We start from the raw sequence: 121896 nt of genomic DNA on the forward strand, positions 1-121896 counted from the left end.
TCCCTACTTGAGTTTCACTCCAACTGCCCCCTCCCCTACAACTCCCAGCCGAAATGCCAAGCCGAAGGAGGCCTGCCCTAAACAGGCAGTTTTTAATTTTTTAAAGGTTTAATTTAAAAAAAAAATCAAGCTCTTTGTGCATTCTCTCTATAATCTACCCCTGTTTGCTTTAACATAAAAATAATGTTTTTCTTTACTTCACGTTAAGTAAAACCAGTGCCCCAGGCAGATGAGCCATGGTTCCCCCGAGGCCCGTTACTGGAGGACCTCCACACCCCTGGGGAAGGGGCGGGGATATGCACGCCCCAGCCAGGACCCACTTTCAGGTTCCTTGTTAGCTTAACTGGGGGTTTTGAGATTCTTTTCTCTCCTTTGATTTCAGAATTACAAAAATTTGCAAAGTAAAATAAATTTACCCAGGAAATAAACACAATAAAAAAACAAACGTATATGCCCTCTGTTAAATTTCAGTCTAATTGAAACTGGCATCTACCATTTACCCATTCTTCCTTTCTCTAATGTGTGCAATCTTACTTAAACTCAATGGCCCTTTGAGGTCATAGGTTTTCAGATACACTAGGCAAAATGAGGTCAGAGATATGATGAGCAAATGCTTATTTTTGCACAATATACAGTTTTTAGGAAGAATTGTTACAAGGATCTGCTGAGTTATATTGTCTTCTTCAATGAAAGTGTTCTAACAGGAAAATAAATCATGGAAACAGCAAAGATAATATCAGATTACGCCATCTACCCTATTCCTTCCTGTATACGCTTCAGTGCGGGAGGAGGCCAAACACCTCTTACAATGCTAGTGTAGTATTTGCTGCAGCTCAAAAGCATAGCAAATGACCTAAAATATAGACATATGATTTTTGTGTCAAAGTCCTTTGGTATTAGAAGAATGATTTTGACATTAAAATAGTTTGCCATAGGTGGCTAATTCTCCGTTAAGAATCCTATTGTGGGAATTCCCTGGCAGTCCAGTGGTTAAGACTCCACGCTTGCACTGCCGAGGGTCCGGGTTCAATCCCTGGTCAGGGAACTAAGATCCCACAAGCCTCCCAGCGTGGCCAAAAGAAACCACAGAATCCTATTTGTGCATGAGGGGTTATTGGAAGATAGTAGCCAAGTAAGCAATAAGAATATAAGAACATGGGCTTCCCTGGTGGCGCATTGGTTAAGAATCTGCTTGCCAATGCAGGGGACACGGGTTCGAACCCTGGTCTGGGAAGATCCCACATGCCGCGGAGCGACTAAGCCCGTGAGCCACAACTACTGAGCCTGCGCGTTTGGAGCCTGTGCTCCGCAACGGGAGAGGCCGCGAGAGTGAGAGGCCCACGCACCGCGATGAAGAGTGGCCCCCGCTCGCCGCAACTAGAGAAAGCCCTCGCACAGGAACAAAGACCCACCCAACACAGCCAAAAATAAATATAAATAAATTTATTTTTTAAAAAAAGTATATAAGAACAGTAGACATGTTTTGGGGAGCCTGGGCAGCTCACAGGGACCCCCCCTGGCTTGCCCCCTGCCCTTCACACCCACACACACAGCTACCCTGCTTGTGCACTGTAATCTCACTGTCCCGAGCAGCTAATCATACCAGGCCAGACTGTCTGCCCAAGAATGTGAGATTGGGGCCAAGTAACTATATTCCTTTGGGGCTGGTCTCCGGAGAAGAGAGACAGGAAAAAGTTCCTGATGCCTTTGACAATGAAGGATTCCATCCCTCCCTTATTTCTTACATATGAAACTTCAAAACCTCCCCCTAGGACTTCTCCAGCCTCTCTCCCCTTTCTAGCCCAAAAAGTATATAAGTACAAAAGAAGCTTCGCTCAGATTATAACCCTCCACTAGGCATAAATTTCACCGACGACCCAAACTTCAAAGTAAAACTCAAGCTCAGCAGCCAGGCGTGGAAGAAGGCCCTGCGTGATGACGGCGCGGATCCATCTTTTCAGCCTTATCAGCGTTTGCTACGCACACAAGAACACAGTCACGTGCACAAACACAGAAAAACACAGAACTATTTCTACTTCCTCCGTCTAACCTTGTCTCCCTTGGAACTGCCCCTCATACCAACAACCCCGACGTCCAAATCTAGCCCCTCTGTAAGAAAGTGTTCTTACCGTCTTTACATCAGGATACACACGGGAAATGATCACTTCTGTACAGCCTACCGAGGTAAACTGATCTGGCTGGTAACCTCCAAGCCGGCCAAGCCCTCCAGCGGGCTGACTGCTAAGGAGATGGCTGTTGGGCTCACCTGTATCCTATTCTCAGCACCCGAGGGAAGAAGCGCTCGCTGCTTTAGGGAACAGAACACAGCCTCCTTCATGAAGCCTCTCCAGGTCCTTCTGGAAGTGTTTTCTCCCCCGGTTATTTACACGCTCCTGCAGCATGTGATTTACGTGCTCTTGCGGCCTTGAGGCAGAATTAGTTATGCCTGTGTCTTACCTCCCCGCCCCGCCCCACCCCCCCACCCCCGCCCCCGCCCCATCCACCCCCCACCGTGAACTCCTACCCAGGCTTTGTCCATGATTCGTATTCAGGTTACAGGAATGAAAGCGCACGTCAAATACTGTGCTCTGATGCCTTGGTTCTGAGAGCAGAGCTGAGTAGGAAGTGGGCGAAGTCGGTGGCCAAGGGGTCCTACAGCAGTAAGGCTGAGGCTAGAATCCGTGAGGAAGAGAGCAGTACGGGGCACTGGGAAAGAAAAGGGCCAGGCTAGCCGTGCGGGTTGCGCCCCGAGTTCGCTGAAGTGGAGCAGACAGCAGGTAGGACGGAGGCAGGACAGCCAGTGAAAAGGGAGGAGACCCACAGGGTGGCCCGGGACCGAGGAAGAGCACAGTGCCCTGGCTCTTTCCGGCAAGGGTAACACGTGGTTCCAAGGAGGAAGCATCAACCGTCCATCGGTTTTGATGCGATACATTGTACTTCATACAGAATCCAAAACAGCTGAAAGGGTGATCATGTAGCACGAGGCCATTGACCAGAAAAGATCCGCAGCGGAAGCTTCCGCAGTCTACTAGAACTCCACCAGACCTTCTCTAGGGAATCTACCAGGCACTAGTGTGCAGGGGCTCCCGGTACCCTAATGCCTGGGTGTCAGTCTTTGGGGTAATCACCACGAGAGGGCGCCCTCCCTTGCTAGGCAGCCTAGCTGAGATGCGAATGGCCTCTCTAGATACAGGACAACAATGACTATGGTCCAAACACTCCTGCAACCAGGAGTGAAAAGGGATGAGAATCTGTGAGGAAGAGAACAGTGCGGGGCACTGAGAAGAAAAAGGGCAGGCTTACTTAGATAAAGTAAATAGTTATCTCTAGCCCCTGATACCAAGAACAGTTTTCTCCTTTCTGCTCTGTTCTTCAAAAATTTCTGAAGGGGGCAATTCTCCCTCACTCTTAGAAATCACACTGAAGCAGAAATGGTACAATTTCCTCTCCGATTCACTTATTTAGAGACAAAAAAACAAGCATCCCTTCTTGTATTGGGTAGGCCAAAAAGTTCGCTCTATGGAAAACTCCAAATGAACTTTTCGCCCAACTGCAATATAATTTGTGACTTTAGAAGTCTCAAGGAGCATCTTTACTTAAAAATCTCCTTAGGAGTGGCATATCTGCCATGCTTATTGAGAAATGCTTATATAGAACTCAGGAAAGTTTCTCTCCAGATCAAGGTGTTGTGCTTCTTTTCTGTCAGGTTAGAGGAACTAGACAATCCAGTGCATTTCCCTTTTTACCTTGGCTACTAGGAAGTTCAGATATAAAGGCAATGTTCACTTACATATTTAATTCATTTCAAGTACACAGTGACTTTCTATTATTTTTTATTTTAATTTTCCAATTTCATATATTTCTTTTAAATAAGAATGGGGAAGATGTTATTTTTGAACGGTGTGAAAGCATAGCTCCCATTTTACTATGTTTTTGCAAAGAGTTCTAACTCCCTAGTTAGAGACATTCTCCTTTTTAAAGAGAAAGTAACTTAAAAAGCATTGATGAGCCATGGGAATGTACCACATGAATACAATACTTGCAAGAGATGAATCCCATAGGCAGACGTGTGTTGCTCAAATGATTTACTAAGAAATGGGACGCTCAGGAGAACAAGCTTGGATGGTTTCTTTAAATGTCTTTTCTGCACTCATGAAGTGGCCAGGTACCCCGAGGGACGCATCCCACATTGGCCAAGCGAGTCGCTGGTCCTAAGCTTCAGCAGAAACAAAGCTCTCCAGGCTCGCTAGATAATGGGTTCCCCATTAAAGTCTGCGTATTAGAGGTGCTCTCTGTCTCCTCACATATGGCTTCAGGGGCGGACAGTCTCCCTGAGTTTCTGGCCTCACCTTGCTCTGTCTGTTCAGTTCCTGATAGCTCACTTTACTTTGACCTCTGATATTTTAACCACTGGCTTCAAAGTCCAGCTGCCCAGTGTATGCTCCAGGCTCCCTTTAGACCCACCTTTCTCTTAGAACCACACCCACCTTCCCCATCATTTCGTCTAAAGTGCTTCCAGGTGTCCCTCCACAGGGCTGCAGCTTTAGCCGGTCCTCCATCTTCAGGCCGGTCAGTTTTTCTATTCTTGTTCTCCCTCCAACTAGGCTTTAATGTCCTTGTGCTTCAGGCTGTATCTGATTGATCTGTGTGTTCCTAACACCCAGCACAGTGCAAGCACATTTAAAGCACTCAGCAAATGGTGATCAAATATTTAACCTCTTTGCCTCAGTTGTATCAGTTTCCTCACTCATAAAACAGAGATTATAGGGCTATTGTGAGGATTAAGTGAGCTAAAACATAAAAAGTAGAGTGTTCTTGCATAGTCTAAGCATTCAGTAAAATTTAACCATTATTATTAAGTACTCAATAAATAACCAAATTATTAAGCATTCGATAAATGTTTATTGAATAAAAGACTAAATATGGATATAATGACAAAATCAGTATTAAAAATTAAATGACTCACTTGCCCAGTAAATTTTGCCTTTTAAACAATCTATGCCAGCAACCTGTGTGGTAGTCATGGGATGTAGATATTATTATTGTATAAGGCACATGCCTGTCACAGACAGGGCTGGAATGCCACCAGAAGTATATACTGTATGGGAGACAGTGGCCAAATTCCCTTTCTCCTAGGTCTGTGCACTTTCCTAGAATCCAGGCCAGTAGGACAAGTTTTACATGTGCCAGTGGAGAAAGTGACCCCCATAAGCTAATGTAACCCAGCATTTGTTTCCAGCATCTGCCAGAGTAATTTCAATTAGCTTCCAGAATAGACACTACTGTGTAGCTGATGCAGCAATTTCCATTGAAAGCACTATGAAGCAATTTCATTTCATAAAGCAACCCCTGCAGCTTAGATTTGAGAGTATGCTGCATTTGCAAAGATGGAAATGACATAATTATGTTCTAAGTCGAGTTTATAAGTCACAAACCAATTCCGAAGGCCAATGAATCTGAAAAGTTGCTTTTCCCAGGTATCTTTTTCAGTCCTTTGGGGCCCACTGGCATGGCGGCCAGAGCTGGGCACACAGCCTACACAAGAGATCTTGCTTTTCCTGGGGTTCCTGCATGTTTCTCCCTTGCTTTTCAAGAAATACTATTAATTTTTCTTAATATCTTTTTGGGTTACCATAGCCCTATGCAAATCTCCCATTCAGAGAATAGCATCTTCTCACACCAGGAAAAGAGTCACCCAGAAAAAGACTGTTCGCAATATCCCTCATATGATGAAGAGAGAGAGAGAGCCACATGATCCCAATTATTGGAATTCACAGGTGAGAAACTTTTATCCCATAACTTCAACCTGCTGTGTCCAACATGAATGTATTTATTAACACTGAAAACAAAGAAGAAAATCTATCTGAACCAAATATCACTCACTCTCTTCTAACTAATTTATCTTCTGAAACTACCATACGGTAAGTGAATAGAACTATTAAAGCTAAACGCTACCGTATGAGTAGCTAATAGAGGGATGGCAGTGGCCACGGTATCCCCAGGAAAGGAGGGAGAGAGGGATGGAGGGAAGAATTTATCGAGCACCTATTATATGCCAGACCCTGTGCTTTCATGCATTCACTTTTCACAAGACTACACGTGGCGGCAGGTATTAGTAGCTGGGATTCCATTTCTCAGTAAGTCATTTAAGCAACACACGTCTACCAATAGGATTCATCTCTTCCAAGCATGAATCCTTGTGTTTCCTTTGGTACACCCCCCAGGGCTCACCAATGTTTTTTAAGTTACTTCATCCTTAAGGAGAATGTCTCTAACTAGGAAATTGGAACTCTTTGCAAAAACATCGTAAAATGGGAGCGATGCTTTCAAAGCATTCAAAAATAACATCTTCCCCATTCTCATGTAAAAGAAGTATATAAAATTGGAAATCTAAAATGAAAAAAAAATTAAAAGTCACCATGTACTTGAAAGGAAGTAAGCACTTAAGTGAACACTGCATTTATAACTGAACTTCCTAATAGCCAAGGTAAAAGGGGAAATGCTTTGGGTAATTTAGTCTCCTGGGTCTTCTGAAGCATTTTCTCTTACCAACATAAAAGCCAAGATTAAAGTCATGACCTCTGGTCCAGAGTAGCAGAGTTACAGTGAAGAACCTGTTTATGTCTTTGGTATATTTCAAACTGTGCCTAATGTAATTTATTTATTAAAAAAATACTCTTGCATACACTTTTAGTTCACAAAAAATATGAATCTTTGCAGCCAATATTTTCATATCACTCTGTTAAGGAAAGTATGTTTATACTGACACACACCCCAGGCACATTTCAAAGAACTAAACATTTATTAATATTTGGATTTCACTAGTATAGTAGGCACGGCAAATTCCTCAGCTATTTCTGGAGGGCTTTTACAAACAAGTTCACAGGCATGAATGAAATAATGCATACTTTGCATCTCAAATAAATAAAAATCTCAACTTTCTTCAATTTTATTAGTTGTGGATATAAATAAAAATGAGTACTTTTCCCGAAGTCACAGAAAATAGGTGCCCAAAAGGCATGAGACAAACATTATCAGTGATCTATTTTTAAGTTGATAAATATTTAAAGGTACCCATTTATTAAATCTAATCTTCAGATCAGAACTATGATGTATTTGCATGGTGTTAATGCAGCCTAATTTTAAATTTCAACAAGCTTGTAAAAATTGGAAATATAAATTGTAAAATCCGGGCTAGTTGTTTAATAGACTTTGTATTGGTATTTTAAATGTACTATTCTACTTCTTCTACTTAGCCTTTTTTTTTTTAATTGCAGTATATTTCATATACAGTGAAATGCAAAAACCTTCAGTGTGCACCTTGATGAATTTTTACATATGTATGCTCCCGTTTCCTCGCTGCCTAAATCAACACATAGCAACTTTACAACATCACAGAAAGTTCTTTTGTACCCCTTTTCCCAGGTATTACCCTCCAATTCCAGTTAATTACTTTACAGCTTCTAAAATCATAGATTAGTTTTGCCTGTTCTTCATCTTTGTAGAATGGAGTCATAAGAATGTCCCTCTGTGTCTGGCTTCTTTGACTCAACATAGTGTTTCTGAGGTCCTGAGACCATGGTATTGTCTGTGTCAGCCCTTGCTTTTATCAGCTCATCTTTTTGCAGGCTGGTCTCTCAACCTCAGACGCCACCTTCTCTGCCTAACAAATCCTGCTTATCTTGCTGGGCTCACCCAACGCCATCTCCTCCATCAAGCACTTCTCGATCTCCCCAAGACATTAGCAGCTCCTTTTCTGATCATACCTTTTTTTAAAAACATATTTCAATCTGCTTCCTGGGGTGTGACGCCCCCATTCTGCAGAGCAGTCGCCAAGAGAAGATAGGAAGGGAAGCCAGGCGAATAGTCACTTAGTGGATGAATGTGAACGGGAGGTGCAGCTGTGGAGCACTGGTTGAGAAAAAAGTATAATTTAGACAAAGACCAGTTCTCACAATTTTCCTTCTCTCCTTCCTCTTCTGCCACCTTCTTTGCCTCTGCTCTCTCCATCTCTCCCCCTTCTTTACTTCTTTCCCTGCTCGTCTTCCTTACCCCTTCCGTCTCCCCCTCTTTCACTGAATCTGATTTTCCTTGCTTTCTTTGCATTCATTTTTTTCTTCTCTTGTGTTAGTTGATTCATTTGAAAAACATTTAATGAAATATCAGGTTACTGAGTTCCCAGAAGTTTCATTAACCCTGAGCCCAGGCAACACGTGATGTGTCTGGTGGTCACTGCACTGTGTCTGGTGATATCAGGGTATCAGGAGGAGAAAATGAATGACTCAAGTGTGCCAGTGGAAGAGAAGAGCTGTTAGGTGTACAGAATAATCCCCGTGTGAGTGAACAGGTAAGTGCCCAAATGTCTAACTGGCCAGAAAGGTATTAGACTGTGACCATGGGTTAGACTGGTCTCCTAGCACACGGGGCTCAGAGAAGGCATTTAAGAGGCTCAGGGTACTCAACAGGGAAGCAAAGCTACAGATTCACAGGGCAGAGACCCACTGTCTGTACACTCTCCCTCTGCACTGCACAGTCACTCTAGGGGGTGCAGACTACAGAACAAGTGACTCTGGAAAATATAATCATAATCAACTTTCAAACAAAACCTGAGACTTTCAATGCAATGATTTTAGAAAAGAGAAAGAGAGAGAAGACCGAGTCCACTCACTGGCTCAGCCCTCCAGGGGGTATAAGAGGAAGAAAGGAACTTACATAACATGAGGTACCTTAGTATATTCTGTAACTGGCACAACGGCCCAGAGAGGGCAGTAACTCATCCAATATCACACAGCAGTTTCCTCCGTTCTCCAGCAGTTTTTTGAGTCCAAGTCTAGCATTGTGCCTGTCACATTTCTCAAAAAAGAGGTTCAGGAGCAAAATTTGATAGGGAAAGAAATTCAGAGAGCAATTCAAGATAGTGGGGAAGGTTAGAATAGAACACTGATGGAAAAGGAGGTTAGGAAGGCAGTTTAAGGTCAAATTACTAAGGATTTGCATGCCAAGTAAGAAAGTGTAAATTTGATCCTTGAGAAGCAGTAATGAAATTAAGGACTTTTTAATCAGAGGATATGGAAGTAAAAACAATGTTTACGGGCACTGAATTAGTCTAACAACGATGCACACTGTGGCTGATTGGGCTGCTTGTGTTCGCGTGGCCAGGCTTCAGGATGGTACAAACCCACAGCCTCTGCCACAAGTCACCACACTCACACCAAGTGACGGCCAGAGGTGGGCCCTTGACCCAAGATCAGTCCCCCTGCCTGCTGGACAGCAACTAGGCCATAGTCCAGCCAACTAAACCAATACCACCCTTGCGTTGTGCAAGTGTGAACTTGAGACTTACAATGATAGATCAGCAATGGGTGGTGGCGGTAGAAGCTGAGGCAGATAAAGGGAAACAGAATCAGAGAGAGAAGTGAACTACATCAACGGCCCCCGCAATTCATTTTTAATTTTAGAATTTATTAAATAAGAAAGCTTATTTGTTAAATAAGAATCTGAACAGGAGGGGGAATAGACATTTATTGGAAGCCTGGTGTGCGGGGGCGGCCGGAGGATAATCAGAGGTCCCAGCTGTCTTAGAGCCCTGAAGATGACTATCGTTTTCCCGAATGACATGTGTACGACTGTTCCCAGGGGTCTAGGCGACCTGAGTGAGATTCCTGCCACAGATCCTCATAGGCAGACTACATTGCTCCAGGTGACTTCAGGGGGTCTCTGTTCCTCCTAAATAAAGAATTTAGGCGGCAGAAAAGTTGAGAGGACTGTCTGACTCAATCCCAGTCTTCAGAGGAGTCCAACGCACCCTTCCCGCTCCCATCGTGGAAAACGCCGCCGAGGTCAGGGCAGTTGCCCCTCACTCTCTCCGGGTGCCTCAGAGCAGCTTCTGCTTCAATCAATCCTCAGTCTCTTCTCTCAGCTTCCTCTCTTGTACTTTCCATCTGAGAGTGTGTATCTGGTCGCTCCAGAGCCAGGTGTAACTTCCTACAAAGACCTCTGGCTTTTCCGGACCCCGCTGGTTCTCTCTGCCTCTGTCTCTCTCCAGTAGAACACGCATCCCAGGCCATCCCTCTGGGCCCAATCCCAAATCCTCATCAAAGCTGTTGCGACAATGAGGGAAGTGGAGGCCAGACCCTCCCGAGAATAACTGGCTCGGGGACTTCGGTCCATCTCATAAGACTGCGGCTCCAGGACAGTATGTGAAGTTCAGACTTAAAGGAATAATAGGTTATCTCAATTTCAAAGATATTCTGCTGTTACTTTGACATGTCCAGCAAGTATCTCACTCATAGAAAACTACTAGTAATAAGACAGATTTCAATTCCATGCTTGAATACGATTTTTTTTTTAAATTATGGGGGAGTTTTTTGGTTTTGTTTTTTTATAAATTTATTTATTTATTTTACTTTTGGCTGCGTTGGGTCTTTGTTGCCACGCGTCGGCTTTCTCTAGTTGCAGCGAGCGGGGGCTACTCGTTGGTTGTTGCCGTGCGCGGGCTTCTCATTGCGGTGGCTTCTCTTGCTGCGGAGCACGGGCTCTAGATGGGCGGGCTTCAGTAGTTGTGGCACGCGGACTCAGTAGTTGTGGCTTGCAGGCTCTAGAGTGCAGGCTCAGTAGTTGTGGCACACGGGCTTAGTTGCTCTGCGGCATGTGGGATCTTCCCGGACCAGGGATCAAACCCATGTCCCCTGCATTGGCAGGTGGATTCTTAACCACTGCGCCACCAGGGAAGCCCTGAATATGATTTTATAGGAGATATATTGCACAACAGATGGTGGTGGGGAGAGACTGCGGGAGAATCACGTCCCCGGGGCTCTGCTTACACGCAACATCGCCTGGCTTCACAACTGCTCCCAGGAGTGTAGTCACTGCACCAGACTCAGTCATGTCTTGAATAAAGTCTCTGTTGAAACAGGACTTTTTTCTCCTATTTTTTACTCCAATGGGGTGGATCAGCTAGGAATAATAAAAGTTGCAATGGACTAAATGCTTCAGGTAAATTACTTCCTTCCCTCCATTGTGTGTTTATCAGCCAGCCCAAATATGTTTCACATATAAATGTAAATGGAAACCTGAACACGTACAATGTAAGATGTGTAGCAAGACGTGTGTGCCCAGCATGGAAAGTATCTCATAAGTGAGAAAATTATGTGCATCGTTTACAGAGCACAGCATAGAGTACAATGTGGGATCTTCACGCTTTGTTGGTGGCTATTTTCCCAACTGTTTAATGAAGGCAACAAAAGTCACAACGAGTTGCGTTAACGTAAACTGGGCTGTTAGAAAAATTAAATCCAGGCGTATCTGAGGAAAACAAATATTTTATATGAGGCAACTGTTTTCTCTGATCTACCAAATATATTCTCCTGTTGGCAATCCAGTAGAGTTGTGAAATAATGTCTTTTAGGGAGTGCATTAGTTTGCTGGGGCCGCCATAACAAAGTAGCACAAACTGAATGGCTTAAACAACAGAGATTTACTGTCTCACAGTTCTGGAGGCTAGAAGTCCAAGATCAAGGTGTTCACAGGATTGGTTCCTTCTGCAGCCAGTGAGGAAAGGATCCATTCTAGCCTTTTCTCCTTGGCTTGTAGATGTCTGTCTTCATGTTCACATGGTGTTCTCCTGTGTGTCTATCTCCAGATTTCCCCTTTTTATAAAGATACCAGTCATACTGGATTAGGACCCACCCTAATGAGCTCATTTTAACTTGATTACCTCTATAAAGACCCCATCTTCAAATAAGGTCACATTTAGAGGTACTAGGAGTTAGGACTTCAGCAAATGAATTTTAGGGAGGACACAGTCAAACCCTTATCAGGGAGTTTAAAAATAATAACTTTTAAAGGTAGCTCTTGTTTACCTGATACAGGAAAACAAGCATCCTTTAAAACATAATTGCTTTCTGCTTTCAAAAAGAATTTCAAAATTCCACCTGAGTTTATAAAAACAAGTCTAAAAACTAAAATGAAGTGGAAACATCAGCTCTTCCTGCCACACATACAGGGTATAGAGGACCCAGTGAGGGCCACCCAGGCCTGCCTTATCTCACTCATGGCTTTTTTATTTTGTTTTGTCCTGTTTCAATAAATCCGAGGGCACTAGTAAAACCTCAACATTTGCCAAAACAGAATGAGGAAATTGAGTAGGAATCCAAGAAAAACAAACAAACAAAAAAGATCACTTTACAGCATGTCAGAGTCAAAAAAAGCCAGCACAGTCCCCTGACCCCATCTTCCATGCACTTCGCGAAATCTCTCCATAGCAACCACACTACGGGCCGTCCAGTCGGCGCTGAGCAGCAAACTCACCCAGAGGATGACGGTGCCCCTTTACATAGCTGGGAGGTAGAAGGTTCTGCCTTGTATTGAGTAGAATGGATCCTAATTCTATCTATGGGACCAGACAGAACCTATCTAATTCCTTTCACGTGACAATCCCCAAGCATTTGAAACCTGGTACTCATGCATTCAGCAAATATTTGCTGTGTGCGTACTATGTGGCGACATAGTCCTACACCAACTAGAATCTTCTCCATGGTAAACACTCTTGTGCCTCAAACGTCCCTCATTGGAAACAGTTCTGTTCCCTTTACCATTCTGGGTTTTCTGCTCAAAAGAGGAATTTTTCTCCTTTTAAAGTATATTGCCCAGAACCAGATACAGTCCTAATGGTTAATTTGTTTATCTTTTAGGTTCAACTGGTCACTCCATCTTGAATTACTTCATGATAAATTTGCAAAATGTTGCAAACTAATTAGTGTAAATTCCGTTGAATTGAAGAAAACATAAAGAGGTAAATGGTTCCTTCTTACGGAATTTCAATAGATTTTTTTAATGGGTTAATATTTTTAAAAACATCCCTCCTATCCTCCACATTTTCTGTTAAGTTGTTTTGTTTACTTAAAAAAACTTGGGACTTCCCTGGTGGCACAGTGGTTAAGAATCTGCCTGCCAATGCAGGGGACACGGGTTCAAGCCCTGGTCCGGGAAGATCCCACATGCCGCAGAGCAACTAAGCCCATGTGCCGCAACTACTGAGCCTGCGCTCTAGAGCCTGCAAGCCACAACTACCGAGCCCGCGTGCCACAACTATTGAAGCCCGTGCACCTAGAGCCCGTGCTCCGTAACAAGAGAAGCCCATGCACCGCAACGAAGAGTAGCCCCCGCTCGCCGCAACTAGAGAAAGCCTGCGTGCGGCAATAAAGAACCAACGCAGCCAAAAATAATAAATGAATAAATAAATTAATTTTAAAAAATTAAAATTAAAATTAAAAAACTTGAAAAATATTTAAATTTATTTCAAGCATCTTACTTGATTCTTTGGTTTCCAGATTAAGACTAAAGCCACAAAGATTACTTACAGATTCTTCACCATCCATTCCTACCAATACATTTTATCAAATTAAATTTTATAAAATTAAAAATGCTGCTAAAAACAGCCACATGAGCACAACGTTAACCTAGAGCTAAAAGTGACACACCAGATAGCGTCAGAGAAATCTTAGATGTGGAAACACAACCAGACCATATTTTAGTGGTCAAGTCTCTGATTGTCCCACACAAGATATCAATCAGCGGCCACAGTTTAGAGCTACAGAAGTTCTTATGGCAAATATTTTTGTTCCCCACTGTCTTTTTTTAAAATAACTTTCCTACTCTCCATCCTCCAGTTATCCAACAAGGTACAGCCTGGAGTTCTCCTAACAGCACTCGTGGAAAGAATGTTTCTAGGTGACGTACATGGGGTGCTGTCAGTAAGGCAATTACGAACTAGGTGAATTCATTTGGTAAATTTGCCAGCCTTGGTTCACAAATTCCATGATGCTGAAGCTTAATTAAGTCAGTGGGGCAGAGGATCAAAAGAATTCTTCCAACCAAGCTGAGCAAAGGATCTGTGGTACTTCAAGGAAAGATAAGCCAACACTAGCTCCCTTCTCAAAAACCAGAATTGAAATTGGATTCCCATCTAACACTGCTGGCACAGGCTTGTGTGTTTCAAAACTCCCCAAATCTGCCAACTGTTTCCCCCCTCCTGAAAATGACTTTGTAATTACATAGCACTTAACCTAACAGGGAAACTCTCTCCTGGCTCAGATTTACATGGTCGGAGGGAAAAGGGCATACTTTCCTCACAGTCTCATACCAAATGCAGAACACTTTTGCTGTCTTCGTAAATTATATTCATCAAGAACTGCCTGGTCTTTATAGCAGGAAAAATTAAGGGTAGTATTAAAAATGAGATGTTTTTCACTGATCTAAGCACTAACTCAAGCCTTAAGTTTGAGATGCTAATATTTATGCATCATATAGTTTTAAAAAAACAACAGTTAGTACATATTACATAAAAAGCAATCTTGTCAGTCTGGCATAACTCACTTTTGGTGCTTTCATTAAATCTAAAATTTCTCCAATTGTCAGTCTTCATGTTAGAAACAAAACATTATTTTCTAATAATATTAAGCTTATATCCCAGATTAAAACTCAACTATTAAATTTAAAACTATGTATTTTTAATCCAGCCACTATGGAAAAATAAGGCCTAAAAATATACATGTGGCCCCATAAACCAACACAGAATGCCTTTTAGAAAAGTTATTAGAGAATAGTATCTACGAAAGCTAGAAGCACACAGGAACTAAGTCCATCCTGCCCAGCTTTCAATTCCTGCACAAATACGGGAAAAATCTAAAAACACCTCTATCTCCCAGCAAAGGTAGTTTTTTGTATCAAATGAGTTTGCTGCATTCAAAGATATGCTAAAATGTCAATTTACCTGAAATCTTTGTGCACCAACTTTGTGGATATCGGTCAGGAAATTGGGAAACCTGGCTTTACAGAGAAGTAGTTCTGTGACACAGCAAGTCACCCGCCCTCACTGGACACTGAAAAAAGCTAAAGAGCAGACAGCAGTGAAGCCACAGGCCCTGGGGTTCTGAGAGAGGGTGCCCCTTGCCCATGACTCCCCCCCAACTCAATCTACTTACTATTGTCAGTTTCTAACAGGAGCAAACTTGAAACACTGTTTCCCCATAGTTTTTTCTTTTTTTCCTTGCAGTCGGAACATTTAACATGAGACCTACCTTTTTAACAATTTTTTAAAGAGCACAAGGCAGTATTGTTAACTATAGTTACACTGTTGTACAGCAGCTCTCTGAAACTTATTCATCTTGCATAACCGAAACTTTCTATCCTTTGAATAGCAACTCCCATTTCCCCCTCCTCCAGCTCCAGAACCACCATTCTACTCTCTGCTTCTGTGAGTTTGACTACTTAAGTTACCTCATGTAAGTGAAATCATGCAGTGTTTGTCCTGCTGTGGCTGGCTTATCTCACTTAGCATAATGTCCTCCAGGTTCACCCAAGTCATCACATATTGTAGGCGTTCCTTCTTCTTTAAGGTTGAATAATATTCCATCAAAAACACATACCATATTTTGTTTATCCATTCAACTCTCCATGGACATTTAAGTTGTTTCCACACCCTGGCTATTATGAATAACGCTGCAATGAACATGGGGGCGCAAATACTGCCTGGTGTTCTTGATTTTGATTCTTGTAGTTTGAAAGTAAGGGCTGCCTCAGGGAATACCTGACTCTAATAAAAAAGACAGAATAAAACTGGAAGTCTGATAAACAATCTCTCTCATTTTGTCAATATAAACCCAGATTAACATCTATATAGACCTCCGCACACAAAATAATTATTGTATAAAGCACTAAAAATATTATACTTGCTTGGGTAATATTATATCAGTGGGTCTAAAATATGCTGACAATAGACTCTGTTTTATTAATAACCTGAGATCTTTTCCTCCCTAATACTCAATTTAATTTCTGTTGTAATCACCGAGAAATAACTTCAGTTAACATAGCTGATGCTATTCCTTAGGAAGAAACATAAGATCAGTTTGTTTTTTAAAGAATTCGAATCTTGAACTTAAAGTCTTATCTCTTCAATTTCATCTTTACCTTTACATGGCTTTAAAATTATAGCATGGTTATTTGCTTCATACTTAGAAAATGTATTTCCATTACATCCATTCTAGTTGATGCTTATCAACTTGAAATAATGTAGCTGTTTTTACACTAGTTCCAGTGAATTGTACGCTTTCAGAGTCCCCCATCTTTCCCATCCCACACCCTTTGTTTCAGTATTCCTGACCAAATATTTCCCTATTCTATTTTTAATTACCTAACAATTTTCCTTATTCTGGAACTATACTTATACCATAGCAGTGAGAAATTTTTGTGACTATGTTTCCACAATGATCCCTTCAAACAGAGTAAAGGCACACTTCTGAAATATGACCTAATATACTATTTCCATATGTAATTTTAAACATAGGTTAGTATAATAAAAAACTGCAGAATTAATGACACTGACTCAGCACTGCCATCCTTTCCAATCCAGAAGTTCTGTTCTGAATTCAAAATGTTACGTTGAAAATGATGCACTTTCATAGCCAAAAAAAAAAAAAAAAAAAGAGCATGAAGTTTTCAGCCTATCCAATCTCAAATGGGAATGAAAGATATTTCATAAGTGAGAGATTTTACCAGTTTTCAGGCTGTTATGGCGCTCTCAATCTGTGCTAAGAAATTTCAAAAATGTAAAATACATTTGTGTCTTTTACAGAGTAAGACAGCACAAATGAAATGAAACAAGTTGCTGCAGTTTGGTGTGAGCAAATTCAGGCAGCTGCTGCTGTGCTAACGAGACTGGAGGTTATCTTTCCAGCTCTGCTGAGTCTTCAGCCCCTTCCTTAAGGATAACTGAGTGCTAATTCAAGGGAAGGGGGCAATGGACCAAGATAGTTTTCATAAAATATGAACACTCCCTAGCACGCACGTTCCTTCTGGCAGCTGCTTCTTCATGAAAATTCTGAAATGCATAATCACATTCACGGTGAAGTTAGCTGTGTCAAGTCTGTGGGTTGGCCAACATACCATGATTAATTCTTTTGTGCCATATGGGATGAGAATAACAGTAATATAACATGAAAACTAATGCTTTAATGTAATTATTTAATTTTTGTCTTACTTTATATCTTCTTAACAAGTTTTCCGATTCATGACTAGGACTGAGGATTGTAATCCAAGGCACACTTACGTTCGTGCAATGCGGATATGTGTTCATTTGTGAAGGTTTGAAAAGAGGGTGTTCTCAAGATGTTCTGAAGTTTCAAGTCTCTGAAACAATTTTAAGCAGACACACACACAATGGTATTTTTAAAAAATACTAAATCACAAGTTACAGTTAAATACAAATCTTAAACTAAAATAAACTCTTACACGAGTTAAAGAAGTTGTTCTGGATATAAAAGTAACCTGATTCTCCAAATACCTGAGTGAAATAGTTGCATGCAGATCAGCAGAAAAATTCTAATTGTTGGTGTTCAGTGTGTATGCAAGATTATTAACTTATAATCTATAAATTCATGTGGCAGAGACCTGATGGATTTCATGATTTGTTTATTGTTGGATACTCCTTTCCTAATGAACCACTGCCAACTTGCTAGCTATGCTGCACTGATCCAGAGTAAAAGACGGATCTCACACAAGAAATCCCACTGGAGAAGCACATAAGCTCGGTCTGGTCTGTCTCAGGGTCAGCTTGTGAGTTCCATGTAAAACCTATGACAAGCTAATCAATCTGCTGGTCTTTCACGTTACGTTTGTCGCACAATCATCAGAGTCCAGTCCCAATCACGGCAAGAAAAACCCACATCTATTTTTGAAAAGTCTACTCTTGTGGAGAGCTCGTCCTAAGTTTTAGCATTCAATCCCCATTGCTCAATGAACTAGTCACACAGTCAAGAACAGAACTGCTCTCGTGCTGTTTGATTCCCTTAAGGAATTCGGATTTGGTGTCGCCTCGCCTCACCTCTGCCCTCAACCGCAAGAATCCATAATTTGTTCTCACACTTCCCACTTTCTCCAAGTCTCTTGAAGGTGTCCTATTACCATCTGACAGAACATAGAGACCCTGTGATCAAGTCTTGACAAGCTTCATCTCATTAGTGCCTTTTTTAATCATCAAGGGTGACAACCCACGATAAATTCTGTCAAAACACAGGATCCTAAATGAGGAGAGAGAAAGTGAGGGAAAGGAATGTACTCCAAGAACAGATGCGTTTATTCATCTAATTTTGAAATTAAAGAGAAAGAAAGATAAACCCGAGAGGGTAGGGGGCACTTTGAGCTAGATTGGGATGGGGGGGCGGGGGGGAGAGGGAGGAGAAGTGAGGAGGAAGAATTGCAAATGAAACTCCCCAAAATGGAAAAGATGGCGGGGGGGGGGGGGGGGCTAGTCATTTCTCAGTCCCATTTAGTTACCTCTTTTACCTATCAAGGGATAGAGAATTTGTCTGAATCCAAGGAAGGAAGGGAGGGAGGGAGGGAGGGAAAAGAAAAGAAAAGGAAGGAAAAGAAAAGAAGAAAGGAAAGGAAAGAAAGGAAGAGTTTGGCATCTCAATCTGCAGACACTCGGTTAGTTCTTCTGCAGGAACAGGATGACTCCTCCATAAACTCCCTGAAGCAGAGCTGGCTGGAAGAGGAGGGACCAGGGAGAACCACTGCAAAAATCATTACCATCCCCTGCTACACGGAGCATCCAAGAGGGGCCCTTCCTCCAAGCTCTTCCCCGTCTAAGGGAGTTTCTCAAGGACCCAGAGGCTGAATATGTAGCAGTTCTGGCCATAGCTGCTTGTCACTTTCCTTCCCCTCTCTGCTAATAGGAGTGACTCTCCCTCCTAAAAATAAAAGACTCCAGGGGAAGACAGGCAGGGGAGAAGGATGGGGAGAAGCCTGAGCTCCTGCTCTAAGGCTCTCCCCGAGCCCCAGCAAAACTTTGAGTTTAGCAGCTGTTGCTGCCTCACAGGTCAGGCTCATCCAATAAAATACATGTAACGGCTGAAAGAAAGAGCCCAGGATCAGTTTGATGTGGAGGCATCTTTAGTTTTACCAAGAAGTCAGGCAAAGATGTGCTTTATTTCACAAATCTCTTATGACAAGGAACTGACTGAAATATGACCTGACAATGGGTCTGGTTCTCATTGCTTCTAATTCTAACTCAGGAAGGAAACATCTGAGTTGAATGCTGAGGCGTCAAAGATGTTCACGAAAAACTGTTTGGATTGGTTCTTTTTCCCCCAAGGTATTTCACTAGTCAAAATATCGGGTTTAATCTGGAAAAAGAGAATAAAAAATTTAAAATAATGCATTTCCCCTCCAACTCTTGACAAATGCTATAGCTATATTAGATTAGAATTTATATCTTACTTTAATCATTAAAATGGAGGTGATATATCAATTTCCATTTTTATCATTATAGAAACCTTATTTCATTGCAAAGTTTACATTTTTTTGGCAAGCAAAACTGCCTGGAACGTAACACAACATGCTCAGTCTCCTTCATCTTGAGAAACAAATCTGTCTTAACTCTTCTTGCCTCTGTTATTCCCTTCTTTCGTACAAAGCCATGCTTCTTTTGAGAAATCTATATTTCTACCTTCCTATTCACTTCTAAAACTACGACAGTTTGGCATTCTTTGTCATGACTGCATAAGGTCACCAGTATCTTGGCCTTGCCCAATCCAAGAGACACTTAGAATTTGTGCAGTCGCCCACTTGCTCCTTGGAACTCTTCCTTTGTCTTCTGTGACACCACCCACCGTGGCTCTCATCCCCCTCCTTGTTCTCCTCCCACTCCACCATCATACCTCCTTACTGTTCATTACTGACCCCTCTTCTGCTCTCCCTCTAAATGTCTCTGTTCCCCAGAGGTCCATCCTCAGCCTTTGTTTTTTTTTTAATTTGCATACATTCATGCTGGTGACTTCAGATGGGTCCACAGCCTCAACTACTGCCCAGAACTTTTTCTTCCCTCTGCTCCTCTTCTCTACCCGTATGCACCTGGGACACACCTTCAAGACATAAATCAACACAATGTTGGACACATAATGGATGCACACTTAGTACCATAAGTACCGACTGAGGAATGAATGAATGAATGAATGAATGCATGCGCCTGATGTACAGAACGTTCTTCCGAGGGCTGGGTTTCCAAAGAGGAGCCTGGATTACATTCAGCCTTTCAATAGCTCAGAGCTACCCTGTAAAGTCAGTATCATCATCATTACCCTCTGTTTAATATATGTTCAAATCCAGGTCTTTCTGGTTCTAAAACTGATGTTGTTTTTTGCTATATTGTACTGACCCACAATAAAAGAGGGGAGGACCATTCTTTCGCACTTTTAAAAAGAACACCCTGCAGCTTTGTCACCTCATGGACTCCACTGCATCAGTGGGTCAGTGAGGCTGCGCTGGACAACCTGGCATAATCGAGCCAAAGTAACGTCACTCCAGGAAGGAGACAGCTACACAGCACAGGACGGGCCAGGCAGAGCTGAGGTGCTGGGTGGCCTTCAGCGGAGAAAGGTGGTTCTATCTCTGCAGTAGACGCATGACAAAGGGACAGAGCAGTTCAGCCATGCCCTGGAGGAGAAAGGCAGGAAGGAGGAAGTCATTCCTTTACCTACTAGACAATGACTCCCTGGGGAGTCCCAGGTATTGTCCCAGAAGGGCTATTCCTGGAACCTGGAGTCCCTCATGAGCTTAAAGCAAGACTCAGGAAAGTACCGTTTGCCACAAAATGTTTTACCTTAGAAAACAGTAGCTCTCGAAGAAGTCATGAAATTTAGATGACTAGAAATATCAGTATAATTTCCTTGCTTTATTGAAATAAATAAATCATGTTTTAGAATGTGATGACTCTTCTCTTTTCAGCAGGAATGTTTAATTTTGTAAATACGCTTTCCAGTAAGGTAAGGGGAAATACATCTGAAAAGCTATTAAGATTTTATCAAATGTTATCAATTCATGACACAGAAGTATGTCACATATGAGAGTGAGAAGGATATCCTGAAATAATTACAAATAGATTTTTGCTCATAGCAAACCCACAACAAGCTCTGTTATAAATAGTCTCTTTTTACTGTAAAGTTGAGTAAGTGAAAGGGATTAATCCATGGTCTGAAAGCAGATCCCAGCAGTGCTCAAGGGACAGTATCTCAACAGACATCTGGAGAAACCACTGATTAATTAACAGATTAATTAATCAGACAGCTGTACTCTTAGGAGAGAATTTAATTGTTTAGATTAATAACCCTACTAATTAATCCTAAAAATCAACAACCTTACAGTTGAGAAATTGCTGATTGTCTAAAGACCTATCTGTATGATAAATATCCTTCTCAAACCCTCACTGGCTAACTGGACAACAGCACCCCAGGATGCTCAGTGCCATCAAGAATCTCGGTGATTTTTCAGCTGGGTCAACACTCTTCCCCGCTTCCCCCCCACCGTCATAACCCCACAAGCCCTTATGGCAGGAAGGGAACAGTCCTTAGATGGTGTCTGTTTGAAACTTGAAGCATGTGGCACCAAAAAAGTATGCCATTTCCTAGAAATAAGGCTCTGAATAAATTTAAAGAAAGATCACCACCAGCTGGCATAATGGGTTCACATGACATTTTTCAAGATGAAATAAAAGCAGGCAGACCCTTCTTCCATAGCACCTATCTAACAGATAAAGCGGGAACGTACAAATATTAATAAATGGTCATGTTTGTCAAGTAAGGAGGAAAAAACAAATTTTGGGGTAGCAGCTTATTAATAATTGGGGACAGAGATACATTAGAGTGTTTGATAACTCACTATTCAAATAGAATTTTTTCAAGTGACATTCTTGGAGCAAAAGATAATGCCGTTTCTCTGGAAAATGTGTGCTTAGAGAATGGACATTAGTCTCCAAGTATCACCTGCATATACACACAAACCAAAATTTTGCCAGAGTAGCAATTATGGCCATAATTAAACACTAGTAAGTTTAATAAATAGGCAACCAGAAATACACATTGTAATCAATTTTTTTCAAATCATATTAAGTTTAACAACTTGAGAATATTTTATAAGAAAGTTTATTGTAATGAATGTACTGAGATAAATACACAGTCATGAACCAAAAAGTCCATCTACATTATGACATATTGTTTGACAAAAGTAGAGGAGTCATTAAGAAAAAAAAACCCTACAGAGAAAAAAAAAAAAATACATAATCCTGGCTAGGAGGAAAAAGGTAATGAAGATAAAAGAAATACTAAAATAATCTGGTTTTCTAGAAAAATTTTAGTTACTTTCACATGGCCTTGAGTATCTTACTTAACTGGAAACCTGGCAAATACAGAAGGCGTTACAGCTAAACACATCATGTAAACAGGATGTATCCTAAATATATTTTCCTTCGATACCCCTGGCCAGCAAAATCTAGCTGCATAAGTCTATATCACATTCATTTGTGTCATAATAATAAAATAGTAACACTGAGCTGTATAAAGGACAGTTGTTATCATTATTTTCCAGATAAGAAAACAGAGTCATGAAGAGTATGGATGATTTGCCTATTAAAATTTAGGTAAATGCTGAAGAGGGTGTGGAGAAAAAGGAACCCTCCTACACTGTTGGTGGGAACGTAAATTGGTGCAGCCACTATGGAGAACAGTATGGAGGTTCCTTAAAAAACTAAACATAGAGTTACCATATGATCCAGTGATCTTACTCCTGGGCATATATCCAGAGAAAACTATAATTCGAAAAGATACATGCACCCCAAAGTTCATTGGCTATTTACAACAGCCAAGACATGGAAGCAACTAAATGTCCATCAAAAGATGAATGGATAAAGAAGATGTGGTACATATATATATGATGGAATACTACTCAGCCATAAAAAAGAATGAAATAATGCCATCTGCAGAAACATGGATGAACCTAGAGATTATTATACTAAGTGAAGTAAGAGAGAGAAAGACAAATATCATATGATATCACTTATATGTGGAATCTTAAAAAAGGATACAAATGAACTTATTACAAAACAGAAATAGACTCACAGATATAGAAAACAAACCTATGGTTACCAAAGGGAAAAGGTGGGAGAGGGATTAATTAGGAGTTTGGGATTAAAATATACATATTACTATATATATAACATAGATAACCAACAAGGACCTACTGTATAGTACAGTGAACTATATTCAATATCTTGTAATAACCTATAATGTAAAAGAATCTTAAAAAGTGTATATATATATATATATATATATATATATGAATCACTTTGCTGTACACCTGAAACTAACACAACGTTGTAAATCAACTATATGGCAATAAAAAATTTTTAAAAATGCAGTAGTACAACCACTACGAGATAGGGTAGGAAGTGGGGGGCATGTAGCCCACAGCACACTGACTCTCAGGGAGGCCGAAGAGCAAGGGGATAAGGGCTGCGCTGAAGACGTGAGTTAGAATCTGGACTCCACTGACTAACTCCTGGGAATGTTATTCTAAGCTGCAAACTATTAAATGGGAAGAATAATAGCTCTACCTCATAAGGTTGATGTGAGCATTAAGTTATTTATTGTATATAAAGCTTTTTGCACTGTGCTAAAACGGTAATGCTTATTGTCATTAGTATGAAAAAAAAAGATTTCACAGTCTGTGTAAGCATTTCAAACATAGCGGGGACTTTTTAAGGGGCTGCTCAAGAAGCAGTTGAGTCTCAGAGCTAGATCAGTTCTCAGAATGACATATTATGCAGTGGTGTTAACAGGTAGAGCAAGTTCTAAGGCACTTTATGAAAATTATTCTACCATATAAAATTGAATTAATAGCTTTACCAAGGTTTTCTTCTGTAGCTTCAGGCAAGCAGACTAAATTCTGTTCTCCAGTTGGGACTGGTGGAGGGATGTTTAACTGAATAAATATTCTGGTAACAGAAGAGTCACATTTCAAGGTGCACACATCACCAACTTCTAAGGAAAGCATACACAAATATTTTTAAATGACACCAAAGGTACTTCAGTTTTTTGTAAGTCTTCAGAAGATGCTTCGAGCTCTTGAATTACCAGAAGACCACCAGGTTGAACCTCAGTTTTCCTCACATGGCCAGAATTCAGAGACATGCCAGTTGGTGACAATTTCTGATTAACTGATTGTTAGTGAGGAGTGTTTAGAGTTTTCTTTCTGATGATATGGCTCTAGTTTGGATGAGCTCTGAACTCCCGCCTGCTCCATACTCCTGCCTAGTATCTTTCTCCTTTCACTATTGGAAAGAATCAGCCATAATAATAACTCTCTGAAATCTGTTTAATTACATACCTTAAAGTGTAAACAGCTATTTACCAATACCTGCCCTTGTAACATAATGGATTAGATGAAAACTTGTAAAATACACTCAGTCTCAATTATCTCCGCTGCTCAGAACTTGGAATAATTAAAGTCGATGACATTATCTGTAAACATCATTATAATCTTATTTTACCTTCAATCTTCCCAGCCACCAAAACCTTTTACAAGAGCTATTAATAAAAAGGAAAAGAGACTACTGCATTCTCCTCTTTCTGCTCTTACATAACCTCTGATCCAGTCTCAACAAGCAAAGAAATGAGAGAAAGATGAGCAAGAGAGGGGAGCAAAAAAGATCAAAGTGCTCAGGTAATACCAAATGGGTTAATTAAAGCTGGGAAATGGAAGTGCTCTTGGTTGCACTTTCCTCTTTGGCTCCTGGTGCTTTTTATTTTACTTTCATGGGAATGAGTTTGCACAAAGACTAAGTACACCTCCTACAATGGATATGTTCTCTAAGCCTCAGGACATGGAGAAGGAAACTACGTACAAGAAATGATTTGGGGGAAAAGGCACAATGGTGTCCGATGTTGATGATTTTTTTTTTTTTTAATAAATTTATTTATTTATTTTTGGCTGAGTTGGGTCTTTGTTGCTGCGCTCAGGCTTTCTCTAGTTGCGGCGAGCCGGGGCTACTCTTTTTTGTGGTGTGCGGGCTTGTCATTGCGGTGGCTTCTCTCGTTTTGGAGCATGGGCTCTAGGCGCACGGGCTTCAGTAGCTGAGGCTCATGGGCTCTAGAGCACAGGCTCAGTAGTTGTGGCTCACGGAATCTACAGAGCAGGCTCAGTAGTCGTGGTGCACGGGCTTAGTTGCTCCGTGGCATGTGGGATCTTCCCAGACCAGGGATTGAACCCATGCCCCCTGCATTGGCAGGCGTATTCTTAACTGCTGTGCCACCAGGGAAGCCCTTGATGAATGGTTTTACAGTTTCAATTCTTCTGAAATTCATGTTCAAGTCATGTCAGTATCTGGGACAACCCTTCAGATACAGGCAGCCTGAAAAGTGCTGCATTCAGCCAACTGCAAATACCTGGTACCCAACACCGCTATACAAAGCTGGGGCATTAGCTACAATTCCAAATACAAATAACTATAAAAGTAGTTAGCTAGTGGGAACCTGCTATATAGCACAGGGAGCTCAGCTCAGTGCTCTGTGATGACCTAGATGGGTGGGATGGGAAGGGGAGGGAGGTCCAAGAGGGAGGAGATATATGTATACATACAGCTGATTCACTTCACTGTACAGCAGAAACTAGCACAACGTTGTAAAGCAATTATACTCCAATAAAAAAAAAAAGAACCCACCAAATGTATTGACCAAATATTTTATAGTACTGATATCAGCTCTATTAAATTAGTTACTTTTTGTATAGAAAGCCTTTCTTGGTCCCTCAGTCTAAAGTAGGTCCCGCCCCATATAAGAGAAAGACCAAAGAGATGGTCCTTCTGAGAGCCCATCATATAGAAAAGAGACCTAAGAGGAAAGCTGTGTGCAGAGATCCAGGAGATATTTCAGATGTACTGCCTTTAAAAAAATGTCAGGATATATCAGAAGATCACAGTCTGAATACCCACATTCAAAAGATAGAGCAAAAGATACACGCTACTATATATAAAATAGATAAAGGAGCCCTGAACAAAGATGGCGGAGGAGAAGGACATGCTCTCACTCCCTCTTGCAAGAACACCAGAATCACAACTAACTGCTGAACAGTCATCGACAGGAAGACACTGGAACTCACCAAAAAAGATACCCTACATCCAAAGACAAAGGAGAAGCCATAATGAGATGGTAGGAGGGGTTCAATCACAATAAAATCAAATCCCATAACCGCTGGGTGGGTGACTCACAAACTGGAACACACTTATACCACAGAAGTCCACTCACTGGAGTGAAGGTTCTGAACCCCACGTCAGGCTTCTGAACCTGGGGGTCCAGCAACAGGAGGAGGAATTCCTAGAGAATCAGACTTTGAAGGCTAGTGGGATTTGACTGCAGGATGCTGACAGGACTGGGGGAAACAGAGACTCCACTCTTGGAGGGCACACACAAAGTAGTGTGCGCATCGGGACCCAGGGGAAGGAGCAGTGATCCCATAGGAGACTGAACCAGACCTACCTGCTAGTGTTGGAGGGTCTCCTGCAGAGGTGGGGGGGTGGCTGTGTCTCACCGTGAGGACAAGGACACTGGCAGCAGAAGTTCTGGAAAGTACTCCTTGGCGTGAGCCCTCCCAGAGTCCCCCATTAGCCCCACCAAAGAGCCCAGAGAGGCTCCAGTGTTGGGTTGCCTCAGGCCAAACAACCAACAGCGAGGGAACCCAGACCCACCCATCAGCAGTCAAGCAGATTAAAGTTTTACTGAGCTCTGCCCACCAGAGCAACAGCCAGCTCTACCCACCACCAGTCCCTCCCATCAGGAAACTTGCACAAGACTCTCAAATAGCCTCATCCACCAGAGGGCAGACAGCAGAAGCAAGAAGAACTACAATCCTGCAGCCTGTGGAACAAAAACCACATTCACAGAAAGATAGACAAGATGAAAAGGCAGAGGGCTACGTACCAGATGAAGCAACAAGATAAAACCAAAGAAAAACAACTAAATGAAGTGGAGATAGGCAACCTTCCAGAAAAAGAATTAAGAATAATGATGGTGAAGATGGCCCAGGACCTTGGAAAAAGAATGGAGGCAAAGATTGAGAAGATGCAAGAAATGTTTAACAAAGACCTAGAAGAAGAATGAAAGAACAGAGATGAGCAATACAATAACTGAAATGAAAACTACACTAGAGGGAATCACTAGCAGAATATCTGAGGCAGAAGAACGGATAAGTGACCTGGAAGACAGAATGGTGGAATTCACTGCTGCAGAACAGAATAAAGAAAAAAGAATGAAAAGAAATGAAGACAGGCTAAGAGACCTCTGGGACAACATTAAACGCAACAACATTCGCATTATAGGGGTCCCAGAAGGAGAAGAGAGAGAGAAAGGACCCAAGAAAATATGTTAAAAGATTATACTCGAAAACTTCCCTAACATGGGAAAGGAAATAGCCACCCAAGTCCAGGAAGCGCAGAGAGTTCCAGGCAGGATAAACCCAAGGAGAAACACGCCGAGACACATAGTAATCAAATTGACAAAAATTAAGGACAAAGAAAAGTTATTAAAAGCAACAAGGGAAAAACAAAAAATAATATACAAGGGAACTCCCATAAGGTTAACAGCTGATTTCTCAGCAGAAACTCTACAAGCCAGAAGGGAGTGGCACGATATATTTAAAGTGATGAAAGGGAAGAACCTACAACCAAGATTACCCTACCCAGCAAGGATCTCATTCAGATTCGATGGAGAAATCAAAACCTTTACAGACAAGCAAAAGCTAAGAGAATTCAGCACCACCAAACCAGCTCCACAACAAATGCTAAAGGAACTTCTCTAAGTGGGAAACACAGAAGAAGAAAAGGACCTACAAAAACAAACCCAAAACAATTAAGAAAATGGTCATAGGAACATGCATATCGATAATTACCTTAAACGTGAATGGATTAAATGCTCCAACCAAAAGACACAGGCTTGCTGAATGGATACAAAAACAAGACCCATATACATGCTGTCTGCAAGAGACCCACATCAGACCTAGGGACACATACAGACTGAAAGTGAGGGGATGGAAAAAGATATTCTATGCAAATGGAAATCAAAAGAAAGCTGGAGTAGCTATACTCATATCAGATAAAATAGACGTTAAAGAATGTTACAAGAGACAAGGAAGGAAACTACATAATGATCAAGGGATCCAAGAAGAAGAAATAACAATTATAAATACATATGCACCTCAATACATAAGGCAACTGCTAACAGCTATAAAAGAGGAAATCAACAGTAACACAATAACAGTGGGGGACTTAACACCTCGCTTACACCAATGGACAGATCATCCAAAATGAAAATAAATAAGGAAACAGAAGATTTAAATGACACAATAGACCAGAGAGATTTAACTGATATTTATAGGACATTCCATCCAAACACAGCAGATTACACTTTCTTCTCAAGTGCACATGGAACATTCTCCAGGATAGATCACATCTTGGGTCACAAATCAAGCTTCAGTAAATTTAAGAAAATTGAAATCATATCAAGCATCTATTCTGACTACAACGCTATGAGATTAGAAATGAATTACGGGGAAAAAAAAGTAAAAAACACAAACACATGGAGGCTAAACAATACATTACTAAATAACCAAGAGATCACTGAAGAAATCAAAGAGGAAATCAAAAAATACCTAGAGACAAATGACAAAGAAAACACGACGATCCAAAACCTACGGGATGTAGCAAAAACAGTTCTAAGAGGGAAGTTTATAGCTATACAAGCCTACCTCAAGAAACAAGAAACATCTCAAATAAACAATCTAACCTTACTCCTAAAGGAACTAGAGAAAGAAGAACAAACAAAACCCAAAGTTAGTAGAAGGAAAGAAATCATAAAGATCAGAGCAGAAATAAATGAAATAGAAACAAAGAAAACAATAGCAAAGATCAAGAAAACTAAAAGCTGGTTCTTTGAGAAGATAAACAAAATTGATAAACCATTAGCCAGACTCATCAAGAAAAAGAGGGAGAGGACTCAAATCAATAAAATTAGAAATGAAAAAGGAGAAGTTACAACAGACACTGCAGAGATACAGAACATCCTAAGAGACTACTACAAGCAACTCTATGCCAATAAAATGGACAACCTGGAAGAAATGGACAAATTCTTAGAAAGGTATAACCTTCCAAGACTGAACCAGGAAGAAATAGAAAATATGAACAGACTAATCACAAGTCATGAAATTGAAACTGTGATTAAAAATCTTCCAACAAACAAAAGTCCAGGACCAGATGGCTTCACAGGTGAATTCTATCAAACATTTAGAGAAGAGCCAACACCCATCCTTCTCAAACTCTTCCAGAAAATTGCAGAGGAAGGAACACTCCCAAACCCATCCTATGAGGTCACCTTCATCCAGATACCAAATCCAGACAAAGATACTACAAAAAAAGAAAATTACAGACCAATATCACTGATGAATATAGATGCAAAAATCCTCAACAAAATACTCGCAAACAGAATCCAGCAACACATTAAAAGGATCATACACCATGATCAAGTGGGATTTTTTCCAGGGATGCAAGGATTCTTCAATATACGCAAATCAATCAATGTGATACACCATATTAACAAATTGAAGAAGAAAAACCATATGATCATCTCAATAGATGCAGAAAAAGCTTTTGACAAAATTCAACACCCATTTATGATAAAAACTCTCCAGAAAGTGGGTATAGAGGGAACCTACCTCAACATAATAAAGGCCATATATGACAGACCCACAGCAAACATCATTCTCAATGGTGAAAACCTGAAAGCATTTCCTCTAAGATCAGGAACAAGACAAGGATGTCCATTCTCACCACTATTATTCAACGTAGTTTTGGAAGTCCTAGCCACAGCAATCAGAGAAGAAAAAGAAATAACAGGAATACAAATTGGAAAAGAAGTAAAACTGTCGCTGTTTGCAGATGACATGATACTATACATAGAGAATCCTAAAGATGCCACCAGAAAACTGCTAGAGCTAATCAATGAATTTGGTAAAGTTGCAGGATACAAAATTAACGCAAAGAAATATATTGTATTCCTATAAACTAATGATGAAAAATCTGAAAGAGAAATTAAGGTAACACTCCCATTTACCATTGCAACACAAAGAATAAAATACCTAGGAGTAAACCTACCTAGGGAGACAAAAGACCTGTAGGCAGAAAACTGTAAGACACTGATGAAAGAAATTAAAGATGATACAAACAGATGGAGAGATATACCATGGTATTGGATTGGAAGAATCAACATTGTGAAAATGACTATACTACCCAAAGCAATCTACAGATTCAATGCAATCCCTATCAAACTACCAATGGCATTTTTTACAGAACTAGAACCAAAAATTTCACAATTGTATGGAAATACAAAAGACCCCGAATAGCCAAAGCAGCCTTGAGGGAAAAAAGCGGAGCTGGAGGAATCAGACTCCCTGACTTCAGACTATACTACAAAGCTACAGTAATCAAGACAATATGGTGCTGGCACAAAAACAGAAATATAGATCAATGGAACAAGATAGAAAGCCCAGAGATAAACCCATGCACCTATGGTCAACTAGTCTATGACAAAGGAGGCAAGGATATACAATGGAGAAAAGACAGTCTCTTCAATAAGTGGTGCTGGGAAAACTGGACAGCTACATGTAAAAGAATGAAATTAGAACACTCCCTAACACCGTACAGAAAAATAAACTCAAAATGGATTAGAGACCTAAATGTAAGACCAGACACTATAAAACTCTTAGAGGAAAACATAGGAAGAACACTCTTTGACAGAAATCACAGCAAGATCTCTTTTGATCCACCTCCTAGAGTACTGGAAATAAAAACAAAAATAAACAAATGGGACCTAATGAAACTTCGAAGCTTTTGCACAGCAAAGGAAACCATAAACAAGACAAAAAGACAACCCTCAGAATGGGAGAAAATATTTGCAATCAACGGACAAAGGATTAATCTCCAAAATATATAAACAGCTCATGCAGCTCAATATTAAAAAAAAAAAAAAAAAACCCAATCCAAAAATGGGCAGAAGACCTAAATAGACATTTCTCCAAAGAAGACATACAGATGGCCAAGAAGCACATGAAAAGCTCTATAATTATCACTAATTATGAGAGAAATGCAAATCAAAACTACAATGAGGTATCACCTCACACCAGTTAGAATGGGCATCATCAGAAAATCTACAAACAACAAATGCTAGAGAGGGTGTGGAGAAAAGGGAACCCTCTTGCACTGTTGGTGGGAATGTAAATTGATACAGCCGCTATGGAGAACAGTATGGAGGTTCCTTAAAAAACTAAAAATAGAATTACCATATGATCCAGCAATCCCACTACTGGGCATGTACCCAGAGAAAACCATAATTCAAAAAGCCACATGCACCCCAATGTTCATTGCAGCATTGTTTACAATAGCCAGGTCACGGAAGCAACCTAAATGCCCATCGACAGACGAATGGATAAAGAAGATGTAGCACATATATACAATGGAATATTACTCAGCCATAAAAAGGAACGAAATTGGGTCATTTGTTGAGACGTGGATGGATCTAGAGACCGTCATACAGAGTGAAGTAAGTCAGAAAGAGAAAAACGAATATCATATATTAACGCATATATGTGGAACCTAGAAAAATGGTACAGATGAACCGGTTTGCAGGGCAGAAATAGAGACACAGATGTAGAGAACAAACGTATGGACACCAAGGGGGGAAAGCGGCGGGGGTGGTGGGGGTGGTGGGATGAGTTGGGAGATTGGGGTTGACATGTATACACTGATGCGTATAAAACTGATGAGTAATAAGAACCTGGTGTATAAAAACAAATAAAATTTAAAAAAAAAAAAATAAAAAAATAAAATAAGATTAGGACTAAAAAAAATAAAATAAAATAGATGAACAACAAGGACCTACTCTATAGCACATGGAACTATATTCAATATCTTGTAATAAACTGTAATGGGAAAGAATCTGAAAAATAAAAAATATATATGTAAAAACATAATAGTAATAAAAAAGTAAAGTAGGTCCCCCACTCCTCCTCCTTAGTCTCCTGTCCTTTTGCTTCAGTGCACTGATCACGTATTTATTTTAATATTTATTTGTACATTGTCTGCCTCTCCACTAGACTGTAAGCACTGTTAAGACAGGGAACCAAGTCTGTTTCGTTTGCCATTACAAATTCAGATATTTTCCAGCATGATACAGAATAGGCTCTCAATATTCAATAAAATGAGTGAAAGAATGAATGAATGCGCAAATGCATGGGTGCTGGAATTCAGTCCTGGCCACTAACTTCTGATGTGACCTAGTGAAGTCACTCCCCTCTACCACAAGTTCTTTTCCCTCTACACAGCCTTAATTTCCTCTGCAGTATCCCAGGATGGGACTTCATACTTTTTAAAAAATCATCTCTCCAGACCACATGATATTAAAGGTCTCATCTGACTGCAAGAGCCTATGATTCTACCTCTGCTTGAAGGAGGTTCAAGATCTCAACGTTGGATAGATGTTACGGATCCTGAATACAGCATGAGAAACCAAGTAGTGGGAACAGCTGTTACAGACATCTATGAAGGCCTGCTCTATGCCAGGTACCAGGCTGGGCATTTTACATGTGTTCTCTCACTCACTCCTCAAGCAACCCTGCAATATGGACATTCTTAACTCTGTTTTGCAGATTTGCAGGTTGACGTGCAGAAAAGTTAAACATCTTGCCCACTGCTTCACAGCTACCTAAAGTTCATGGCCATCAGCATCACTGAGTACCCACCATGCTGGGCATTATCAGCGCACAGACCCAGTCTCCTAGGAGCTTGGAGTCTCTTGGAGAAAAGAACAAAAGAGAAAACTTGTGTTTTCTCTACTCATTGTAAGAAGAACGTAGATGAGTGATCTTGGACCTGAGTGAGGCAAGGACTTTATGAGTCAGAGAAGAGCAGAAGGCAGATATCAATGGGACCCTAAAGTGTTTGGGGACCAGGGAGAGTGTTGATGGGCGTGGAAGGTTGAGAAGCGGCAGAGTAAGAAAGAAGTCAAGAAATGTGGATGAAAAACGGATTGAGTAGAACTTTAAATATCTGGACTTCATTCTTTTTTTCTTTTTTTTTAATACATTTATTTTATTTATTTTTCTTTGGCTGAATTGGGTCTTTGTTGCTGCAGGCGGGCTTTCTCTAGTTGCGGTGAGCGGGGGCTACTCTTCGTTGAGGTGCACGGGCTTCTCTTTGTGGTGCCTTCTCTTGTTGCGGAGCACGGGCTCTAGGCATGCGGGTTTCAGTAGTTGTGGCTCGCAGGCTCTAGAGCGCAGGCTCAGTAGTTGTGGCTCACGGGCTTAGTTGCTCCGCGGCATGTGGGATCTTCCCGGACCAGGGCTCGAACCCGTGTCCCCTGCATTCGCAGGCGGATTCTTAACCACTGCGCCACCAGGGAAGCCCTGGACTTCATTCTTTAAATCATCAGGAACCAACGTCCTGGTTTTGGATGTGCTGGTAGTTTAACGCGCATACCTCCTCATCTAGGAGCCTTCCCTGAATACCTGAGACCAGGTGCCTCGCCTGTGTTTGCATGGGCAACCTGTGCTCACCCCTTTCCTAGCACTGACTATACCCTATTATACCTGCCTCTTCATTTGTGTGGTGAGAGGAAAACATTCTCCCTTTAAACAAGAGCTAAGCGAAGCCACTGGGGGAGTGGAACAATTCATACCAGCCAAGGGAGGGCTTTGTTTAAGAAATAGCTAGGCGTCTCCTTGAATACAGAAGGTGAGGCCCTCCAGGGCCTAAAGAGAGAGCAAGACTCTCCTGTTTTCCAGTACTGATCTGACCTGCTTTTCCCTATGGCTGCCCTCCCCCGAGGCTGGGAGAAACTGGGGAGACCTTTGGAGACAGAAGAGCTGCTTGCTGAGGGGCTACGTCCCCAGAGCCCTCCTTAGCAGTGGCTCAGGGATTCTGAGCTTCGTGCTCTGGAACCTATAAATGTGGGTGCTCTATGCTTGTCACAGCTCGTCGTTTTCCAAAAATGTCACAGTGATCCTTATATCCTTATTCTAAGCACAGTAAGTCAAATTAGTGAAAATCTCCTATTTCTACCAAATAAATATCCCCATTTCAATGGAGCAACACATTACCCAGATACATGACTGAATTAAATGTTGCTAGAACGCTGATCCTCATGTTGCAAGCTGTAAAATGTAAGCTGGTCACAAAGAATGTTCAAAACTTTGCATTCAAATGTCACTCAGTGAGGTCAAGTAGACTTCTTATTACTGAACTTTGTTCCTGGTAAACAAGAAGTGGAAAGAAAAAAAGACCGTGAAATCAAGCAGTGGCTGACACCCTCCTGCGGGGTGCAACCCCCTTCACTTCAGCAAACGCTCACTAGTTTCTGACGGGTACAGGGTCTCACGCCAGGTACGTGAGGGATACGAGATACATCATTCACTGAAGAAGCTTGTATTCCCCTGGAGTTACACCTTCTTTGAAGAATGCTAAAGAAATAAAATTTCTCCCAGTTCTTATGTGGAAATAGCTATGGGCCATTTAAGAGATAAATACAAATCTCTCTCTTCTGGAAAAACCCAAAGAAATATTTAGGACCATTAAAGCATCACAATTCTGGCTCTGACTTCAAATAAACTGGACAAATAAACCCTCCTTTCTCTGCATTTCTTATTTAGCAAAGCCTTTATACACCCTCTAAGAGCAAGTGAATTTCACATTTGCATCTTATTCCAAATGTGCTGGCATTTCACTAGATTTTTTTAACTGTAGTTGGGCAGCACTGAACTGCCTGTTTGGGGATACAAAGCAGTATCTGCTCAGAGTTCCTAATTCTGGGTCCATATATACACACATATGAATGCACATATTTAGGATATCTATGATGAATATATTTTTACTGGGATGAGGAGGGAAAAAACCAGAGACATGCCAGGTCAGTATCCAGTAATACCACTAGATCTCATTTAATGAGTGCTATGTGTTAGGCACTTGCATTTATACCATATTTAATTCTCAGAGCGCTAATAACAATCGCTAACATTTACCGAGCACTTTCCATTCGCCAGGCTTTATTTTAAGAACTTGTATATATGTCAGCTTGTTTAATGCTCTCATAGCCTTAAGTTGTGGCAGAGCTGGGATTCACACTCAGGCAGCTGGGCACCAGAGTCTAGGCCTGTAACTGCCTCCCAATGAAGTGCTACTGAAACCCCGTGTGCAAATGAGGACACTGGGGCTTGGAGGGCTGGCTAGCTGGCCCAAGGTCACACAGCCTGCAAATGGTCAAGCTGGGCTCTCAAACTAGGTCATCTGTCTCCAGCTCCCAATCCTTTATGTCCTCATGGTATAATGGCCATGCTAGATTTATCTCTGTAGCACATGTGAGAAAGGAAAGCTTGTTGTTAGAGAAGCAGAGGTGGAGAAAAGTGGGAAACGTTTAAAGACTGAAGAGGTTTTCTGAAAGTCCTTATAGACTGACTAACCACATAAGTTACTGTCTAAAGTTTTGAAAGTGAAATGGGCGCTGTTAATAATAATGCCAGGACAACAGGTGTAAACCAAGAGGTATGGTCACCACCAGAACCCTGATAAAATCATGCCCATATCTCCATGAATCACCTTATTAGTTGAAGTGAGTAATGACATAAGGTGACATAAGCCTTACCCTTTAGAAGCTTACAATCTAGCGGGGAAGACAAGAAGTAAACAAGTGGACACACAAATAAATAAAGACTCTTAAACTCCATAACTAAATCTAATGGGAAAAAAGATGCATGGGGGAAAATAACCCACATACCACTTTTTCTAGGTTAGGGGATCCTTACAAGTAACAAAAGTATAAATCATCTTGATAAGCAAACAATGTTTTTTTAGTAGTCCTCTAAAATCTACTTCAAAGTCACATCACAGGGCTTCCCTGGTGGCGCAGTGGTTGAGAATCTGCCTGCCAATGCAGGGGACACGGGTTCGAGCCCTGGACTGGGAAGATCCCACATGCCGCGGAGCAACTAGGCCCGTGAGCCACAATTATTGAGCCTGCGCGTCTGGAGCCTGTGCTCCACAACAAGAGAGGCCGCGATAGTGAGAGGCCCGCGCACCGCGATGAAGAGTGGCCCCCGCTTGCCGCAACTGGACAAAGCCCTCGCACAGAAACGAAGACCCAACACAGCCATAAATAAATAAATAAAAAAATAAAAAAACAAAAAAACAAAATCACATCACAGAGTAAGAAAACAAATTTTATTCAGGGAACTGAAATGATTGTCTGAAACCAGTTAATATTATTCATCATATATTTATCTAAAATACTTGAAAACAAATTAGCTGTTTCAGACTCCTACAAAGATTTGTTAATTAGCATATAATAATTTCTCTCAAGAATAAATGAGGGAAATTTAAAGCAACTTTACCCTGGTCTTTGCTCCTCATCCTTCTATTGCCTCACATGATGGCTTGTTTCACCTTAATTTCTTTGCTTCCGTTTTATAAATCTTGTAACGGCAAGTACCTACCATTGTAAGAAGTCTCTAGAGAGAAGTTTAAACTTTAAAAGTGCAAACAGATCTTCATTCGTTTTGCAAAATGCAAAGCTTCAAACATGGAAAGTTTCCAGGTTGTAGAATATCCTTCAGGGAAATGAATCCTCACAGCTCAACTCTTGTTACTGGAAACTCAAAGGTGAAACAGAGAAGAGGGGCTAACTCCTAGGAGCTTAAGGAACAAAATAAGTCCTTACTCTGGCAGGCTGGGAGGGGCAAACTATGTCAGACTGTAGAAGGGAAAACTGTAGAAGAGGAGAAGTCCCACCAAGTCTTGAAAAAGCTGCGATAGAAAAAGTAATCACATGGTAAACTCCGTGGCCTGCAGGTGTATCCCTGCTGCTGTGCTAGTATATTCATTATGACATGAATGTAGACTATCTCTTAACTGTCTATATTTATTTATTTTACAAGATTTTAGATTTATTATACTGGATGATACTTTTCCAGAACAGCATGTCTTCAAGAGTCATTGAAAAAAATATTTTTAGCAAGAATTATAATAGTTGTTGCAGGTAGTGGGAATACAGTGATGAAAAAGACATAAGCCTTACCCTTTAGAAGCTTACAGTCTAGCAGGGAAGACAAGAAGTAAACAAGTGGACACACAAATAAATAAAGACTCTTAAACTCCATAACTAAATCTAATGGGAAAATAACATTCGTTTTGCTGGCATTCACGTTACAATCAACATTGCAGAAAAGCAGCTATTTTCTTCAAAGCTTAAAGTAACATAAAACCGTAGACGAGGAGCAACGGAACACATAATTTATGTACTAATAATTGTTTGTTAGTTCCCATAACCTTTTTTCTTTCAGCGTATTGGAAAGAGAAAGACGAGAAGCAAGAAAAATGGAAGAATGCTAATGTATTTCTTCATTTCGGCTTTTCTTTTACTAATTGGCCTTTATTTTTGCTGCCGTAGGCTCTTTTCCATACTCTGTATCTTTATGTTTATCTTTATATCATTTATATCTTTATATTATTGCAATATAAATTATAATAGCTAATACTTTAACCCCCATTATTCTCACAGAGTATGGAGGAAATGATGATTAAAAAAAAAATCTAGGCAATGTGGACTTACTTAAGAAAGACCATGGTATTGTTGATTAGTTTAAATGTGGAGGTCAGGCAGAAATATTCTAGTCTCTCCACTCAGCAATCTCTCTGTAAACACCCAAAGAGCTATTATCATCAACATTAACACAGATATTTCTTCTCTAGTTTGTTCCCCTTGTGAAAGGCATAAACATTTTTATTAAATATATGAGTGAAATTTCATAAGATTGGGTGTTTCTGAATATACGTACACAAGGATTTTTCCCCACCCTTTTAAAATAAGTTAAATATTTCTGTTTCCAAAGCTTTCCAAATACACACATCCTAACAAATTGGTTTGTGATGATATGAGACTAGGCAGCTTGCCCATAATTGAAGACATTTTGCCAACAAGTCACAGGCTGCCAAGAGAAGCGGTGACAGCGCTCTGAATATGAGTGTATGATCCCTATGTAAATACCCAGGCTTTCCGCCCTTTTCGAAGCAATGATTCAAGCCCATATGACTGGCAGATACCTTAATTAATCATGGCTCCTTGTGATGGCCATCCTTAAGGATGACTGCTATCTCAGCTCCGAGTTAATATTCATTTCCCACCCCATTCTTTGATGTGACCCATTTCTTTTTGTCATGACCACATTGTTCAGAACTGAGACACCAAGAAAATTTCATTTAAATTACAACTCATCTCTTTTGTGGTCCTTTCTGCAGAATTTATGTCAACAATGAATTTTCACTTTTCGCTAGCTGTTTTCTGCATTCGCGGTGTAAAGATATGCATATATTTTCTCTCTCAAACTGAGATGGCGTTACGACTTAAGAAAATCAAAGTTCTTTCGAAATTCATAATTAAAGACCAAAAATAAGAATCCTTGAAATGACAAAGAAATGGCAGGTTCTTCATACTGTATAATGGGGTTTGTTCCTCCTGAAAAGAAGGAAGTAAATCGCTACTCCTTTGGAACACTTTTTCAGGCTATTAAGGAGAGATCTCTTATGCTAGAGTAGTAATTTATTAAATGAATTCCTAGTGGCCTGAGAGACTTAATGCACCTACTAACAGGAGTACTTTGCTGCCTTCTCATTAATAGTTCTTGCCTAGTACATAAAGTGCATAAGAGGCAGCAGCAGTTAGCCCATCACAGCTCTTAAGAGCAAAATCTTATTCTCTTTGGTGAGATTGATTATTGACTTTGGGGGCAAGTTTTCTGACTTAACAATCACTGGAAGAAGGGTTCATGCTATAACTCCATCAGCCTCATCCTTTCCTTCCTCCATTCCGTCTCATAATATTTACAGCTGCATTTGGAGTTATCTCTGTAACTTTTCATTTGAAACTTTCAATGTTTAAAAATCCTCCACTGGCCTCCATCCCTCTCCATTAACAGATCCTCATCTAGTTGCCATGATATTCTCCAGATTCTTATATCACTATCAATGGTTCTCAACCTTTTGTACCAACACAACTCCCATAAATAAGAAAGGCTCACTCAAGTGGCTGGGGCATCAGAGGTTGGCGGCAAAGCATATAGAGTCAATGTGGATGGGTGCAATTTTTAGAACCCCATCCCCCCCCAATTTTTTTTTTTTTTTTGGCTGCGTTGGGTCTTCGTTGCTGTGTGCAGGCTTTCTCTAGTTGTGGCGAGCGGGGGCTACTCTTCGTAGCAGTGTGCAGGCTTCTCATTGCAGTAGCTTCTCTTGTTGTGGAGCATGGGCTCCAGGGCGTGCGGGCTCAGCAGTCGTGGCTCGCGGGCTCTAGAGCGCAGGCTCAGCAGCTGCAGCTCACGGGCTTAGTTGCTCCGCGGCATGTGGAATCTTCCCAGACCAGGGATTGAACCCACGTCCCCTGCATTGGCAGGCGGATTTTTAACCACTGTGCCACCAGGGAAGTCCCCCCACAAATACTTTTAGTATAACCATACATTTATACATCCTTGATGATATAAAGAACAATTGATTTGCTACATCTATTTCTACCAGCAAGCTACTTTTGTGAAGTCAACGATTTTCTCTCATGCTCTTTTTCTCCTTTCTGTCACATTTTCTAATAAGGGTTTTATAACTGATGCTGCCAAAGATAACAAACAAGTTACATTTTGCCAGGCACTCACAGGGCTAATCTAATTAGTTGCTTGAAACACTTAACAATAAATATGTGTCCTCATTTACTTACTCTAACAAGGTATGTTACACTAACAAAATATGTATATAACTGTAATTTATATAATAATTCATCAGTGATAAGACACTGTGTAGAATCAGGGGAACAAATGTCATCCAAAGCTATGTTCCCACACCGCCTGGCATGGCCCCTGGGCTTCTCATGCAGTAATAAGGAGAGGGGTGTGGGCCAGGAACTGGCCAGAGCAGCAGCTGTGAGGCCAGATCAGCTCTGGCTGGGCTGGAAAAGCAGGTGGAAGACTTGGGCTCTGGGCAGCTTCAGGCTAAGTGAGCCCTGCTTGAAACCAGTGCTGTGGTCTTTGGTATCTTAGGATAAGGAACATGAGTGGCAAAGAGTTAAAGAAGCGGTGTATCAAATTACAGAGATTAAAGAATTCCGTTATAAATCCAATATAATGTAAAGACAAATGACAGTTCTTTGAGAAACGAAAGGAAGTCCTTAGTCAAGAACATCTGAATGGTGTTCATGAACTCTCTATAAAAGTGTGTGAAACACTTAGGGGTTTTTTTTGGTGGGTTGTGTTTTAGTAATCATGGAAGTAATACAAGCTCAGAGCTAATATTCATTAATAAAGGAAAAATCATAACAATGCCTATAATCATACCAATCAGAGATAAAAATTATTACATACTGCCATTTGACCTTCCAGTATTTTTCCTACATGGATAGACTATATAAATTTTTACTGAAATCCTATATGCTTCAGAGTATGTTAGAGCATTTTAAGGACTTTTTTTTAACTTGGCAGTACAATTGAACATTTTATCTTTATACATTTTAGAAACAGAAGAATAGTCCAGAGACATAGTTTTCATTTGTAAAAAAAAAAAAAAATCAACTAGTTTTTTTCTAATAAACTTCTTCCAGGTAACTTGCCAATTTTTGCAGGGTTTTTAAAAATCCACTGTTTTACATAATTATCAGGTAACTCATTCTAGAGCAACGGAATCCTTCCATAAATTTCTCTTGCTCTTCATTTTACCACTCCTCGCGGAATGGCAATAGGTTACAGACTACTTTATGAGTAGTTTTTCACTTCAGTATAGGGCTGATGGTTCCTGCATAAAAATTACCTATAACCTTCTGGATCTATCTTTCAAGTAGCTACGCATATGATTTAATATGCTGGCCCAGGAATATTAGAGTCAGCTAAATATACGGATCGTATGTGTCAGCTCTCCCATAAATAATAATGTTATACTTTCTCTCTCAAAACAATTGGCTGCCACAATGACAACTGATTGTAGGAAAAACAAAGAGGGTTCCTTGTGATGGATCCTTAATAGGTTTTAAATAATAAAAATTACAACGTGATAAGCACAGAAGCATAGCAATTACATTTCCCTTGTTTAGAATGTAATCCAAATTCTCACATTAATTCCATGCTGTGTGTTTAAATTTTGGTTCACTGAGGCTTACTGATTAGACCAGATATATCTTGTAGTAGTATTTCTTTCAATATCTAACTAACTGTGGTGTTGGACTGAGTAACTATTCCCTCCAGAGCCCTGATGTGGCATCTGGAGAAACAGCTGCTCTGTTTCATACTGGAGAAATATTCACGTAATGAAATGTTTATGTTTAAAACTAGATATGGATATTTTACATACAGTTTTTATGTAATGAAAAGGGTATGTTATTTTAAGAAATCATTAAGTATTTTAATGTTTAGTCATATTTTCATTTTGCATAATAAGACTTTCTCAGAAGCTGATGTCACCCAGATCCCAACCCACCCCATCCGCCTGAAGCAACTGTGTTTTCTAGCACCTGGGAAGACAATGACGGCTTCAGCTGTGCACCAAAGCAGCCAGCCAGGCAGGCACCACAGACCCCTGTCTCACACAAACAGGCGCTTCTAACACTGGGCCTCTGGCTGCAGTGCTGATCCAATCCAAAGCATAGCTCACAGCTTTTAGGGCTCTGCACCTTAGAAACTCAAGGATGCGTTTTTGTAGAGTTTTTTAAATTAAAACCACACATTTGCAATACAAACTGCAGAGAGGAAAACCCAAAACAATTATTGTGCTCGCTTCCAGCTTTTAACTTACTCAAGGGGGATACCTAGAGCTCCTCTTGATTTTATTTTATTTTTTAAATTTATTTATTATTTGATATTTATTTTTGGTTGCGTTGGGTCTTCACTGTTGCGCGCGGGCTTTCTCTAGTTGCAGCGAGCAGGGGTTACTCTTTGTTGCGGTGCGCGGGCTTCTCATTGCGGTGGGTTCTCTTGTTGTGGAGCACAGGCTCTAGGCACGCGGGTTTCAGTAGTTGTGGCTCGCGGGTTCCAGAGCACAGGCTCAGTAGTTGTGGCGCACAGGCTTAGATGCTCTGCAGCACGTGGGATCTTCCCAGACCAGGGCTCGAACATATGTCTCCTGCACTGGCAGGCGGATTCTTAACCACTTCGCCACCAGGGAAGTCCGAGCTCCTCTTGATTTTAGAGCCTCAGGACTGCTTGCTGCTGAGTCCTGCAGATGACAGGGAACCCGTCTCTTTCATAAACCCTAGACCAACTTCAGAAGCACAGCTGATTTGGATGGGGACTCTTTATGAGCATATTTCTATTAGGGTAAATATAAAGGTCACTTTAGGGATACAGAGAATCTTAGACATAAAACTAGTTTTGGCAAAGCCAGCGCTCAGACAGGACTTTCTCACCATCTACTGAGCCTTTTAACTCACCCGTGGCCACACCGGTCCTTTCCATCTTAGACTGAAAGTCACCCCTCTCTCTGCCTAAGGTTGATGTCTCCCCCTCCACCTGTTCCTGGACCCCAACCATCCCCCCTTCTCATGAGCCCCCTCCCTGGATGATCTGCTCACTTCCTTTCCCATATCACACCTTCAACCCCTCTCTATGGACCCCTCAGCTTGAGCCAACTCTAATCTACCTTTAGAACTAAACAAAACCAAATCCAAAGACCTCTCCACCCGTCTCACTTTCCCTCAGCTACAGCCATTCCAGCTCTCTCCCCATCACAACCAAACTTTTCCTGAGTAGTGGAACATACTTGCTGTCCTTGTTTTCTCACCTCCTACCCATCCCTCAAAGCTGTGTCACCCGTTCTCACTGGAGTCTCTACTTTCCATGTCATGTGGCTTCATCTAATGGCTACTTTTCAGTCCCTCCTTAACTGGACCTTTCCACGGCACATGACACTGTCAAATGTTCTTTTTCTTGAAACTGTCTCTCCTTTTGTCTTTGGTGACTGTCTTCTCTTGGTTGTTTCCTCCTACCTCGTTCAAAGCTGCTATTCTTCATCAATCACGTAAGTACTGATGCTGTGGCTATGTGCTGTCTCTACTCCTTTCCTTTTCTCACAGTGTCTGGGCCATCTTATCTTTCCTGTGGCTTTAATTAGCATATGCCAATGACCCCCAGGCATTTATCTCCAGAACAGATCACTCTCCAGAGGTGCAGACATACATCCCCCATCCAACTGCACATCTCACCACAAAGACCTCCAACTCAACATGTCCAAACTGGAGCGCATCACCTCCCTGGCCCTGCTAATGGATTTCTTCTCTTGTGCACCCTTCGTGAATGAATGGCACCACACATGGAGTTGCCTGTCAGGTCATATGTGACCCCTCCCTCTCCTTCACCCCACATCCCTTAAAAACCAGGAGCCAGTGAAGAGGAACCATATCACTTTGCAGGGTACCATTTTGTCTAAACAGAACTACCTCTTCTCTCTTGCAATTCTTACCCTGAGGTAGCTTGTTTAGAAAAGAGAAGAAGAAAAAAAAACGTTCTTTTCCTTGGCTAGAGACTGGCAAGAGGTAGATTAAAATAAAAAGCCACAGCAGCGCTGTACCCCTGAGCTGGCATCTCTTTCCTGCCTGCTACTATGGCCGGAAGACCACGTATAGACAAAGAGCAAATAGCAATGTCACTCTCCTGCTCCTCGATCTAGTTGAGAATTTTAAATTAAAAAAAAAATAAAAAAATCATAGATTGGCTGCAAAAAAGAATTCCAGGTACTTGAAAACTAGAAAAATTTGCCAGATACATGATTGTCAAGGAAGTAGAACACGGCATTGGACATTTTTTACGAACGTCTAGATCTACACTGTCTAATATGTTACTGCTAGCCACCTAAGGCTATTTAAATGTAAGTTAATTAAATTTAATTTAATTTAAAGTTGCATTCCTCAGTAGCACAAGCCATAATCCGAACGCTCAGCAGTCACGTATGGCTAGTGGCTACTGTATTGAACGGTGCAGAATAAAACATTTCCGTCATTGCAGAGAGTGCTATCTGACAGTGCTGACCCAGAAAAATATAATTACAGAAATGAGAATGGTAACTAAAACAAAGAGAGGTAAGATTGAATGAGAGGAAAAGGCCAGTGGCGGATCTGCTCTGTCAGGAGCTGCGCCTTTAGCCTGTATGGTATAAAGGTGGTGCTGACAAACAAGTAGGAGCAAGTCTCAGGGGAAGCCCAGGGAAGGGCTGCCTGTGAATTCATGGAATGATGGTGCTCACAAGACTAGCCTTTTGTTTGTTTGTTTTTCACACCATGCAGCATGCAGGATCTTAGTTCCCTGACCAGGAATTGGACCCGTGCCCCCTGCAGTGGAAGCGTGGAGTCTTAACCACTGGACCGCCAGGGAAGTCAAGACTAGCCTTAATATTAGCATCCTCTGGTTTCTTCTCAGATCACATCTCTTCCCTCCTGAGCGGCAGTTGTCAGACGCTCAGAAGAGCTGGCATGGATTTTAAGTGTACCAGTAATCTGCTGACAAATATATATAAAGCAGCAGTTTGTGCATAATTAGCAATTTTATGCACTAGGCTCTTCCTATCATAACCACATTATCATGGATTTGCATTCTAATATGCCTTCTTGAGTTAAAGACGAAAGGAATAGCCACTAAATGACCCACACCTATATTTCTCTAGAAATACACTCTCCATGATGGCAGGATTATGTCCAGTTTTCCCTAGCACTTAGAACAGTGCCTGGCATGAGTAAGGAATCAATACATATTTGTCACATGAAAATACATTGTGCGTGTGAATGCCATCCAGCCGTACACCTCGAGAAAGAAAAGCTTGAAAAGACTCAGCCTACAAAATAAAACATGTCCTCTTAGTATAATATTTAAGGATCTGAGACCTGCTTCCAAGCTATGACAGACATATCTTCCTCTTATTCACCTATCTGTCCTAGGTTCCTAGGCTCCAGAGCCACTGGCCAACATCCTTTCCTCCACAAACACCACACACTTTCATCCCTTTAGTCCTCTGTTCATGCAGCTCCCCCATCTGGGAATCCCTCCCCACTTCACTCTTCTTCCAATCCCCCAATAATCAAAATCCTACCCACCTGTTAAGACTGTTCATCTAAATCATACACATCTCTTTACTTCTCATCATGTCCTAGGAATTTACTTGGCACTAGTGCCATTTTGTTTTGATGGAGTTTGAATCCTCTGCACGCCATCTCCTCCTATACACAGTAAATCCTTTGTTCATTCTTCCTTGTGGTCCCCTCTGAGCCCAGTGTGGTACCTGTGGGCATACTGCTCAATAAGTTCTCCTTAAACAGCATCGTTTAGGAAATGGGCCTTGGTTCATCACACAATCGTAACAGTATAGTTGTCAAATATGAAAATGAATTCTGATGACAACTGCTAACTAACATTTATTGGGCACTTACTATATGAATAGAACTACACAAATAGTTCATATAATCCTGACATAGGTGAGGTAACTTGCCCAGGGCCACATGGATTTAGGTGGCAGAAAGGAATTCAAACCCACATCTAACTCTTTTCTTTCCACTGATTTTTGTGTTTTCTTTTCTTTGCACTGTGTTTTATCATCTGTAATAAGTGTGGATAGGTTTGATTTTTTCACTTTGAAGATACTACTCTTGATGCTATCTATAAAATATGAACGATTATTACCCACAAACGACTTTCAACCTCTGCCATATGTTTTTCCTGTGGCCATTAACTCCAAAACGTTTGAAAGCATTTTTAACTACAGGATGTGGACTACAGCCTATTAATATTTATCACTCTCTATGTCTACTGTAACCTTTACCATCAAGGGGAGACTCATGCTTAACTTTTTTCTGTGACTAGATAATGCCTCAGAATTATTTTTGAATCACGCAAAAAATAAACTCATCCTTTATTGTGAAGAAATATTTATTCTCATGCAGTTTTTGTTTGTTTGTTTGTTTGTTTTTTGCTGCATCACACGGCACACAGGATCTTAGTTCCCCGACCAGGAATCAAACCCATGTCCCCTGCAGTGGACGTGTGGAGTCTTAATCACTGGACCACCAGAGAAGTCCCTCTCATGCAGTTTTTTAATAACTGATGTGAGTTAAAAGCTCCCTCAGTATCTCCAAGGTGAGCAGAGAGGTGCATTACCCAGTGCAGGTTACCCTCCTAACTTAAGGTCACTCTTCTTTTGGGAGGTGGGAATGAAAATGGGCATAGCATTTTAGCTGCTGAACATTATTTGCTGTTTATGAAGCCAGGTAAATTATACATAAGTAGACCCTAAACATTCTACTAACACCACAACTAAGCAGCAGAGTATCAAAATGATTAAACCTTAAGCAACTATTAATTAGAGTCAAAAAATCTAAAGGCAAGATTCAAAAACCTTATAAAGCAGAAGGGCAATGAACTTCTTCCGATGGGCAGTAAACTTAATTCACAGCACTTCCTTGTCCTTCCTTATTCTGTCAGTTGTATGTAACTCCTTGAAGTAGGCTTTGTAAATGTCTTCCAACTTCTCCTCATTGTATGACACAGATGCTTTGCCTTATTCCCAACATTGCATTTAACGGACCTATTATGTTGATAGACTGGACTTTTTAAATAGTATACTCAATGTTAGAATATAGGCCTCATTGGTTTATTCTTTTCCAATTATTGGTTGAGATGACACTATGGTTTGTGTTATAAAAACACTAAACACTAGATTTATATATATATATTTAGTTGCTACATGTTTTAAAACTCATTCATCAAAATCACATACAACCTAGCTATTTTCCTTACTACCAATAGCTATTTTGGTTTACATCAATGATGTCTCTGGAGATTTTAAATCTAAAAGAGATTTAATTTTTCATTCAAAAATCACTTTTTTTACCAACACTTTCCTCCCTCCAAAATCTAGGAAATGTGCCAAGATTTTCAGAAAATATATTTACTTATTCTTTGAATGTACTTGGAAGGAGATTAAAGCGTAGAAAAATAAAAGCAGATGAATAGGACTTGTGGGCTGAAAGAGATATATTTGGTTCATTTTGTTGTCACTTCCAAGAAAGAGAGATAAAGAAGGAAGGAAAGAAGACAGGCTCAAAAACTTAAGGCAATGATTTTAATGTTTCCTAAAACTATGCGTTAATCAATTATATCTATCAAATTCTTGAATGGACTTCTTTGTCTTAATATGTATATAAATACTACCCTGTTTTGTATTTTGTTGGGGCATTGAAGTAATTTTCTAAAGGGAATATTTCTAATGCTAACACTGGGATTTTATCAAGATAGGAACTATTGGAAGTTATAGTTTGTTATGTATCTAACTGGATGATCATTGGTTCATGAAAAGTACAGAAGATATTAGGTTTTGTCACCCAAAGGTCCAATTAAAAAATATTTGGTCACTAAATTCCTTCAGTTGAGGCATCATGGAGAATATTCACAAACATTTAGAAATGTTTGGACTTCGGTATGAAGCTGCCTACTGGGTTTTCTGCCTGAGTAAAAAAAAGGATTGACGTGTACACACTGCTATATTTAAAATGTATAACCAGCAAGGACCTACTGTATAGCACAGGGAACTCTGCTCAATATTCTGGAATAACCTAAATGGGAAAAGAACTTGAAAAAGAATAGATACATGTATATGTGTAACTGAATCACTTTGTTGCATACCTGAAACAAACACACCATTATTAACCAACTATACTCCAACATAAAATAAAAAGTTTAAAAAAATTAAAGGTTATCAATCACTTAAGACAAAACATGGAAAATCAATATGTGTAACAGAAAACGGTTTGGGGGGATCAAAAATTCCAAAATGTTTATTTTTCCTCTCAGAATGTATGAGGCGATTTCAAGTGGCAAATTATTACACCTTAGGGCATGCATGGAGGAGGAGAAAAGCAATTAAAAACCAGTGTAATAAAATTAGTTTCCATTTCAAGCACCTGATATATGCAGTGTGTTTTCAGGATATGACTAGTACTCACAAATAATCACTTTTATAAATCTAAGGACACCTAGAATGAAAGAGGTGAAATAAATTTCCTAAGGGACTTAAAAACTCTCTGAGTCTTAGTTTCCTCATCTGTAAAATGGAGTAGTAGCAGCAATTACTTTATTGGGTTATCGTAAGAATTAAATGGAATTTGTATATACCTTGCTCTGACCAGTGAAAGCACTTGGTGTCTTTTTACCAAGGCCACTCAGTAGGGAGTTTGGTATTCCTTTCTTCCTGGTCCCAAGGCCCCACCCTCTTTCTGCCACACCACCCATAATACTCTGAGCACAAGGAATGGAAGCCTAATAGCTCCTGAAGACATTTAGAAACTTCAAATATTTTAACAGGGTCCTAATTTTTAAATGTCAAATGGTAAATTATGAGCTGCCACTTGGAATTCTAACTACAGTAGAGAGTATTTCTTACCCTGAAGCCTTAGTGAGAACAAACTCCTGCTTCCAACAGTGGGCAGGTACATTGGTGCTATGATGGTTAACTCTATAATGGGGCATCATTGTTAAAGGACTCAAATAAAAATTATCATTCCATGGGTGAAGGTGATAAATTCTATAAAATAGTATATAAATCATTGTTTACAGACTCTCCACGAGCCAGAGATCCCCATGAGATACGGAATACAGTAAGCCAAATTTACCAATATGTATTATGTGACTATGGGGTAAATCATGTCAGAGAGCCACTGGAGAATAATACTAGCACAGGCTCAACGACAAAAAAGTCGAAAGAAATTCTTATTGAGTCTAAGGTAGTTACAGACAAAATTACTAATATATAATTATCAACAAAGTAGAGGAACATAAAGTAAAATGAGATAGGTGGTCTAACTTTCCTTATAACTTAACACACAAGTATATTTTGTGGATTTGAACGCACACTTTGTCACATTTCAACGACACCAGGGCTGAGAACAATGGAGGGGGAGCTACAGCTGATGTTGACCAGCGGCTAGCGAGCGATGCAGTTGCCCCTAGGTGCATGTATGCCAACGCGGATGCCACTCCTGGTGGCACAACTGCAGAGCCGCAAGCCCACATTTCAGCTTACAAACCACTTAATGACCATTTGAAAAAAGAATGAGACGCTGTCTGGAAACCTTCTGCAGTCAAGTAAGATCAAGATAGTACCAGCATCTAAACTCGTAGAAGGGTTTGGATGAAATCCAGAGATGACAGAAGTGCTCTCAGACAGGCTGCATTAGCCATCCTCCTGCCGACCATGACACTGTGAGGATGGACCCGAGTCCAAAAGTGACTCAGAAGGGTCTGCCTAGAAAAATGCTGAAGGATTACCTCATACTTGCTTAACTTTACTTTTATAGTTATGTATGTCTGAGTGATAAGTCATAAACATCTATGTATAAATAAGTCTAAGATAGCTCTGTCAATAAGTTGCAAATAAAAATCTTAATGGAAAAGCAGTATCGTGTACCAGCTGAACATTTCTTCTTTCTCAGTGGCACTTACTAGCGGTCTTACCCTTTATGGCACCTAAGACTTGCAATACATTTCACACCTTCTTCACCTTGTCTCCTGACCCCTCAAGCACTCCCTCTTTTAAGATAAACCCTACTCTCATCCTCCTGCCCTCTCCTACTTCTTAATTTATGGCCCTTATGTTTGGTCTCATAATAATTTGGCCCCATAAACCGTAAATAAAGGTTAAGGGGAGAGACTTAAAGTTACACGACTGAGATTCAAATTCCGGTTTTCCTGGTTGCTGGCTGTGTGGCCTCGGGGAAATTATCAAAAACCCATCTTTACTTAAGTTTCCTGAGCTGTAGAGGGCAAATAATGATAACATCTACCTCATGGGGTTGTCGGGAAGATTAAAAGAGAACATACATGCAAAGTACTTTGAACTGTCCTGGGTACCATATTAAATATCCTTTAAAGTGTTGACAACTATACGTTTTTTTGTGTTTTTTTTTTTAATTATTAGCATCTTTAATTATTTATTTGTTTATTTATTTTTCCTGGCTGTGTTGGGTCCTCGTTTCTGTGCGAGGGCTTCCTCCAGCCACGGCAAGCGGGGGCCACTCTCCATCGCGGTGCATGGCCCTCCCGCTATCGTGGCCTCTCGTTGCGGAGCACAGGCTCCAGACACGCAGGCCCAGCAACTGTGGCCCACGGGCCTAGCCGCTCCGCGGCACGCGGGATCCTCCCAGACCAGGGCTCGAACCCACGTCCCCTGCATTAGCAGGCAGACTCCCAACCACTGCGCCACCTGGGAAGCCCATGACAACTATCTGTTTTAATGTTGTTGTCTGTAATCAAGGCGGTAAGCTTTTTTCTAACAGATCTGGAATACAATTTTAGTTCATGAGTCACAAATTGTTCTTCTATGTCCTGCATCTCTACTTCCTACCTGCCAATATTGCCCACCAGATCTGTGGTAAGGACTCGTGTTCCTTCAACACAAGACCTTCTATTGGCTACAGGTTAGTTTGTTCAATTTCCACAAGACCTCTTTGAGGGGGTTTTATTAACCTCACGTTTCAGATGGCAAAACAGGCCTGAAAGAGTTCAGTGACCTGCCTACGGTCACTGAGCCCGGCGTGGGGAACTGGGATTTGCATCCAGGTCTTTGTGATTCCAAAGCCTTAATGTTCTTCCCTTCCTTCCACGTGATCCACACATATCAACAGAACAGAAGAAAGACATGTGACCATTGTAGAGTCACAATTTTCCTTCTAGATCAAGTGACTGTAATTCTCAGTGCTCTCTGGGATTCAAATCCAGTCGGAACAACCCTGGAATGACTGTTTTTTTAAAATTTTTATTTTAAATTGGAGCATAGTTCATTAACAATGTTGCATTAGTTTCAGGTGTACAACAAAGTGATTTAGTTATGCATATACATATATCTATTCTTTTTCAAATTCTCTTCCCATTTAGGTTATTACAGAATATTGAGTAGAGTTTCCTGTGTTATACAGTAGGTCCTTATTGGTGATCTATTTTAAATATAGCAGTGTGTACATGTCAATCCCAGACTCCCAATCTATCCCTCCCCCGACCTGTTTATATCACTCGTGGAATGACTATTCTTAAATAATCCACTCTTTTTTTGCCTTTCTAATGGTAGGAGGTAAACATAATCTTTAGGGAAGAAATAATCATTTCCAAGGACAAAACCATGGGTCATATATTTATATTAAATATATCTAAAAGGCAGTGTGTCCAAAATGCAACAAAGAGGGAAGTTACTATTTGTAGGATAGGTTATCAAAATATCTTTGTATGTTGTCTAGTAGCACACCATACACTAGCTTGCATATGATAAGTATATTCATCATAGTTTGATTAGCTTTAATCGCAAGAATAGATTGATATTTTGTAAGCTTTAATTGCAGGAATAGGTGATATCCCTCCACAATTCAGATTAGGAAAATACAGCCAAAAGAAAATCATAATTCAAATACTGTGTCATTTTAATACTTCCAGATGCCTTCACAAATTATAGTATTTAATTCATTTCTGCAAAAGAAAACCTAAATGAGCATGTAAATTTTTATTTTATAAAATATTTGCATTTATAGTTTTACATAAAAGGAAACAGGAAAGCCAGAGGACTTGAATAACAACAAAACCACACCTCAAGGTGAACTTCTAGATAAAAAGAACTTTGGTTTCCCGCTTCTTGGTGTGAAAGGCATGCTCTCCTTCAAACACAAAGGGCATGGAGTTCCTGCAAATTCCCTGAGACCAGGAAATGCCCTGGTAGAACCAACTGATACAACTTCAGTGTTCAGTTTCCTTAGGCACGTGAGAAAGTTCACTTGGTTCTTCATTCATTCAACAATATTATTGAACACCTAAAATGTGCCAGAAAATACACCAGAACTACAGAAGTACTAAGCCGGGAACAACTCTATTGGGGGTGAACCAGATGTGCTCACAGCCTCGGGGAGGTCATAGTAAAAAACCAGACCATATTGCTCTGTGACTTTCTTCTAAAGGGCATTATGGTATTCACAGATACCATCTGTTTCCCAGACCTTTCACAGGGTGTGTTTAGGTAACACTGTTCACTGGACTTTTTTACAGACGTGAGAGCAGCAAAGGGGTAAAAAGAAGTGGTTAGATAGCTACTCACCAAGAAAACCAAAACTGGATTGGATTCAACGCTTCTGATTTATCAGTCAGGATTTAGAAAGAAATTAAATGTATATTCTTCACTCAAAATGGCTATTTTTGCAAATGCTATTATGTAGATTGATTAATTTCCAAAATGAAGTTGAAGTTAAATTGATGGAGCTCAGCGGATGTAAAAGAATGCACACGGAATATATACAGTTCATGACTGGTGCTCATTTTTCAACCAAGAGACAGATGAGATTCCACAGACATCCTGTTAACGGTACATGGATATAATAAAGTAGAGAAGGTGGGCCAAAAAAGTGTCCATAATTACATGAAGGCACTCTGTCCTCAGAGTAATTCTAGGGTAGGGGAGGGAGGGAAGTAAGTTTTTCACTTAAAATTGTTCAAGATTCCTCTTTTAAATTAAAAAGTCCTCAGTGGGACAGCGTATGACCTGGAATGAGACTAAAAGGTATTCATTTTCCAGATTCAGTTGACAGACTTTAAAGGCTGCCTTAGGTCAAGTGATTTTATTTATGATATAAACCATCCTACTCTTTATCAAACGCTCCTTACTCGGGATTTCTACTGCATGCTCGCATTTTCCCTTTTTTAAAAATACATTTTTAGTGCTGTTCACCAATATTACTGACTTTTCTATTATTGACTTTTTTGCTGACAGATCAACGAAGTCTTGAAGCATACGATTTTAGAGCTGACAGATTAGGTTTTCATACCATAATGCTGGCCCCTGCAGAACCCTGGGGCTGGTTGGAGCTTTAGTTTATGAACAAAAGTATTCTAAGGCTATGTCTTGAAAACCATGAATCTAAGTTGAAATTTAGGACAGTATAGAAAGATGGGTCTTTTTTTTTGAAGATGTCAGATATCTTAGGTATACTTTCTAGGATCTGACATCAGACAAAAAGCTGGGATTAGAGGACCTGGGAATAACCTCAACTGTCTATCACCAGCCCAATGTCACGGCGGGTGTGCCACGCACTCTAGGCTCCTCAGTGTCTTAACTACACAATTTCTGAATCCATCTAGGACATCCTCAGGTCCCTTTTCATTTCTAAAAATCAAAAATGTAGCTATTGCTTCCTAATATTTACTCCACATCTTCCTTGCTTCAAATTTACTTTCCTTTCATCTTGTATTCAGCGTGAATAAAAACAGCTATTCGTCATCATCAACACATATCACATGATGCCATTTATACAGAACCCAAAACACTATTACAAAACTTCTTTGAATTAATGTTCGGGGCTGCTTATCATGTGCTAATTATCGTGTTAAGCATTTACAAACATTACTCCATTTGCTCAAGGTCCTGAAGGAAGAAAGTAGTAAGGCTGGGATTCAAATCTTTAGGTCTCAGGACCCCTGAGATGCTGCTTATCTATGGTTGAATCACAACAACCTTTGGGGGGAGATTCAGGGACTCTGGCAGCCACAGCAGGATCCCATACGGAGAAACTCCACATATGACCCTGCCTACCACCTAATATACACCACCACCCCACCTCCCACTGAGGGGGTGGGGCCACAATTACTGGCACAGAATCGCATGCTATCACCCTCAGAAGTATTTTTTTAGTCAGAAGCGGGGTGGGGGCAGAAGGGAGAAAGCCACAACATACATGTATATAACCATCACACAAAAGCATCCAAGCAAACATCATTAAGGATTTATTTGCATTTTGCAGGCAGTGTGGGAAGTCTGGTTTTCTCCTTTCTTCTGAGGTCGCACTCTGATTTCCCATGCTAACCATAATGCTCCAGTACCCTAAACATTTATATATTGTCCATTTAAATAACGCACATACTCTGTCCCATTCATCGAAATGTAAACGATCACAAAAGAGTCAAGGCGGGAACCGCGGTGAAAGCTGTTAACGTTTATTGAACAGAGGACATATGTTTGCAAATTACAGCGTTGCACGAGCACACAGTCCAGGGTTCATAATGCTGTTCCAATTCGGCTCTCCAAAGGGCCTTCTCACACAGTCCCTTTTTAAAACAGTAACTGAAAGGAAAAAGGTGTCAATTGCAGTTACATGCACAAAACCACATGGCAACTTTCATTTAGAATGAATCTCTGCTCTACTACTTGGATGGACACAAGGTGATTTTTCAGGTCCATGCACACGTTTTTTTACGGCCAGAACTTCTCAAAGAATAATGCTTTCGTAACCCATAGAGTATCTCAGAATAGTGTCGAGTTTAGCAAGCAGGGCAACAACTTCAGTGAACAACAGAATTTCTAACATTTGCCCCAATCAATATCCTACTTTGCCCTCAAGAAATTCAACACAGCACTTCATTTTTGGAATAACAAGGGAAAATTCATCTGACAAAGGACATGATACGGAATACACCTATAAAAGGTATTTCTCATCTCAAACAATGTTTAAGAGTCGACTTCTTTCCTTTTGTTCCAGTGGAAGAAATTTCGGTCAAATTGTCAAAAAAAAATACCACCAGGCTCTTGAGGTAGACTTTAACCTCCAATTTTCCTCTAAAAGTTATCTTTGAACAACAAAAATTTTTTTAAAAACTTAATTTCCAGGAATTTAAACAATTTAAAAAATATCTATTTTTATAAGTAAAAAAAGTTATGTTGTTCAATTTTCTGAACTACCATTCTACCTTTTTTTTTTTTTGCCTTTTATGGAAATATCTAAAATAGTGATCATGGAGTAGAAAGTTATTAGATTTTTATCTCCTTAGAGATTAATAATAGAAAACTGAAGAGGATTTTCTAATCAAAGAATCTGATAGTATAAAACATCTGATGTAGGAATACTTAATTGATGACCACTGAGACTGCCAATTAGAAAATTCTAAAAGAGAAAGCCTAGCTGATTCACTTTGCTCTGCACAACTTATCTGGTTTAATTTAATACAGCAACTATGATGGTTTTATTCTAAGCATAAGATGCCAGCTGGTCTCTTCTAAGAATTCTGTTCCTCTGCCCTTGGTCTGAATGGTGAACTGGCCATTTTGGAGGTGTAGCTCTTGCTCATTTCTTGCATATGTCTCTGGATGTAATTTTCTACTCTTTATTCCTTATTCACTTTGAAATGCAGAAATCCTCCACCTGTCTGAACATGATATTTTGACACGTAATTAAATACGACATGTAAAAATTAACCATTTTGTCGAAGAATTTAATTTTCTTCCACCTTCCTTTTTGTTACTGTTCAATGCCCATGCAAAGGACCTGTTTACAACACCCAGATTCTTCACAGAGGACAATCCAGACAGGCTTATCTCAGTTTGCTGGCAGGTGCATTCCAGCCACTTGCGCATCTGGTTTCTCTTTGCATAGAAAAGAGTTTGCCGATCCACCATCATCTGCTTCATGTCTTGGCTGGATTTATCCCAGAAAAGGCTATGGGGGAATGCCCATTTGCACTCTTAACTTGTAAATCACAATCATAACATCAGAGGAAATGCGTATCTGCCACTCTCTAATTTGCACACTAAATTTATAAATCTAAAGCTGTTTTAAAAAGGGGCAACTTAAAGAATACCTTTATATGTCTACGTGACAATTTCCCCAGACTTGAAAAATGTTGGCCTTAGCTATTCGCTCATTGTTTTTAAAAATCACATTCTTTTCATTCGATCAATAAACATTTACTCAACTCCTACTATGGGCAGGCACTGTAGCTCTCCTTTGTCCTTCCTAAAAGAAAGCAAAGGGCCTTATTCAGTGGGTTTAAGGCATCAATACGGACAATTTATGCTTGAGTCAATTTATTCTTGAGTGTTCTAGTCAGTTTTAAGGTAATCCCTTTCATATAAGAGGAAAAAAAGAAGGGAAGGGAGCGAGGCACTGCGCACCTACTATGTGTCAACACCGAGCCAAGAACTGTGTGGGTGTATGTTGCAGAATTCTTAAGCCTCTTAAGAACTAAGGGAGGGTATGTATTCTTCCCATTTTATGGACAAGGATAAAAAGCTTTGATGAGTTTAATAATTGTTCAAGATCATTTCTCATGCTACATTCTTAGCTTATGTTCTTAACAGATTCATGACAGGAAAAAGCTATCAACGTGATTCTAGAATTTGAACTCAGATCTGAGGAACTCCAAAATAAAAACTCAGTGCTTACTGTTTCTGTTATTAATTTCACAACACCAAGACGCTATAAATTTCTCTGGATTGAAAAACTGCTTGAGTACAGCTATTCTATGTTGCTGTAAATTCCTCTGTGAGGAAAGAGCCCTTAAAATCATGCATTCCCTATGCCAAGAATATGTGCGTAAAATCTTTCTTTCCTCACCTTAAAAATTTTGTTTTAAGATGAAATGAAGAAAGTGTTGCTATAATCCTCTCATTTCCTCAGTATTATGAAGTAAAAGTCTGTAATTAACCTCTCTTCATGTTCTAGGAAATACAAATCAAGATAATCCTCTAGTTTTGATAATATATTTATTTGTCCCTTTGCTATTTCCTTTACCTTAAAAAATTAAGGATATCATGAATATTAGATAAAAGAAAAAAACACTATGAAAAAATTACTCTTCTTAAGCATAATTATCTCCAGATATAATTCATGGTAAGATTACTTCCTTTCTCTTATGTCTTATATTCTAACTCTTAACTCATCTTCATTTAATGCAAAAGAATTAATGGGCTTCCTTTAATATTTCTCTGCTTATTTTAAAGCTTTCTTCCTGTAGCTTTAGGTAAGAAGTCTTTAAAATCCATGGGCTATTTCACCATTCTACATTGTGATAGAGGATTGTTATTTTCAAATTCCAATAGTAAACACAAAGAGAAGATTTAAATTTGGCAAAATAATTGAAGCTAGACATTATATAAATAGAAAATAAAACTTGCAATGACCAAAGAGCCCCCTTTTTGGTTGCAGCAGATTGCATCATAATGCCCACAGTGAAAAATACTAGATTTTTCAGAAATCGGGTCCTCTCTAGCAACAATTCAACAAATGCATGTAAATGTACATCTGTGAAATAAATCTGCCACAGATCCTGCACCTGGAAATGAGGTCTCGAACAGGAAGCCATTTATTATCACAATAAATTATATCTATAATCTACAGAGACCCCCCCCACTCCTTAAAAAAAACAAAAACAAAAACAAAACATAACTTGGCAATTTTAAAGACTCACTTGGAAAAAAAAAATGATGAAAGGTTGATTGGCGTATAATTCTTACAAAACCGCAAGCAGTTTTTTTTTTAAACGTGTAGTTTAAAAGACAACGTATACATGCTTTTAGAGCTTAATTTCCTTGCATTTGTACGTAAGAATGAGACTGACTTTACCCGATGTCTAAATTAATCTCTAGAAGTAGCTAAACTATGTCAACCTCAGATTTTTAAAGCAGTATTGTGATTAAAATAGCCCTTGGAGACCTTAACTGCCTACCCATTCCCCTACGCACCAGGAATAAATGAATGTACATCTATCTCTTTTTCTCCGAGGGTTCCCTACTCTTGAGCATTACAATGTGATGTAAGCTTCAATCTCTTTTGTACTTCTAAGTAGTGCAGGGAAGATTCTGGAATACAGTACTGCCTAGCTGCTCTCAGAAGCTGTCTGACCGTGGAGCTTGCTGCATGTCTAGATCTCTTTTGATGATCTCCTTTTAACTAAGTTTTGGGTCCGGTCAACATGACTGCATTTTCTAAGCAGAAAAGAAAACTGCCAACATCCAAAGGCATAAACAATAGGAATTAGAAGAACTCCGGATTCATCTTAACTTCTTCCTCCCACCTCCTTCTACTCTCCTTTTTGGCTGTGGTTATACAGTGCTCTTAATGTCCACTGCCACGGCCCACCTCTCTGCCCCACCTCCAAAGGCCTGAAATCAGAATCTGCGGAGGGAATCTGGGCCATGGCAGCGTCCAGGGCTGAGGAAAACTGGCCATCCAGTCACACAGCTGGCCCTTGCTCAGTGTACATCAGAGTAAGACACAGGTCCTAACACTCAACTTCAGCCAGATGAAACTTAAAAAGAGAAGTTACAAAAAAGTTTCTTCCTTTGCAGATGTTCCTGAATTTGTCACCTTTATCATTGTACCTACATATGAAATAACTGTATAAAGCACTTTAAAATAAGAATTCCTTCACCAAACTATTCTATAGAGAATTATATAAAATACTTAACCTATGAAAGCAGCCCTACATAAAGTGAAAAAGTATGTTAAAATACAAAATTAAAATGACTATTCTCAAGTTAAAGGCTAATTTGGAAATGATGTAATTTCTAGCTGTTGCCAGAAATCTTTTTGTCTTGTATTACCACTTAAAATTAGTCAGTACCCAAATGCCTTAGCCAACCTCACTTATTTTCAGCAAGAATTCTTAGTACCGAGGGCAGAATCCCAAAATATGTAGAAGACTGTATCTCACAATGGTATGTCTTTAAAAAATGAACTCAGTACTTCTTTATGTGTGATATTTCATTGCCTTTTGTCTAGCTATTATAAGTTCGTTACCCAGTGTACTAAGTTGATTATTCCAGAATTTTTCCAAGCAAAAAGTTAGGCTGATGAGTATTTCCAGGGTCATCATCCATTTCCCTTTTTGAAAGAAGGTTCTAAATATGCCCTTTTCCAGTCTTCAGGCACCTCATCAGTCCTCCACGAGTTCTCAAAAATGATATCTACCGGTTCTGTGATGACTTCGGCCAATTCATTAAGAACTCTAGGATGCCAGCCATTGGGACCTGTGGATTTGAACATATCGGGGTTATTTAAGTTCTCCTTTACCCATTCTTCCCCTAGTCCATCATGGATTCCTGCTCCAATTTTTAAGTCATACTTGTCCCTTTCAAGTTACCACATGGACTTTTGAAAACTAGCTTTCAGTCTCTGCTTTTTATCTATCAGTTTTCTCTTTGAAGCTAATAAGAGAAAAATGTATTTTATTCTTCTCAAGCCTCTGTTTTGTTTAAAAAAAAAAAAAGGTCTACTTCTCTTTCCTTTCATGTTTCTTATAAGAAAAGGAAAGTTAAAAAACAATAAATAAATAAAAGTGTATCTTGTAATAGTTTGCCTTCCTAAATCACATCACTGAATTCTACATTCTGTCAGCCTTAGTCATAGGTAACAGTCAACATACTGCAAAACATTTCAAAGGCTACCTAGCTCGTGCTCAGAGGGTACATATCTATCCAGCTTGTCTGTGCAAGTGCTAATTCAAAATGTACCTTCCAAAATAAAAAAAGATTCACAATCATCTTTAATCATGATTTGTATGCACATAACTTTTTCACATAGGCATTTAAAAAGCATAGTTGTGCATGAGCTGGAAAGAGATGAAGAAGGATTTCTTACAAAGCAGTAACCTAGTTGAATTCATCTGCTATTGTGTGGTCATCTGCACCAGTGTTCTGGGATTGATATTACACTAATTATCTCCAAGCTCTGATCGGTGTTGACAGTTTTAACCCCTTCGTGGTCACCATGATTCCTCCAAAATTGAAAGACAGCAACAGATTACAGTTTCCTGCCCATCTGTCATAGTTATGCCCTGGGCCTAGAATCCCTTGACAGAACGAGAATGGACAAAGGAGAAGAAGGAAAAAAAAAAAGAGTGCAAAGGAAGAATGAGGATGCCTGGGTCTCTCCTATGATTTTTGATATGACAGGCAGGCTGTGCTGCCTGGATTCAACGATTTTCTTGTTGTTGTTTTTTAACTGGAAAAGCTTTTGGAAAAGGTTGAATCAATTTTGCTCTCTTTTGTTTTTGTTTTGTTTTGTTTTTCTAGTCTATATCTGTCCAGTGGTACCCCCAGTTTTATCTCTTGCAAAAAAAAATCATATTGCAGGCATTATTAAGACTTTTAAGAAACAATTCTGCATATTTCTCTAGGGCATAATAATTTGTTTTAGCATGTGCCACCTTCACCCTTGCTCAAACCTGCCGATGGCAATATGTTAACTAATATGTCATCATTAGTTACTTTGGGTAATATCATCCGGCAGTTGCATCTAAATGTATAGGAAGTATTACTAGCCATGCTCAGGAAGTTTCTTTCTCCAGAAAATCAATCTGTTTTCAGGCCTTTTTCGCCACTGTAAGACCAAGTAATAATATCTTACTACTCACTAATATATTCACAGTCGCTCAGATAAACCCATACCCAAGCCAATCAATGCCTCTATGAAAACCAAACTCCTGTTATAAACTATGTAAAAGTAATGTTCAATCTGTCTTGACAAACTAAGCTTTTTTTTTTTTTTTTTTTTTTTTTTTTTAGGGGGGAGTGATCAAAGTTACCTTAACACGAAGAAGGCAAAACTGTTTCATTTTTAATGCTCTAACGAATGAATGAATGAAAAAGCATTGCAACAGAAATTGTATTTGCTATAGAGTGCAAGATAACTTGCTATTTCTATCTGAAAAACCAGAAAGAGCCTCAGGTTACAGCATTAGGGTTACTAAGACCTCAGGAAGACTACAGCTGAATTCTGAAGGGGTCACAAAGGAAGGAGGCAGCATACTGAGGACATTCTTATTAAAATGATTCTCAGATGTCTGCACCGCAACTGATAGGCTCTGCCTGAAGTCAGCAAGATGACCTTGTCTACTGTTAAAGGTCATTTTATTCCAGGAACCTGTGCAAATAAAGAAAACGCCTTTGTACAGACTATCATCTAGTAAACGGGCAGACACACCCTCCACCTTAAACTTATCTAAAGATGTGGACCACGAAGTCATTCACAAATCTAGCATCAACCTAACAGCCTCGGAAACCTCTTTTGTCTTTGGTTCAACAAAAACAAATCGCATTCATTAAACAAGCCCAGCCCTGCAATTCGCTACTTTTCATTCTTTGTGGGGAGGGGGTGGGAGGCAAACAGGATTTCCACAGTCGGGTCATGGAGAATTTCAAGATGTGAGAGCAGTCGCAGAGAACAGTAATTAGCTGAGCACATGTTGCTTCATGATCATAGGAAACGTGAGTAATTTCCATGCTAGGAAGGCTCCTTGGAGCTCTGGCGCCTGGCATGCATTGTGACATCCCAGATCCTGTTCCTTACAGACCGCAGTCGTCAAGCCGAATAGAAATGAACAGCTGTTTACAACTCTGACCAGCTTTAAGGAGATAACTGCTAGAAATACGTCTTTGGGGCAAACAAGCGATGCCAGTCCAGCCTCATTTCACAGAGCTGCTCCTACCACCTCACATTTTTTCCTTTCATTTTCCCCCCTAAATAATCCAGCATACTCCTACAAAGAAAAAAGCCCTTTCTTCACTCCACCAAGAAAAATAACAATCTGTTTATATGCGTTTACAGCCTTCTTTGGATATGGCTAGGCTGACTTAACAAATCATGAAAGGAACTGCCTCAAATCTGGTCCTTTGTCAAAATTCATGAAAGTCGACCCCTGGACCAGTAAATAGCAAGTTATATTTTTGGTTCTACTAATGCTCCTGAAGTTTTCCTGTTTTTAAAGTTTGTAAAAATTGAATGCCAGCGGTTTGTAATATGCCGAATTATTATCTATGTCTAAGGAAACATTACTAAAAGGTTTATACTCTGGTTTGGCCTAATTCTTCCCCGACCTGCCTTTGAGCCCGCTCTCAGTTCCTACATCAGGGCCATACAAACCTAATTCTTGGGCTGAACTGTGACTTTCTCCGTTTTATTTGCTCTAAGCTCTTATGGGGGATGGGAGGGGTACAGGGACAGTCCTTCATTTCACAGATACTTGGCAATTCTAATCTGTGTTAGAGTTCCAGTCTGAGAAACAGAGGGGGTGGGCAGGGGTGCAGAAAAAGTTACTTAAGGAATAAAGAAACTATTATCCTGTGGTTAAAAATTAAGTGTTACGAGACTGCGTTATTTTTTTTGTCTCAGTTGATTATTCTGATTTGTAACTGGCTTCCAGTCTGTTGCTCTTTTCAGCTTGTGATTTTCCCCCTAGTTAAAAGGCAATCAGAGTTATATGCAGGCTAAACCATTTAGAAGTTATTTCTCTATTGCGATATTAGTTTAAAGGATGTAGCTCCACTGCAGATGTAGAACCAATAACTTCTCCACATGTGGTGGCTGAGATAAAAAAAAATAAAACTGGTGACTGTACGATAACAGGCCATGCAATTTCCTTACGGCGGGGGGAGAGGGGCGACTCTCTCATAGGAAAAAATTAATAAAGAACAATGGTGCAAATGTTGCCTTCTCTCCTCCTGGCTGGCACGAGGCACATGAATCTGAACCTTTGGGTGGCTGGTGATAAGACAAGATTTTTTTTTGCCGCATAACTTTCTCAACATTCAGCCGTGTCACACTACTTATTGTTATGGAACCAAGGCAAGTTGGTAATTTGATAAGAGACCGGGGGGGGGGGGGGGGGGGGGGGGGGGGAGGTGGGCGGGCGTAAATACAACCTCATTTTAGCTGTAAATTTCTCCAAAGGCAGAAACCACATTTTACACTTCTTTCTGTCTGCCTCGGGAATATTAGATAGATAGGAGTACAGTTTCCTTTGCCTACGCAGCAGAGAATAAAATAGCAATATGTTCACTAAACCCATCTGCATCTTCACAGTCATCTTTCAGTTCCTCGGAAGGCCTCTGGGGGGACGCCTCAGGCTGCCTCCCAGCCCCCAATAGGCTGGAGGATGCAATGTTATGTTACACAATGAGCGGGCATATATGTCCTTTTTTCTACAGGAGTCTTACAGGGTAGGTGTCCAGGGATTCTATAGACGAGAAAAATGTTTGGCCTGCTCCAGAATGATCCACGTATATTTTCTTTTTCTGACTTTAAACACAAATACCCAGACGCATTATAAACCGTTCTGTACAACTATCCTTCCTGCCTCCATCTATGGTGTGTACTTGGTAAGTACTGATTTACTATCTAATTCCTGAAACAAATTAAACAGGTTATAATAAACTGCGCGGCTTCTCGCCACCTTCTCTGGACCCACAAGAGTTCTAAGCTTCACTCAGGACTGAATCTGCAGGTTTTAAGCAAATGGCAAGGCGAGGATGACTGGAGAGGATGGAAATTTGCCTACCCCTTATTATTCAGAAAACCCTCAGGAACAAATTCAGAGGTTAAAAGACAAAAGCGTCTTTATTTATGCTCTCCTCAGGGCATTCACCGACTTTATAATTTTTCCAACTGAATAGCTATGTAAATTCCCAATTTCTTACAAGCACTTTGTTATAGTCATCGTTGACATATTCTGAATATGCTAAATTCCCCCCACACGGAGGACAGCCCACAGGGCTGTGGTCGGCATGTGGCAGCAAACGCCAGGAGACCACGCTTCAGAGGCCTGGGACCTCCTCACTGCCCAGAGTTGGGTCATGTCTTATCTCTACCAGGAAGAAATGATCAGGAGTTTAACTGTTGGGAATTCTGAATTCTTCTTTCAACAATTTTATAATAATTAACAGCTGGTCACAACATGAAACTGGGACCAGGTCACCACACTTTCAAGAAGTTTAATAGTACTGTTAAGGAGGTAAAATAGTAGCTGGAGGGGACAGTGCTTTTAAGAACAAAGAGGGATTCTGAGCATGTTTACAGATGGAGTGGAAGGAATCCATGGAGAGAGACCAAATGCAAGAAAATAAAGGCATAATCATGGACCATAATTATGACCAGGGCCAAGAGTAGATACCCAGAGGAGGGATTAGTCTTAGAGGGGAGAGGGGCAACTCCTCATCAGAAACAGGGAAAGAAGAACAGATGGGCAAAGATGTCAACACACTATGAGATGAAGGAGAGAGCGAGGGAGGTAGCTCGTGTGCAACGGACTTGCAGTTCTCAGGAACGACCTAGCCAAGGTCATCTGCAGAAGGGGAGGTGAGAGGAGCAAGGGTACAGTTTTAAGGTGCCCAGAGGCGGTTAAGGGGGGCCTGAACTGAGACATGAAATCAGTTTGACAGCTGCAAGAGGGCAGATTCAGCTGGGCTGGACTGCATAGAATTACAGTGAAATGAGCTTTTAGAGTTTTTCTGTATTATGCTTCAAAGTCTCCAAATACTACCCAAAATCGTGATCAAGACACAGGCCTGGAAATGCACAATGGAAGTCCAGACTAGAAATAATGATAAATGCTACAGTATGTTGTATATGAGTGTTCTGTCTTCCAGTAAAGCTCTTTAAGGCATATTTGATATGCCTTTGAATGAAACAGTGCCGTTGAGGACTAGCTTGGTCTGTTTGGGCTGCTATAACAGAATACCACTGACGGGGTGGATTATAAACAACAGAATTATTTCTCACACTTCTGGAAGCTGGGAAGTCCAAGGTCAAGGTGCCCACAGGGTCAGTGTCTGGTGAGCCCGTCTTGCTGGTTCACAGACACCATATTCTCACTGGGTTCTCACAAGCAAGAAGGGGCAAGAGAGCTCTTAGCCCTCTTTTATAAGGGCATCAATCCCTTCCTGAGGGCTTTACTCTCATAATCTAATCACCTCCCAAAGGCCCCGCCCCCAAATACCATCACATTGGGGATTAGGTTTCAACATATGAATTTTGAGAAGACATAGACATTCAGTCTATAGCATCATCTGTCTCTAACCAGGCTCCCTGGCTACCCATTTAAGGGTTTCTCACCTCTCTGTCCCTCCCTGTCTCCTTCTCTCTCATCCACCTACTCACAGTAAAATCATCCTTTATTATGTACTAATGGTGCTTGAAACCACCATTGACACTAACCTGCTAACTCTGATTACAATTATCACCAATGTAATTGCCATCAACTGTAGGTTTATAGTACATATTACAATTATTACTACCTGCCTACCCCACCAACAGTAAACAGCTACGAACAGTAACTGAGCGACCTTCTTCTGTGCCAGGCACTGTGCTAAGGACACAGTATATTTAAACATAATCTCCTTTACTTCTTACCACAAGCCAGCGTGATGGCTATCATGGACTCAGTTTTACACATGGCGAATCTGAGGCTTTCAAGTGTAGATACCCTGAGAGGGTCAAAGAGCTAATCAGTGGCAGAGCAGTCCTGTCCCACAGCAATGCCCAACCTTGTAAAAGTATGTCTGCACTCCCCATCATTTTTGTTTTTATTTATTTATTTATTTTGGTCCGTGCAGCATGCGGGACTTCCTTGACCAGGGATGGAACTTGTGCGCCCTTCGGTGGAAACGCAGAGTCCTAACCACTGGACTGCCAGGGAATTCCCCCCATCATTTCTGACTGTGAATGTATAGTAGTTAAACAGCATCCTCCAAAATTCACATCCACCTGAAACCTCAGAATGTGAATTTGGAAATACAGCCTTTGCAGATGGTTTAAACTCTGGAGATGAAATCATCCTGGATTTAGGGTGGGCCCTAGATGCAGTCACTGGTGTTCTTTTAAGAAGAGGAGAAGACACAGACACACACCGAGAAGAAGGCCATGTGAAGACAGAGGCCAAGAGCGGAGTGATGCAGCTACAAGCCCAGTAATGCCAGGAACCACCAGAAACTGGGAGGGGCAAGGAAGAATTCTCCCTTTGGGCCCTTAGAGGGAGCATGGCCCCCCCAAACTGTGATTTCATATTTCCGGACTCCAGAACTGTGAGAGAGTAAACGTCTGTTGCTTGAAGCCACTCAGTTTGTGGTACTTTGTACAGCAGCTCTCATAAACTAATATGGAATCCTTTCACAGAAATACTTAATTTCTCAAATGCTCTTGGGAGTATTTTTAATCACTCCATCGTTTTTAGCAATACATGCAAATGTGATTTTAGGCAAAAGGTATTTTATTTTTATTCAGGATACAAAATGTTGTGCATAATGCTTACTTAGATATATTTAATGTCATTCAAAATATACAAGCAAATTTTAACTTCGTCCTATTAAATAAATGATGCAAACTGTTATATGATTTGTAAAAAATACATTAAAAACTATATGCTGTGTTTATGCATCCTCCTTGTATATTACGATGCAGACTGAGATTTAACTATTTCCCACAGCATCAAAAATAGAAAATAATCAGCAGTTGGGATGATTGTTTTCATTTTGCTTGATGTCCACTAGTTAATTTACTTGAATATTTATGATTTCCTTTAAGTTGCAAGACCAGAGGGAAGGTTACAGTGACTATTTGTAAGCATTTCTCTACAAATAACACGCTATATACGTGGACATTTTTATTTCCAATAAGTTAAAATTGAATGTAAACACCAGTATTTTTCTGTTTTGATATCAGTTATTGAAGAATGTGAGTTTAATGTGCAATGTAAGCATATCTGAACTCTAATGAAGCTTTCATTTTACAGAGGAAAATATTTAAATAATTTTCATTGATATACTTAAAGATATATAATGAAACAGTTACTATTCCCAACCTGGAAAACTTTCTTGACTCTTTTGACAGCTCAGAAACCTCCAGCTAGATAACATGGCAGTTTCTATATTAGCAGTTCTCAAACATTTGTTTCCAGGAGCAAACTGCATTTTTAAAAAAGACTGAAGATTCCAAAGAGCTTTTGTTTATATGTGTTATAATTATCGACATTTACCATATTTGAAACTGCAACTGAGAAATGTTTAAAATATTTATTTAATTCATTTAAAAATTAAAATAGTACATGTATCACATTAACATAACATTTTTATTAAAAATAAATATATTTCCCCCAAAATTAATAATAAGCATGACGTTGTTTTACATTTTTGCATATCTCTCTAATGGCTAGTTTTATAGGCTACTGAGTTCTCATATCTTCCACACTTGAACTGTGACAATATGTTGTTTTATTTGAAATAGATGAAGAAAATCTGTGCCATTAGAAAAAGGAAAATATTTTAATAGCTTTTTAAGATAGATAATTGTAGATATTCTTTTGCTACCATGCCAAAATTTGACAACATATAGATTCTTGAGTCAGTTACCATGTGAAATCTGAAACCATATCAATGAACTTTTTGTACTCCATCAACTACATGAAAATCTTTGGTCTGTCTTCTACTATTAACAGATCTCTTGTCAAACGTGATTTGGCAACATCATGCACTAATCATTTGGAAAATATTAGGTTCCTGAGTTATGCAGATCTTCTGAATGTTAACACGTATCATCATTCAATATCAAAAAAGTAACATTTGTTACTATCACCACCCAGCTCATCAAAAAAGCCTTCAAGTCTTGGGAAACTGTCAAGCTCACTGTGGCAGACACAAGTTTTTTTTTTTTAATGTAATTTTTACTTGAATATTCAAATTTTACCATTAACAAATATTATCCATTACTTTTCTTGAAATATTAGGTTCCCTTTACTCACTTTCAAGAAATTTAGCTGCCGGGACTTCCCAGGCAGTCCAGTGATTAAGACTCTGGGCTTCTAATGCATTGGGTGCGGGTTCGATCTCTGGTTGGGGAACTAAGATCCCACATACCACGCAGCGTGGGCAAAAATAAAATAAAATGAATATTAAAAAAGAAAGAAATTTAGCTGCCAAATACCCAGTAAGTAACCACAGTTTGTTCCTCAGTTGTTCTTCTAAAGCAAAATGCTGTTCCATGACTAAAGCAGCGAGTTCAGCTAGTAACTTAACAGCAGAAGTGGTTGGTGACGAGACAAGGTTCACATGCACTTCCATTTGCAACAGAAGTCTTTGTGAGTAGTTCTCATTTTGTCACACAGAATATTAAAAAAAATGTACTCAAAGGTTGAGAATTTAATAAACTTACTAATTTCTACTGCTTCATCAAGGATATTTTAAGGAAAACAGCTATTTTTTGGCATGTGTGCAGGTGATGAATGCCATAAGCACTGATGCAGTTTGATGCCACTGCCTTGATTGGCACTAATGTGCCAGCATTTTTACCCACTGTGGCTTTTGTGCTACCAATGCAAATGTCCACAACGTGAAAAAGGCAAATAATGTTATAGTATTGTTATGAAATAATTATTACCTCAAAGACCCCTGGGACCCCCAAGGATCTGTGGACCACACTTTGAGAACCACTGTCTAAACCACTTCTAGATGGTACAGGCCACAAAATCAGCACCAGCAGATCTCAGACCAGCTCATCAGTCTGGAATATAATTCTGCCCTTTGAAATGATAACTCTTTCCTAACAATCGCTCTGTATTTACCCTCCTGGCTCCCCACCTGCCTCAGCCCCATGAAACTAGAAAGTCTGTAGCCTTCCTGCCATGAAGGTGAGTTGACTTTCCTCCTGTGGGGAGAGGGTTTGCAAAGGTAGCTGGGCTGGCTAGGGGGGGAAATGCTTCTCGGAGGGACAGTGCTTGCCAGCTTTGACGAAAGCAAGAGCTTTTCATGTGACTTGGGCAATTCTGATCAAAAATAACCCGTGGTCTCTTGGCGTCCAGTCCCAGACCCCTGAACAGTGGAAGCGTGGCCTCCACTGGGCCTTAACCTCACCTGCCAAATTGGAATGGGCAGGGAAGCAAGACAACTGTCATAATCCTTTTTAGCAATTCCTTGGAAAGCACATTTGCATGTATAGTGGCAGCCAGAGTGAAGCACTACCCAGGGGATCTGTGCTGTTTTCCATCACTCTACCTCTTCTCTGGTTTTGGCAGGGGAAAAGAGGGACATTTTTAAATGTCTCAAGAAAGCCACAAGCTCTGATGCCATCATTCTGGGTCTTAAGGACCATCAGCTAATTGCTTTAAAGAAACAATACTAGGCTTCCCTGGTGGTGCAGTGGTTAAGAATCTGCCTGCCAATGCAGGGGACACGGGTTCGACCCCTGGCCCGGGAAGATCCCACATGCCACCGAGAAACTAAGCCAGTGTGCCACAACTACTGAGCCTGTGCTCTAGAGCCCGCGAGCCACAACTACTGAGCCCATGTGCCACAACTACTGAAGCCCATGCGCCTAGAGCCCGTGCTCCGCAACAAGAGAAGCCACCGCAATGAGAAGCCCGCGCACCGCAAGGAAGAGTAGCCCCCACTCGCCGCAACTAGAGAAAGCCCGCGCACAGCAACGAAGACCCAATGCAGCCAAAAAAAAAAAAAAAAAAAAAATTAAATTAAAAAAAGAAAGAAACAGTACTTATGAAGTCATCTGAATAATCCTCAAGATGCTGGCCTTGTCCAAATAAACTCTGAGGACATGTAAATGGGTTACCTGAAGCAGCAAAATATGTAAATAGGACTGAGTTCCATCATACACTGAAGGTCCTTACCACACACACACTTGCTGTTGTGAAGTGACACTTCTAGAAGGTTTGGGAGCAAAACCCAAATCGCAGGCCTTCACACGGTTACAGTTCAAGGTAGCCTAATGTCACTGTGTCCAGAGTGAGCCCAGGGTGGCTCTTTGTGTGTGTGTGTGTGTGTGTGTGTGTGTGTGAGAGAGAGAGAGAGAGAGAGAGAGAGAGAGAAAGACAGAGAGAGGGAGAGACAGAGAGAGGGAGAGACAGAGAGACACTGAGGGTTGGGGTGGGGAATGGAGAACACCTGGGTCTACCTCCTCAAACCAAACCAGCCTAACCTCCAGGTATTGCTCAGCAGTCAGCACATCCCTTCCTGCCAGGACAGAAGTGAAAGCCCCTGGGGGGAAGCAGTGCAGGGCTAGAGACCCATGCTCAGACTCTGGAAGGAAACCCCAGGTTTACTACTTCCTGGATGGGTGGCCTTGGGCACATTACTTAACCTAACTGCTCTGTGCTTCAGTTTCCCATCTGAAATGGGAACAACAGTGGTACCATTTCAGAGAGCTGTTATGAGGATTAAACGAGCTAATATTTGCAAGACTGTTTAGAACAGTATCTGGCACGGTGTAAGCCTATATAAGTGGATGTTTCTTCTAACACGTACCCCGTAAAAGGCATGGAATTCTATTTCTTCATTCAATCACCGAGTGATATAAACCCACCCTTAAGGAGGCACAGATACTTAGGCACATCTTCAGAACAAAAACATAATGGATGTGCGGCAACATTATTAAGTTAGTCATCCACAAATGTTATTAGAATAAATCATGAATAATGTGTATGCTTTAAGCACTGTCTAGCCATTAAGTTTGAAAAATTTCATTTAGCTTTGTGAAGCATGCCCTATAGAACATAACTGCCATAGCAGTCGTTCTCAGCTTGTTCAACTATAAAGACCCCTTTAATTGTTTTAAAATGTAAGTCACACCCCCCGCCACAGGGCATGTGTGTGAGTGCATGCACCCACACCCCCCCCCACACACACACACATACACGCACAAAAGAGAGTAACTTCACTATTAAATTCTTCTTACTTTCCTACCACTCTTTGAGAAAAATTGTTGCTTTAAAGGTGACCAAGAATGTAAGAATACCTTCAAATAAATGTATATGAAACATATTATTTATGTACAGATCCACTGAGGATAGTTGGTACCCAAGTAGGTTCCAACTGTTTTTTTTTTTTGGCTGCACCGCGCAGCTTGCGGGATCTCAGTTCCCCAACCAGGGATTGAACCAGGGATTCCACGGCTGTGAAAGCACAGAATCCTAACCAGTAGGCCACCAGGGAACTTGGTGCCAAGACTCCTGTATTAATTCCTCAGGGGTCTGGGTTTCTCAGATTAGAAGTTGCTTTCACAGAGTAATGGAATCATCAGAAGCTACGATCGTGTTCTTGAAGAAATTCAAATATATTAAAATAAAAGTTGATTAACCAAGTGAAAGTCAAACCCCAGGATCCCGACTTTAATCTAACACCGAGTGGTCACTCCAGGCTTGCATTGGTTAGCATATGGCAGGCAAGAAGTATTTCAGTACATCTGAATACAGCAGTATTCCAAGAAGCTAAAGGCCAACATTTTTTATGACTTAAATCAGAATAGCTTGCTTTCCTCTCCACACAATCTTTCACAGTTGAGCCTCACAATTTTTCACTGTTTACTCCTTCAGGAATCTGACCCTCTGCAGCAAAGATGTCAAACAGAGAAACAGATAATCCCATGCAGTTTCTACAGGAAACATGCCTGGTTCCAGAGATAATAGAAAGGACCCAAATTTCCTGGAACTAATACAGATCCACGGAAACATCCCCAGGCAAAAACAGAGAAGCTCAGTGGACTGGACATTTTTCAGACAATTCAAAACTAGGATAACAAGAGATTTTAGAAACTCCCTACTGTTGATAGGACTTTCCTCTGTATGACATGGAACGCAATCCCAAGAGCTGACTTTTTGTCCCTCAGACAAAATAGTATTTAAAATAGGTATAAACGTCTGCTGAAATTACGTTTAGGAACAAGTCCTTCATTTATTTTCTTCTGTGCTTCTCATTCCCTTTGAGAGCAAATGTAAAACAACCTCTCACATAATTGCATTTTGCTATCACTTTAAAGGCAGAGTTGTTTTTATTTTAGGACATAATGTGCAAAATCATGTTATTTGACACTACATTATATTCACAGATCATGCAAGCTAAATAAATAAAGACACCTTGCTGATTTCTTAATATAGATTCAGCTAAGATTAGTTATGCATCTTCCACCTTAACATTCAGATTGGGGGGAAGAAAAGCCTTAGTTAAAAAGCACACTTGCATTGGAAGCACTTATAATTTCATGGTTCATTTAAGAGCATCACAATCAAGAATTTAATTATGTCAAAAAAAAGAACGGTATCTTTTTAACAACCAGAAGTGCATCCCCCTCAATTTCTCTCCTCCCCCGCCACCAAAGCGGGTCATTCTTCTTAACCTTTACGGGCTTGCTTTCTGACCTAGGAAATAACGAGTGTGATTAGATGATCTTAAGATACCCTCTGGTTCTATCATGCCGTGATTTTAAGATTTCTAGGGAATAGTCTGATGAGGAGGCAAAGGGGAAACAGAGCCAAGATGCTATGGGAACTTGGCCAACTCAGTTCCTAAACAAGGCAGTATTTCCCATGATGCAGACACACATCCCACTGGGCACTGTCAGTGGACTGGCAACTCAAAGCTACCACAGAACAGCAGTTTCACCAAAACCTCAACTCCACATTAACATTTAAACATCTGCCTACACACTTTATTTAATCCATTCTATTGTTAATGCAAGGATCCCTATGACACCTGTTAAAAAACAAAATATTCAACTGAGTATTGGCTTTTAAAACAAATAAATAAAAACGAAACAAATAAACATTTGCCTAACAATATGCTATTCAACAAATCACTGAACCTCAAAAAAAAAAAAAAAAAAGAAAAAACATGGATTCCTCCCAACTAAGGTCTGTGTCACACCATCAGAATGGACAGAGAACTAATGACAGGAAATTAATCTCTGTAGGGGGTAAGGGGAAAGTCTTATTTTTGGATCAGCAAATCTAACAATAACTTCCAGGTTGAGTAACAAAGTGTTTATGCTTTGCAAGTTTCTATAAATGCATAGCATAATCCTTTACACCGCTGAATTACTTAAATAATTCACTCTGGTGGTGGATAATTTTCTGATTGGTTCAATTAAATGAAGGTCTGACTGGTTCCCCCAAACAGAGACTGAGACAAAAGCGTAGGTGCAGGTCGTTTATTTGAGAATGTGATCCCAGAGAGCAGAAGTAGGGGCCAGGGAGAGTGAAATAAAGAAGGGAAAGCCAACACAAGGATGCATCTGGAGTTGGCCACTCAGTGACGTGCTGTTCAATTCTGTAAGACCTTCAGGGGAGCCTTGGGAAATGCATCTCAGAACCATGCATGTGAAAGAAGAAAGGAGGAACATTTAGACCTCATCTTCTATTACCCACTTGTCAAGGTTTTCCTGGTGGGTGGCAATTTTTCTGCACTTTGTATTTTCACACGGTGAGAGCCTAGTCAGCTCCCACAGAAGTGAATTACAAAATCAAAGAAGCTCCTGGCTGTAAAGCAAGAAGCGCAGGCTTGAGCCAATGAGCCGTTAGGCTACACTTATGTGCTACCTGTTTAAGCCTGTGCAGAAGTGTTTACTCAGCAGTGGGTGGAATAAGAAACAAGGCTAAGGTGATTTGAACTGGTGCACACAAGCATCAGGCATGTGTATGAGTCAGGATGGGCCAGTTATGCCGCAGTAACAAATGACCCCACGATTTCAATGGCTTACAACAACAAAGGTTTATTTTTTACTCATGCTACAAATCCAAGGTGGGTCTGCTATGGTTCTGGGCCATTTTCTCTTCACTCCAGGACCAAAGCTGACACATCAGTCTCCATCAAAAAACATAGCCAGTCATTGTGACTTGAGGGAAAATACTAAATTTGCGAACTATGCACAGTTTTATAAAGCTTCTGCCTGGAAGAGGTCCACATCACTTCTACTCACCTTTCATTGACCAGAACATGCCATCTGCCTATTCTTAGTTCGAAGGGCTGGAATATATAATCCTCCTGCAGGGAGGGGTAATGTAGGAAGAGTGATTTGGAGTACAGTAATACAGCCTGTTACTCTATACTTTCATTTTCATGGGAGAAAAGCCAAGGGTAGGAGGAACAATTAACTTTAAGGAATCCTGTGAAAATTCTTTCATAGCACCATTTTTCTTTGGGCACATGGCAACCAATATTTAGGAATATTAAGTCTCAATCAAAGAAGGCAAATCTTTTTCCAGTGAGAAAAAGAAAGCATGGGGGATACCTCATGGGGAAGGTTAAGAAACCATCTACTTCCTGTTTTGTGAATTTCTTCATTTTATAGATGTTCAAATGATTTTAAGAAATCCCAAATGAAGTGACTCCTGAGGAAGTTAATGACAGACCTGGGACTAGGCTTCAATTCTCTGTATTTCCATTCCAGGACAGAGTTGATAGAAAACATTTGTCATCATTTTGCGTTCAAATTACCTGAAAAGTACATACATTTTACAGAAAATATCTGTTTCTTTTATAACGTTAACAACCTAATGTAACAATGAAACAGTTTAAAATAGCGAGGTGAGCACTGCACTGACGAGACAAAAGTCAATTTAATTTGTTAATAAATTAAAGGAAGCATGTTACAGTTAGAGCATTTGATTTACCAGCCTGCTGACCAGAGATATCGAGTTCTTTGTACAAACTTAAGAACCATCAGAATTTTGTCAGATGAAACGACCAAGAGGGAAGAGGGAAGAGGTTAGACGAGCCTCATTTAAATAAAGGGAGTCCCTATTTGTGAGAGGAAACTGTAACCTCCAAGCCTTTACCTAATTTGATCTGCCTTCGAGGCCGATGATGAAAGCGTGGCAAACTATTCCATCCGTTTACTCACTGAATCCGTTTTTCCTGAGCGCCCATCCTGCGCACAGCGCAGTTCTAGGCACTGAGCTGACAGTAAAGGGCAAGGCAGCAATGTCCCTCCCCTCACGGAGTGTACACTTTGGGGAGGGGGTTGGGGGGGTGCAGAGAATAAACAATTAGACATGTAAATAACCAAGATAACTTCACATTAGGGTAGGTCTTTAAAGACAGTAAAACAGTGGTTTGATGGTGAGAGGTGGGATGTCGATCTGTAAGTGGTGGTCTCTCTGAGCAGGCATCATGTAAGAAAATTATGACACTATTTATGTAAAATCACAACCCGGTTGTTAGTAACAATCAGCAACATTATCCTTTAAGGGCTATTGTTACTCTAGTAAGATCTTTGAATGGATTTTACCCCCTGTACTTTCCCTCCACTTCCCATTCCCCACTAAATCTCTCTTTTAATTGCCCATTACTATATTTTTTCTTGTTTTATTTATTAAATGCACTTTTATGATTACAGACAATTTAAAAATGAAGTAAGCTATTTTATATCCCCATTACCCAAATTAAGTTGCTTTTTAAGTATTTTCTATACATCATGAAGCCTTTGAAAGAAAACTCATCCTCCCTCCTCACCACCCTCAGTTACCCCCTCCTCTCCTACCTGCATTTAATTCTTGCTGTAGAAAGATTTCTTACCCTTCAAGTCTGTATTTGGGCAAAAATACAGGTTCTGCTAAACAAAAACTTCCTTTCTTACCTGTCCTGGGCAGAAACACGTACAAGAGGCAGAATTCTAAGAATGGCCCCAGTGACTCTTGCCTTTGTCCAAGTCCCTGCCCTTTGAGTACGGTTGAAACCCATGAATACACGATGTCACTCCCATGATTAGGTTACACTGTATGACAAAAGGCAGATTCTTCAGGTTGGCTTAATCTAATCCTAGTCATTTAAAAGCATAGTGCTTCTCTGGCTAGAAGACAGGAAGACAGAGAAATTGCGAGCATGAGAAGGACTTGGCTCACCACTGCTGGTTTAAAGATGGAAGGGCTACAGGAGAAGGAATGCAGTCAGTCTCCAGACGCCCACCGCTAACAGCCAGCAAAGATTTGGGAACCTCGAATCTACAGCTGTGAGTGGAGTCCTAACCACTGGACGGCCAGGGAATTTCCTGCAAGGAACTGGATTCTCCCAACAACTTACCACCTTAGTAGCAGATTCTCCCCCAAATCCTCCAGATAAGAGCCCAAGCTGGCTGATACCTTGACTTTGGCCTTATAAGACCCTGAGCAGAGAACCCAGCCAACTTGCCCAGAGTGCTGACTTACAGAACTGTGAGATAACCAATGGGTATTATTTTTAGCCATCAGGTTGGTAGGAATTTGTCATGCAGCAAGAGAAAACTAATACAACATGTAACCAGATTTATCAACTGAGTGTTCTATTGTTAAGCAGCTAAATAACGACTCTTTCCCACCTTCAGAATATGCACCATTAATTCTAATGAAACGAGGGGAATTGTCTGGGAGAAAAGGGGGAGGAGGGTCAGTGATGGAAAAGTAGGACCCAATGTGAGACAGACTAATGGCAAACACTGTATCATTTACCCTGCCCGGTTGCAGTGTCACATGTGCTGGGCCACCAACTACAGTACTCTAAAGGAAGGAAAGAGGCAGAACAGCTAGGATAAACTAAAATGTGCCACGGCACAAAGTGACAGGAAACTGGGTACAACCAACTGATTTTCTTGTCAATTCTTAGTACATGGGGTGGGGGAGAGAGGGGAGATGACGAAATTGCTTAAACGATGTCATGCCTTTCTGGCATTTTTCCAATTATAAATTCACATGATTATATGCAGAGTTCAGAAGTATTTACATATTGCAGCAGAGGAAACACTGTGTGTTCACCCGATGCCCTTTCCTTTTCCTTGGCACAAAGGAAGGCTACCATTTCAGGCTACCCTACAAATATGTTGGAAAAACAATGGAGTTCTGGCAAATGGGATGTAAGTAGAAATAACAGAAGTCATTTCCAGGCCACCCTCTTCAAAAATATCGTGAACCAATCTGAAGTTCTCTTGTCCCTGAAGAGGCCACCTGTTGAGGGAGCCTGGATCTCTGAGTCACTGCATGGAAGAGAGCCTCCACCAAGGTACACTGGACTTTGTTGGAGCCAGAAATAAGTATCTGTTAAGGTTTTCAGATTTGGGGCGGGGGGAGGGTAATATTCTTATTACAGCACAGCTTAATAATATTCACTTATCCTAAATAATACAAATATATTTTCTCATTGGATTTAATTTAACAGGTTTAGACAGAATCTCTTTATCTTAGGCTTTTTCTTGATTTAGTGTAACACCCAAGCATTACACAAGGACATTAACACAGGAATTTGAATATCAAATTTAATTACTGTTACAAGACACTCACATTCCGACACATCTGATATTTACACTGGATAATTTCTGTCTTACATAAAACTACAATGAGGAGCACACGTATACATGCAAATTTATACATATACATGTAATTATTAAAAATAGGAATAATGACAAACTCCTTCCTGCAATGCCAGTTTAAAGTATACTTAACCTTGTGGAGACTTATTTATGCAATAACAAGACTTTTAAAATAAAACTAGTGTAATAAAAAAAAAAAGTACACTTAACCTTAACCACATCTCCATCCCCCACTACCCCCCACCCCCCCACCCCAGCCTCAGAAGATGGGCCCAGCACTCTGATCTTTTCAGCCTAATGTAAGCAATCAATGTCAGCCTGGAACAAAGACAAGATTAAAGTGAAAACTAGCATTTGTTTAGCAGGCAGAAGGACTCACAATGAGAAGTCAAATTATTTTTCCTGAACATTCAGAAAAGGTGTTAACCATTTATAAACCAGGAGGCAGAAGTGAATATACCAGGCCTTCTAACCCAATCACCCATTTTGCCATTTACTTGAAATGAATTTCAAAAGACCTAAGAAGAGACAAAGGGCTAACACGTATTCCTTTAATGTACGAGATTATAATTAACCCAAAGTCTGTTTCAAATTTACTGTTATCTATTAAAGAGTAAATAATTTTACAGCCCTCTAATACAGCTCTTAAGCTTTAAATCACTGACCATAACTAATAAGCAGCTTAATAGCAAGAATACCCTCAACAGAGCCACAGACCGCAATTTCACTGAGCATAAATCATCATCATTTTTAATGCAAAGGCAACAGCAAATCTCTGTAATTACTGGGTGCATTTTGAATCACTTTTATTATTACTGCACTGGCCCCGTTAAAAATCCAGAACACTGAACTGCATGGAATATAAAATTGGAATTACGATACCCTACAAACTTGAATTGAAATCCATAAATTTTCTGCTAGTATTCAGAATTATTTTGTTGCCAAAGAATTTCAGCTATTCAGAAATAATTTTGAAAGCGTTTGCTTTGTCTAGAGCAATAAGTAAAAGCATTTTACACTGCCAAATTGGGGGAGTTGATTTCGGAGCAAAACTATGTGGATGGTTTCTTAAGCACTCAGGATTTTACATTTCTAAAGCAAACCATAATACGCAAAAAGAAAAACAGAACAGAAAAATGAAATAGAATCTACCATCCACGAAAGGATATTAAATGGTGCATCCCTTCCCAAATCACTTCCATAGCCCCCCCCCCCACCCTGCCCAATGGGATGTGATGGGGGCTACAAGAGACCCGGCAACACCAGCGTCAATCTCCTTACTACAAATGCCCAGGGGGTGTCAGGACATTTACGAAAAGGTGATAATGACAACACTGTTATTTGCATGCATATGAGCAAGGAACACAGGATCGGGCCACCAAGCCACTGGGAGGGATGGTGATACTATGAATATAACTTTAAGTTTAATAGCTAATGATCTAACAACTCCCTCTTAAATATATGCCGTAAATGCTGGAGTTCACATGAATATATGTATCTGTGTAGATACAGTATTTACTATTTACATCACATGGCTGAGTATGCAGTGTAATCATTCTATTAACATTAAATTTCCTATATACTAACTCCTACTAATTTGCCTGATGTCCACAATAGACGTTACAGCCCTGAAAGACCAACAGTTTTCTTTCAATGAGGTTGTGCCACCATAGAAAGCCTTTTTATAAATTATATGCGTTACAATTTTCTATTCACAGTGTACTGGCATCTGAAGGGCCTTAATCTCCTTTGAGTATCTTATTTTTGAATATATTTTTCTACTACCTTTCAAAAGAGAGGATCTTGCTCTCCCTTGAACAGTCCTTTCCCACTGCTTATATGTGTTTGCTTATATTTTATTACATTCTCCTGGAATGCCTCCGCTCCTCCTCCCGACTCATATCTAAACCTGACTCAAATTCCATCCTTTATGTTATAAATTCCCAGATCACCCCATCCTGAAGAATTCATTCTCCTTATTCTAAACTCTTACATTCATTTAGCAGCCATCCTGCTCTCCCATCTTTGCTGCCTTAAGCTATGCATTTAACATTTCACAAATTTCTGTCTGTTCTTATCAACTATAAGTTCATCAACAGAAACTATGCCTTAGTGCTGAAGTATTTTTAAAAATTGTCCATAATTCTCAACACTCAAGAATTCCATAATTTTAGGACTAGATGTTCTTTCTCAAGTTATTTAGACCTAAATATTGTATATTCTGGTCATTATATCCGATTTGGCTCCAAGCAAATCAAACACACAAATGGCAGAACAAATGGCAAAAATTTTTTTTAAATTAAAATTTTCTCACTTCTAGATAAGTTCAACTGAGTTCTATAACTCTGACCTTGCTCTCACTAGAACTTTCTCCAGAGGAGTGAACAGAGGATGTTCTCGTTTGAAACCATAAAGATGTTTCTAGATGTCAAAATGTATACATGTGTTTAAGCAAATCAATGCACGTCAGGCCAAATGACACAGCTTTCAAATAGAGAAAATAATTCTGCAGCCAGAAGGAATGTGACTTCAAATCTTGATTTTGTCATTCCACAAGCTTGGGATGTTGATTCAGTGGTTTAGAAAACCGGGATGGGAAAGTAGGGTTAGAATGACACGGATCAGTGATTCTCAAACCACTGAATTACCCAGCCTGCTGTGTGTTTGTTATCTGACTCTTAGTCCTTGCCCTAACTGTTCATTCAGACAAGCTCCTTTTAACTCTGTTTAGGAATTCCTTATGAGATTTTTGCTTCAAAAAAGGCACTATAGGGCTTCCCTGGTGGCGCAGTGGTTAAGAATCCACCTGCCAACGCAGGGGACACGGGTTCAAGCCCTGGTTCGGGAAGATCCCCCATTCTGCGGAGCAACTAAGGTCACGCGCCACAACTACTGAAGCCCGCGAGCTACAACTACTGAGCCTGTGCGCCTAGAGCCCGTGCTCCGCAACAAGAGAAACCACCGCAGTGAGAAGCCCGCGCACCGCAGCAAACAGTAGCCCCCGCTCGCCGCAACTAGAGAAAGCCCGCGCACAGCAACAAAGACCCAACGCAGCCAAAAATAAATAAATTAATTTTTTTTTAAACTACTATAAGAAAAAAAATTGAAAACCCCAGTCCTTTCACCTCTGACGTGGCACGTCTCTACAAATGCTTTCATTTAATATAGAAGAAAACGCAGGCTGGAAAGGCTAAAGGGCTCACCTCCCTCAGGACCCCAAACTAAAGTAGCCAATGGCAGAGCAGGGATTGGACCCCCATATTCCACTTGTGGTCATTCTGCTGCATTCTAGGTGTAGCAGGCCATCTCCACACTGTGGCAGGAGGTGACCTGCCCTCCCCCACCCCTTGTTGTGGTCCAGGTTGAGAACTTGCACTGGGGCTTGTGATGGTTAATTTTCTATGTCAGTGTGGCTTGGCAATGGTGCCCCAAAACAGTCTAGATGTTGCTGTGAAGATATTTCTTAGATGTGTTTAACACCAGACAATAGAGTAAAGCAGCTTTTCTTGTACAATGTCGGTGGGTCTCATCCAATCAGGTGAAAGCCTTAAGAGAAAAGCCTGAAGTCCCCCAAGAATGAAGAAATTCTGCCTTCAGACTGACTTTGGACTCAAGACCGTAACATCAATTCTTCCCTGAGTCTCCGGCCTCCCCTGCAGATTTAGACACACCAGCGCCCACAATCACATGAGCCAATTTCTTAAAATAAATCATTCTCACTCCCTCCTTCTCTCTCTCTACACATACACACACACACATACACACACCCCACATGCACACACCCTATCGATTCTGATCCTCTAATACAGGATACTCACCCTGCTGAATTTGCAGTAAGTCTCTCACTGTCTTCTGCCACCACTGAGCTTCCTGTGTATCCTGTCTTGCAATCCTGTTGTCTATCTTCCTGATCTCAGCCTGAAAGCTTTGCCTGATCTCTAAAATGTTCCCTTTGCTTGATCAAAGGCAGGTATACCATGAAGTAGAAGCCTCGAGGCTTCTTACCTGGGCTTTTCCCAGGCCTTTTACCTAATTGTGTGTTTAGTTTCTCAAAAAGGGTCCTCTCAATTTGATAAACCTCATCTCCAAAAGACCTGGCTCCACCCCTGGGTTCCATGGATGTGTGGGCCTGGGTCCCTATGTTGGAGTGTGAGCTCTGAACTTGCCTGCCTCGCCTCTGGCAGCGCTGCGGGACTCCTACCCTGCCCAAGGCCTGACCATTCCTGGGACTAGGCTGCATGGCAGGTGTGTAGAATCTCAGCTCAGAAGAACTTAAGTTAACCTTGACTATCCAAAATCTTAGAAGTAACTCTAATAATCAGGCCTCCTCAGTGGAGTGCTGTTAATATTTAATAACTGGCTCCCCAGGGGGAAAAAAATGTATACATACATACACGTTCATAAATATATTATAAATTTTACTGATATAAATGATGTATAGCACACAATTTACAAAAAGGTAAACTCTGTAATACCCCTTATTGTAATTCCATCATACCCAATTGGTTCTCACAGAATGCTTCTGTTGATTTGGGCTGAACTCTTGTACTGGAAGCCAACCTATATTCTAAGAGTATAGTTCTGACATGAATGTTGGTTGCTATGTTTGTTTAAATTAATGAGCAAGATGAAAATGGCGGCAAGTGTCCTCTTGGTGCACATTCCATTGAGTGGGTGCCTGCCAAGCACTAGACATGGTGTCCGGCCTTGGGGCTGAAGAAGTAAATAAGACATGGGCCTGCCTTCACATCTTACGGAACGGAAAAGACTGAAAACAGCAATTATCCTGCTAATCATCTAAGGTTACAATTAAATACTGTAATTTCAGGCAGAATATTTTAAATGCTGAGCCAAATTCACTTCTACAATTTACATAATCATAACTGACTATTATGACTTGAGTGTAGATTTCATGTGGACTGGACTTTATTCACATAAACAAGATTAAAGTGTTTTTTCTAAAACATTAGAACAAAAATTAATTGAGAGTTTTAGAGCCTAAAGAACCTCTCTGAGCTCCAAAATTGAAAAGGAAAAAACAAACTATTATTTTTAAATCCTTGAAAGTTCAAATGTCCTGGGGTGATTGAAATACATATTCTGGTTTTGTTATAGAGATTTCTCAAGCCAGAAGGGATCTACAGTAGGAAAAAAGGCATATGTTTGATAAACAGAACACTGTTTAACGTGCCATAGTCATGACAGTAGTTTACAATTTTAAATAAGGCTAATTCTAAGTGAAAGTAGGTCAAGTTCAGAGGGTAACTTGGATTAACCTGGATCTCTGCAACACAATTTGGTAGTTCTAAGAATAACAGATTAAGACATCCGATGACAGAAATTGCAAAGAAGCCTGATTATGCAAAACGCCCAGGGCTCAGAACCCAGGACTTTTCTCCCAGTGTTTGGGAAATAGTGGCCTGGCCATGCATCTCACTAGTTCCTTAACTCCACCCCAAGCCACTCTGCACCCCAGCTCTCTGCCTTTTAGTTGCTGATTCTTAGCATTTACAGCCAAACCTCTGTAAAGTTTGCTTCTCACTGGTTGTTCTGCTTATTAAATTAATTTCACAAACCTCAACAATCACCACAAAGATTTAAAACACAAAACAAAGCAAAAATAAAAACTACAAGCCAGCTGTGGTTGAGAAGGCGGGGGTAGGGGCTGGATGGCATGTCTCCAGGATGCCAGCTAAAGGAAGGAGTGGGCTGGCCCCAGAGGGCACCGTGGGCTGCTTCACTTTGCACTTCTCTGCAGAAGGAAATGAGAACTGACATGCCCTATCACTCATAAAAAGCTCTCTGCACCTGTCTCCTGCACACTGCCCACAGGCCCTGCTCCAAGGTAAATGCCAACAAGAAAAATGTGCACGTGTGTGCACACACGTGGCTACAACACGGTAGTAACTAACCATATCGCCAAAAAACATTCCCCCACTAATATTGAAGTGATTCCTGTCCCGGTCCCATCTGTTTATAGTATAAAAGCGAAGGTTATACTGAGCCCGCGCGGCTGGAGCCTGTGCTCCGCAGCAAGAGAGGCCGCGATAGTGAGAGGCCCGCGCACCGCGATGAAGAGTGGCCCCCGCTTGCCACAGCTGGAGAAAGCCCTCGCACAGAAACGAAGACCCAACACAGCCATAAATAAATATTTATATAAAAAAAAGACTTTCTCTCTATTTAATAAAAAAAAAAAAAAAAGCGAAGGTTAATTATTACTAAAGAGAAATCCCAAACACAAACAACAAATATTTCCGTTCCTGTGGCAGAACCTCTTAATATGTTTGCTGGATAGTTCTGCTTGTAGTTTTGTTTCTTTTTTTAAAGCAGAACCTAAATATTAGAAAAGTACCGTCACCATATGTAATAAAGACTAATCCACTTTAAAGAAAAAAGAAAGGTCACCAAAAGAAAACATGCTGAAACATCCCAACTGTTGACAATATTTTAAAATGTCCTTTCAACCCGTCTCTAAAACTAACAAACCTTTCCTACTAACTTTATTCTTTTAAACATGCAATACAAACCTTAAGTATCTCAGTTATCATTTGTATTGTATAAACCGGGCAACCTCTGAAAGAATTATTTTATGATAATATTCAAAACAGCCATATATTACAAAGTATTTATAAGTGCCTGACTCATTTTTATTGGATATTTAAAAATGTTCTAAAATAAGTATAGGACTAGCAAAATAAGTGGTATGAAAAGCATTAATAATAAACTGCTTTACTCAAGGTGGGAAGAAGTAGGCAGAAAGTACAAAAGGTCCAAGAAAATCATTACTGATGAGTTTATTCAGCATTTTCTACGAGTGCCACCCTTCCTTTATGCAAACCTCCTGGAAGGCTTCCTATGACATTATCTGTAATGAAATGATAATGGCGTCCAATTGTTTTGTGTATCTTAACAACACAAAGAAATAACTTATTTGTATCTATACCCCGTAAGACAATTAAAGTTTATACTATTAACAGAATCCAATGTTCAATTCTAGAAGATAAATCCACCTAAGTTACATCTAAATTGGTATTCCTCAAATTGTTGGATTAAGGCCAAGGAAAATTATTTTTCAATAATACTATAGTGTACACAAGAATAAGAAGTACATTTATTTAATAAGGGTATCAGAACAATATTTATGATATTTTTAAAATATATAAAACATATAAAAATTATTTCTGCTATTTATATAAATATGGCTACAAAGACTAATATTTTGCTATAGTTCTATTGCTAACATGCCTATGAATAGATCCACCATTTTCATCTTTAATAGCAGCTAACATTGAATACATATTAGATTAGTTAACTTTCTGAGTGCTATGTACCAAACACTGTGCTAAATGCTTGATCTACATTTTCTCCTTTAACCTTTCAGAACAATCCTATGAGGTAGGAAGCATTATCTTTGATTTATAGATAAGGAAAGAGTGGCAGAGAAAGATTCAGCCATCTGCCTGAGGTCACACAGATCAAAAAATGATGGAGTCCAGTACACCTGACTTGACTCATCTCATCAACTGTACTGTTTAGCACTTGCTTAGTTAGTGATTCTCTAGTAAATGTCATACAACTATGCTCTGGATTTATGTTCATCCTGTCCAAACTTACTTAAAACTATTATAATATGGACTGCTTCTGGATTTGGTAGAGACTGAGCACTTCGGAAGGGATCACTTTCACTAGGCAACAATCGAGTTCCATCAGCTTCTGAGCAACTAGCCACTTAGTCTTAGATTCAAGCTTAGATCCCAACCACATGTGACACAAATTGCCTTAAACCCCAACAGTATGACTTCCTGTCAGGTGGTAGAGCACGGATGTAACTTCTTAGGTCAGTGTTATGGGTTGAACTGTGTCCCGTCCAAAATTCACATGTTGTAGTCCTAACCCCCGGTATTCCAGAATGTGACTGTACTGGAGATAGGGCCTTTAAGAGGTAATTATGGTATAATAAGGTCATATGGGTGGGCCTTCATCCAATATGACTGACTGGTGTCCTTATAAGAAGAGGAGATTAGAAGATTAGGACACAGACAACAAACAGAGAGGAGACCATGTGAGGACCCAGTGAGAAGATGGCCATCTGCAAGCCAAGGAGAGAGTCCTCAGAATGAAACCAGCCCTGACCACACCTTGATCTTGGACTTCCAGCCTCCAGAACTGTGAGAAAATAAATTTCTGTTGCTTAAACTACCCAGCCTGTGGCATTTGGTTATGGCGGTCCCAGCCAACTAATACAGTCCGCAATTAAATCCATGTTCAACCTCTGCAGGAATATCATGTTCCTGAATTACATGCTTTTGACCAATAAAATAGGAAAATTAACTGATTACCATTAGAGCAATGTAGGAGATAGTCTTTTAAAACAAAGCCCCAAAGATGGGGGTAGGGTGGAGCCCAATAAACTTGGTGCTTGTGGATAAAGAGATTCAGAACTCCTGAGGAGATAACAGGAAAGAAAGCAAAGAATGGTGAAAGCATGAAGGAGCTCTGTAAAATAAATAAGTATAGGTAACTCTCCAGGTCAAACATATCCGACAGGTCCCAGGCAGCGGAATAAATTCTGAACTCCTTAGCACTATAGCAAAGTCCCTCAAAAACCCAGCCCAGCGCTAAGCTGCACCTTATACCATATAAACACTGGCCCCTAGCTGAGCACTGCCCATGGTGGACCACTCACCAATTTACATTATGCCCCTCTTTACTCTGACATTTTGGTGATGATATTTCATGCATGCATTCATTCAACAAATGTTGTGTAGCAAGGTGCTGAATATTCAAAAGTTTATAAAACGGACAGTCTATTTCCCTCAGTTTCCAGTCCCTAGTCCCCACTGTAGCTCTGCCTAGTGAAACCTACCATTTACTCTCCAAAGATCCTCCCAACCTCCAATCAAAATGGACAGCTTTCTCTTTCGTACCCCCCCAAATTCTGTTTATATTTCATTTTGGCATTCATATCATACTGAAATATTACGTATACTTACATATATACATATTTACTATGTATGGATTTGTGGGTGTACATAGATATCAATACAGATACAGATATGTCCATATAGATCCTCCTCTAGATTATAAATTCCATTAGAGCATAATTTATACTTTAGTTACCTTTGAATTCCCCACATAACACCTAACAGTACTTTGCACATTCTTGGTGTTCAAAAAATATTTGCTGAACGTCAATTAATTTTAAAATATTAATGAACAGTAATCAGTAATATGCTAAGGTACAGAACTAAACAAAAATATGAAACCACCAAATCTAGGCCCCCAAATTTCTAGGTTTACAATGTTTTCTCTGCAAAACACTGTTGGCCATTCCCTCTGCAAATGTTCGTACTTTTTTTCAGCTGAGCTGCCACAGCCCACTTCATGATGCCTGGACTCTGCCCCAGGAATTCATCTCTAGCAGGCCATCTAGAGTGTGGTGTGTAGGTGACACTAACAAAATAACAAAAGCCAGCCAGGTATGGTCTCTGTGGTATATCCAAGGATAATGGCCCAAAGGTTGGACCTGTACCTGCTTGCTGGAACCTAAGATCAGTTTAGAAATTGATGCTTATCACTATCATAAACCGTCTAGCTTTTCAGATGGCATACTGGCTTTCTTGGTTGTGTTTTTCTACCTGTAGGTAAGCATATCAACAGACTGATCCTTCTAAAGCATATTCAGGGATGTTAACAATAACCAGTGCTTCTCTAACACAGGCTGACAGATGTTTCTCTCGCCATCAGGCTTTGAGACACAGGCTTCAGATGATTTTGCCCATGCAGGAACCTAGCACCATGGTTCACGCCTCAGTTTAAAAACCTTGACTGCTCTCTTCAGGAATTTGATGGTTGTGGTTTAAATTTGACATTTCCATTGTGACTGACAACAATGCCATGTCACAAATGGGAAAAGTTGGAATCCGATCCAATCCGATCCCTTGTAACCTCTAGCTACCTAAACTTTGGCTATCAACTGATTTTACTAAAAGGTCGAATACTATTTATACAGATCCAGTTCTGTTTTTTAAGTTTCTTTTCCTTCTGTATCAGTGTTCCATGGACCTTTAAAAATGCGTTTCCACTCCCAAACAGGCCGACTGATGACCAGCTTGCATCAGGGGTCAGCCATATCATCACCTCCTCCATAAAACCTTCCCGCTTTCCCGATCAGATACCCACTCTATAGACTCCCATAACAGGCTCCCATGCCTACTCAACAGTACTTATCACAGTCAAAGCACTGTAATCCCCTACTGAGTGGTCTATTTTCACAATAAGTTCTTGAGGACACAGACTGAGTCTTATTCTTCAAGACAAACAATGTCTAACAGAGAGAGAGTGCCCAGTTAAAAACTTTCAAATGAATGCAGAAATGAGTCTATGCAATAGCACAAGCAAACATCAATTTTGAAGTAAAATTGTGTGGACAAAGAATGTCACCTGCCACTTCAGTAAACAAAGGATGTTGCAGCCATCAAGTCGTCAGCCACTGCAGCCACCCCTGATGGTGCACCTGAGGGGAACTCAGGGTGGAGAAAAACAGGATACTGGCCCTAGATAGTTAAGGTGCACATCAAAGGAATAATTTCAGTAAGCTCAGACTCTTGCATCTTCCCATACATAGAAAAGCATTAAACTCATTAACTTGAGATGTCTCTTTTTTCTTTAGTTAACAGTAATCTTTTGATGTTCCGACTACATGGGTTTTGGGTTTTTTTTTTTTTTTTTTGGCAAAAACTCCTATATATCCTGGCTCCTCTCTTACCTCTTTGGAAGAGTCCCTCAGAGCTATCTGAGAGACTATATCGGGGGTTTAAGTCCTCAGTAAGTCCATCAAACAAAACATAACCCTCAACTTTTAGGTTGCGCATTTTTTTCAGTTAACAATAGTAACTAAATCCTTACTTCAGGTTATCAACAACACATGGACATCTAAGTTTTCAGTCCCCTATTACACACAGAAGCTAAAGCAGCACAGAAATAACATTATTTGAGTACTTACTATGTTCTGGGAATTTTTCTAAGTCCTTTATGAGTATTATTTAAATGCTCACAAAAAATTCATATCAGGTATGTAGGACTGCTATCCCATTTTATAGATAAGGAAAATAAGGACCCAAGAAGTGAAGTAACTTGTTCAAGGCCCCTCACATAGCACAGCATTACTGTAGACAGAAAGTACCAAAAGTTCTTAAAATTACATTTTAAATTATTTTCTGAGAACTTACTATTTGTTCATCTATGGTTTAATCGTGTCTTTGGACAAGTTTGTTGAAATATAATTTGCGTACAATAATTTACCCTTCTTATCTATTTGGCTCAAAGAGTTTTGACAGATGTACACAGTCATGAAATCACAACCACAATAAAATATATAACATTTTCATCATCTCAAAAATTTTGTGCCCTTTTGCAGTCATTCCCATCCCTCCAGCCCAGCCCACAGCAATCACTGATATTTTTTCTGTCACTACAGTTTTGTCTTTTCTAGAATATCATACAAATGGAATCATACACTATGTAGTCTTCTGTGTCTGGCTTCTTTCACCTTGCATAAGTCTTCTGAGGTTCATACATGTTATTGCCAAGTATAAGTAATTTGTTCCTTTTTCTTGCTTGGTAGTATCTCATAGTATGGATGTATGACAATCTGTTTATCCATTCACAAGTAGATGAAGATTTGGGTTGTTTCCAGTTTGGGGCTATTTTAAGTAAAGCTTCCATGTATATTCATGCATAGGTCTTTGTATGGACATAACGCTTAATGTCTCTTGGGTAGAGAGCTATGAGTGGGGCTGCTTGTTTGTATGGTAAGCTTACACGCACCTTCATAAGAAACTGCCGAACTGTTTTCCAAAGAGGTTGGACCATCCTGCATTCTCAACAGAAACGTATGCGAGTTCTACTTGCTTTATATTCTAAACAGCACTTGGTTTTGACAGGCTTTTTAATTCTAGCCATTCTAATGGCATCTCACTGTGGTTTTAATCTGCATTTCTCTAATGACTAATGATGTTGAGCATCTATTCATGTGCATAATTGCAATCCATAAATCTTGTTTGGTGAAGGTCAAAATGTTTGTCCATTTTCCTGCTGAAATGATTTTCTTATTAGTGAGTTGTTAAGAGTTCTTTCTTTAATCAGACAGGCACTTTGCAAATTCTTTCTCTCAGTCTCTGGCTTGAACTTTTATTTCCTTAATAATATATTTTAAATATATTCCTTAACAATATAGTTTTTAATAAACTTCATTTTTAGAACAGTTTCAGATTTACAGAAAAATGGAGAAGATAGTACAAAGAGTTCCCATATAACCCCATACCCGCTTCCCCGTTTTTAACATCTTACATTACTATGGTATATTTTTTATAATTAATATCCATTTTTTAAGTTTCTATCTGATAGTTGCAACATCCTGGTCATTCCTGGGTCTGGTTCTATTGACTGCTTTTTCTCTTGGTAGGTTAATTTTCTTTTCCCTTTTTATTCTGCATATCTTACAGATTTTGATTAAATACAAAACACTGTATACAGAAGAGCAGCTGAGACTGAGGTAAATGAATTTACTTCTGGAATGGGCATATCTCTTCTGCTGTCAGGCTATTATTGTGAGTGCTTGAGTTAATCTAAGAGTACTGAGGTGGGTGTGTGTTTTGTTGATGCTATAGTAACTTTCGGTACAGCGAAAACCATGAATTCTTCTAGCAGTGGATTCCAGCCACCTTATGTTTAATGTGAGACCTGGGGTAACAGAGCGTTTTTCTTAGTGTTCCTGTTCCACACCAATACATGGTGGGGTCAAAGGAGTTTTCTTTATTCTCCTGCTGCAGCCTCTGTCTTGACAGACCTTGTGCACCTGAGCTTCAGAAGTGAGGCTTTCTCAGCATCCCTTCCTCTTCTACCTATGAATGACAGCCCGCCTCTACCTTGCACCACTGGTGGATCAGTGGATCATGAATCCAAGCCTACTCTCCCCAGCTGATGGGATCTATCCAGCATCAGTGCAGGGCTGAGACAGTATACTTTCTATCCCTATTCCAACAATGTACCAAACTTTGCCTGGATCCAGGTTTGGGCAGGTTTCTTGCCCATCCCCTGCCTATGACAGCTTCTGTGTCCTATGACACAAGTCCTGGGACACTGGTGGATTTTGTGCCTGTCTCCGAGGGGTAGAGTTGGCCATCACCTACATGCCTGCACCACTGACAAGCTTCCTCTGGTTTCCTGCCCCACTCATTCTTTCTCATGCGTATTGAGTTGAAGGCCTATGGTAAAAAGTGGTAAGTACTGATAGATACAGATCCTCTTTGTATCTGGGGTTCCTGACAATTTAAAATTGTCATGCTAGCCCATAGTAGCTTTTAAATATTCACAAAAATTTTACTTGTTGTCTTCACATCTGCTTTGATGGCTGCTAACCCTCCTTCTCGGGCCCTGCTGAAGACAAAACAATGATGTCTCTTCTCTCCTTGGAATTTAGATCATCTGACTACCTTTAGAACTCAGGTCTCTGATGGGACCAAAAATAGGCATGATACTGTACATTATCCACCTTTTTCTCACGGTTAATGTGGGAGTAGTATCTTCTTGTGGTTTTCTACACCTTAAGTGAAAGCAGAACTCTAGAGTTAAATATTATTTAAAACAAGTTAATGATCCTATAGGACTTTACAGTAGAACCAAAGGCTTTCTCATTATTTTGAAACTTTCCTTTCCTTCTCTCCAACAAAATTAAGCCTCATATTCAGTATGTGAGTCTTTTTTCAGACTCAAATGATCTGAAGGTATCCTAGGAATATTCCCATTAAGACACACACAGTGTTCACAGATGTAACATGGGCTGAGTCTCACTGGAATTGAATAATATGTCAGCTAATTCTTCAGAAGAGGTTAATTCCCTCTTTTATAATTAAGGCCTAGAAGACAGCCTGTTTCTCCAAGTTTTTAATTGCTACTCAATTTCAAATATCTATTCTTAATTTTAATTGCAAAATAAGACCATTAAAACACATGAACCTAAGCAAAAGGGATACTTATTACAAATGATTAAATAGATTTTTTAAGCAAACAAATCAAGACTTACATATGACCCAAAAAGGTATCTTTAAAAGTAATTTTTGTGGGGCTTCCCTGGCGGCGCAGTGGTTGAGAGTCTGCCTGCTAATGCAGGGGACACGTGTTCGAGCCCTGGTCTGGGAGGATCCCACATGCCGCGGAGCAACTGGGCCCGTGAGCCACAACTACTGAGCCTGCGCGTCTGGAGCTTGTGCTCCGCAACAAGAGAGGCCGCGATAGTGAGAGGCCCACGCACCGCGATGAAGAGTGGCCCCCGCTTGCTGCACCTGGAGAAAGCCCTCGTACAGAAACGAAGACCCAACACAGCCAAAAATAAATATAAAAAATAAATAAATAAATAAAAGCAAAAGGAAAAAGAAACACTTCTTTTAAAAAATAATAATAATAATTTTTGTAAATAGTGCTGCAATGAACATTGGGGTGCATGTATCCTTTCCGACTATTTACAATAGCCAAGACATGGAAGCAACCTAAATGCCCGTCGACAGAGGACTGAATAAAGAAGATGTGGCACATATATACAGTGGAATATTAGCCATAAAAAAGAATGAAATAATGCCATTTGTAGCAACATGGATGGACCTAGAGATTATCATACTAAATGAAGTCAAACAGAGGAAGACAAATAGCATATGATATCACTCATATGTGGAATCTAACTTAAAAAAAATGATACAAATGAACTTATTTACAAAACAGAAGCAGACTTACAGATACCGAAAACAAACTTAGAGTTACCAAAGGGGAAACGTGGGGGGAGGGATAAATCAGGAGCTTGAGATGAACATACACACACTACTATATATAAGATAGATAACCAACAAGGAGCTACTGTATAGCACAGGGACCTCTACTCAATATTCTGTGATAACCTATATGAGAAAAAAATCTAAAAAAGAATGAAATATATATATATATATATATATATATATAACTGAATCACTTTGCTGTACACCTGAAACTAACACAACATTGTAAATCAACTATAACCCAATAAAATTAAATTTTTAAAAAAATTTTAAAATAAGAAATTTTTTAAAAATAATTTTTGTTGGGAGACAATGCTTATTACAACAGTAGAGCTATGTACATGATCAAGATATTAATAAATCATTTCTCCTGAGAAATGCACAGTTCTAAGAAAATCAGACTTGTCTCGTGATAGTCACATTTTTGTTTTGTTTTTTATTTGATTGTTTGGTATTTGGGACTAAAATAGGACTACCTGCTAGCTAACTTGTTTACCAAAATGACTTTCAACTGTTTCCAAATCCCACCTCAAACACCAAATATGCCATTATGGATATTCAAAAACTGTGCTGGAGGCTAAGAAAGCAACTCAAATTAACTTCAAGAAGTGTTCCAAGAAAGAAAAGAATCATTTGATTAAATGCCTGCTTCCAGTACTATTCTCCACTTTGTCTAAAAGAAGAAAAGCCCTGATCTTAAGAACTTATCTTAAACTAAAATCACAAGTTATGTATTTATTAGCAAAGACATTAATTCAGTAAAAACTCCTGAAAAGCAGAACCAAAGAAAACCAATATTTGCTTTGCAGAGTATGTACCACAGTAACAATCATACATAGTTAATGATGGCTACTCACTTCATCAGTGGATGCTCAAGATTAACAGGGACTTTTGTCACCAAACTGGTGTGATTTAATTTATATATGACTTTCTTTCCAGTCTCCTTTTGCCAATCAGTATTTGTAATGCATGTGGAAAGAATGAAGGAATTCTCCTTATCTTAAATCAAACACGAAATATGGATTCATTCTACCGTAAGTCTGTGAAATTTACACTAATTAGTATGCTATTAAATTTTAAAAATAAAGTAAAAATCTTTAGGACATATTCACTCCCTACCCCACAACTATGCCTCATTTTTCCCAAAGCAAAAATAGCATCTTCCTCAGAGACCTGTAATGAGGATTGAATGAAATAATGTCATAAAGCACTATTAACAAATAATATAGACTGTTATCACTATTATTATCCTGCACAAGGGAGGTGGTACAAGGAAGAAGAGAAGTCCTCCCCTGATGTGAAGAGGAGAATCAGACATATCCATAAATAATTCATATAAGGTTGAATCAAGAATAAGTCTAAATTTTACAGTGAATGAAATCAAAGCACAGTGAAAGGTGTTCAGACTACAGGGTGAGTTCCCTACTCTAGGAAGCTCTTGCTTTTTCAATTTGCCTGCTTTCAAAAGAACACCAACCCTCTCCCCGTTTCCCTACAAATCACTTTTAATATAATTTAGCATGTGCATCCCAAAACAGCAATCTTGGGGATAACAAAGAAGATCATGCTTCCTGTCAGGGAGCAGGACTAATATGCCTCAGCAGGTCAAGCATGTCACTGTCACAATGTTTTAATAAACGATCAGAAGATTCAATTCACCACCATTTTCAAGATAAGTATATCAATACAAGGAACCATATTAACAGAGTAAACATATGGCCCAAACCGCTGTGCCAAGAAGTGGCGGTGAAAACTCTGATTTAAAATGACACAGCAAGGGGCTTCCCTGGTGGCGCAGTGGTTAAGAGTCCGCCTGCCAATGCAGGCCACACAGGTTCGAGCCCTGGTCCGGGAAGATCCCACATGCCGCGGAGCAACTAAGTCCGTTCGCCACAACTACTGAGCCCGCGTGCCACAACTACTGAAGCCCACGCTCCTAGAGCCCGTGCTCTGCAACAAGAGAAGCCACCGCAATGAGAAGCCCACGCACCGCAATGAAGAGTAGCCACCGCTCGCCGCAACTAGAGAAAGCCCGCACGCAGCAACAAAGACCCAGTGCAGCCAAAAATAAAAATAAATAAAATAAATAAATTTATTAAAAACTAAAATAAAATGACACAACAATAAAACTCAAAGTTAATGTCACCAACCTAACTCCATCTCTCCACCACCTCTCCATAACGAAGTAGGTCTCAAAAGAGTAAATTATTTTGCATACCCTCTGGCTCCACTCTAATCTATAATGGATGCAATACACATATCCTGAATTTTTCTCCTACTGTGCAAGCCAGAGATACAGGTGGTTCGTGCAATCCCAGATAGCAACGAATCCCCTCTTTTCTTTAGATGCCTTATCAATGACAGTGACTAGAGCACTGAACTTGGATGCAATTAACAATTCACTGAATTATCATTTTTTTCTTTAGGTAGAGCTATTTTTCACCTTAACTGGATCCTGTAGTTAGCAAGTCCTAAGAATTGCTCAACGGTTTTTTATGTAAAATATTTTCCTCTTCATAAAGATTATCTATTGCTTTATTACTTTCTGGCCATGAAAATATTGCTGCTACTTAATGCAGTACTACTTTTGTCAATCAAGAGTTTCCCAAAGGAGCACTTCCTAATCCAGCAGTGTTCCATTCTGCGTTGATATATGGTTACTTTAAAGTGCCTAAATATTTATTGCATGATTGATGGCCAGCTTGGGAAGCGTTGGGTGCATCCATTTCTACACACTGAGCTGAATTCAGCACCTGAGGTAGGTATTTCTTCCAGAAACATACCATTCCTGTACCCCATCTTTAATCCTTGCTTCAACTACCTTTTAAAAAAGTAATTCTTTTTGACCTGTCAACAGATGTTTAAATGTAAATCAAGGATTTGTTATAACAATATTTCTTACAGAGTTTTCCAACTTCATCTTTGTTACAATTGGGCTATTGTTTCTACGCAAAGCCAAACATTCAAATTAAAATGAACGCCACTTCAATTTCTTTTATAAGGGTTTTCAGTTTAACATGGCATCTGGCAAGCAGCCCCCATCTGTATTTTCCACCAACAGGCCTTGGGTAGGGTGAGGGCAGGAAGGGAGCAGACTAGTTGATGGGGGAGTACAAGGGAGTGGGGGGAGTGGAAGAGTGGGAGGATGAAGGAGAAGAATATAATTCTAGAATCTGGGAGCAATTTCCCGAACTATACTTAGGGGGGAAAAAAGCCCATTTTGGCTGTGAAAACAGTAAAATCAATAAAGATTCAAGTTAACCCCTCACCCCCCTCAGAGTCTCTGCCCTCTGGTTCAAAAACAAAATGTCTGCAAAACCAGAAAATTAAATCGTTACCCACGACTATGTGGCTGTTGTCTTTTGAGCAAGAAGGGTGCGGGGCTGGTCCCCACGTCTCACTGCTGTCACTGCCTCTCTTGCTTGTCTAGACAGAGACGGCAACTTCCAAAAAGCTATTGGCAGGAAGTCAACTGTAATAATATCATGACAATAACTGCCATAGTAGTTACCAAACTGAAGGTAAATGTCAAACATCATTCATGAAAGAAAAGCTATGTAATGTAAAAGAATGTCACAATAATCTGGGAGTAAGATCACAAAATTCCTCCTCTCACACTCAGGTTGCTTCAAAAGAGAACACTTACGGATGGTTTCATATTAGGAAATTTGTTCATGCAATACATCACAACATTAGGCCCAGGAAGAAAAAGACTTTCAATTATTTTTAAGTTGCTACAAAGATATTTAATAGAATCAAATATCCATTCCCAATAAAAATGCCTACAAAATTAGGAAAACAAAGATGCTTTTCAACATCATGAAGAGTATCTTAAGCTGAGAGCCAATGTCAGAATAATAACAAAATACTTGTTGCATGTCCATTAAAATTTGGAATAAGACAAGAACATCTAATTATCACTATCATTTAACAATGCTACATAAATTCTAGCCAATGCAATAGGACCAGAACACAGAAATAAAAGCTATAATTCCTGTAAAGTAGGTGATAAAATTATCACCTGTGTATGATTACATATAACATTAGAACTCTATCTTATATCATGTCCCAAAATAAATTTCGGATGAATTAGAGTTAAATGTAAACCTAAAACCAAATAAATTAATTGGAGATATAGGTAAATATTAACTGATCCTGGACTAAAGAAAGGATTTATTATAAGAATAAAAGTAATCACAAAAATAGATTGGTTATACTTCTCCATTTAAAAAAAAGGTTCAATACGATCCCTATCAAATCACCAATGGCATTTTTCACAGAACTAGAACAAAAAATTTTACAATTTGTATGGAAACACAAAAGACCCCGAATAGCTAAAGCAATCTTTTTTTTTGCTTTTTTTTTTGATTGATTTGAGTCCTCTCCTTTTTTTTCTTGATGAGTCTGGCTAAAGGTTTATCAATTTTGTTTATCTTCTCAAAGAACAAGCTTTTAGTTTTATTGATCTTTGCTATTGTTTTCTTTGTTTCTATTTCATTTATTTCTGCTCCGATCTTTATGATTTCTTTCCTTCTACTAACTTTGGGTTTTGTTTGTTCTTCTTTCTCTAGTTGCTTTAGGTGTGAGGTTAGGTTGTCTAAATTTTTAAATTAAATTATTTGTTTATGGCTGCGTTGGGTCTTCATTACTGCTCACAGGCTTTCTCCAGTTATGGCGAGCAGGGGCTACTCTTCATTGCAGTGCATGGGCTTCTCATCATGGTGCCTTCTCTTGTTGCCCAGCACAGGCTCTAGGTGTGCGGGCTTCAGTAGTTGTGGCATGCGGGCTCAGTAGTTGTGGCTCACAGGCTCTAGAGCACAAGCTCAGTAGTTGTGGTGCACGGGCTTAGTTGCTCCGCGGCATGTGGGACCTTCTCGGACCAGGGATCGAACCTGTGTCCCCTGCATTGGCAGGTGGATTCTTAACCACTGTGCCACCAGGGGAAGTCCCCAAAGCAATCTTGAGAAAGAAAAACAGAGCTGGAGGAACCAGGCTCCCTGACTTCATACTATACTATACTACAAAGCTACAGTAATCAAGACGGTATAGTACTGGCACAAAAACAGAAATATAGGTCAGTGGTACAGGATAGAAAGCCCAGAGATAAACCCACGCACCTGTGGTCACCTAGGCTATGACAAAGGAGGCAAAAATATACAAGGGAGAAAAGACAGTCTCTTCAATAAGTGGTGCTGGGAAAACTGGGCAGCTACATGTAAAAGAATGAAATTAGAACACTCCCTAACACCAGACACAAAAATAAACTCAAAATGGATTAAAGACCTAAATGTAAGGCCAGACACTATAAAATTCTTAGAGGAAAACATAGGCAGAACACTCTTTGACATTAATCACAGCAAGATCCTTTTTGACCCACCTCCTAGAGAAATGGAAATAAAAACAAAAATAAACAAATGGGACCTAATTAAACTTAAAAGCTTTTGCACAGCAAAGGAAACCATAAACAAGATGAAAAGACAACCCTCAGAATGGGAGAAAATATTTGCGAATGAAGCAACTGACAAAGGATTAATCTCCAAAATATACAAACAGCTCATACAGCACAATACCTAAAAAACAAACAATCCAATCAAAAAATGGGCGGAAGACTTAGACATTTCTCCAAAGAAGACATACAGATGGCCAAAAAACACATGAAAAGATGCTCAACATCACTAATTATTAGAGAAATGCAAATCAAAACTACAATGAGGCATCACCTCATACCAGTCAGAATGGCCATCCTCAAAAAATCTACAAACAATAAATGCTGGAGAGCGTGTGGAGAAAAGGGAACCCTCTTGCACTGTTGGTAGGAATGTAAATTGATACAGCCACTATGGAGAACAGTATGGAGGTTCCTTAAAAAACTAAAACTAAAACTACCATACAGCCCAGCAATCCCACTACTCGGCATATACCCAGAGAAAACCACAATTCAGAAAGAGTCATGTACCACAATGTTCATTGCAGCTCTATTTACAATAGCCAGGACATGGAAGCAACCTAAGTGTCCATCCACAGATGAATGGATAAAGATGTGGTACATATATAAAATGGAGTATTACTCAGCCATAAAAAGGAATGAAATTGGGTCATTTGTAGAGACGTGGGTGGACCTAGAGAGTGTCATACACAGTGAAGTAAATCAGAAAGAGAAAAGCAAATATCATATAATAAAGCATATATGTGGAATCTAGAAAAATGGTATAGATGATCTTATTTGCAAAGCAGAAATAGAGGCACAGACATAGAGAACAAATGGATGGATACTAAGGGGGAAAGGGATGGGGTGGGAGGAATTGGGAGACTAGGATTGACACATATACATTATTGGTACTATGTATAAAATAGAGAGCTGATGGGAACATACTGTATAGCACAGGGAACTCTACCTAATGCACTGCAGTAACCTAAATGGGAGGGAAGTCCAAAAGGGAGGGGATATCTGTATGTGTATGGCTGATTCATTTTGTTGTGCAGTGGAGGCTAACACAACAGTATAAAGCAACCATTCTCCAATAAAAATTAATTTAAAAAAAGAGAAAGGAAAACCGAAAAGGCAGATGGTAAATTGAGTAAAATATTTTCAATTATTATGACAAACAAATTATGTATGTTGTTATTTAAAGAGCTTTTTGAAATTATGGAAAGAACATTTAGCCTCAACAGAACCATAAGGACATGAACTAATAATTTAAGATAGGTCTTCATATTGAGAATAACTTCATAATCACAAGATTTTGTATTATACGACAAAGATTAGCCAGATGTTTTGAGGAATTACTCTCAGCTATTCTTTGAGGCACTTTTCATATACTGTCTCTCTGATTCAACACCCTTAAGAAGTAGGTAATATTATACCCATTTTATAGATGAAGCAACTTAGTTTTAGAAAGATTAAATAATTTGTCCAAGTAAGTGGTAAAAAAGAATGTAACTTCAATTCTATCTAAGTCTGTACCCTCTATATTCCTCCAGTTTGGAAGAAACAACTAAAATTATTGATAAGGTGGAATACATAAGAGTTTTTAAATTTTGGACATCCAAAAATAAATCATTAAAATCTAACGTAGGGCTTCCCTAGTGGCGCAGTGGTTGAGAATCTGCCTGCCAATGCGGGGGACACGGGTTCGGGCCCTGGTCTGGGAGGATCCCGCGTGCCGCGGAGCGGCTAGGCCCGTGAGCCACAACTACTGAGCCTCCGCGTCTGGAGCCTGTGCTCCGCAGCGGGAGAGGCCGCGATGGTGAGAGGCCCACGCACCGCGATGAGGAGTGGCCCCCACTTGCCGCAACTAGAGAAAGCCCTCGCACAGAAACGAAGACCCAACACAGCCATAAACAAACAAACAAACAAATAAATAAATAAAGGAGTTCCTTTAAAAAAAAAAAAAAATCTAACGTAAACCACACTCTGAAAAATCTCTGCAACCTCTATGCAACAATGATTATTTTCCTTAATATATAAAGAGCTCTTGCCAAGCAACTGGAAGTGGTCTAAGACCAACAGAAAAAACAGGCAAGCACAGTGAACAAGCAATACATAATTATAAAAGCCACAAACATGAAATTATGTAAATCAATAATCTAAGAAATGTCATTCAAAGAATGATGAAATACTATTTCTCAAACATGACATTTTCAAATTATGAAGAAATTAAAATAATCAATAATAACATGGGTGAGGTTTCAACCCAATAAGAAAATGGTTAAATTAATTATGGTGCTAAACTAAGATGGAATACGTCTTAGCATTAAAATCATTTTTCAAATGATATCTGCCAACATAGGACTAGCCGTATCCTTACTCTTATCCAATACCAGATTTATGCATGTGTACAAGACAGAAATTCTAATTCATAGGTGATTTTTAAAGAAATACACTGTAGTGTTAGAAACTGTAAAACAGACCGTTTTAAATTTCTTCTCAGTCTGCTTCAGTGTTCTCCAAATTTTCTCAATTCAGTATATTTACTTTTCAATCAGAAATATTTTCAAAGTTGTTTTAGAAACAATGATTTATTCACTATCAGTAAGAACACTTCAAATTTGTGAAGTTCTTTTAGAATTTACAAAACAACCTCATAAATATTGTCCCATTTAATTCATACTACAACCTTTTGAGATAAATACTGGCATTATTTTAAAGAAGAAATAACATTTCTTAAACTAAAAAGATCATATTTCCTTATGTCTTCCAAGGAAAGGGCAGAGAGAAAGGGCAGGCAAAGAAGGGGCCCTTAAAACAAAATGAAATTTTAAATTATGAACAAGACGTATAGAAACTCTAAACAATGTCAGTGATAAAACACTTCTCCCTGAAAAAAACCTTTTGTTGGCCTAACTTCTAGCTGTCACAGTTACTGTCGAGTTTCAATGGCATTTACATTTGCTTCTAATTAGCATCTTTTATTACCTGTCCTTTTATAGGCATTGTGTTCTACCTGGGAGTTAATTCACAGAACTCCTGGTTATATGGTTGGCACCAACCCACAAACTTGGTTATAAGAGTCCTTTCTAAAATAAGTTTGTAGGACTTCCCTGGTGGTGCAGTGGTTAAGAATCCGCCTGCCAATGCAGGGGACACGGGTTCAATCCCTGGTCCAGGAAGATACCACATGCCGTGGAGCAACTACGCCCGTGTGCCACAACTACCGAGCCTGCGCTCTAGAGCCCGCGAGCCCCAACTACTGAGCCCACGTGCCACAACTACTGAAGCCCGTGCGCCTAGAGCCCGTGCTCCACAACAAGAGAAGCCACCGCAATGAGAAGCCGACACACCACAACAAAGAGTAGCCCCCGCTCGCTGCGACTAAACAAAGCCCAGGTGCAGCAACGAAGACCTAACACAGCCAAAGATAAATTAATTAATTTTTTTAAAAAACTTAAAAATAAATAAATAAAATAAGTTTGTAAAAGTTGTCATGTCTCTCCCATGGTACTACATGAATAAGTTAAACTGTAGATTGAAAATAAACAATGATGGCATCGTGATTTGTAAAAAAACAGAAAAACGTGAAACGAGTTAGTTCAATTCCATTATTCTTATGACCACTTAGAGTTTTTGTATGTGTTGAAAACTCAAAACAGTGAAACAGAGTACAAACTGCAAGGTGCAATATGTTAGTTTGGTTAAGTGCAAATTTTATTTTATAGATGAAATGTTTTTACTAAATTTGAATTCTTTAAAACTGAAATATATTCCTTATTTTAACTGTTAACTGTTTAAAACTAAAGAAGAAATCAAGAAAATAATTGCTGTGTATTAGTCCATGACTTTACTTAAAATAGTTTTGTCAAATAGAGGTAGGGTGTTTAAAAAATATGGGTGTCAAATACAACAGGTACACTTCTAGTCTTATTATAAAATTATGGTATGCTTTAGGGAAAATATCTTAAAATTTGGAAAATCTGTTCATTATGATTTTGGTAAAGAATACATGCTGATTGTTTTCCTCACCTTTCGGACATGTTCCAAATGAAGTAGGTCTTATTTTGTTTGTATTTATAACTTTATGGAAACATAACGGTAAGGTTTTAAGAGCTCATCAGACCATTTATTTCAATTAGAAGCAGTAATTAAATCTCTTTAAACTATTAGATGTCACTTAGTCTCTATATAAGACAGATTGTATGCTTAATGCCTTTTGGCATGATCCACAATTATTTGCCCTTAATACTTTTTATATTGACTGAAAACAAGGATTCCCTTCCTACTCCTCCCAGGCATCCTCGAGTCCAAATCAGCGGTTGATCTGAAATAGCATTTTTCATAAAACTTAGAAAATAACTGTTAAAAACTTTTTAACTCAAGTGCTAGCAATAGCATAATAAGTCTTAGCTATAGCTAAGGACCCGATGCTGTTTCTAGCTCTACACAGACTATAACCTTGAAAAGTTATACCGATCATGGTCCTGGGTGTACTTTCCCTCACCATGGGCAATGTTCTTCCAAATACCTTAGGATATCCCTTGTTAATTTCAAGCACCAGCGTTGGTTGAGTCCGTGTCATCTGACTTACCTTACTTCAAGAAAATCCATTTCAGAACATATTTCTGGTGAACTGGAATCTAATTACTTACATAATCTGAAAAAATGTGCTTTTTTATCAAAATTTCTTTCTTCTTTTTTGGCATGTGTTAGACAACTACTTAAGGGCAGACAAGGTTCATGAGGCCACCCTTAGTACCGCTAATCCTGCCTCGAGCATCTTTTTCTCATTGAACAGTGAGGAAGGAAGAATAAGCACAACTGAGACCTCTTTAAGACTGGAGATGCCAGTGCAGAGAAAAGAGCTTTCTCTTTTTTTTTGACCTTTTTAATTTTAATAAAAATATGAAAATAATAATACGTACCAAGAAGGAATAGCTGTATTTTTCTTCCCATCCACAGTAGTTAAGAGTGTGACCTTGGGCAAGTTGTATGACCTTGGGCAGGTTGCTTAACCTCTCTCTTTTTTTTGCTCTTTTTTTATCTTCCTTTTTAAAAAAATTTTCATTGCAGTATATTTGCTTTACAATGTTGTGTTAGTTTCTACTGTACAGCAAAGTGAGTCAGCTATATGTATATATATCCCTTCTTTTTTGGATTTCCTTCCCATTTAGATCACCCCAGAGCATTGAGTAGAATTCCCTGTGCTATACAGTAGGTTCTCATTAGTTATCTATTTTATACACAGTATCAGTAGTATATATGTCAATCTCTCACTACCAGGTGACAGTTTTGAACATTACAACCGAATTTTGAAAATCTAATTTTTGAAGTTTTTACAAATAATTTTCATTATTGTATCCTCAGGCCTGCAGAAATGACTGGGTATCACTTGTACTAAAAATTTACTGCTGATTAATTACCAAATCCCCCTATAATCAGGAGTAAGACCTGGGCCAACAGGCTTTTCTGTACACAGCCAAGACATGACCACTATGATGGCGGCTGAAATGTCCAAGCAAGGACAGCTACGGGGTAACAGGGGCCAGGCTATCCATCTGGCAAATGTTGTTTGCTCAATGCTTGCTAATATCCACAAACTTGGTTATAAGAGTCATTTTCCAAAATAAGTTTGTAAAAGTTGTCATGTCTCCCATGGTACTACATGAATAAGTTAAACAATAGATTGAAAATAAACAATGATAGCACCATGAAGGCAGAGGAATTCTTGGGAGAAGGAATATTTACTGTCATTTCAGCTTCTGCCAGGACCCAAGGCACAACTCCAAAGGACACAAGCATATTCTCTGCCAACCTCTCTCTTTCCTTTCTAAATATTTTTTCTATATCTTTCACCCTGGCCCCCAAAAACAAAAGCCCTCATGCCACCTGTCTCTCCAAACACCTCCATCCCAAGCCATCTCTCCCCCAAATCCATGAATAACCCTATTACCATGAGAGTCTTGTTACTTACAGTAATTAAATTCACACTGAGGCGTGAATGAAGCTTAACACTCCTACAGCATTGCTAAATAACATTATATTAACTCAGCTCTACTTGGTAGTGTGTGGCAAGGAGATATTTTTCAGTGAAGTCTATACACCTTCCCCATCCACCATCTACCCTAGAGCCTGCCTTCCGCTTTTCCAAGTCTGCTAGAAAACAGGATACTTTTACAGTCCCATACAATCCACATCTACCACAACCCCCATGCACAAGCACTGCCAAACTTACAGGACACAATACAACATCACACATAGCTTGTAACCTGCAGCGCAAACATAGGAATGGTGAGGGTACTTTCTATTCACGTTTAGCTATATCCATCCTACAAGCATTATTGTATAATGTTTACATTTAGGCATAGCTATAAACATCAGATGCATAATACCTAGTATTTGTATATTAACGCAATACGCTCCATAAACCTCTAATCTCTCCATCTCCCTCCTCACTGGTATCATGTGAGCAGACAGAGAAATGAGGGCTCTTCAACGCCATCCCCACAAAGTTCCCAGTCTCCTCATTCACCCTTCCTCTCTGCCCCTCTGTCATAGAGAAGGCATCCCCTCCCACTGGAAGTGTGTCCCCCTTTTTTTTCCAGTGCTCTGGACACAATTCCCTCCCACCTCCTTGATCTCTTGGGTGGTCTCCTTCTCCCACATCTTCACCCACTCCCTCTCTCTGGCTCCCTCCCACCAACACTTAGACAGGCTGTAGCTTCTCTCATCCTTAAAAAAAAAAAAATTCACAAAACTCTTCCCTTGACTCAAATTCTCCCTTCTTCCTCCAGCTATAGCTTTAGTTCTATCTTCTCAGTCTGACTTCATTAAAAAGTTGCCTATAGCACAACCAGACAATGGAATATTACTCAGCGCTAAAAACAAATGAGCTATCAAGCCATGAAAAGACACAAAGGAACCATAAATGCCTATCACCAAGTGAAAGAAACCAATCTGAAAAGGTTATATATTATGTAGCCTTTCCAAATATGTGACGTTCTAGAAAAGGCAATACTGTGGAGAGAGCAAAAAATCATTGCTTGCCAGGAGTTGGGGGAAAAGAAGAATGAATGGGCAGAGCACAGAGGATTTTTAGGGCAATGAATATACTCTGCATGATACCATAATGATGGCTACATGTCATTCATTATACATTTGTTCAAAGTCAAGAATGCACACCACCAAGAGTGACCCCCTAACGTAAGCTATGAACTTTAGGTGGTTATAATGCATCAAGGTAGGTTCATCAATTGTAACAAATGTACCACTTCTGGTGGGAGTGAGGAACACTATGCATGTGTGGGGCAGGGGTATATAGGAACTCTCTGGACCATCCTCTCAATTTTGCTGCAAACCTAAAACTGCTCTTTAAAAAAAATTAAATCTTAAAATAAAAGTTGTCTATGCTCCCTGTTTCCACGTCCTCTCATTGGTCCCTCACTTGAACCTGCTATTTCAGAGGTCCCTGCCGGCATGGCTGCTACTTCCCATGGATACATTTAGTTCTTGTCCTGCTTGACCGGTCTCTGACCTCCTGACCAGTCCCTCCTCCCCGAAGCGTCACTGCTTCCACTGACTCACCCTTTCCACCTCCCTCGAAGGTTCTTCGTCCTCTGCCCATCTCCCAAATCCTGGTGTTCCCCAAGGTTCTGTCCTGGTCCCTTCTCCCTTCTCCCTCTACAGATCACTCATATTTGTGGCTTCAATGTGCAGACTACTCCCAAATCTGTATCTTTTGTCACAGCATCTCTCCTCTGCTCCACAACTGTATTTCCAACTGCCAACTAGACAAATATGTTCAAATATGCCTCCGGCATCAGACACTCAGTATATTTAAACCTGAAGGTAACATCTTTGTTTCCAAACTTGCTCTTCTCCTGGGTCCCCTGCTCAGGAAAGGGCATCGCAATCCTAAATCAGAAATCTACACGTCATCTCAACCTCTCTCCCCTCTCATCCCTGTCATCCAAACAATCACCCAGTTCTGGCAATTCTACCTCTCAGTTACCTCTGTGGCACCTCCCAGCCTGTCGCCACGCAGTCCAGGCTGCCAGCAAATCTCTCCTGACACTGCAACCTCGTCCTAATCCTTTCCTCTATCTCTGGTCAGGATCCATCAATAGCTCCCCTCTCGAGATACACTCCAACTCCTACATATTACTCCAAGGCCATCCAGGACCAGCCCCTGCCTGTCTCGCCATCTCTTGCCACTTCTTCCAAGCATTCTATGCTCCAGCCAGACTGAATTCCTTTAAATTCCCGGTGCCCTGCTGCACTTCTTCCCTTTCTGGCCCTTTGCACACACTGTTCTCTATACCTAGAACGCTTGTTCCCTTAGGACCCTCCTCTCCTTCAGGCTAAACCCTCCATCCTTCAGTTCTCAGACCAAAGGCCAGTTCTAGAAAGTCTGCCATGGTCCCCCCTCCCCGCAAACTAGGTTGGAAGCAATCACTACACTTCATCACTGTTGTTCATTCCATTTTATGTCTTCCCCGCTCGATCCCAAGTTTTTGAAGGCAGGGCTTCTGCATCCTGCCAATCATAGTAACCTGGAGCCTGGCAGAGCCTCAGCATAGAGAAGCTTGGTAAAGTATTGAGAACACGTACACAAAGCTTTTCCTAATCCTTACTTTGTGAAAACATATCCCCACTTCATTAAGGTAGAAATCACAGCAGTCGGAGAAGCTAAGGACAGGGCAGAAGAGGGATTCATCCAATGTTTTTAGATTTCAAGTAGTGCTCTTTCCAAGCTCCTGGTTTTCCAAAGTGGATTGCCTTGGTACAAAGAAAAACTTACTTTTCTTACATTTTAACTCACCTAAAAGAGGAAAGTGGCAACTGTTGATAAGACAATGAACACAGCACTGCAGCACAGTTCCTGGTAACATTAACTGTTACTGGGGCAAATACCACAATCCTGCAGTCCTTTCAAGTAATTCTTGGGAAAATTCCTCAACTTACTTTCCTCTGTAAAGATTCACTATTCCTGCCTTGATCATCCTACGTAAAATCCGCTTTCAAACCATCTAATATTCTCACCAAAGTACAAAAAAATTACAAGGATCAGCCATGCAGACTATAAAGGAGACGTAAGGCCTCTCTAACAAGCAGAATTCCAAATGCACAGAATGAACACTGTGTTCTGATCATGACAGAGCAAAGGAATCTGGAGAAATTAAAAAGTGGATCACACTTTAAAGAGAGTCCTGGGCTTCCCTGGTGGCCCAGTTAAGAATCCGCCTGCCAATGCAAGGGACACGGGTTCAAGCCCTGGTCCGGGAAGACCCCACATGCCGCGGAGCAACTAAGCCCGTGTGCCACAACTACTGAGCCTGTGCTCTAGAGCCCGTGAGGCACAACTACTGAGCCTGCGTGCCACAACTACTTAAGCTCGTGGGCCTAGAGCCTGTGCTCCGCAACAAAAGAAGCCACCGCGATAAGAAGCCCGCGCACCGCAATGAAGAGCAGCCCCCGCTCGCAGCAACTAGAGAAAGCCCGAGCTCAGCAACAAAGACCCAACTCAGCCAAAAATAAATAAATAAATTTATTTTAAAAAAAAGAGTCCTAACACTGTTGCAGAAAACAACGTCTTAGATCATTTAAAATCCAAAATTTAAGAAGCAATGCACACGTAAACAACAAATTCAGAAAAACCAACATGATTTGGCACTACACACGTGCATGCTCAGTTTGGGGTACATTAATTGTATTTTAGTTTCTATTTCAGTGTGTGTTTTTCTTGTAACAAATATATGAAGTGACAGAATTTTTTTTACACTTAAATTCGTCAGCTCCATTTTTTTGATCCCCACCTGGAGCATCAATGAAGGAGGTACAAAAACACTTCTGGCCCCATTTTATTCTTCATCAGTTCGACAAATTACATATGTATAGAAAGTGAATGAGGGTATATTTTTACTATCAAACATTATTGTTATGGGATTTATATAGAAGTTGACATAAATTATTATTTACAAAAGTAAATAGTACTACAATGTAAGTCGAAATTTTCTTTGATAAATTGCACTTACTCACATGCACTACCATCTCACACACTGATCTAGGCAGGAATGCACAGTCCAAAGCCAATGCCCAGACTATTCATGTCCTTAGAATCCTCTTCCACTTATCCTTTTCAGCTTCTGAGTTTGATATCGAGGCCTGTCTTTTTAAGCATCAGAATCAAAATGTGTTACATCATCCCCACCTGCAGCCCACACTCTCCTCTGCCCTCCCAGCCCTGTACCCAGCTCTTCTCCTGAAGAAGAAGCAAGCCCTAGTGATATTAACTTGTTCTCGACATCCCTTTCTGGCCAGGACTTGACCTCTGCCCTCACCATGTGCCCAGGAGCTCACACTCTCTCAGCCTAAGCCCGCCTCACTTCCCGGGATGTAATCACAAAAGTCTGACTGGCCTTGAACTCCTTTGACCTGCCATCTCCAGAAACGAGCCTTTATTTTACAGTGATGGTCAGAGTCATAATATACACACTACACATATCTCCACCTCTACCTGCCTGGGAAAACTGTGTTCTCCCTTTCATCGCCCTGTTTGGGGCACATACCAGAAACACAGTCAGAGTGGGTAACTGGAACATGTGTTTAATTTGAGGCAAACTGTCCTCCGGACTTGCCCTCTTTATATAGTTCTTTTAAAACAAATTTATACTCTTAAGCAGGTTATCTCAGTTGCCAGTCTTACAAGATAACATATGGATAATATTAAACCTTCTATTCTCATCTACCCTAGATATTTTTATCTACTTTTTACAAAGTTTTCTCTTGAACTTCCTTAAATCCAGACATTATGACCGTAACTTAAGACTATAAAGCAACGCAAGTGTCCTAGACAAGCACACATTTGGATTATCCGCACACAACATTTGGATTATCCGCATGTCTCTGCTGCGGTGCTGTGTCTACTCCCCTCCAGCTACAGCATGCTTGCCATCATTTTCCGCTGGGCTTCTCTCTATGTCTTGACTTTCCCGCTGAGGTGCTCCTTTTCCTGGGCAACTCCAGGCAAGCTTGAGGATTACATGTACTGTTTACGTCTCCCTTTCAAGTCAGGACCCTCTACCTGGATGGCTGCAGAAGACTGAACTGAACAGACTCAGCTGGTGGCTGAGCTCTTATAAGAAATTAAGACTTTCTGTAGTTAATTATTAAAAGCCCAAATCCACAGTTCAGCCTTCCTCACAGATCAGCTGCCATACTCTCCCAGTTTCTCCCCAGGGAAGTCCTCACTGGTGACGGAAAATCTCACTTCCTTGTGTTGTGCCCTCCTTTCCTACATGCGAATCCACTCAGGCTTTCTAGAAGTCACAGCTGTACCTGCTTCATCTCATCTGGATTAACAATCAACCAAACCGGTGACCCAGCACAGAACTCGGCAGCACGCCCTCGTGACCCCATTACCACCAATGTCCTTAGCACCCATTACCTCCCTATACTTAAGCTGAACGAACTTATCCCAAGCGGACTGACTTGTGTTTTGTTAACTTCTCTCCTAGACTGCTCATGTCAGTCGTTCACTTTTCAAATTTGCAGCTGGGATTCGACTTTCTGGAATTGAGAGCAACAGGGCATCATTTCTCACTCTTTGAAGAAAAGAGTCGGCCAATTTCCCTTGGGAGCTTCTCAAAAAGGTGAGAAAAAGAAAGGTCGAGAACAATGTGGGTTTTAACCAGTCTTCTGGTACCTTCAGACCCAAACACTACCACGTAGGGTATCATGACCTGTCCTGTGCTCCTGTAGAAGCACCGCGCGCCCAGCTCCTGACCGAGACTACGCGGACACTTGGCCCTAGTTTAGAAGTAACACCTGGGTGAGGGATCCTGTCTTATCAACCGTTGGTGACACCTGGAAGCAAGGAATAGAAGAGCGAACACAGAAAGAACTCAGAAGAGAATCCCAAATACCCAGAGCCTCCTCGTCTCCCGTCGTTTCCTGGGAAAAGTGGGCTGCCAAGCCTGGGCAGGAGCGGCCAGGCCGCGTCCCTCCCGCCGCGCGCCCACGCCGCCTCCTTACCTTGCGGGAGTACGGGGGCTTGCTCAGGTGGATGCCGTCGCGGACGAGCTTATCCCTGATCATGATCTTCAGCTTCAGTTTCGGGTAGCTCACCAGCTCCCTGCCGCGAGGGGCGGTCGTCTGGCTGCGGGGGTCTCCGCGGGGGCCCTGGGCCTGGCCGCCGCAAGGCTCCCCCCGGCGGCGAGTGGGGACGGCGACCGCGGGCGGCCCGGGTGGCGCGGGCGGTGGCTGCGGCTCCAGCGTGAAGTAGAGGCCGGCGGCGGCGGCGTCCTGCTCCCGCAGCCGGCGCACGGCCTCCAGGATGCGGCGCCGGTGCGCGGGCGCCAGCACCCCGATGGCGTCCAGGTCCGGGTCCCCGATCTGCTTGCACACCTCCAGGTCATCGTAGCCGTTATCCACGAAGGACTCCGCGTACTGCGGGAGCTGCAGCGCTTTCAGCCACTCGTAAACTATGTTGGTGCACATGGTGGGACTGGAACCCCCGCCGGCAAACGGCGTCCCAGAGCCCGAGCGGCACGGGCGGCACCAGTTCTGAGAACTTTTAATCCTCTCCTCCAAGGGGAAAGAAAAATCTCAGTGAAGTTTTCCTTTTAAAGAAAAGGATAGGGCCGGAGATAGAAAGCCATCAGAAGCCTGAAGAGGGAGAAGCGGAAAAGCGGCAAAGTGAATTCCCCAAGCAGCCTCGAGCTCGCAGGCACTGACGGCTCGGTGAGCCGCTCCGCGCCGCCCCTAGATTCTCCGCTGCCGCCGCCGGCGCCGCGGGGAGGGGCGCGTGGCGGGCGCGCGAGGGGGCGGAGGCGGAGGCGGGCGGGGCCCGGGCACACCCCTCGGACCCGCGCGGGGTCAGCGGCGCGTGGCGCCGCCCAGGACTTTCCGCAGCCCGGACCGTCCTGGGGCTGCGCGCCGCATCTCAGTTTCTGGCCGCCGCCGTTGGCGTCTGAACGCGCGCCCCACGCTGCGGAGGCAGCTCCTCGGCGCAGATCCGCGGCCGCCCAGGAGCGCCTTGTCTTCGCGAGTGCGAGTCACTGTCGTCCTCCTAGCGGGGACGGGGTGTCTTCTAAACTGCCGGGCTCCCGCGGATGCCTTGGATTGCTTTTCACATTTCTTTTTAATCCGTTTTCTCTAGCTCGTGGAAATCTCTGCGCTCACTTCTTCCCGAACCTCTCTGGCTGCAGCCTGCGCGCTCGCCGGCCGCCCACGGGCACTTCCCCAGGCTGGGCGAGGCTGTGAGGTCAACTTTCCCTTCTCCTTTCCCGATCTGCGTTGGATCCCCCTTTGCTCGGAGCCCGCGCGCAGGCCGGAGCCCGGCGTTCTGGCTTCTCCCAGGGACGGCCGCTCGGCGCCCGGCCGCGGCGCCTTGGCTCGGCGGGTGGGCGCGATGCGGGGACCGCCCGTTTTCAGCCGGCGCTGCGTGCACCCCCTCCTCGCTGCAGCTGGGCACTCTGGGCGGCGGGAGAGGCTGGTGCTTCGGCCTGGCTCTCCCTTCCTAGGGCCCCGGATCTGCGAAAGTTTGGGATGGGTTGTACTTTCCCCTCGGCTGGCGCATTCCCTGCCGCCCCGGCCGCCCCTCCCTGCGCGACTTTCTGCCGGGTCCTCTCACCCTCGTCTCCACTATGCTTTCTTTCCGGTCCCCCCCATCCCCCCCAGCATTCTGCCCTACCTCTCCGGGTGCTCTGCCCCCCAGGGACGACACTTCGAGGCGTTCAGTCCTGGATCCTGGGGAGCAGAGCTTACGCCTCCCGACCCGGGATCGCGTGGACATCGATACACCACCACCCAGCTCGCGTTAGAGGAGACGCACGGACCTCCGCCCGCCACAATTTCTCTCTAGGGAAGAACGCAGTCTACCGATTTTCCCTTTCGTGCCCAACGCCTGAACAGGCGCCTAGGGTGGGGACCCGAGGAGCAGGTGGAACCGCCGAGTGCCTCGCCCGAGTTTCCTTAAGTGTCTTGACCTCTTCTTGGGGCTAAGGGAATTTTAGTCTAGGTACTCAGTGGGGCAGGTTCACTGACTCCACTCTTTTCGCGGAAGGGCGTTTCAACTTCGCACCTGAGCCATTTCAGGACCTGAACTGGACACTTTTCCTGGAGTCGCCGTGGGGGATGCCAGCCGCTAGCCCCGACCCTGGAGGTGGACGACGATGATTTCAGTGTCGTTTCCAGACCTGCTCATTTAGCCTTCAGGGCAGGGAGGGGGCCCTCTTTCCTAAATCAAAAGAGCTGAACCCGTTTGCGGACGTAGACCCCTTAAAGAATCAAATGACAGCTTTGGCCCTTTGGGCAGGCAAAACAACCCACCTAGGTGCACCCAAAATATTGCCTATAGTTGGGGGCAGGGGGAGAGGGTGGTCCGGGTTCCCAAGCCTCCGGACTCGCGGATACCACATTAAGAACAGTTGCCAGGAAGGAGCCTGGTGGCGTGGGGAGTCGAGCGCGCAGAGCTGTGGGGCTGCATGTAGCCCGTCCCCCACCGCGCTGGGTCGCCCGGGTCACGCCTGACGGAGCTCGACCTAGGGTCGCCGGCTCTGCTAGGTTGCGTTTCTCCTGCGCGCTTGGGTGCTGAAAGCACCAAGACCCTTCCGCCCCGCGCAGCTCGCCGCCTCTCTCTCGCCAAAGCAGGCTCACAGTGCCCCCTAGCGATCGCACGGCCGAATTTTAACGAGTTGTTCAAGCACACCTCCCCCCAAAGAAGTGAGCTTCAAGGCTTTATAATAGTTCCCCGGCCCCCTTTTAAAATACAAATGTTTACATCAGGTTTACCTTTGTACCCCGACACTGTTTCATAAGGACCTTTGACTTTTAGGAGGAAAATACTCCGGCAGTTTGAACTATGCTGCTAAGAACAGAAGTTACAGCAGATTATTTATTTGTAATTTACCATACGCCAGGCACCTACACATATCTCCTTATATATGGCAAGCCGTATTATTATCCAGCATTTTACAGAAGAAGAAATGGGGGCACCGAAACACCAATTTGCCCACCCACCCCACCCCAAAGATGTCACTGTTCACGGTAGAGCAAGGGCCAGAACCCTGGAGGAATAAATTCAGCGCCTGTCTTCCAGCCAGGAAACTTCCTCGTCTCCAGCGTGTGCTGCGTAACGTGCAGGAAAAATTGGTCTGGTTGTAAGAGGGGAGCGCTTTTTGTTTTTAGACTGTGAAACTGAAAGCTGCAGGGATTTTTAGTGCTGTGGGTGTTTTTCTTTCCCCAGTTTTGTGAAAAGTCCAACAGTGTTACCGAGGGGTTCTTTGCTTCGTTATATACAGCCTTTTCCCCTCTGGGAGCTTGAGGACACTCACCTTGCTCATTAATCCTCAGTGACGGCAGCAAGTATTTGTATTTCCGTTTTATAATTAGGGAAACTTGTTTGGGGGAAGATAAATTACTTGTCCAAGGTCATACAGTAAATCAGGGCAGAGACAAGAAGAAACCTGCCATGTCAAAATGTCTTCCCAACCAGTGGCGGGGATTCTCCCTTTATTTATGTGCAAAGTCACTATCCAATTAGGAAATAAAGCATCCTGGTGCTCTCTTTGGAAGGGAAGCCTTTTATAAATCAATCGCTGTTAATCAGTCATAAATAAAACTTACTGTTACCTGTAGAGAAAGCCTGCTATGTGGAGACTTCACTAGTCTGAACTACTGAGACACTTTTTCCCTTCTGCTTCTCTTATTTCCTACACTTGCTCAAGTCTTTTATTTGTGAGCCCTCAAGGCTCTACTATCTTTCTTCTGCTTTGCCTTAGCATATTGAACTTCTTAATAGATTTAGTTCCAGAGGCAACTACATATAATCGCAAATACAAAAGTTTTATAGGCTCAACAGGAGGGAGAGACACAAGGCTAAAGTCCAAAGTACAACAGGCAGTTTTAAGATTTAGAACTGTGGTTTTGGAGCTAGAAGGCCATGCAAGGTCATCTCAAACATCCATAGTTACATGAAGGAAGTTGAAGCTCAGGAAGGTCAAATTACTTACCTAAGGTCACACCGCTAGTTTGTGACAGATCTAGGACAGGAACCCAGATCTGTTTCCTCCTATGTTATTCACAATGCACTGCATTACCTCATTTTTGCTGTAAGCGCCTGGCTACTGTCAAAAACATTCATTTACTCATCAAACGTTTATTAAGTAGGCATTTCAGTGCCAGGCACTGAAGTAAAAAGAGATGAGTTTCCCTTCATTAATTGGCTGGAGAGATTTCAGCATTCTAAATATGTAGAGAATAAACCCATAGTTTTTTGCATGCGAGTTCATGAATTAAGAAGATTACAAAGGTGATATTTTCTTCTATCTTTAATTAATTATTCAAATTCCATGAATCTTTACACTAGCCAAATTTGTAATTAAACTATTTTACATCCAGACAAAAATGTATTTAAAAAAAACAAGTGGCTATTATGCTTCTAGGCACAGCCTTAGAACACCAAATTAATTTACTCAACACACATTGTCGAGTACCTATAATTTTACAAGTATTTTGAAGTGGTATTGCTTTATTAGAATCTTTTTCTTTTTATAAAAATGTTCAAAACATTTATGATGCTGATTATTATTTAATATGTTTGGAGCCAGAATTTTTTTTTTGCAGAGAGGACTCCTTGCCTGATGAAAATGAATGGGAAAATAGGTTGTAGACAACGTTTCTTTGTAGACATTCTTTTAGAACTGTTCTGTAACGGTAATAACTATGGCAAAATGCCTGTTGATACTCAGTGTAATAAATTAATGATAATTATATTCAAGTTTTAAATTCTAAATCTCAAAAGACAGCTTTTCTACTTTGCTCAGACTCTGTAACCTGATCTAAGGATATAGAGTGAAAAACAATTTGTTTTGAATTTTTCTTGGTGCCACTTAAGGTTTCATACCATTTTTTTCGGAATAAGTTGTTTGCACATAGGGTGTGTAAAAATTAATTTCCATTAACATCTATTAAGCATCAGTCCCCAGTGTGTCTAGGCTTGTAGAAGTCAAGGATATATAATATTAATCTTAAAATGCAGAATAAGTCTTGCCTCTGTTTAAACTATGAGCTAAAAAGCATCTAGGAGGAGCGTATGCCATAGGGAGAAAGGAGAATAATGGACTTGAATGATGTAATAGGCAATGTGTTCTCTGGTGGCTGGGAGCCAGGCGTTGGGTTGGCAACTTAATTAGGGGCAGGCTGGGCGGGGGCATCTGTTAATATGTCTGAGCTGTATACATTATACTTGTGTGTGACAACATGTATATGAAAGAAGGAGAGACACGAAGCAGTAGGGAGTAGCAGCAGGATTCCATTAGATTATTCATTTCTATTATAACAGGCCTTTCTTTCTTTAAGGAAGGAACAAAGGGTAAAAAAAAAATGTTCAAAAAGTCAGAGACCTGGAGATCACTAACAGAAAAAGCCAAACAAGAAACTAATAGTGATAGAAAATAAAATGAGATCCATTAAAAAAAAAAAAATCTATGCTCTTATCTCTGGTAAGCCCAAAACATGCTGTATTTTAAAATTCACTCAAGAAGAGGAGGAAAGGATTGATTAGTTCAGTGTTTCCTAAAATAAAGGTGGTAGGTGAAGTATTTTGTTAAATGATAGGCAGCTCTTAGGAGTACCTGTTTTTTTTTTTTAAATCTAAATCAGCAAAGTTAACTTACCACCTGAAAGGTTACATAATCTCATACAAGTGAAATGATATTGATAAAAACTATTTCAGACAAGTGTAAGTTATCTACCTAATCACAAAAATGAAATCACTCCATTTATGACCAGGTGTCAAAACTGAACAAATACTAGCTGTTCCCATCTAACAGTTTATGTCCATTCAGGTGTTAGGACAAATGATTTGGTGAGGCTACTTCCTGAGATCTATTTGGCTCCCCATGAGTGAGAGGTTGTAGATGGTCTCTTTTGAGACAAAGTAATTTTATGTGTTTGTTTTCAAATCTTTCTTCCCCCTTATTTCGTTCAAATTTGCTATTGGAATATACACTCTAAAACCCTTGAACCCTTAACTTATAGGAAACCTGCAGGTAATTGGGGCTCCTATGGAAACCTTAGGCCTTGTTCCTTTTCCAGCTTTAGATAGAGGCAGGTGGACTGCACCGCAGTTTTGAAACTGTCTGTGACCTTTGAGGTCACTTTGGATATACATATGCAAACTCAGACCTCATTTATGGGTGTGTTAACATCCTATCTGAGTGCAGCACCAGATTCTTAAACCAGCAAAGCCCTATTCCTAGAAGTGTGTTTGACAAACCAGGGAATAGTAGATGTTTTGAATACATCTTTAAAACTTTTCAGCTTATCAGTTTCACCAAAACCAAATTTCAGACTCTTGGGGTTGTTCAGCTGTCTTGTCTGAGTGAGCCCAGACCCTCACAGCTTGGACCATGGCCATGGTCTTGGCAGCATGCTGTCCGCCAATGTATCCTGACTTCCGAGGACTTGCTGGTTTCATGAACAAGGAGAGAGGGGTCTTCAGGGACCTGCCCAGAAAAAATATAAATGATACATTCCTTATAGTGTACATCAGGATAAATTCCAGATGGATCAGCAATTTAAAGATAAAGGTGAAACAATATACATACTAAAAGAAAACATGTGTATATTCCTCTGTAACTTGGGAGTAGGGAAGACTTTCTTAATTTTGAATCCATTTCTAGAAGCAATGGGAAAAAAGATTGATGCCTTTGCTTACATAAATATAAAAAGCCTTTGCATGGCAAGCAAATAAAATTAAAATTTAAACTGCCATTAGCAAAGTAAAAAGGCAAATGACACCCTCTGGGAAAATATTTAGAACTTATATGACAATCAAGGATTGGAAAAGCTAATACCAAAAAAAGCACCTCAAAATAGAAAAGGAAAAAGGCAATAGACCTAAAGGAAAATTGGCCAGAGTTCCCAGTAAAAATGCAAATGGATACTCACCTGAAACCATTCTCTACCTCAAGATAAAAGAAATGCACTTTCAAAATATACTGAGAGACCACCACTTACCTATCAGATTAGCAAAAAACAAAAGTTTAGCAACAAACTCAGTTGGCAAGACCGTAGAGAAACAAACATTCTCAGAATTGAGAATAAAAAGGCAAAACGGTACAACCTCTGTGTTGCTCAGACTCAGAAAAATAAAACTCACAGTATCTATTTAATTGAAAGAGAATTTAACCAAGTATTGAACCTAAAAGACAAAAAGTAAACCCTGCATTATACCAGATGTAGTAACTTCAGGAAGTAGCTATTTATCCTTAAAAATTGAGGGAACAAAGGAAAGAGGTTGGAATTATTAGAATATAAAAACTTCAAGGAGGAGCCCTGCTGAGCCGGGACCCAGAATTCTGAGAAAGGTGTGCTGCCTGATTGGTTAGGAGGAAGGACCCCATGGAGCTGGGGTCAGAGTTCTGAGGAAGGAGCACCATCTGGCTGGTAGAGGTACCTCAGGAGCTCCAAGGAGGTCCCCCTGCAGAGCTGAGGTTTCTAAGGAAGGCTGCTTACTAGCTGGGGCTGAAATCTTAGGGAGGGTTCTGAGAGTGTAGAAAACTGGAAACCGTAACCTGTCCCTACTGGATGAAAAACCATTGCAGGGGTGACTCTGACAGGAAGGGGGTACAAAGCAGAAAGCAGCAAGTCCCTCATTCTTTTTCCTGCTTTGCAGCCTACCTCTAGCACACTTTTGCCAGAACTTAGCAGGGAGCCAGCTGGTAAAGCAGAAAGGTGGAGGGCTGAGTCCCAGCACCTGCATCTCAAAGTGGAGGATGAAATGGTGGGTAGAGAGATGAGAAAAAATGAACAAATAATCAGCATAACACCTATGGAGGGGGATTTGGTGATATCCAGCAAATTTCACGTTCATTTATCCTTCAATTTCGCATTCCCACTTCTGTGAATCTATCCCAAAGATATACTAGCAAATTTTTTTAAAAAACTTGTTTAAGTATGCATAAGACTGTTTATCACAGTTCTTTTTGTAATAGCTAAATATTGGCATCAGCCCAAATGTCCATCAATAAGGGACTGATGGAATAAGTCATGGTTAAACAACACAGTGAAGTACTTGGCAACTGTTAAAAGGAATGAGGACTCCCTCTGTACATGAGCATGGAGTGAGCTCCAGGCTATACCACTCTTTGAAGAAAAAAAAAAGCAAGATGGAGGAAGGTATTCAATACTTACATTTAGTATTCTATACTTAATTTAAGGAGGAGGAGGTGTGAATATATGTCCTACAATTTGAGAAATGATTATTCAAAAAGAGATAGATGGCATAGGGTGGAAGGGATGGGGCTAGGACCTAGACTTTTTTTTTTTAAACATATTTTGTTTTGTAGATTTGGCTGTGGAACAATGAAAATGTTTTAAATAATCATAAAATTAAATTAAATTTTAAAATCAACCTCCCCAAATTAGAAATAAAACAAAACAAAGAAACCTATTTGCCCTGTAGTGGCATAACCTCACAGAGAGGAGCTATCTAAGGGACTTAAAAGGGCAATTTGACCATACAAACCCAATGGGATCACCCTAAGGAAAAAAGAACAACAACAACAAATAGTAAACTATTTGTTTACTAATGGGACTGTTGTTAATAGTATTTGGATTATTATGAAGACATTGTTACATGTATAATGTGGTATAAATCAAATAATAATTGTTGGTGGTGTTGAGATCCAAGATTTTTGAAAGGCACGATTGAAAAGGAGCTAGAGTTGTAAGATCAATGAGTTAAAAATAAAACTCCGTAGTCCTAAATTTTAATTTGAGATGTCAATATGAACTCATAATATGTTTTATCTTAAAAAAAACAGCTTTTCTTAGCTTTGTCTACAAAAAGGTTTAGAAAAAATGATTGACCCAATAGTAATGAGACCTCTAGAACCCAAATTCTGATCTCAAATACTATTTCCCACTAAAGGGAACTACTTCCTTAAAAAAATGCCCAGTTCCAGGTTTGGGGAAGGAAATGAACAAGATTAGTCTGGGAAATGTTGTCATAGCAGAAGACAAGGTATCTATCAAAGACTGCTAGGCATGCCAAAGGGCTCAGGCACCAACCTGAACAAGTTCCCACCAGACAAAGATGGAATAATTTGAGCATGATCAATTAGGATCATAAGTGTAATGAATGAAAACTGATCAAATATGTTTAAACTCATAAGTTCCTATGATATTTTAATAAGACCCTAATTGGTAACCTTTAGAGAATATTAGAGAACCACTTCATTATTTTAAAGACTGTTACCTAAAGAGAATGAATCAAGCACTTTTCCTGCTTTTCCTATATGATTTGTAACTCAGGAAACAAAATTATTGATGAGGAGAAATTTTTTCATAGAAGCATCCCAGCTATGAAAATTAAAATGTCACTAATGCAACTCCTATTAAAGTAATATATCTACAATTAGACTTCAGAATAGGAATCCCTAAGAAGCTTTTAGGGAGACCACAAGTTCAATATTATCTTCATGGCACTATGAAGACATTATTGGCCTTTTCCCCTGTGTTAACTTTTACAATAATGGTACAAAAGTAATAGTGGGCAAAACTGCTGGGGCCTCAATACCTGTCAAGGCGGTGGCACAAACTGCCTTACTATCAGCCGTTGTATTTCTACCAACACACACTGCAAGACAAAAACAAGCCAATTTCACCTCAGAATTTCCTAATGAAGCAGTAAAAGTAATTAATTGCATTAAATCTTGACCCTCGATTACAAAAAAAAAAAAAAAATAATTTTTTTTCCATGTAAAAATAAAGGAGAAATACACATAGAGCCCTTATGCTGACTACTGACCTCTGGTGGTCATCTCCTTAAAAACCACTTGTGTGATTGAGTTGCCAGCTGAACTAACTGCTTTTTCCATGGAACATAATTTTCACTTCAAGGAATGATTGACAGAAAAATTATGGTTATTCAGATTTGGGTATTTGGCAGGTATTTTCCTGAAAATGAATGAAGTGACACTGACATGTCAAGTAAACAACTGACAGTATCTGTTGCCAGTGGTAAAATTCAAATTTTCCAAAAAAAATCTGAATTTGGGAAAACTTGAGTTTGCCACCATGAGCTTGACAGCTTCCCAACACTTACAGATTTTTAAAAAATAACCAATGGTTATTAATAAATGTGGTTTTTTGATATTGAATAATGAAATATGTCCACATTTGGAAGTTCTACATATATCAGTATATTTTCCAAATATTGTCACAAAATCATGCCTGGTGAGAGATCCATTCAAAGAGGAAGATAAGCCTATTCTTAATTGAATAGGAAAAGTCCACTGACATGGGTTTAGATTTCACACTGCAACTAATCTTTAGAAAACTACCATTCATCAAGGTTCTGTATAGTGTCCAAGAAGAATATCTACAGTTATCTGAAAAGGGTATTAAAATAATTCTTCCACTTCTAACAACACATCTTTGTGAAGATGGATTTTTTATGCACTTCAATTAAAGCAACATATTGCGACAGATTGAATACAGAAGCAGAAAGAAAAATCCAGCGCTCTTCTATTCCATTAAACCAGATGGTAAAGAGATTTGTAAAAATGTAAAACAATGTTCTTCTTCTTGTGAATTTTTTATTTTGGAAAATATAGTTTCTCCCATAAAATACGCTATTTATGTTAACATATAATGCTTTATTATTGTTATTTTAAACAAATAAGTATTTTAAAGTTTTCTCAGTTTTAATTTTTAATATGGTAAATACCAGTAGATAAAATCCACAAAAGCAAAAGCTCTGCAAGATCCTCAATAATTTTTAAGAGTGTAATGTACTCATAAGGCAAAAAGTTTGATAACTGCTGAACTTAGTAGTATGTCAATGGCTGACAGCATCACTAAAAGAGAGACATCCAGACATTACTATTACTTCCATTGGAAGTAGACACTACCTATGAAGAAGTCTTGCTAAAAGTTATATTGAACCTGACTCTGAACAAAGTTCTATGAGCAACTACCAATTTATAGGGAATACAACAGATGAACATGTGGGAGATGCAATCAGCAAAATCCAGACTGAAGGAGATTACAAAAAAAGCACCATTTTTCTTGAACAAAAATGGCAAAGTCGGGGTGTGGGTGTGGAGAGGAATTGGGAGACAGAGACTTTGACAAGAGAAACAAAATGAAGATCAAACAATTTTAAAATATGGACTTTTCCTGGAACCTGATTTGAACAGACTGTTAAATACTGTTATAAGAAAATGAGAAAAATGTAAATACTGACTAAATATTTGTTGATATTAAGAAATTGATCATTTGGGGGAGGGGTGTAATACTAGTATTGTAGTTATGTGTGTTTTCTTTCTTTTTTTTCTTTTTAACGTAGCAATTCTATAGAGATGCAATTTTTGCAGGTGAAGTGATATAATGCCTGGGATTTGCTTCAGAGTAATTTGGAGAAGTAAGAGGTGGTAATACACGAAACAAGCCTAACCACGAGTTAATTATTGAAGCTGGGAGATATAAAATAGGGTTCATTATGTTATTTTCTTTACTATTTTACATGTTTTCAAATTTTCGTAATAACAAGTTAAACATATAGGCGCTGCAAACTCCACATTGTTCTGTGGGATGGCTTGCAACCCTGTAGATGGGCACAAGGTGGCCTACCGTAATTAGAACAGGAGGTGAGATTGCCAATGACAGAGATCAGAGAGATTATGTAGAGGTCGGAGCTGCAGATGGCTAGAACTAGAACTGTGAAAAAATATCTGTATAAAGAATATGGTCAATGGCTATTGCATTAGTAGGGTGGAACCAGAACCAAAAAATTGGAAGATACCGTATGTCATTGATTAGTTCTTTGTCATTTAATATTTATTGAGTGCCTGTCATGTTTCAAGCACTGTTCTAAGAGTAGAGATACAGCAGTGCCCAAGAGAGACAGTTTCTCTCCTCATAGGGCTTAAATAAAAAACTGTATCATTTCAGATGAAGATAAAAATATTAAGAAAAATAAAGTCTGAAAGGAAGAATAAATGTCATGAAATACCTGGGGGAAGGAATGTTCTGGGTAGAGGGAACAGCAAATGCAAAGGTACTGAGGCAGCACCAAGCGTGGTGCATTTGGGGAGAAGTAAGAAGGCCTGTGTTGTGGAGAAAAGTAAGAGTGAGGGAGAGTTGGAACAATCAGAATCAGAGAGGGGGGCAGGGCCGAATCACCTTGAGGGTGTTGGAGCTTGTTCCAAGTGTGATAGAAAACCATCTCTTCAGATTCCTGACAGGGGAACATGAGCTAATTCGTAATTTAACAGGACTATTCTGGCTGCTTCATGGAGGAGACACCACAGGGACCAAGCGTAGAAGCAGTGAGACCACTTAGAAAGCTACTTTAGTAGGTCTAGCAAGGCCTTGGACTTGGCACCTATACTGGCAAACGTGGTGAGAAGCATTCAGAATGTCTGATACAGGCATACCTCTTTTTATTGTGCTTCGTCTTGTTTATTGAGTTTCACAGACACTGCGTTTTTTACAAATTGAAGGTCTGTGGCAACCCTGCTCTGAGTAAGTCTATCAGTACCATTTCTCCAACAGCATTATCTTTTAATTAAGGTATGTACATTGTTTTTAAAGACATAATGCTATTGCACACTTAACAGACTACAGTGCGGTGTAAACATAACTGTTACATACGCTGGGAAACCAAAAAATTCGTGTGACTCCCTTTATTTCGATATTCGCTTTATTGTGGTGGTCTGGAACTCAACCCTGCAGTATCCCCAAAGAGTGCCATTACACTAGTAGAGCTTGCTGGGTGTGGACTGTGAAAAAGAGAGAAACCAAGGTTGACTCCTAAATGTTTGGCGTGAGCAACTGAGGGATGGATTCGCCATATTCTATTATAATGGAGAGACAGGAGTGATTTTGGGAGTGGGGATACAGAGGAAGCAAGAGTCCTCATTCAGACTTATCAAGTTTCAGATGCCTGTTACCTAAGTGGAGTTGTCAAGGGGCGTCTGCAGCTAGGGGAGAACAGTAGGGCAGAAGTATAAACTTGGCCATT

At 40.5% G+C, this 121896-nt stretch overlaps 1 protein-coding gene across 1 annotated transcript; it reads right to left on the reverse strand.

Moving 5' to 3' along the window:
- Positions 1–58491: 58491 nt before the first annotated feature.
- SAMD5 (sterile alpha motif domain containing 5) lies at positions 58492–109358 on the reverse strand. Its single transcript, XM_068551503.1, has 2 exons — positions 108894–109358; positions 58492–58744 (listed from the first exon to the last, which is right to left on the reverse strand). The coding sequence occupies exons 1-2, from the start codon at positions 109356–109358 to the stop codon at positions 58682–58684; spliced, it is 528 nt and encodes a 175-aa protein (XP_068407604.1). The 3' UTR covers positions 58492–58681.
- Between the last annotated feature and the right edge of the window lie 12538 nt (positions 109359–121896).

Source organism: Eschrichtius robustus, chromosome 9 (genome assembly GCF_028021215.1).
Source record: "Eschrichtius robustus isolate mEscRob2 chromosome 9, mEscRob2.pri, whole genome shotgun sequence".
Taxonomy (NCBI): Eukaryota; Metazoa; Chordata; class Mammalia; order Artiodactyla; family Eschrichtiidae; genus Eschrichtius; species Eschrichtius robustus.

Bases quoted from the DNA above. Each gene is read 5' to 3' on its own strand.
- SAMD5 (XM_068551503.1), bottom strand. From the start codon at position 109,358: ATGTGCACCAACATAGTTTACGAGTGGCTGAAAGCGCTGCAGCTCCCG. The intron at 58,745-108,893 runs GTAAGGAGGCGG...TCAAATCCACAG, and splicing joins AGCCCCCGTACTCCCGCAAG to GTCCCAATGGCTGGCATCCT.